Source organism: Prionailurus bengalensis, chromosome E3 (assembly GCF_016509475.1).
Source record: "Prionailurus bengalensis isolate Pbe53 chromosome E3, Fcat_Pben_1.1_paternal_pri, whole genome shotgun sequence".
Taxonomy (NCBI): domain Eukaryota; kingdom Metazoa; phylum Chordata; class Mammalia; order Carnivora; family Felidae; genus Prionailurus; species Prionailurus bengalensis.
The window spans coordinates 17,880,653-18,002,548 of NC_057357.1; the positions used below are offsets into that span (position 1 = coordinate 17,880,653).

Genomic DNA, 121,896 nt, shown 5'->3' on the forward strand with positions numbered 1-121,896 from the left:
TAACTCTAACTTCTACCAGTTTCAGAGTTCCCATCTCATCCCACCTACCCCAAAGCCAGTTTCCAGGACCACTACTAATCACAACCCACAACCCAAGAGATCCCTATTCATTAACTGTTTTTAATATTTTCTCCCTGTATGAAAAGCTTAAAACTTTCTCCCTTTAGGAAATCCTCACCCCCACATTTCACTGTCGTGCTGAGGGAAAACAGGGAAAAGTAGACCATGAACAGAAAAATAAGTCAAAAAAAGAAACCAGAATTACAAACTAGTATTTGTTTGAAAAGACTGGACTCTGAATAAAGATTCAGACTCCAAGAAAGAAAAACAGAAAAGAAAGAAAAGATTCGGACTCCAAAATGTTTTAAGGGTTACAGACTAGTTAAGGGAAAAAAAAACATATGACAATTCCAACATTAGAGCACCACTTAAGTTTAAGAAAAGCAACATTCAGAAAGAGCAGGAAGAGGCAGGGTAACCCACTCAAAGAGACTCACTGTTCTGGGTCTGTCCATAAGAAGAACCATAGCTGCTCTGGCCATAGCCTGAAGTGTCTGACTGGCCATAACCACCGTAACTCTGCTGTCCATAGGGCTGATTGCTCTGCTGGGAATAGCCCTGCCCAGGCTGGGTGGGGTACGCCCCATAGCTGGAGAAAAAGAAAAACACTGCAATCAGGAAAAGATACCTTAGCCTCCCCTGCCCCTGTACAAACTCCTGAAAGCCCTGAAATGACACTCACCTTTGGGTTGCTTGTTGGGTATAGTCTGCAAAAGAAAAATATAGTTACATTACCTCAGCCATCCCTACATGAGTGGAAAGGAATTAAATCTCTTAACTCAAGCCCTAGGGCCTCCAGATAATATCAACTATGTTTGGAAAAAGGCAGAAATTCCCTCATGAAACACTAGTTGAGCGGAAGGACAAGGTGGCAGGTCATAATCAAGTTTACTTACAATAAAGAAAAGGGGGAAAAAAAAGCAAATCTTTACAGACACCACTAAGTCTTGACTACTGGAATAAACTAGAATCTTGGTGGAACACTACAATTTTCTGCAAATTCAATTGATGCCAGGAACTGCACAAACCTACACACGTTTTATTTTCACACCCACTCTAAGAGGAAGGGATCACCAGTAGTCAAACTAAAGTCACAGATCTACCTAAGTGGGACAGGTTTTAACGCAAGCGGGGGACAGCAATGATCAGGATGGACCTCCCCACTCTCTCGACCAAGGCCAAGCTTCACCCTTTGCCCAATTTTGGAGAATGGCAAAGTTGGCTCTTAGAGGAAAACCAGGTAACCAAGAGAACGCTTTGACCCCAAATGACAGAGATCATCAGAGTTCTCCCTGGGAGCCCAATCTGGGTACCCAAGTCCCCAGTCCCGTGGCTCCGATTCGGTTTTTTCATCTACCTTGCTTTCCTCGGGGCTGTGAGGAGACTCGAAAACCAAAGACAGCGAAAGCGCTTTTAAACCGCCACACCGAACGCGCAGATCAACTCATCTCCTCAGTACAGGAAACGAGGCCGCTTCCCCCGCAGGAAAAGGGTAAAGGACCGGGAGAGGGTGTGGCCTCAAGCAGTCATTCCTTTGGTTCCCACCATAGAAAGCGGAAATTTAGGCGGGAAAACCCTCGGCCAGGTCCCAAGTCCGTTAGACGACCCCCCCGCCCCAGGCCTTCCCCCAAACCGTTAAGCGGGCGCACTGCCCCGATCCCCAGCCTCCGCCCCCGGCCGCGTGGCAACCGAGGCGGGAACCAGGCGGTCCCGCCCCTTCCCAAGGGACCCCGGGGCGAGGCCCACACCGGACGCGCGCCGCGGAGTCTCCAGCGGAGGGTATCGCGACAAAAAGCAGGGCTAACACGAGGCGGGAGGGGGTTCGCGCCGCGAAAAAGGGGGGAGGGGCCAGCAGAGCGCGTGCGCGCACTGAATGCCCGGATGCAGCACTGCGACAAAGCGGGGCCGAGCTCGGGGCTGGGAATGAGAGGAAAAAAAGCTTCGAGGACCGAGCATTTCCATCCGTGTCTCACGTTTCAAATCACCAAAAAACGTCCCTCTCAAATCTCACCTCAAGTAAAGGGACTACGAAGGGAAAATCCCCTGCCCCGCGCAAGGCGCCAGAGGAGCGAAACAAAATGGCGACATCGGCCTCCCCCTTCCACCCCTCTCGCTGCTTCCCGCCACAGTGGTGCGAGAAGACCCTACATGCGATCGCCGCCCGGGTCCCACCGAAAAACAAAAGCCCAACTGGAGGGAACGAAGCCCCACGCCGGCGCGCCACCGCCGCCTTCCGCCCTTACATACCGTTTGAGGCCATGTCCGCGCACGCGCGCACAGGCCGACAAGCAACAAGATTCCAACACCACAGAGCACCGACGCCTCGAGGACTGAGCAGCCCCGCCTCCTGCGTCGAGGCTTATGTAGTCCTCCCCGCCTACGTACCGCGGAGGAATGTACCAAATGCTGGAAAGAAAGGGGGGAGCGTGGCCGGATTCCTACCAATCTTCAGGGAGTATAAAGAGCCCGAACAGACAGAGGAGAGGCATATTAACTAAAAAACTTGCAAATAACGTATATAATCCTATTTTTTCTGGCAAAGTACTTCGACTTGCCCTGTGGAACTAGCCCAGTATCCACCTTCACCCCTATAAAGGTATAATGATACGGTCTGATTACCCTCTGGGGGCGGGGCAAGGGGCCTAGGGCGTCTGCGGACGCAACTGTAGTCAAAGCCGGGAGTCGTGGGGCGGGAACCGAAATTCTTCTGGCTGGCCCATTTCACTGGGCCCCACTTTCACTCAGGATGGCAAGCTCTTGCGCTCTATAGCCCATCCACTGCCCCAGGAGCTTGGTAACTCCGGCGCTAACCTTCTCTGGCTCAAACATTCCTCCCCCGAAACACACACCGAACCTCTCCCTTCCTGTATCTCGATTTCATCGTCTTTCGGGGTCGCATTTCCTTAGTTCTTGCCAGGATTTGTGGATTGTGACGGCTGACCTGCAAGAAGGAATAGAGTTGTCCTAATCTGGTCCAGCACTGGTACCCCACCAAACCCTCAGGGTTTTGCCCTTGACTAGCGGTAGGACCAGAAAGCCCAGGTCCTCTGGACCTCAGAGAGCGTTGGGATTAGTTTCCGGTCTCCCAGCCTTCTACTGATACGGAGCTTTTTATTTTCTTGAAGCCCTAGCAAGGAACCAATGGGAATATCCAGTAATAACTGATATTTAGATAGAGCTTAAGTGGTTTCAAAATGTACAATCAGGGGCGCCTGGCTGGCTCAGTTGGTGGAGCCTGCGACTCTTGATCTTAGGGTTGTGAGTTCCAGCCCCATATTGGTGTACAGATTATTTAAAAATAAAATCTTAAAAAAAAAAAAAAAGTGTAATCAACTGCTTTTCCATCACAATCTTATGAAGAAGGTAAAGGTGTCTCCATTTTATAGACAAGAAAGGAGACTAAGACCAAGTGCAATACAGATTATAGAGTGGCTAAACGTTTAACCTGATTGGAGCAGAGGTCTTCGTAGCCACAAAACACTGCTTTAGTTGGTTAAATGAACACTTTGCAGTGCTCTGAAGCCTGTTCACTCCCTGTGAGTACAAGGACAAAAAGTGAAATTCAAATTAACTTGCAATTTGAATTTTAAGCAGCCTTGCCTAAAGAAGTAAATTTTAAAGTATTAAATAAAACAAGACAGGGGCGCCTGGGTGGCTCAGTCTGTTAAGCATTCAACTCTTGATTTCAGCTCAGGTTGTGATCTCATGGTTGGTGGGATCCAGCCAGTGTGGGGCTCTGAGCTGACAGGGAGGAACCTACTTGGGATTCTCTCTCTCCTTCTGCACTCCCCCCAGCCCCCACATGTTCTATAAGTAAATAAATAGATAGAGGGGCACCTAGGTGGCTCAGTTAGTTAAGCAACTCTTGATTTCGGCTCAGGTCATGAGCTCACAGTTTGTGAGTTTGAGCCAGAGTGCTTGGGATTTTCTCTCCCTCTCTCCCTCTCTCTCTGACCCTTCCCTGCTCTCTCTCTAGCATGCACACATGCATGCTCTTTCTCTCTCTTTCTCAAAATATGTAAATTAACTGTTAAAAAATGGGGGGGGGGGGAGAAAAAAAGTAAAACACTTTAAAAATATGGGTAGAGGCCAGGAATGCTGCTAAATATCCCTACAATATGCAGAGTAGTTCCACCACAACAAGGCCCAAGATGCCAGTAGTGCTGAGATTGAGAAACCTTGCCATATAATAAAGATGACCAGATTCCCTATGGATAGGTACTTAGATGACTTATAATATTTTGATATATAGACCATCCTGTAATGACAGTGGTATAAATTGGGAGTTCTTTGTTGCAGATGACATAATCCACTTTAGTTTAAGCAGAAAAAAAAATGTGATAGGCAGTTACCACATTTCTGATAGAGTCAAAATCAAGCCTGGATGCTTCCTAGCCAATAACACATAGCAGTCCAAAGGTCCAATGACACCACAGAGACCTTTTCTGGTAGAAATAAATTCCAGTGCTGTCACCTCATGCCATTGACGTAAATTATACTAGGGATGTTATAACCTCCATAAGAGCTACTTGTGACAGACCAAAAGCTTGAGATACTATGCTGGCCAGAATATCTGAACTTCCCACAAATGGTTGCTGTCTCCAATCTTGTGTGATGCATCTGCTTAACAAAATTGGACAGGAGATGATTAAGAGACACACATGGAACTTGAGAGGGTCATGGCTGGACATACACATCCGGGAGCTGAAGGCATAATGTGGATAAGATTGTCTAGACCTAGTTTTTAACCTGGAGTCCCCACTAGGGGTTTGAAAATAGCATCCAGGGAATAACAAATTTGGACAGAAAAATATTACTTTTTTTTTTTTTTACTAACCTCCAATTGGCATTTAGCATTTTTCTCAATATGGTGTCTATAGACAACAAATCATAGTAGCTCAACCGATTGAGCCATCCAGGTGCCCCCACAAAGATGTTTTTAAGAAATATGTTGGAGCGCCTGGGTGGCTCAGTTGGTTGAGCGTCTGACTTAGGCTCAGGTCGTGATCCCATGGCTCATGAGCTTGAGCCCCGCGTCAGGCTCTGGGCTGACAGCTCAGAGCCTGGAGCCTGCTTCTGATTCTGTGTCTCCCTCTCTCTCTGCCCCTAACCCACTTGCATTCTGTCTCTGTCTCTCTTAAAAATAAATAAACATTAAAAAAAGGAAGAAATATGTTGATCAGGGGGTGTCTGGGTGGCTCAGTTGGTTGAGCATCCGACTTCAGCTCGAGATATGATCTCACGATTCATGGGTTCGAGCCCTACATCGGGCCTTATGCTGACAGTGCAAAGCCTCCTTTGGATTCTGTCTCCCTCTCTTTCTGCCCCTTCCCTGCTCATGCTCTATAAATAAATAAATAAATAAATAAATAAATAAATAAACAAACAAACAAACAAACATTAAAATTTTTTTTTTAAAAAAGGAAGAAATATGTTGATTGGAGTTCTGTGATTCAGGGACTGGATCTTCTTCATCTTCCTCTCTCAAGTCTGCCACATGCTCAGTACATATTATGCAGTGCTTTAACCATGTTTGCTGAAGCATAAAAGTTAAGAGCAGGAACTATGACCAGGTGACCTAGCTTTCTGGCTTTGCTACCTTCTGTATAGCCCTGGGCATAGCTTTGGACATTTCTGTTCCTATTTGCTCATCTGCAAGATGCAATCCTCACATCAACCTTTTATTGTGAAGAATAAGATAAATAAAATTATTATTATTAAATATTAGTTTTGTTACCAAATTGCTTCATCTGTTTTGCACACTAATGTATCCAGAACAGTGCCTGGAAAACTGTAGGTGCTTGGTAAATAGTTGTAGAATTAATGAATGAATGAGTGATGGACTTCCCTTTGTCTTACTCCAGAGTCACACTGACCTTGCAATGGGGTGGATGAAGGGTGTTGAACCAAAAGGGCTTAAATTAGTAGGAGTTTGTGGGAAAGCCTAGGGCACAGCCCTCAATTTTTTCTGTAGTAAAAAGTATCAAACCTACAAAGGAACTTCTAGAACCCATATCAAAGGTAATTTGAAAAGGAAAATCTGCATGGCATGTGTACCAGGAATAATTTCATTTGTCTTTATTTTTTATTTTATAATTTTATTTTTTTAATTAAAAAATTTTTTAATGTTTACTTATTTTTGAGAGAGACAGAGAGACAAAGCGTGAGCGGGGAAGGAGCAGAGAGAGAGAGGGAGACACAGAATCCAAAGCAGGCTCTAGGCTCTGAGCTATCACCACAGGCTTGAACCCACGAACCATGAGATCATGACCTGAGCCGAAGTTGGATGGTTAAACAACTGAGCCACCCAGGACCCCCTATTTTTTTTTAATTTTTTAATGTTTATTTATTTTTGAGAGAGACAGAGCGGGGGAGGGGGAGGAGCAGAGAGAGAGAGGGAGACACAGAATTGGAAGCTGGCTCCAGGCTCCTAGCTGTCAGCACAGAGCCCCACATGGGGCTCAAAGTCACAAACCACAAGATCATGACCAGAGCTGGAAGTCAGAACCAACTGAGCCACCCAGGTGCCCCATTTCTTTTTTTTTTTTTATATATGAAGTGTTTAAAGGAAACTCACTTTTTCCTGGATCCTCTTTTATATTTTAATTTCTTACTATGAATGTATATTGACCAATTCAAAAAAGAAATTACAAAAAAGAAATTGACTTTTACAGAGCAGCACAGCAAAGATGGTAAAAGGATTTTACAGAATGGGACCATTAGGATGAGAGGGGTGATTAGTTTTGCATTGAGTAGAATATAATGGGTTATCCTTCCCTGAGGTGATGACACTTCAGCTTGGAGTTTATCAGCCTAAATCCAGCGAGAACAGAGGAAGGAGGGAGGAGACAACTTGACTGAGTTCTTGTCCTGGCCTTGCACTTTGGCTGGGTCCCTGTCTACCAGATCCAGAAGGAAGAACTGAAAATGTCCCTCAGGAGTGTTCACTGAGCCTGAGGAACAGTGTGGAGGGATAGTGTTAGGGCTGTAGACCAGACCTGGGCCACTTCCAGCCTGCAGTGCTAAGTAGAGAAACTCATTCCTTCCTCTAGGCCAATGTGACAAATGCAGGGCTGAAGCCTTTGGGGAAAGGAGCAGGAGCTAAGTTTCTTTCCTTTTTTTTTTTTTTTTTTTTTTAATTAAAAAAAATTTTTTTCCCTTTGTAACTAATCTCTACTCCAATTTGGGACTCAAACTCACAATCCTGATATCAAGAGTTGCACACTCTACTGACTGAGCCAGCCAAGCGCCCCAGCCAGGAGCTGAATTTCACTCTGCCCCAATTAGCTTTTCTGTAGGACAAAATCCATACCATCCCAAGCAGAGGCCTTGAGGCATAAAAAGACGCTTACTTCATACCACTCAAAACAGGAATAGAAGTGACCTTGTAGATCAGTTGTGAATATCAAATGATATTTCCATTTGCAAATCACCTGTAACTTCATCTGGAACATAATAGGCATGAGTAAACGTCCTTTTCTCTCTCACCCTCCTTCAAGATGTACAGCTTCCAGAAAGAAATAACTATTTTATTATTTCCTTGGGCAGGACAGGAAGTGCCCCTATGGGGCCCACTCAGGTTTTGTGTCTCTAGAAGAGGTTGTCATGGTAAACAGAACTGGGAAAGTAAATACCAGGCAGATAATTGGGCTGCACTAAGAGAAAAGCTGCTTGCACCAGCTGGAAAAGGGCCACACAGGTCACTGGGTCTGAACACAAAGGGCAAGGCCTCCCAGGAGGCAGGGCGAGGAAATTGAACAGGCACAGGATGAGGAGCCTGGGGACAGTGGGAAACTGTCCCGTCTTTGTGCCACAATCACTTCCAAATGGGGTAGATGTCCCAAGGGAACAAATTGGGCGTATGCAAATTCTGGTACCTGGCTCATGAAAAATGTAACATAAAAGGCTCTGGTAGCATTCCTGCATCATTGCTTTTTTCGAGGCCCCAGGGCCCTTAGGGTCTTCAGCTCTAAAGACAAAGGAAAAGGGAGAGGGTAGAGCAGAAGAAATTGGGACTGCTAGACAAATATGCAAAAGAATCTGACAAAACTTGTTTATGCTTGACTTGTTCATGCAAAGAAGATTTAAACCCTCACACGCCAAAAATATATATACTTTAGATTCAGTTGCATATTTTGACAGAAAGGTGTAAGAGTTCTGACTTTCTGTGGGGCAATTAAAAGGAAAATTACACATATGAAACTTTTTCTTCTGTAAACTGTTGTCTCAAGAGAACTATCTAGAGCAGTATGATCCACCTATGTACTTTAAATTTTTTAGGAGTAATATTTTAAGAAGTAAAACGAGGGGCACCTGGGTGGCTCAGTCGTTAAGCATCCAACTTCAACTCAGGTCATGATCTCGCGGTCCGTGAGTTCGAGCCCCGCGTTGGGCTCTGTGCTGACAGCTCAGAGCCTGGAGCCTGCTTCGGCTTCTGTGTCTCCCTCTCTCTCTCTGCCCCTCCCCCGTTCACACTCTATCTCTCTCTCAAAATAAATAAAACATTACAAAAATAAAAAATAATTAAAAAAAAAGAATTTGTCCTAAGACTCCTGCCTTTTAGCTGATTAGAAACCAGAGAATTTAGCAACTCATTTCTTTAGTAAAAGTTTCATATGAAATAACTTACAAAAGTTTTGTTTGAAAAAAAAAAAAAAAAAGAGTGGTGCCCAGGAGGCTCAGTCAGTTAAACGTTCAAAACTTGCTTTTGGCTCAGGTCATGATCTCATGGTTCAAGAGTTCAAGCCTTGCATCAGACTCTGTTGCTGACAGTGCAGAACCTGTGTGGGATTCTCTCTCCCTCTGTCTCTCTCTGTTCCTACCCTGCTCACATGCTCTCGCTCTCTCTCTCTCTCAAAGTAAATGAATAAACTTTAAAAAAAAGTAATTAGTTAATTAAAAAACAGAGAAGCCCAGGGGCACCTGGATGGCTTAGTCAGTTGAGCACCCAACTCGATTTTGGCTCAGATCATGATCCCAGGGTTGGGGGATGGAGCCCTGAGTATCCCTCTGTGCTGAGCATGGAGCCTGCATAGAATTCTCTCATTCCCTGCCTCTGCCCCTCTCCTCTGCTCACACTCTCCCTCTCTCTCTCTCTCAAATAAAAAAAAAAGAGGGGTGCCTGGATGGCTAAGTTGGTTGAGCGTCTGACTCTTGATTTTTGCTCGGGTCATGATCTCATGGATTCTGGAGACTGAGCCCCGCGTTGGGCTCTGTGCTGACAGCATGGAGCCTGCTTGGGATTCTCTCTCTCTCCCTCTTTCTCTGCTTCTCTCTCTCTCTCTCTCTCTCTCTCTCAATAAATAAGTAAACTTTAAAAAAAGAAAAGAAAAAAGAAGTCTGAAAAACATAGCATAATAAAACTGGAAGATTTGCTTCTCATTTTGGACATTTTCTTACCTGATGATCCTTACTGAAATAAGGCAATTTTATGGGTAAATTTGGCCTTAGTAATTTCTAGCGAAGACGCGTTTCTTCTCTGTGATAGAGGAAAGACATCATCCCCAAAGCCAACCACCACTGAGTATAAAATTGGAGATGCAGACATGGTTTGTTTTAGTCCACAGGGAAAAATAACATAGTCCTGCCCAATATAATTGTTATTTGATACTTTTCTATGACAATAGGCAAAACCCTCTGGACCAGTACCAAAGTTGTGTGGAAATTTGTGATAACCATATCAAACTATATCTAAATGCAGGGGAATTGTGGATTTGTGATTCACCAAGGTTTTCATATTTCAGAACTTCCTTTTACTGGCCTAAGACAAACAAGTAGTATTTACATTGAAATGGTTCAAGTAGAGGTGCCTCAGTGGCTCAGTGGGTTAAGCATCTGACTTCAGCTCAGGTCATGATCTAAGGTTCATGACTTCGAGCCCTGCATTGGGCTCTCTGCTGTTAGCTCAGAGCCCACTTCGGATCCTCTGTCTCCCTCTCTCTCTGTGTCCCTCCCCTGCTAGCTCTCTGTCAAAAATAAATAAACATGAAAGAAAGAAAGAAAGAAAGAAAGAAAGAAAGAAAGAAAGAAAGAAAGAGAAAGAGTTCTACTGAGTTCTACTGACTGAGCCAGCCAAGCACTCCCTGAAGATAACTTTGTTTCAGCTTTGGTCTAAGCTATTTAATTATTACCAAAAGCAAATAGATGTGCAGGACCTGCTTTCCCTAGTAATTCTCAATAATTCAGACTTTTACTTTACCCTCTAAAATGTCTGAGTAATAAAACCTTTAATCTTTAATCTCTGTACCCTGGAAACACTGTCTCTCTCAAAAAGAATCCAGGGGTGCCTGGGTGGCTTGGTCGGTTAAGCGTCCGACTTCAGCTCAGGTCATGATCTCACGGTCCGTGAGTTCAAGCCCCGCGTCGGGTTCTGTGCTGACAGCTCAGAGCTTGGAGCCTGTTTCAGATTCTGTGTCTCCCTCTCTCTCTGCTCCTCCCCTGTTCATGCTCTGTCTCTCTCTGTCTCAAAAATAAATAAACGTTAAAAAAAATTTTTTTTAAATAATAAAAAAAAAAGAATCCAGAGAGCAAATGGGCACAGACCTAAAGACAAAACATGTTTGAAAAGTGGGTGAAACCTGGAGAATCTTTACACAGAAATGGTAAAATAAAACACAAGGATGTAAGCTTTTCGCTCCTAACACAGGGAAAGGAACAATAAGGAAACTTCCTGTAACACGGAGAGCCTATGATTTTATACATTGGAAAATACAAAAATAGGTTGCAACAGTGTGGGTTCCAGCTGGCATGCTGGGGACCCTATGGCTGTAAGTGTTTGACATTGCTGGCTGGGAGCACCGCTGGGACCCACACGCTGCAGGGGCTGTTTCAGGATGTGCTAATTACAGGGACCATTGCACTGTTTCAACAGATATGCTGGCCATCCACTCTGTATGTAAACTATATTAGTACTTCAGACTCCAAGTGGGATGTGCAATCATGCTCCCTCCGGATAAAATACAAAGGTCTGGATAGCACAGTAATTTAAACATATACTTCTGTGTGCTAATACATGTCATAAAACAAATATTTGGGGAAAATGTATATATTCATGAAAACAAAGTAGGGAAAAAGGAAGGGGCACCCGGGTGGCTCAGTCCATTGACCATCTGACTTTTGATTTCAGCTCAGGTCATGATCTCAAGCTTCATGAGATGCAGCCCCGTGTCTGGCTCTATGGTGATAGTGTGGAGCCTGCCTGGGATTCTCTCTCTAACTCTCTCTCTGCCCCTCCCCAATTTGTGCACGTGTGCTGGGGCTCATGCGCGTGCTCCCTCTCTCAAAAATAAATAAAATAAGCATTTTTAAAAAAGAAAGTAGGAAAAGGGAGAAAAAAGAAAGGATACCCAAAAAGCTTTTCTTTTTTCTTTTTTAATCTTTTAATGTTTATTTATTTTTGAGAGAGAGAGAAAGACAGAGTGCACGTGGGGGAGGGGCAGAGAGAGAGACAGAGAGACAGAGAGACAGAGAGAGGGAGGGAGACACAGAATCCAAAACAGGCTCTAGGCTCTGAGCTATCAGCACAGAGCCTGATGCGGGGCTCGAACCTATGAACCGAGAGATCATGACCTAAGCTGAAGCTGGACTCTCAGGAGTGCCTAGGTGGCTCAGTCAGCTGACTTTGGCTCAGATCATGATCTCACAGTCTGTGGGTTCAAGTCCCACATCGGGCTCTGTGCTGACAACTCAGAGCCTAGAGTCTGCTTTGGATTCTGTGTGTGTCTCTCTCTCAGCCCCTCCCCTACTCATGCTCTGTCTCTGTCTCTCTCTTTCAAATATAAACATTAAAAAAAATTTTTTTAATGAAGTCGGATGCTTAGCCAACTTAGCCAAAAGCTTTCCTTTGCATAGGTTACCTCTATCTACATTACTGTATTAGAAATTGATATATTTTTTTAAATTTTTAACATTTATTTATTTTTGAGAGACAGAGACAGCGTGAGCAGGGGAGGGGCAGAGAGAGGAGACACAGACTCCAGACTCCAAGTTGTCAGCATAGAGCCTAACACTGGATGCGGCTCGAACCCTTGAGCAGTGAGATCATGACCTGAGCCGAAGTCAGATGCTTAACGGACTGACCCACCCAGGCACCCCAGAAAATTGATACTTTTTAAATTATCATTACATGTTATGTAGTCTCTGGAAAACTTCAGAAAGTGAAAAAGGCAAATGACCTCTTAGTATTATTATGAAAATAGTTTTGATCTCACAGGCCCTCTGATAGGGTTTGGAAACCCACAGAGGTCCCCAGACCTCACTTTGACAACTGCTGAACTAGATTATTATGTTATCTCAATAAACAACCCCAGAATCTCAGTAGTTTTACACACATAAGTTTACTTTTTGCTTATGTGCATGTCCACTGAGGGCTCTGCTCTGTATCATCCTCATTCGGGGACCAAAGTGGAACGTTGCTGGTTATTGGAGCAATGGTGAAAAAGCTAGCACCAGAAGGTCTCAGAATTAAAGCTTTGGCCCAGCAGTTGTACATTCATTTCCATTCACAATTCATTAGCCAGAAGTAGTCACATGGCTCTCCTCAACCACAAGGAGGGGCTGGGAAGTACAATCTTATCATGTGAAAATGATCCTTTCTCCTTGAAAATATTTTTTCTTTTCAATAAGGAAACAGAGTCTTTCTCAGAAGCCCCAACAGACTTTCTGTGGGTCAGAATTTGACCAATTGCTGGTAAAGAGGAGCAGTGTTAATCCAAACAGCCTCAGCACCATTATCATGCACTCCTGGGCAGAGGGTAGGGGACCTACATCCATGAACATATTGCTGCCCACCCAATGGCTGAACAAAATTGGAGTCTGGTTAGCAAGAAAAAAGGAGAGGAATGGCTATCACCATCATCCCCCCTTTTTTGTTTTGGTCTGCCCTCACAATGGCAATCACAAATAGTATGTTGAAATAGTCAGGAAACATACTTAAGGTACCTAAGATATCTCTTTCTTTATTATTATTAAAAAAAGTTTTTTAATGTTTATTTATTTTTGAGACATAGAGAGAGAGGGAGACACAGAATCTGAAGCAGGCTCCAGGTTCTGAGCTGTCAGCACAGAGCCTGACCCAGGGCTTGAACTCAAGGACCACAAGATTATGACCTGAGCCGAAGTCAGATACATAACCAACTGAGGCACCCAGGTGTGCCAAGTATCTCTTTTTTTTGACAGACTTTTTTTGAGAGAGAGAAAGAGAGTACACAAATCAGTGGGGGAGGGGCAGAGAGAAAGAGAGAGAGAGAGAGAATCTTAAATTTTTTTTTAATGTTTATTTATTCTTGAATGAGAGAGAGACAGAGCCTAAGTGGTGGAGGGGCAAAGAGAGAGGAAGACACAGAATCCAAAGCAGACTCCAGGCTCTGAGCTGTCAGCACAGAGCCCAACACGGGGCTCGAACTCATGAATTGCAAGATCATGACCTGAGCTGAAGTCAGATGTTCAACTGACTGAGCCACCCAGGTGCTCCTGAGAGAGACAGAGAATCTTAAGCAGGCTTCATAGTCAGTGTGGAGCCTGACTCAAGGCTTGATGTCATGACTGGAAGATCATGACCTGAGCCGAAATCAAGAGTCAGGTGTTCAACCAACTCAGCCACCCAGATGCCCCTCTTTTTTTTTTTTTTTTTAAGTAAACTCTGCCTTCCATGTGAGGGTTGAACTCATGACCCAAGACAAAGTCGCAAGCTCTACTGAGCCAGTCCAGGCACCACTGATGCCAGAGGTGTATCTCTTAAAAGAGAAGATTTCCATTTAGAGAAACACTTGTCTAAGAGATAGAAAAACTGAATATTGTATTTCATCACAACTGGTTCTAACCAGCTGAAGCTAATAAACAGGTGTGGACTTTGAGTGACTCCTGGATGCCAGACCCTTATGGGAACAAACTGAAGACTCCTTCCTAGCCAATGACAATGGGACTTGTTTTAACCAGTTGGGTCAGACCTATGGACTCATTCCATTCTATCCAAAGTGTTCATTTTTTTAAAAAAATTTTTAACGTTTTATTTTATTTTTTGAGAGAGAGAGAGAGAGAGAGAGAGAGAGAGAGTACAAGCAGGGGAGAGACAGAGAGAGAGATTGACACAGAATCTGAAGCGGGCTACATGCTCTGATCTGTCAGCACAGAGCCCGACGCAGGGCTCAAACCCACAAACTCGAGATCACGACCTGAGTGAAGTCAAAAGCTAAACTAACTGAACTATCCAGGCACCCCTTGATTTTTAATTCTTAATCAGCATGTTACCATCAAAACTCCTTTATAATACCCAAAACTCCTGACCTCTCCCTCTCAGCATCACTCCCAGTGAATACCTTGTTCTGTCAAGCACATTCAGCTTTTTTCTTTTTCAAACTTTAGAGATTTTTGTTTTATTTATTGATAATCTTTTTTTAGATTTTATTTTTTTTATTGGGGGGGAGGGAGGCAGAGAGAGAAGAGAGAGAATCCCAAGCAGGCTCCATGCTGTCAGCTCAGAGCCTAACGCAGGGCTCTCACAACCATGAGATCATGACCTGAGCTGAAATCAAGAGTGGGACACCTGCTTAACTGACTGAGCCACCCAGACGCCCTTATTCATTGATATCTTTAAAAATGATATAATGTTAGCTTTTTAAAATTGTTTTAAATGGGAATTCAGTCCACAAATTGACCATCTAGAACAAGACCATTAAATTTTTTCTTTAAAGAGAAGATGGTAAATATCTTAGGTTTTGTAAAGATCTCTGTCACAAGTATTCAATGCTACCTTTGTAGTACAAAAGCAGTCATAGACAACTGGTAAATGAATGGGAGTAGCTGTATTCCAATAAAACTTTACTTAAAAAAACAAGCTGATGGTTGGATTTGGCTGGAAGGCTGGTTTGCCAACTCCTGAACTAGAATTAATGCCACTAAACTATGGTCTATTATAAAAATCAATCTGAAAACAGGGTAAAAAATAAAGTTGGAGGGGCACCTGGGTGGCTTAGTCAATTAAGTGTCTGACTATTGATTTCGGCTCAAGTAGTGATCTCACTGTTCGTGAGATCAAGCCCTGCCTCAGGCTCTGTGCTGACAATGCAGAGCCTGCTTCAGATTCTCTCTCCCTCTCTCTCTGTCTCTCTCTCAAAATAAGAGAAAAAAAAAAGATTCTCTCTTCCTCTCCCTCTGCCCCTCTCTTGTGTGCACATGCCCTCTGTCTAAAAAAAATTTTAGTCACTTAATTAAATAAATTCCAAATAATGGAGATCCCTGACAGTAGCCAAATCTCCTAAGAAATCTCTGTGGAACAGTCCCCAGCAAAAAGAGATCAGGAAGCCACATGGTTTCTTCTACAAGCTGATTGGGGCTAAATACAAGTCCACACCTAGACAGCTTGTGTACTAACCTAACCTAAGTGGACTTTAGTGATCAGAAATATAAGACCATTTCTTGGAAAGGTCAACTACCAAAAGAACTAACCCAATTTCAAAACCAAGATGCAAAGCAGGTGCCCCCTCTGTAGAGAACTATGAGAAATATGGATCAGAGGGCAGGGCCAGTCAAGATCACTAGCAGATTACTATCCATTCTAACACTGGCCCAGCTTCAGTCTATTGTTCTGGACCAAGATCTTGCCAGGGTCTTTCAAAATGGCTGATAGTATGAAATTGAGAAAAGCAGTCCGAGACGTTTCTTTTGGGCATGGTAGGCCATACTAAGTTTAATTCAATTATAAGAGCCTTGAGCAGCCACAGAAGATTTTTTTGTTTATTTTTAAAAATTTGTTTTAATGTTTATTTATTTCTGAGAGAGAGAGAGAGAGAGAGAGAGAGCATAAGCAGGGGAGGGGCAGAGAGATAAGGAGACAGAATCTGAAGCAGGCTCCAGGCTTTGAGCTGTCAACACAGAGCCCAACACGGGCTTGAACCCACAGACCTCAAGATTGCCACCTCAGCCAAAGTCAGATGCTTAACTGAATGAGCCACCCAGGTGCCCCAAATTTATTTTTTATTTAAGTAATCTCTACACCCAATGTGTGGCTCAAACTCACAGCCCCAAAATCAAGAGTCACATGCTCTTCTGACTGAGCCAGATGGGCACCCCATCCACAGAAAATTTTGAATCAGGGGCAAACAATTTTATGTATTTATTTTTATTTTTTAAATGTTTATTTAAGCAATCTCTATACCCAACATGAGGCTCAAACTCATGACCCCGAGATCAAGAGTTGCATGCTCCACCAACTGAGCCAGCCAGGCACCCCATAAGAAGGGGCAAACAATTTTTTAAAATGTTTATTTATTTTTGAGAGAGAGAGAGAGTGGTGGGGAGGGGGGACAAAGGATCCAAACCCAGAGCTCAACACGGGGCTCAAACCCATGAACCCTGAGATCATGACCTGATCTGAAATCAGATGCTTAACCAACTGAGCCACCCAGGTGTCTCATTTTATTTTTTTAAGTTTGTTTATTTATTTATTTGTTTATTTATTTGTTTATTTATTTATTTATTTAGAGAGCACATGCAAGTGGGGAAGAGGCAGAGAAAGACAGAATCCCAACCAGGCTCTGCACTATCAGCACACAGCCTGATGCAGGGCTTGAACTCATGAACCTTGAGATCATGACCTGAGCCAAAGCCAGACACTTACCCGGCTGAGCCACCCAGGCACCCCAGGGGCAAAGAGTTATTAAATTTGATTTAATAGCCGCCAAGGTCCCACTCTTGGGGACCATAGAGCAGATAGGAACAATGGTTATTGTAAACTGGACAAATAATCTAGAACAGATTGGCTGTCCCATACGACTTTCTGCAATAAAGAAATTCCACAACTTTGCTGTCTAGTGTGGGAACCACTAGCTGTATGGGATACTGAGTATTTGAATGATGGTTACTGTAACTAAGCAAGTACATTTTAATTTATACTTAATCAATTTTAATTTTATTTTTGGGGGGAGGGAGAGAGAGAGAGATGGAAGGTGAGGAAGAGAGAATCTCAAGCAGGCCCCACACACCCAGCACAGAGCTGAACTCAAGGCTCCATCCCACGACCATGAGATCATGACCCAAGCAGAAATCAAGAGTCTGATGATCAACTGATCGAGCCACCCAGGCACCCTTTTAATTTTAATTTTAATTCTAATTTTAGTAGTCAATGTGGTTAGTGACCTCTGTAGTGGACAGTACAGGTGTAGAAGTCCAGCACATGTAGCTCTAGTCCCTTGGGAGCTCTTGGGATTCAGTGAGAAACCCCAGTAGTCTGAATGGAGGGGTGCCCTGAGTTGGGGGCTCCGTGATGACAGCACGGAGCCTACTTAGGATTCTCTCTCTCCCTCTCTCTCTCTGCCCCTCTACCACTAGTGCACACACACTTTTATTTCTCTCTCTCTCCTAAAACAAACAAACAAACAAACAAACAAAGATAGTCTGAATGGACTTCTGTTTCCTACAGTTTTCTTCTTCATACACTCATTTTATGTACATATGTATGTACATGAGCTCTTTGCCCAATGTGGGGCTCAAATTCACAACCCTGATGAAGAGTCCCATGCTCTACCAGCCAGGCACCCCCTCATGCACTCATTTTATTTTATTTTTTAATGTTTATTTATTTATTTTGAAAGAGAGAGAGAGAGAGTAGGGAAGGGGCAGAGAGAAAAGGAGAGAGAAAATCCTAAGCAGCCTCCAGAGCTGGACTCAGGGCTTGATCCCACAAACCACAAGATCATGACCTAAGCTAAAATCAAGACTCAGACGCTCAACCGACTGAGCCACCCAGACACCCCTAATACACTAGTTTAGATATTTAGAATTCAGAAAGCAAAAACAACCCACAGGCCTCCAAGTCAGGGCCCTATTACTCCAGCCACTTCTCAAAACTCTTGCCCTTGGGGCACCTGGGTGGCTCAGTCAGTTAAGTGTCCAACTCTTGATTTCAGCTCAGGTCATGATCTTGAGGTTCCTGTTTGAGAGCCACATTGGGCTCTGCACTGATTGCTGAGCCTGCTTGAGAGTCTCTCTCTGCCCCTCCCATGCTCGCCTGTGCGCTCTCTCTCTCTCTCTCTCTCTCAAAATAAATAAATAAATAAATAAATAAATAAATAAATAAATAAATAAAATCTTACAGTGCCTGGGGGCCTCAGTGGGTTAAGTGTCGACTTCAGTTCAGGTCACTCGCAGGGCCCGCTTCAGATCCTCTGTCTCCTTCCTTCTCTGCCCCTCTCCAGCCTTCAAACATGTGTGCATTCTCTCTCTCTCTCTCAAAAATAAGTAAACATTTTTTAAAAATCTAGTCCTCACTTCCATCCTCTCCTGGCCTCCCCTCTTCATCCCCAGGGACTGCATTGGCTTAGCCACACTCATCTATTTTGTGAAGAACCCCACAACTGCTCTCCTCCAAGACAGAGCTATCCCTGAAACCAACCAGATCATTTCCTCTGTTTCTCAAGAACCACTCTCCAAATGGCATATAATGCATCTCACTAAGATGAGGTACTTTTTTTTTTTAATTTTTTTTTCAATGTTTATTTATTTTTGGGACAGAGAGAGACAGAGCATGAACGGGGGAGAGGCAGAGAGAGAGGGAGACACAGAATCGGAAACAGGCTCCAGGCTCTGAGCCATCAACCCAGAGCCTGACGCGGGGCTCGAACTCACGCACCGCGAGATCGTGACCTGGCTGAAGTCGGACGCTTAACCGACTGCGCCACCCAGGCGCCCCTGAGGTACTCTTGAAGTAGGGCTGCTTATTTGAAACCAAAGTACTGAGTACTGGGGCAATTTCTGGCCCCAGTGGGCCTCACCTGCTCCAGGGCTATATTGGGAGAAAGGTTGGGAGATGACTCAGGTGGTGACCTGGTAACAACATGGTCTCTGGAGCCCAGGTGATGGAGGCTGGGGGTCCAGCAGAGAAAAATGGAAAGAGGAACAGTTACTCTTCCTGTCACAAGGGGGAGCACCAGGAGGCACAACTGGATCCTACCTGTTGACCAAGCTTCTCATACAGAGTGGAGTCAATATGTCCTCAGCTTTCATCAATACTTTCTCAAGAGTGCCTGGGTGGCTCAGTTAAGCAACCGACTCTTGATTTCAGCTCAGGTCATGATCTCACGGTTCACAAGAAGCCTCTCGTCAGGCTCTGTGCTTACAGCGCAGAACTTGCTCGGGATTTTCTCTCCCTCTCTCTGCCCCTACCCGGCGCTCTCTCTCTCTCTCTCTCAAAAAAAATAAACATTAAAAAAATAATAATAATAATTTCTCAAATATCCCCAGAGGATCACTCCATCGAGTAACATGGACTATGCATTTTATTTATTGGAGAGAGAGAGAGAGAGAGGGAAAGCGCAAGCAGGGAAGCGGCAGAGAGAAAGAGAGAGAGAGAATCCCAAGCAGGCTCTGCACTGCCAGCACAGAGCCCCATGCAGGGCTCCAACTCCCGATGAGATCATGACCTGAGCCACAATCAAGAGTCAGACACTTAACCAACTGAGCCACCCAGGTGTCCCTAGACTGTGCATTTTAGACTCTACATCAAGTTTTTTGGAGCACACCCCAGAAAGTCTCATTCTTCCAAGCAGAGGAGACAACACAGTTACTTAGCAAGACAATATTATGGCCGGTAACAGGGTAGCCAGATTTACCAAGTAAAAATACAAGACACCCAATTAAATCTAAATTTCAGAAAAACACAAATGATTTTTTAGTATGAGCATGTCCCAAATATTGCATAGGACATAGTTATACCAAAAAATTTATTAATTATGTGAGATTTAACTGAACATCCTCTATTTTATCTAGTAACCTTGCGAGGCATTACATCTGCCTTAACAGTTTTCCAAACTGAAATATTTACAGACTTGCTTTGCAGGGTTACCTGTTCTGGGGTGCATTCGAGTAGACACCCCAGATTCTTTTCTGAGGAGACAGAGGGTCTTGCCAGCAAGATCTTCACAGAGGAGCTCTGACCAGAAGTGGAGTAACTTCCAGTTTGTGCACATCCTCTTATCACAGGGAGATGCAGCGCTGTCCGCCTCAGCTTATGTAACCTGTATGTGGCTATGCCGCTCGTGAATCGGTCACCTGTTCCCACCATTCAGCACCTTTCAAAAGCTTGGCTGATAGAAACAACATTTTTCTTCCAGTTTTATTAAGAAATAATTTACATACAAGTGAAACAATATTTTTATTAAAAAAATTAATGTTTATTTATTTTTGAAAGAGAGAGAGACAGGGGCGCCTGGGTGGCTCAGTCGGTTGGGCGGCCGACTTCGGCTCAGGTCATGATCTCGCACTCTGTGAGTTCGAGCCCCGCGTCGGGCTCTGTGCTGACAGCTCAGAGCCTGGAGCCTGTTTCGGATTCTGTGTCTCCCTCTCTCTGACCCTCCCCTGTTCATGCTCTGTCTCTCCCTGTCTCAAAAATAAATAAAAAACGTTTAAAAAAAATTAAAAAAGAAAAAAAAAAAAGAAAGAGAGAGAGACAGAGACAGAGAGAGTGCAACTGGGGGAGAGGCAGACAGAGAGGGAGACACAGAATCCAAAGCAGGCTTCAAGCTCTAAGCTGTCAGCAGAGAGCCCGACGCAGGCCTCGAACTCACCATGAGATCATGACCTGAGCCGAAGTCAGACGCTTAACCCAGCTGAGCCACCCAGGCACCTTGCAAAACAATATTTTTAAAGGATTATCTGAAGAATGTCTTTTTTTCTCGGTCAGTGATAATCAACCTTTTTAATGAGAAGAAGCCCAGTTCAGAAAATAAGTAACCTGTTACCAAATTTTTTAAAAAAGAGATTATGTCTTTTTTTTATCAGGAATGTAATAGCAACAACTTTGCTTAAGCATGCTTTTATTGTTTCTCCGATTGCTAAAGGGTTTCATTATTTTGGTTAAACTTTCAGAAACTACATAACGTACTCCCTGGTGTATCTGATGTAATGCTCCACCTTCTACCAAAGCTTGTGGTCTAGGAAAGCATTTTTGGATCTGGTTCAGTTCATTTATCCTTAACTGACCCCAAAACCCACTTACTTGTAAGATGTGTTTTATCTCTTTCCATTCAGGTATAATGACCATACAGTAAAGTGATAAAGTGTACTAATCTTAAAAGTTCAGCTTAGGGGCGCCTGGGTGGCGCAGTCGGTTAAGCGTCCGACTTCAGCCAGGTCACGATCTCGCGGTCCGGGAGTTCGAGCCCCGCGTCAGGCTCTGGGCTGATGGCTCAGAGCCTGGAGCCAGTTTCCAATTCTGTGTCTCCCTCTCTCTCTGCCCCTCCCCCGTTCATGCTCTGTCTCTCTCTGTCCCAAAAAAATAAATAAACGTTGAAAAAAAAAAAAGTTCAGCTTAGTGAAATTTTGCATTTGTGTTCACCTGTGTAGCCACTACCCAGATCAAGATATAGAACTTTCCCGCACTCCAGCAAGTTTCTCTGTGTCCCTTCCTAGTCAAAACTTCCACCAGAGGTAACCATTGTTCTGACTTCCATCAATGGCAATTAGTTGTTATTTTTTTTTTAATGTTAATTTATTTTTTGAGAGAGCGAGAGTGAGAGCATGCATGGGCGGGGGAGGGGCAGAGAGCGAGGGAGACAGAAGACCTGAAGCGGGCTCTGCACTGAGCAGAGAGCCTGATTCAGGGCTCAAACCCATGAACCATGAGAGCCTGACATGGGGCTTGAACTCATGACCCTGGGAACAGGAGTCCAAGCTAAAATCAAGAGTTGGCAAGCTCAGTCGACTAAGCTACCCAGGCACCACCTTAGTGCTTCTTGATTAAGGATTCTTTAAAATGAGAATCTTCCCATTGCAAATAAATAAGGTTAACTGTGCTAACTTTTAATCATAAAAATCAATACAGCTTCCCACATATGAGCCTTAGCTATTCCATAAACCACTCTCCTGACCCTCACAATGCCTAAATTGAACCAATATGTATTCACAGCCAGCATGGCCAAGAAATACCAGTGCAGGGGCATCCAGATAGTTCAGTAAGTTAGGAGTCCTACCCAGGGCGCCAGAGTGGCTCAGTCAGTTAAGCATCCAACACTGTTCATAGGTTCAAGCCCCGCATGGGGCTCTGTGCTGACAGCTCAGAGCCTGGAGCCTGCTTCGGATTCTGTGTCTCCCTCTCTCTCTGTCCCTCCCTTGCTCATGCTCTGTCTCTGTCTCTCTCTCTCTCTTAAAAAAAAAAAAAGGTAAAAAGAAAAAAAAGAGTCTGACTCTTGATATCGACTTGGGTCATAATCTCACGGTTCATGAGATTGAGCCCCACAATGTGCTCTGTGCTGACAGCAGAGGGAGCCTGCTTTCTCTCTCTCTCTCTCTCTCTCTCTCTCTCCCTCTCTCTCTGCCCCTCCCCTGCTCATGCTGTCTCTCTCTCTCTCTCTCAAAATAAATTAAATAAACATTAAAAAATTAAAAAGAAAATATGTAGTAATATTATGCCAACATTGGCACCATTTGAACCCCAATTTCTTCATCTGAATTTTTTTTTTGAAAGATAGAGAGAGAGAGGGCACAAGTGAGCAAGGGGCAGAGAGACAGAGAGAGAGAGACAGAGAGAGAGAAAATCCCACAAGGGAGAGAGAGAAGCGGGCTCACCCAAAGCAGGGCTGGAACTCACAAACTGTGAGATCATGACATGAGACAAAGTCAGATGCTTAACCAACTGAGCCACCCAGGGGCCCCCTCCTCATCTGAATTTAAAGGACTTCCAGGGGTGCCTGGGTGGCTCAGTCAGTTAAGGGCCCAACTTCAACTCAGGTCACGATTTCATGGCTCGTGAGTTCAAGCCCCACATTGGGCTCTGTGCTGACAGCTCGGAGCCTGGAGCCTGCTTCAGATTCTGTGTCTCCCTTTCTCTCTGTCCCTCCACCCCTCATGCTCTGTCTTTTTCTCCTTAAAAAATAAATAAACATTAAGAAAATACTAAAAATAAAAAATAAAGGCCTTCCGAAAATTTGATCTCAGAACACACTGGGAAGACAGGGGACAGTAGTCAGTACTTTCTGGCTGTGGCAAGCCGATAAACCCCAAAGATGTCCACAGCTAATCCCCAGAAACTGTGAATATTTTACCTTACATGGCAAAAAGAACTTTGCAGATGTGATTGAAAGTATGGAATTTTGGATAGAGTATCACGGATCACCCAGGTGGGCCCATTAATTGCGTGAATCCTTAAACTCAGAGAACTTTTCCTGGTTTGGTCAGAGAGAAAGATGTGAAGACAGAAGGTCAGAGAGATGTAACCTTGCTGGCTCTGAAGATGGAGGAAGGGAGCCATGAGCCAACAAATGAAAGCAGCCTCTAGAAGCTGAAAAGGCAAGGAAATGGATTCTTCCTTAGTGCCTCCAGGAAGGAACTCAGCCCCTTGATACTCAGGGCGATATTAGCCCAGCAAGACCCACATCAGACCTTTTTTTTATGTTTATTTATTTATTTTAAGAGAACAAGCATGTGCAGAGGGGAGGATCAGAAAAAGAGGGAGAGAGAGAATCCCAAGTAAACTCCACATTGTCAGCACAGAGCCTGACGTGGGGTTTGATCTCATGACTCTGATATCATGACCCTGAGATCATGACCTGAGCTGAAATCAAGAGTTGGATGCTTAGCCAACTGAGCCACCGAGGAGCCCTGACCCATGTCAGACTTTAAATCCTCAGAATTAGGAGATAACAAGTTTCAGGGCACCTAGGTGGCTCAGTTAAGCGTCTGACTCTTGGTTTCTGCTCTGGTCATGATCTCATGGTTTCGTGAGTTCAAGCCCCACATTGGGCTCTGCACTGACAGTGTGGAGTCTGCTTGGATTCTCTCTCTCCCCCTATCTCTGCCCCTCCCCCACTGGCACTATCTTTGTCACTCTCAAAACAAATAAGTAAAAACTTTAAAAAAGAAAAAAAAAGAAGATAACAAGTTTGTGTAGTTTTAAGCCACTAAGTGTATGGTAATTTGTTACATCAACCATAGAAAACGAATACATTAGCTGATCTGTAATTTCCCCTTCCATGAATCAGACCAGCAGAGAACTGTGTGTCTATGTACTGCCTCTCTTACCCAGAGGCAACCATCATATAATTATTTTATTGACTTGTGGTTTGATTATGGGGTTATTGGATGACATTAAGCAGCACTATAAACATCAACCTTATGAAACTCTTTGTTGCTTTTACCATAATGGTGTGGTTGAGGAAGATTTCATTACACCAAAGTTTCCTCTCCATCAGAACCTGCAGAAAATTATTTTCTGTCCTAGTACTTGGAAGAGAGACTCCTGGTTGGGTTTCCCTCTTTGTTGGCTGCTAGGAAGCTTAGAGCAGTGATTCTCATGCAAGCACACCTTGGGCCAGAAGAACTACCAGAATCACCAGGGCAGTTTTTGCAAACTGTATTTGCATCCCCCAGGAATTTCAATCTGTCTCCTTAGAGGAAACTGTTCCCCCTTCCTCCCACAAGATCCATCGCTTTGCCAAGCCACTGTGCTATTTGATGACAGACAAAATTTTCTAAAGGCCTGACACATAAGGGAAGCCATTTTAGATTTCTAAGTCAGCATGACTACATAAACTTTGTTTAAACCAAAAGCCAGGGTGAGGGGGTGGCCCTTGGCTAGCTCAGTCCATGGAGCATGCAACACTTAATCTCAGGGTTGTGAGTTCAAGCCCTGTGTTGGGTAGGGAGATTATTTAAGAAACAAAATCTTAAAAAAAAATCCTTAAAAAACAAAACAAGGGACGCCTGGGTGGCTCAGTCAGTTAAGCATCCAACTTCAGCTCGGGTCATGATCTCAAGGTTTGTGAGTTTGAGCCCTGCGTTGGGCTCTATGCTGACAACTCAGAGCCTAGAGCCTGCTTTGGATTTTGTCTCCCTCTCTCACTGCCCCTCTCTCCCCTGCTTGAGCTCTGTCTCTGTCTCTCAAAAATAAATAAACATTTAAAAAAATTAAAAAACAAAACAAAAGCCTGATTTATGGCACACCCAGCATACATTGTACCCTTGCTTTGTAAATGAGGAGCCTAAAAGAAAGTCATTATATCCATAAGATATGGTCAGTGCACCTACTCACTGAATTCCTTGACATTAAAACTTGTGATTCCTGCCTATATGTTAATCTATAATCTCTTGACTTTTATAACAGGTAAAAAAAGTATATAACCCTTGGGGTGCCAGAGTGGCTCAGTCAGTTAAGCCTCCAACTCTTGATTTTGGCTCAGGTCATGATCTCTCAGTTCATGGGATTGAGCCCCACATTGGGCTCTGTGCTGTCAGCGTGGAGCCTGCTTGGGATTCTCTCTCTCCTTCTCTCTCTGCCCCTCCCCTGCTTGTGCTGTCTCTCTCTCTCAAAAATAAGTAAGTAAACATTTTAAAAAAGTGTATAACCCTGTAAAAACTCTTTATCCTCTGGAGCACCTTCTTCCTGTGAAGACCATGTCTCCCAAGCAACTGTCCTAACTTGGGCTCAAACAAAACTCCCTTCCTCACTTTTAGGGATTCTGAAAGGTTTGTTCCTTTTGCATCGACATATCTAAAGGAGCAAGTCCTATTTCTCAGGTCTGTTGATTTGAAGAAAGTGTTGAGAATTACTGTCTTAGGGACACTTGACTGGCTCAGTCGATAGAGCATGCAACTCTTGATCTCACAGTCATGAGTTTGAGCCCCACATTGGATGTAGTTTACTTTAAAATTTTGTTTAACGCTTATTCATTTCTGAGAGACAGAGAGAGACAGAGTGTGAGGGGGGAGGAGCAGAGAGAGAGACAGACAGACAGACAGACAGGATCTGAAGCAGGCTCCAGGCTCTGAGCTGTCAACACAGAGCCCGATGCAGGGCTCGAACCCACGAATTGTTGAGACCATGACCTGAGCCGAAGTTGGACGCCCAACCGACTGAGCCACCAATGCGCCCCTGGATGTCGTTTACTTTAAAAAAAAAAGAGAGAGACAGAGAGACAGAGAGGGAAGGAGGGAGAGAGAGAGAGAATTATTTTAGAGCAGCAGTTCTCATATATGATCCTGGAAGTCCTGGAGGGGTTCACAGACCCTTTCAAGGGGTGCCCAAGGCCAAAACTATTTTCATGATATCAAGTGTACAATACAGGTTTCCAACAGCTACTTGACCAGTGATATTCCAAAAGGCTGGATGCAAAAGCAGATATGAGAATCCAGCTGTAGCCTATTAATCCAGACACTAGCGAGGTTTGCAAAAATGTCACTCTTTTCACTTTTAAAACATCACTCTTTTCACTATTTTCTATTACATTAAAAAAAAATTTTAAGTTTAGTTATTTACCTTGAGAGATAGAGACAGCGCGAGTGAGAGAGCTGGTGTGCAGAGGAGGGGCAAAGAGAGAAAATCCCAAGCAGGCTCCGTGCTGTCAGTGCAGAGCCCTACATGGGGTTCGAACTCACGAACAATGAGATCGTGACCTGAGCTGAAACGAAGAGTCATAGGCCCAACCGACTGAGCCATCCAGGCGCCCCTTCAGTATGATTTTTGAAAATATAGTTATTTTTCATTAAAAAATATGTTACTTACATGAACATGTAACACAGTAATTCTTTAGTGAATTAATAAATAATTTTAAGTATTTCTGAGTTTTAATTTCAAAGGCAGTAAATATTGATAGATATAACCCACATAAGCAAAAATTATTTGGATTCCTCAATAATTTTTAAAAGTGTAAGGAGGTTGGGGCACCTGGGTGGCTCAGCTGGTTGAGTGTCAGATTTCGACTCAGGTCATGATCTTGCATTAATGGGTTCAAGCCCTGCATCGGGCTCTGTGCTGACAGCTCAGAGCCTGAAGCCTGCTTTGGATTCTGTGTCTCCCTCTCTCTGCCCCTCCCCTGCTCATGATCTGTCTCTGTCTCTCAAAAAATAAAATAAAACATTGAAAAAAAATTTAATAAAAAAATACAAATAAAGGTGTAAGGAGGTCCTGAAACCAAAATGTTTGAGAACTACTGAATTGCAGCAAATACTTTGTAGGCGAGAGTGCTCCTGGTATGCATGTTTTGCTTTAACCATCCCATACACTCTCTTTTTTCTACTTTTATTTGCCAATTGCCTGTTTTTTCTGAATGTTTGTTGTCTGAATAACTAGTTCTTTATCCTTGGAGGGGCAAATGCCAGCAAATGAGCGCCCCAGGAGACTTAGAAACTCCAGGAATGTGATTCTTGATGTTGGAGTCCTGAGTTCAAACCTGAGGATGGACACAGAGCTTACTTAAAAAGTAAATAAATAGGGGAACCTGGGTGGCTCAGTCGGTTGACAGCTCAGAGCCTGGAGCCTGCTTTGGATTCTGTCTCTCCTTCTCTTTCTGCCCCTCCCCCGCTCACACTCTGTCTATGTCTCTCTTTATTTCTCTCTCTCTCTCTCTCTCTCTCTCAAAAATACATAAACATTAAAAAAAATTTGGGGGGGGGTTGCGCCTGGGTGGCTCAGTTGGTTAAGCGGCCAACTTCAGCTCAGGTCATGATCTCATGGTTTGTGGACTGGAGCTCCATCCACATCGGGCTCTGTGCTGACAGCTTGGAGCCTGGAGCCTGCTTTCAGATTCTATGTCTCCCTCTCTCTCTGTGCCCCTCCCCAACTCGTTCTCTGTCTCTCTCTCTCTGTGTGTCTCTCTCTCAAAATTAAATAAACATTAAAAAAAAAATTTTTTTTTTAGGGTACCTGGGTGGCTCAGTTGGTTAAGAGGCCAACTCTTCGTTTTGGCTCAGGTCATAATCTCTCTGTTTCATGAGTCCAAGCTCCAAGCTGGCAGTGAGGAGCCTGCTTGGGATTCTCTCTCTTCCCCTCTCTCTGCCCCTCCCCCACTTGCACTATCTCTGTCCCTCTCAAAATAAATAAACTTAAAAAACGTTTTTAAAAATAAATAAACTTATTATGAAGCTATTGCCACCAAGTTTACCTTCATTGTGTCCGCAGACTAGCTAAGGTTAGCAAGGTTATCAATTAACTCCACTCAATTGTTGGGTCCCGATATTTGCATTTTCTCTCTCCCTGGTCACCTGATCTTATTTTCCCCTGCTCTTGTTGCACTGGGATTGTACCTCCCAATAAGGCACAAGCATGTAGGGTTTGCCCAGACCTCTATTTACTAGGGAAACTGGACTAATAGAGTCATCATTAGCTTATATTCTTGGTAACAAAATAGATATACAGGTATCCCCTGCTTTTCAAAAGTTTATGTTATGACACTTTGCTTTTTTTCCTAATGTTTTTTAAATTTATTTTATTTATTTTATTTTATTTTATTTTATTTTATTTTATTATTTTTTTATGAAATTTATTGACAAATTGGTTTCCATACAACACCCAGTGCTCATCCCAAAAGGTGCCCTCCTCAATACCCATCACCTACCCTCTCCTCCCTCCCACCCCCCATCAACCCTCAGTTCTCAGTTTTTAACAGTCTCTTATGCTTTGGCTCTCTCCCATTCTAACCTCTTTTTTTTTTTTTCCTTCCCCTCCCCCATGGGTTCCTGTTAAGTTTCTCAGGATTCACATAAGAGTGAAAACATATGGTATCTGTCTTTCTCCGTATGGCTTATTTCACTTAGCATCACACTCTCCAGTTCCATCCACGTTGCTACAAAAGGCCATATTTCATTTTTTCTCATTGCCATGTAATATTCCATTGTGTATATAAACCACAATTTCTTTATCCATTCATCAGTTGATGGCCATTTAGGCTCTTTCCATAATTTGGCTATTGTTGAGAGTGCTGCTATGAACATTGGGGTACAAGTGGCCCTATGCATCAGTACTCCTGTATCCCTTGGATAAATTCCTAGCAGTGCTATTGCTGGGTCATAGGGTAGGTCTATTTTTAATTTAAATTTATTTTTGAGAGAGAGAGAGAGCACGCACTCACAAGAGAGAGAGAAAGTGCAAGCCGGGGAGGGGCAGAGAGAGAGAGGGGTCAGAGGATCCCAAGTGGGCTTTGTGCTGACGCAGCAAGCCCGATGCAGGGCTCCAACTCATGACCTGTGAGATCATGAACGCTCATACGACTGAGCCACCCAGGCGCCCCACCACTTTGCTTTTAGGAAAGACCTACGTTAGTACCTGTTTTCACTAACAAAAAAAAAAATCCAGAAGGGATTTTCACTTTTTCAAAAAAAAGGTGAAAAGTGACAATGGTGCTCAGAGTTTGTTTGTTTTGCAGTCAACTGTCATGGAGATCTCCTTCCCTGGGAACTAGACTCAGCATCCCAGCATCAAGCCATCATAGCTTTGGACTATGTGAGCATCTGTGCTTGATCTCAATTTATATTGTGCATTTGTTAGCAAGATATGACCTAAGGTATGAGAAAAGCCTAAAAGATGAGTCCCCAGCCAGGGGAGCATGTGACTCTTGGTCTCAGGGCTGTGGGTTCAAGCCCCACATTTGGGTGTAGAGATTACCTAAAAATAAATTTTTCAAAAAAAGGAAGAAAGGAAGGAAGGGAGGGAAGGAGGAAGGAAAAGAGGTTGATTTTTGGATCTGGGAATGCTAAAAAAAATTTTTTTCATATAAATTAATAGTAACTGCTTCTTTGCTTTATGCCTTTTCCGCTTCCAAAAGTTTTCATAGAAATGCTCTACTTCCGGATAGCAGGGAAAACCTGTGTGTGGCTATTCAACTCTTCATTTCCATTCTCCTCCACCCTTCTCCATTCTGATCTGTTCCCCCAGAGTGACCTTTATGGGCCACATCATGGCCTCCCTGTCACTCTGGCTTCTGGGAGGTTTCAGAGATGGGAGGAGCTGGCAGGTGATGGGAGGGTAGGAGGAAAGCGAGATGGTGACTTTTATTTCCCAGCTCCCTCCCTGCATGAGCCACATGTTGATAAAGGTCACATTTCTCCATTGAAGGAGCTCCCACTGAGCTCTCTCCTCCAGGCTCTCCATTTCCAGCTCCAGTATGTGTTCCTTCTCTTGGCCTCTCCAGGAAGGGCTCTCCACTCTTGCTAGCCCCAGCATGCTTCACCCATCCCTTGCTGGTTTCCCTTATCCCTGCCTAGACCTCTGTAAATAGTTCTTTAATTAAACTCTCCTTGATTCCTTTGAGGCACCATATGTTTCTTAGGCGGATTGCCATCGAAATACACTGAAGAGTTGAGTGACTTTCCCAAAGTCACACAAAGAGTAAGTGACAACACTTGAGAGCACTCTAACACAGAAAAGGGTGACGTCCTTTTGGCTGTGCCAGCCTGCCCAGGCCCCTCCCAGAATCCTTGGCCCCGCGCAACTTGACGGAATCTGTGATCCTTTTGTTGGGATGGGATTGAATTCCCTAGGGCTCCCTTCCCAGACCTGGCCAGCAACTCCAGTAACCAGAGCTGTGTGAGAAGAAAAGGCCAAGCCACTGGGGTAAGCCGCACCCCGAATAGAGGTGAGGTCTCTGGTGAGTCACGCCACTGAGGGGCCACCTGCTCCATCCCAAGGGCTTGAGCTAACCTACAGCCCGCCTCACCAAGGACCCAGAACATCAGCCTCACAGCACCTAGCTGTCCTCATCTTCCACCTTTGCCCACAGGGTTCTCCACTCCTCCACCCCCCACCCAACAGTGTCCTGGAGCTAGGACATCTGCTTCCCACCCCCACCTTGGGCCTCCAGAGATATGAGATGCTCACAGGGCTCTGGGTGGGGCCTCTAGGCTCCCTGCTTCCCCTTTCCAGCCCTAGATCCTCTCAGATTGCCAGAGATGGGCTCCAGCCAGGGAGGGTGGGGCGGCTCCTGGGACCATCAGGAGTCACAGGCTGCCTAGGCAGTGACAGAGCTGTGGCTGGGAGCAGACCTTCACCCATCTCCGTGCCTCCAGCTGACTCAAATGTGCCATGTCCCAGCACCTGCTCCTTCCATTTGTGATCCTTGGTAACTCAGGGGATAAGAGATGGCTGCAAGGGACCTGGGCCTTAGTATCTGGGAAGCTGGAAAGCAGAACGCCCGGGTTCTGTGTGGGTAGTGGGGTGTCAGAGGAGGAAAGAGAGGAAGACATCAGGAAGAATGAAGAAGTGAGGTGTCAGAAGGGAGAATAGCCTACCAGAGGGGAAAGGGGCCTGGATGCCAGGAGATGGCGTAGCTCTAAAGCTTGGGGGCAGGGAGGCAGGGAGGGCTCATCAAATTATAGGTCTCTAGCCTCTTCCTGCTTCCCTCTTTCCAGCCATCAGCCCCATCCCAGGAGCTCTCCAGGACTCAGGTAAGGCAGTTGGACTGGGGGGTGGGGGTGGGGGGTGTATCACATGGGAGGCAGAAAAGATGGGAGGGGTAGCATGGGTGCTCCAAGGGGATGCCGAAAGAACAGAGAACTGGGGAAAGGGAGAGAGGTAGGGGAGGGAGAACAGGAAGATGGGGACTGGGAAGTGTCAGGGACTGGAAGTCACCAGTACCTTCCTCTCTCTTTACCCTCCAACTCCCAGCTCTCAGTCCTACCCAAGAAGAACCTGAAGATCTAGGTAAGGAGAGTGGGGGTTCCTCAGATCTTAAAGAAGGTTAAGCCTGGCTAGGCAGTGAGGAAGGTGGAAGTCCCGGGGCACATGGGTGGCTCAGTGGGTTGAGGGTCCCACTTTGGCTCAGGTCATGATCTCTGGTTGGTGACTTAGAGCCCCTGAGTTAGAGCCCCGTGTCAGGCTCTGGGCTAACAGCTCAGAGCCTGGAGCCTGCTTCAGATTCTCTCTCTCTCTCTCTCTCTCTCTCTGTCTCTCTCTCTGCCTCTGCCCCACTCATGCTCTGTCTCTCTCTCTCTCTCCTCTCTCCCTCTGTCAAAAATAAATAAACATTAAAAAAAAAAAAAAAGTGCCTAAGTCCTCTTTGTTCTTTGTTCAGAGGTGCAAACTGAAGCCGCGCGGGAGACAGGGCTTTGTCTTGAGTTACCTGGGCCTCGTGCCTAGGGACCAGGCAGGCTATGACCTCCATGGTACCCCATTGCAGACTGCGGCCGCCCTGAGCCCTCTACCCGAATCATGGGGGGCTCAGAAGCGCAGCCAGGCAGCTGGCCGTGGCAGGTGAGCCTGCATCAGAGGGGGGGCCACATCTGCGGGGGCTCCCTCATCGCCCCTTCCTGGGTGCTCTCCGCTGCTCACTGCTTCGTGACGTGAGTATTCGCCCACGTCCAAACCCTCTTCAAAAGCCAAGCCAGCCCCGCAGCTTGATCCCATGCACTCACCGCCAACTTGGAACCGAGCTGCGCCAGTCTCCCTGCCCAACCTCGAAGTTCTCTTCGAGGGTATCCTTGTTCTGAATACGGTGGACGCCACCTGCAGACTCGACCCACCGCTCCACCAAATATCCGGGTCTGAATTCCGTCTTTCCAATGTCCCCCAATCAATCATCCCCAAATCGCATCCACTCGTCCCCTTTTTGGGAATCTATCTCAACCTGGATCGCCCTAGCCCCTAATCTGGATCCCACTCTGCCCCTCCTGGGTTGCTACTGATCCCACCTTCTCCCTCGCTCTGAGCGAGATCCCACCCCCACGAGAGTCTGGCCCCACCTTGGGGTCAACCTAACCTCCTCCTGCCTGGGCCTCCGCGCAGGAACGGGACCTTGGAGCCCGCGACCGAGTGGTCGGTACTGCTGGGCGTGCACTCCCAGGACGGGCCTCTGGACAGCGCGCACGCCCGCGCGGTGGCCGCCATCCTCGTGCCGGACAACTACAGCAGCGTGGAACTGGGCGCAGACCTGGCCCTCGTGCGCCTGGCCTCGCCCGCCCGGCTGGGCCCCGCCGTGCGGCCGATCTGCCTGCCGCGGGCCTCGCATCGCTTCGCTCATGGCACGGCCTGCTGGGCCACTGGCTGGGGGGACATCCAGGAAGCGGGTGAGTGAGATGAAGGGGTCCCGGGAAGCAGGTTACCGGAGAGGTGGAGCCTACTGAGCGGTCCTTGGGGGAAGACCTCGGGGCGAGTCCTAAAAGCTGGGCCCTGGGTGGGTGGGCCCTCAGGGCGGGGGCTCAGGAGGCGGGGCCCACTGAGTGGGGTCTTGGGTGGGGTCCTGGAGCGCAGATTTCTGCCACGCTGCAGGTAAATGCTGTGCAATTGTCCATCTATCCTCCTCCCCAAGGGCTCTCAAACTAAGACTAACTGACTCATCCACCCCGATTCCCTCCTCACCTTTCCTTCCAGGTTTTTGTTGTTGTTGTTGTTGTTTCCTTTCCTGGATATGGGATCTGAATAGGGTTCCCATCCTAGCTCGGCTATTTCAGACAAACCACTTCATCCAACCCATTCCCCCCTCTGAAAATTAAGGAAAAATAGTGCCCAGTTCTTGGGGTTGTTGGGTTAAGGATTAAATGAGAAAATCCATGTAAAGTTTATAGCACAATACCTAACAGCAGTTATGAATGTACTTCAGATATTTTTGCCCTAGGTGATGGTGCACTAAAGCACAGCACCTGGCATATCCTAAGCGTTCAGCAATGTCAGCTTCTGCCTTCCATTCCCCTGTCCCTCTTCCTCCCATCCTCCCCTCCCCTCCCTTCACTCATCTCTCTACTTTCCCACCTCCTGTCTTCTCCCTACTTGCACTCATTCATTCGTTCAGTTCGTCTTTCCTTCATTCAACAGGTATTTCTTGAACACCTCCTTGTGGCGGGCACCAGTGAGGAGCCTGGGCCAATCATCCAGGCCCAAAGTTGTACCTTCTAAACTAGGGCAGTTGCAGTGACAATTCCAAGAAGTCACAAATGAGAGGTTTTCAGGACTTGGGAACTGACTGGGGAGAGGAAGCTGAGACAGGGGTCACAGCTGACAACCCAGCTTCCATGCTTGGCAGCTTGGTACAGGACCACACCTTAGTCTACATGGCACCTTTGTTGAAAAGCGTGCCCTCTCAAGATTGACACAGCCCATGTCAGGTCTCAGATCTTAGTGATTTTAGCCCGCACAGGCCTCGTTTATCGTCTGGATACTGCTCTTACTGCACAACCATCCATGGAGGCTCTCACTAGGTGCTTGATAGGGCCATTCCTGAGATGAGGATATAGGAAGAACAGAGAGGAGCAGGAGGTGACAATGACTAGTTTTGAGTGTAGCAGTCCAGGGTGCCATGGGGTATCTAAGTAGATGTCCAGGAGGCAGCTGAAGGGCATTAAGCCGAGCTGGGGCACAGGGGACTTCCTATCTGCCTCACAGCATTTGCTCTCTGGTTCGACCTGCAGACCCCCTGCCTCTCCCGTGGGCGCTACAAGAAGTGGAGCTCAGGTTGCTGGGAGAGGCCGCCTGTCAGTGTCTTTATAGCCGGCCTGGCCCGTTCAACCTCACTTTCCAGCTATTGCCAGGGATGCTGTGTGCTGGCTACCCGGAGGGCCGCAGAGACACTTGCCAGGTGAGGGGAGGCCCCTGCATCTGCCTCACAGGGCCAGGCAGAGCCCTAACCAATAGGAAGCATGAGGAATAGACAAATATCTCTCTCAATGTCTCTGAGCCTCATCTGCAAAAAGAGGGCAAGATTGCCAACGGATAGGATTGATGAGAAGATTATAAATGGACAGAACTTGGGGCTCAACAAGAGGGCACTGTTACTTATGGCAGCACAGTGCGGAGGTTACCTGCCAAGACTCCAGAGTGAGTCAGCCCGGTTGGAAGTCCAGCACCACCACTTACTAGCTGTGTGACCTTGGCTAAGTTATTTAACGTCCCTATGTTCAGACTTTCTCCTCTAGAAGATGGAGATGATACTTTATAGGTGGCTTCACCCTACTTCATAGGGTGGCTATGATGATTATAGGAATTTGTATATATAAAAGCACTTAGGGGGCGCCTGGGTGGCACAGTCGGTTAAAGCGTCCGACTTCAGCCAGGTCACGATCTGACAGTCCGTGAGTTCGAGCCCCGCGTCAGGCTCTGGGCTGATGGCTCAGAGCCTGGAGCCTGTTTCCGATTCTGTGTCTCCCTCTCTCTCTGCCCCTCCCCCATTCATGCTCTGTCTCGCTCTGTCCCAAAAATAAATAAAAAACGTTGAAAAAAATTTTTTTAAATAAAAGCACTTAGGACAGTGCCTGGTCTTTAATAAGAGTTCAAATAAGCATTAGCTATTATTATTATCCCCCATCCCAGTCCATAGCACCGCACCTATTACTTAGTAGGTTCATTTTAAAAAATGAATTAATTCCTCACAGATGAGAATTTTCCAGATATCTTGCTGAAAACAAAACATAGTATATTTTAACCATTTCCCCCAGGAACTTTCCTCCAATGGCACACATTTTTGAGGGCACTCAAGCGTGAATGGTGGTGATGGGAATTCAAGCTAGATAGTCTTCAGCGTCCCTCCCAATTACGAGGTTCCAAGACCTAGGGACATAATCCCCTGCCTTCTTGGACAGGATTGCAAACAATTCAAATTCCTCTAAACCAAGCACTGTCCATTAGAATGTCCTACAATGTTCTATACCTGTGATGTCCAGTATGATAGCCACTAGCCACATTGGCTATTGAACATTTGAGATGTGGCTAGTGTAACTGAAAAATTGAATATTTAATTTAATTATTTTTTAATTTTTAAAAGTTTATTTTGAGAGACAGAGTGGGGGGGGGGGCAGAGAGAGAGAGGGAGAGAGAGAATCTCAAGCAGGCAGGCTCCACACTGCCAGCACAGAGCCAGATGCAGGGCTCAAACTCACGAACCAGGAGATCATGACCCGAGCCAAAACCAAGAGTTGGTCCCTTAACTGACTGAGTCACCCGGGCACCCCTATTTGAGCCATTTATTGAACAAGAATCAGTTGGCTCTGAATGAGACCTGAAGGCCTCTCTAACGTGGCCTTTAATGCATTAGCTTGCTGCCTTTGGCTTTGGCTGCTCATCAGCCTTTCTGCCTTAGAAAGTTTTCTTCTGTTTAGAGTTGCAGGGAATGCAGAGGACAAGTACAGCCAGGGCCAGTTTCCAGAAGGTGGCTCTATGTTTGGCAACAAGAAGAGGTTTAGAATCTTTGTGAGGTGGCCTAGTATAAGCTGGTGGGTCCCTGGGCTGATCCCCTGACACTGAATTATCTACCATCAGGGAGACTCTGGGGGCCCCCTGGTCTGTGAGGAAGGCGGCCAATGGTTCCAGGCAGGAATCACCAGCTTTGGCTTTGGCTGTGGACGGAGGAACCGCCCTGGAGTCTTCACTGCTGTGGCCCCCTATGAGGCATGGATACGGCAACAGGTGATGGGCTCAGAACCTGGGCCTGCCTTTCCCACCCAGTCCTGGGAGCCCCAGCCAGGTCCCTGGGAGCCCACTGATGAGAACTGCACCATTGCCCTGCCAGGTAAGGGAGAAGGACCCCTAGATGTCACCTGGACATGGAAGATTTGAGTTGGGGTGGAAACTGCTGGTGGCCTGGGAGGCCCCCTGACCCAAGTCTCTCACCCCTCAGAGTGCGGGAAGGCACCAAGGCCAGGGACCTGGCCCTGGGAGGCGCGGGTGATGGTGCCAGGATCCAGACCCTGCCATGGGGCGCTGGTGTCTGAAAGCTGGGTCTTGGCACCTGCCAGCTGCTTTCTGGAGTGAGTGAAAACGCAGTCTTAGATTTTTTCCCCTCCGCCCCCCCCCCCCCATCGGCCTGAGACACTATCGACCTGTCCCCAGCCCTTCCCCTGGGTAGGGTAGGAGTAGGGGTGGAAGGGCACATCGGTCTGGAGTGCGGGGTTTCACAGGCAGGTGTAGGATCCAGCTTGCAAAGCGGGATCCTAGTCTACTGGGGGCAAGTACGGGGTAGTATAAATTCTATCAAGGATGCCGGGTTCTCTGGAAATCCAGAGTCCAAGCCAGACATGTGCGGGTTTGAGCCGAGTGCGCAGGATGTGGCCCACGTCCCAGTTTCCCCCAACCCGCAGCCCCATCAACTCAGACCTCCTGCCCCGAGACCTAGACAACTGGCGCGTGCTACTGCCCTCGCGTCCGCGCGCAGAGCTGGTGGCACGCTTCGTGCCGCACGAGAATGCCTCATGGGACGACACCTCGGATCTGGCGCTGCTGCAGCTGCAAACGCCGGTGAACCTGAGCACCGCCTCGCGGCCAGTGTGCCTACCTCACCCAGAACACTATTTCCTGCCCAGGAGCCGCTGCCGCCTGGCGCGCTGGGGCCGCGGGGGTGAGCAGGGGCCCCACGCAGGGCTGGGCGGAGCCGGGCCGGACTCCTCTGCAGCGCAGGCTCCCTTTCTTTTCTCTTCCAGAACCTGAGCCCGGACCCAGCACACTGCTTGAGGCAGAGCTGTTGGGCGGCTGGTGGTGTCACTGCCTGTATGGCCGCCAGGGGGAGTCAGTGCCGCCGCCAGGAGACCCTCCACACGCGCTCTGCCCCGCCTACCAGGAAGAGGAGGAGGCGGGCCGCTGCTGGGTGAGCGACGGGGGCGGGGCCCGCGGGTCTTAATGCGAGTGGTTGCCAGGGCAGGGTCTGAGAGGAACTAGGAATGAGGCCGAGCACTCTGCGGGCAGGGACGGGATTAAGGCGGGGCCTCTCGCTGGGGGCGGAGCCTAGCCCTGGAGGACTTTGGGGAGGGGCCTGAGACGGGCCCTGGGCGATGTCTGACCTTCTTGCTACCCCTAGATTTAAAGAGAATCTTAAAGTGAGGGCTGACTTCTTACACAGATTACTATTGGAGCCTGGCTTGGAGGAGGTGGGACTTGTTTTGTCTGAGTACGAGAGAGAGAGAGAGAGAGAGAGAGAGAGAGAGAGAGAGAAGTACAGGAAAGCCCCAGGACCTTTGATAGCCTCTCATCAACTTGCACATGCTCTTGCTGCAGAACTACTCTCATTGGAGCCTTCTGTGCCAGGAAGAGGGGACCTGGTTCCTGGCTGGAATCAGCGACTTCTCCAGTGGCTGCCTACGTCCCAGAGCCTTCTACCCCCTGCAGACCCATGGCCCATGGATCAGCCATGTGACTCGGGGAGCCTACCTGGAAGACCAGCTGACTTGGGACTGGGGCCCTGAGGGGGAGGAGACTGAGACACAGGCTTGTCCCCCTCACACAGAACATGGTGGTGAGGGCTTAGGGCTAAGAGGGCTTTGGGGCTCCTGCGTGTGCTAAGATCCATGGCAGACCCTTCAGGGGTCAGCTGTGGAGCCCTCACTTAGGTGGTCACCTCCTCTCCCCTAGCCTGTGGCCTGCGGCCAGAGCCAGCTGTGATGGGTATCCTGTGGCCCTGGCTGGCAGAAGTGCATGTGGCTGGAAATCAAGTCTGCACTGGGATCCTCGTGGCCCCAGGCTGGGTCGTGGCAGCCACTCACTGTGTCCTCAGGTGGGTCTCACCCATCTCTTGGGCAAGAGGGAAGAAATGGAAAGATGGGCAAAAGAACTTTTTTTTTTTTCAAAAGGACTTTTAAAATAGTGGGATATAATCCCTTTAGGGCTCTTAAAGTACAGGGAACCACTACAAGTGTTTTGAGATAGAAGAGAAATTTGGAAAGAGGAATAATGAAGGAGCTAGTGGAATGACCTTGGAGTTCATTCTGCCCTGTCCTCTGGATTGGGCAGGACTTTATAGCAATTCGGGGAGCAGGAGGTCACATTGGGCTTTGTTCCAACAGGCCGGGCTTTACAACAGTGCCTTATATTGAAGTGTACCTGGGCCGGGCAGGGGCTAGCCCCCTCCCACAGGGCCACCAGGTATCCCGGTTGGTCATCAGCATCCGTCTGCCCCGACACCTGGGACTTAGGCCCCCCCTTGCCCTCCTGGAGCTGAGCTCCCGGGTGGAACCTTCGCCATCAGCCTTGCCCATCTGCCTTCACCCAGGGGGTATCCCCCTAGGGGCCAGCTGTTGGGTGCTGGGCTGGAAGGACCCCCGAGACCGAGGTGAGAGACCCCAGGGTCCTGGGTGTGAGAGGTGACTGAAGGCCAGAATCCCTGTGACAACCCTCTCTCCTCTCTCTAGTTCCTGTGGCTGCAGCTGTCTCCATCTTGACGCCACGACTCTGTCACTGTCTCTATCAAGGCATTCTGCCTCCTGGGACTCTCTGTGTTCTGTATTCAGAGGGTCAAGAGGATAGGTGTGAGGTAAAGGGGCCTGGGCGTCCTGGTCCAGGGAGGGGAGAGGCAGTGCTGGGCAGCTGGACCCTAGAGAGAGAGCAGGGTTGGAATTCTTGAGTGCTGGGCCCCAAATGGGAAGAAGTGTGCTTCCTAGCTGGACCTCGGAGAGAGACCAGGGGCCTGGATGCCTAAGGATGTAGAGAAGTAGTGCTTTGTGGTTGGACTCTAAGGAGAAGGTGCTGTGGATCAGAAGGAAGGGTAAGAGACCCTTTTGGGTTTGGCCCTGACACTGCAGGTGACCTCAGCACCTCCGCTCCTGTGCCAGACCGAGGGAGGCTCCTGGGTCCTCATGGGCATGGCTGTTCGAGGGAGCCGGGAGCTATTTGCTGCCATTGGCCCTGAAGAAGCCTGGATCGCCCAGACAGTAGGGGAGGCCCATTTCCTGCCTCCCAATGGCTACCCCCACTGGCCCCCTGAAGGCAGCGACCTCTGCCCCCCTGACCTGGCCAGGGCCTCAGGCTCCCCTCAGGCTGCTCTGCTCCTGCTGCTACTATTGCTCCCCCTGATCCAGGGCTGAGGGGGCCTGGGTCCCTTGGCCGCCTCTCCTTCTCCTCCTCCACCCCCTCCAGCCCTCCACTTCCCGCCCTGTAGGGCTGGAATGTGGCCTAACCGGCTTTGTTCCCTAGCCGGAACCTCCAGAGGGCCCCACCCACCCAGACTGCAGCGGCTTCAGATTATTGGGCCTCTGTGCCTGGCTATTTTGGGCACGGGAATCCTTGGGGGCAGTGGGAAGCGGCCAATAAAGGTGTAAACACAGACACGTGGCCTTGTGGCATTGCTGGGGGAAGGCTGAGGGGCTGGGGGAAGCCCAAGGGATAGGGCCCATCCCTTCTGGGTCTCTGTGAGTCAGGCCTTGGGCTCCCAGGAAATGTGTCCCTGATAACGTGGCAGCTGTCCTTCATTCCTGCCCCAGGGCGGGGGAGGTTGGGTGGCAGCTGGGTGTGTGTCACCTCCCCAGTGGAATCAGCATCCCTAGCACCTGATAGACACTTCAGCCCTAGCTCAGACCCTACTTCCCTTCTCTCTCTGCCCCCTGCCATCCTCCACCCCTCCCAGACTGAGGGTGAGCATTAGAGGAAGAGTCCAGGAGTCTGGGAGTGCAGAGGGTCTGTCTGCCTTATCCTATATCTACAGACAGCTACCCCTCCTAAACACACCCTGATGAATGCCCCAGAGTGTACACCTCCAGTGCCCTCAGTACACACACATGACACTTATGTCTTCATATCCTTTCATATCCTGCCCAGTGCCTCTAGAGTTTGGGCACCAGCATGTGTCCTTGTATGTACATCCCACTACCTCACCCACCGTTTACTAGTGCACCTCCCTGCATGAATTCAACCACATTCCCTGCTAACTACTAAGTCATGGGGTCTGGGTCTGATAGATAAGTCCATGAAGTGCTCCCAGTGTAGTAGGGAACACCCCTGGCTGGGCATCAGGAATAGGTCATGGAAAAGGTTGATGTTTGAGTACAGAAAAAGGGCAAATGGAGACCTGGGGAAGGGGAAGTGCTAGGGTGGAAGCCGGCTGATAAGGGTGGCAGAGGGGTCACCTCAGGGGCTGGAGTCACCATCTATAGGTAGAGTGGGCAGAGGATGGGGGAGGGGAAGCAGGGAGTTCCTGGGAGATTGTGGAGAGGGGCAGAGGTTCTTAAAGGGACAGGCTTATCATTAGCTGCCAGATCCCAAAGAGACTATTCCCCTGAATCTCCACAAGGACATACATCCCCACCTGTGTCCCATACCCAGTCACCCATATGCCATTCCCCATAAACATTTAATACACCCATCCTCTCCCCAAACCCACCACAGCCCAATGTTGCTCCCTCTTCCCTGGCTTAGACTCCCTCCGAGTTAGCCAGTTAGCTTCTAGCCCCTCACCCACTCCAGGAATTCCTTGCCCTCCAGGAGAGGCCCCAAAGTTTTGGCTGGGAGGTCCCCAGTCTTATGGAAATTAGGTGGGGAAGTGGGGTCTGTTTTTCTGAGGCTTGAAGCCAACACACATGCCCAGTTGTCCACAGACTTATACACTGATTTAGGATGAACCTGACCCCAACCTGGTCACATGAGCTTTCTTCTCCTGGACCTGTGCCACCTGCACCCTCCACCTGAGACTTTCCCTGGACCACTCTCCTCCCATATTTGCCTTAACACTCTTTCATAGCTCCTCTGGCCTCAGTTGTAACAACACCTTCTTGAGGAACCCTTCTTTATGCCAGCCTACGTCAGGCTCCTGCGAACAGGCCCCCAGAGCACCCGTTCTTCTTTATCAGAGGGCCTAGCTTGAAATTATTCTATAATTGCTATGTGATTATTTGATTCAAAGCTGTCACCTCTAACTTCACTGTGAGCTCAGCGAAGGCAGAGATGGTGTCTGTTTTGTCTCCTGTGCCTGGAACATAGTAGGCACTCAGGAAATATTTATGAGATTATTGGCACTGCCAGTCGCACTCACCACACCTCAGCACACACAGAGGAGGCCGCAGGCTCTATAGAAGGGCCTGAAACGGCAGGTCCAGGGCAGACCCAGGTGTCCTGAGCTCAGATACCAGGCTGAAGGAGGGAAGAAAGGAGGAGCACAGTGGCCCCAGGACAACAAAGGCTGGGCCAGGCCCTGGGGGACATAACTGGTCTGGGAGACCTGAAAGACCTGGGGCAAACGGCAGTTGGGTCACACTCTAAGGAGTGCAGCTGTCAGGGGTTTCCAGTCCCTCCTGGCGCGCGCGCGCGCGCGCGCGCACACACACACACACACACACACACACAGGGCCTAGGGGTCTGGGAGGACTTAGGACTGTGTTGGCAACAAAAGCTGTCGGAGCTAAGTGAGGAGGGCGGGGCTAGGGGAGGGGCAGGCAGGTAGGTGCCTTTCTCCACGGATCCACCACTCTGGAAGGTCTCTACGTAGTCAGACCGAGCGGGAGACGTGTCCTCACCGGCAGCTGCGGAAACCCCAACGTCTCCCTTTGTGCCTTATTCTTGCCTTGGACATCTCTTCCCCCTTCCCAGCGCGGATTCTAGGATCCCTTCCCACTGGGCCCGACACCTGGATCTTGCCTTCGAAACCAACCCCAGGTCCCTTCGCTTGGGTGCCTGGTGTCTCCCCAGGGGCCCTGGTTCTGGGCCATGGCCCACAGGGCGGGCCTGGGACTTACACAGCTCGAGGCTGTGGCCATTCTGCTTTTACTTGGATTATTCCGGTCCGGTCTTGGTGAGTATGTGTGGGTCAGAGAGTGTGGGGCTCAGGGAAGGGGTGGTGCACGTAAACTGAGGCTATAATCTTTTTCTGGGCACATCCCTTATCCTGGGCTCAAGAATCCCCCAGCTTCAGCCTCCCTAGATCTTGGCCTCTGTCTCTCCCTTCAGCTTCGGCCTCCGGGGAGTCAAGGGGGTGGGGAGGACCGTCCTCTGGAGAAGTGGTAGGTGCTAAGGGGCCTGGGAACTCTGGTCTTTCCTGTTTACCCTTTCCTCTTGCTCTCTCCCTCCAGGAGCTGATGGGCAGGAAGGTGAGCCTTGCATGGGGGAGGGGAAAGGAAGGGAACCGGGATTCAGATTCCAATGGAGTGTTTCATGAGTGCCTGACCCTCTCTGTAGGGCCATCTCACCCACTCTTATTACCTTATGTAAATCCCCCCATTAGTTCTGAAAGATGGGGATTAGAGCCCTAATTCTTCGGAGAAAGAAACTGAGGTAGAGAGTGAAGTGACTTAGCCAAGAGCACACAGCCAATAAGAGGTGTCGCTGAGATTTTACACCCAGATCTGATCCCAAAGGTGGGTCCTTTGAGGAAAATGAACCAGAGGTTTCCTTTCTTCTAAGGCTCACCACTTGACTCTGAGTCTGGTTTTCAATTCCCACTTCACCAGATACTACTGGCTATGTATCCTTGGCCAGTCCCCTCACCTCAAAAATGGAAGTTGGTTATGTTTGTCTCCTGGGGCCCAGTGAGGAGTCATGGAGATAGAAGTGAAAGCCCTCTCCCAGCCTGGCATTGCTTGAACAGTCACTAAATAGTAGCTATTGTAGTTATTATGAGGAGAGAAGGAGGAGCTTGGCTGGGCAGTTTTCCCTGCTCCGGGGAAGGTGACTTTGTGAAAGGCTGTTGGGTCCTGCTCCAAACGGCAGCCTCGGTGGGGGTGAGGCAGTCCTGGAAACCAGATGTTCAGTGTGGGAATCCTGTTGTTTGTTCAACACACATCCACCACTCTGTGTGTCCAGCCCTGTGCTCGGCACTGGGGACAAGGAGATCTGCTCCAGTCCCTGTCACTAGGGAATGCCCAGATTGCTGCAGTTGAAACAGTCATAGACCATCATGACTGTGTGATGGGGCAGTGCTGGGTAAAGTATGGGCCCTGGGAGCTTCCAGCATTGTCTAACTCAGCCAGCAGGCTCAGGGCAGGTTAAGGAGTGCCTGACATTTGAATGGTCTCCGTAGGCAAATAGGTCTGCATAGCAGAGTAGGGATGAAGAAAGGTATTCTAGGCAGAGGGACCTGGATAAGCAAAGGTCTAGAGGCAAACAAGTGTGTGGCCCAGTGTAAATGTCCAGAGGGATGGCTGGAGTAAATGGTAGTGCCATGGAAGGTAGAGAATGTATCTTAAGGGCAATGTGGAGCCTGGGGAGGATTTAAGCTGAGGTATGACCTGATCAGATTTGTGGTTTATAAAGATCTTCTGACTTGTAAGGAGTGGACTGAATGGAAGGTAGGAGGATCTGAGAGAAAGGAAGGCGCATGAAACTTGGGTTAGGTAATGAGGGTGGTTAAGGGGGCAGAACTAACCATGCCCAGTGAGCAGTGGGGCAAGGACAAAGGGTGGCTGGCTCCTGCGAACTCACTTCCCAAGCTCCAAACCAGATTGTCTGGGCTGTATGGGGAACGGCAGGGCTGAGGACCTGGTATGGGGGCCCCAGAAGGAACCTGACCCCCTCCCCTTCCTCCCTGGGCAGCCTTCTGCGGTGTGGCCTCCCAAGCACGCATCACAGGTGGTAGCAGTGCAGCCGCTGGCCAGTGGCCCTGGCAGGTCAGCATCACCTACGATGGCACCCACGCGTGTGGTGGTTCTCTCGTGTCTGAGCAGTGGGTGCTCTCAGCTGCTCACTGCTTCCCAAGGTACCAGCTGGGTGGTGGGCATGGGGGGGAAGTCAAAGGTGGATCAGTCTAGGCCAGAGGTTGGGATTCTTGGGTTGGGTCGAGGGGTATCAATAAAGTCTGAAAGGATCAGTCAGCAGTGAAGGTCAGAGGTGACAGGTCACAGGGTAAAACTAGCATGCAGTTTGGGATCAGAATCTGGGGTTGGATATAACAAGCCCACAGGGATCAGGGAACTAGGAGAGGTCTCCTGGGTCCCAGCCTTGGCCCCTCTGCCTGCAGGGAGCACGTCAAGGAAGACTATGAGGTAAAGCTTGGGGCCCACCAGCTGGACTCCTACACGCCTGAGGCCGAGGTCCGCACCGTGGCACAGGTCATTTCCCACTCCAGCTACCACCAGGAGGGCTCCCAGGGTGACATTGCACTCCTCCGTCTCAGTAGCCCTGTCACCTTCTCCCGCTACATCCGGCCCATCTGCCTCCCTGCAGCCAACGCCTCCTTCCCCAATGGCCTCCAATGTACTGTCACTGGATGGGGCCACGTGGCGCCCTCAGGTGAGGTGGGCGCTGATGCCTAGAGGCATGGAGGGGTGCCTGACTTAGGGTAGGAGGCCCCAGGTAAGCATCTTTTGCTCCTACAGTGAGCCTCCTGGCCCCCCGGCAGCTTCAGCAACTTGAGGTGCCACTGATCAGCCGAGAGACATGTAACTGTCTGTACAACATTGACGCCAAACCTGAGGAGCCCCACTTTATCCAGCAGGACATGCTGTGTGCTGGCTATGTGAAGGGGGGCAAGGATGCCTGCCAGGTAAATGCAGGGGTTCCAGTGAGACGAGCGCATCTTGGGAGATGAGGGCCGGATGGGGCTGGCGTGGATGACTGGAGGCCTGGGGCCTAGTCTTGACAGTTATGACTTTTCTCTTCAGGGTGACTCTGGGGGCCCACTCTCCTGCCTTGTGGGGGGCCTCTGGTACCTGGCAGGCATTGTGAGCTGGGGCGATGCCTGTGGGGCCCCCAACAGGCCTGGCGTGTACACTCTGACCTCCAGCTATGCCTCCTGGATTCACTATCATGTGACAGAGCTCCAGCCTCGTGTGGTGCCCCAAATCCAGGAGTCTCAGCCCGATGGCCATCTTTGTGTCAACCACCAGGCCTTCAACTCTGCCCCAGCCCAGGCCGTATTGGGGCTCATCCTTCTGCTGCCACTAGGCCTGACCCTGGGCCTCCTCTGCTGAGCTAGTCATCCTGAGAGCTGACCCCGCTTCCAGGACTTCCACACTGCCCCCAAGGACAGATGCCTGGCCCAGGAATGGACCTGGCCCTTCCCTGACATCTTTTGGGTCTTGGGACTGGCTTAAGCCACTCCTTCCTCCCAGAACCCTGTGGGAGTCCAAGGCACTATCCTGACCTTTGAGCCCACTCTTCTGGGTTTGTTCTTTGCAACTACGGTCCACAGTCAGGTGTTTTACTACCTGTGGTATTGGCTAGGACCTCTAGCCACCCCCACCTACTGTTCACAACCCTCCTCACTGGGCTCCTATGGAGCCCCCAAGGACCCTTAGCTATGAAAATGAGCCAAGGCTCCCTACCCTGTTTCTAGAAAACTGGGTACCTGCCCAGCTAATTGCTGCTAAAGAACTGGCTCTAGCACCCTACCAGTTCTGCCTGATGAGCCCCATCACTTCACCTTCTTCCTGTATTCTGAGCGGGGACTGCCTCTGGGCAGCATGTTTTCAAGAACAGAAAAGGCCCCAATCTTGCCCCATCGGCTGCCATGCCCTCCTCGAACCTCAACTCCTAGACTCCGGAGGACTGAGCCCCCACCGGAACTGGGCTTGGGCTTGGATCTGGGGTGAGGGGTAGAAAGAACAAGGAGTAAAATGTTTTGAGCACAATTGGCTCTGTGTGTGGCGTGCAACAAAGAACATCAGCTCTTAGCCTCTCCCTCCCACCTCCAAAGTCCAGAACCACGGCAGAACTTACTTTATTTTAAAAAATGATGAAACAGGTCTGTACATATTTACAGGCTAGGGGACAAGGAGATAAAGGTCCAGCAGCAGGGGCACAGGCCATTCACTTCTTGGAGAGTTTCACTTGCTTGTGCTTGGGGGGGGCCCACTTGAGACAGACAGAGTCCACTGTGGGGAGACAGACATGAGAGGCAGGGCTGGGCCTCTGGGCCCAGGCCAGGTATCACCTCTAGGTGAGAACAAGGGCAGACTGAGTCCTAGGAAGGGGGCAGGGAAGCCTGGGAATGACTGACTAGCCTGCCCCAGGCTTCAGTCCTGGGAGCTGGTCAGACTAGTTTGGGATCATGTGACAGCAAAAAGGTAGCTCTGGCTCCTCAACACCTACCCCCTACCACACACAACCTGGGCAGCCCCCGCCCCCCTACCTGTTATGGGTGGTTTCTTATACTGAGCACTTTTGAGGTGTTCTTCTACCAGCTTGGGTGTGACACAGATCACATGCTGGCCCTTCCAGTACTTGACCATATTGAGGGACTGTAGGGTGCTGATGATGTCATTCTGGGTGATGCTGGTCATCTGACTGCAGAAAGGGATTGGAGTAGTTGCTGGGGAGAGTTCCCTTGTGGGGTCTGACTGGGACAGCAAAAGGGGACAAGGAGACAGACAAGATCATGGCCAACCTTAGATTCTTCTAAGGGTTCCTCTTTAAGGGTTCCAGGACCCTCACCTAAGATCCTTGATGGACAGTGTGCCCCGGAAGTCTCGCAGGATCTCCAGCAGGACCCAAGACCAGTAGCTGCGGTAGCTGAGCTTGCCCAGGTCAGACAGTGGCTTCTCAGGGGAGCCTACTGTGCTCTCTAGCTTGGAGAGCTCGTAACCTGGCAGTGGTGGAAAGAAGGATTCTGAACACCCGGCCCTGAGGTGGCACCCCCACCGTAGTTGCCCCTTCCTTGACAGGCCAGGAACCACTCACTGAAAGCAATGAGGAATTTTCCATAGCCACGCCGCTGGTAGGGGGGCAGAGTCAGGATGCAGGCCACATTGTTCCCATCTGGAGACTCCTTCTCCTACAGGGGTGTGTGGTCAGGACCTCTGGGGAGGCTCAGTCCTTTCTCTGGTTCATAGTCCCCACCCTCCCTCAACCCGGGCTCCCCACCCCAGCACCTTAGAGAAGTAGCCAACAATGTGGGCCCCCTGCCTGTCCACTTCAGTCAAGATGTAAAAGACGAAGGGCTCCACATCGAAGTACAACGTCTTGTGGTCCAGGAAAAGCTTGGCCAGCAGACACAGGTTCTGACAGTAAATCTGAGGAGTGGGGAGGTAGAAGCAGGCTCAGGGAGCAGGTATAACGCTCCCACCTCGGCCTGGGCTGTGGCTGCCACCCTGCTATGCAAGTGCCAGGCATTAGAGAGCAGCCAGTGCCAGGCCAGTGAGAAGCAGGCTCCTCACGATATTTAGAATTGGAAGGAGTCTTACCGTCATTTTCTGATGGACAGGGAAACTGAAAACCAGAGAGCTAGATTAATCTGTTACCACTTCTTTTTTTGTTTTTTTTCTTTCCTTTTTTTCTTCCAAAGATTTTATTTTTAAGTAATCTCTACACCCAACATAAGGCTCAAACTCACAACCCTGAGATCAAGAGTCACGTGCTCCACCAATAGCCAGCCAAGGGCCCCATTCAGTTACCATTTTTTTTTTTTTTTTTAATAGGTTTCATGCCCAGCTTTGGAGCCCAAAGCAGGGCTTGAACTCATAATCCTGAAATCAGAGCTGAAAGTTTAGCCGATTGAGCCACCCAGGCACCCCTCAGTTACCACTTCTAAGTGCTAAATAGGAGTTCAATCTTCAGGGACATTAAATCTTATGTTTCAGATTGGGAAACTGAGGCTCAGAGGAGCTATGGCTGGCATGAGGTCCCACGGCTGCTGAGTGCTACAGCAGGATTCAAACTGGTATAGACGTTCTGTCTTGTTCAGAGCAAGCACCAAGCTTCATGCTTAGCCTCGTGCTTGGTAAATGTTTGCTGAATGGGTGAGCTTTGAGCCTGACTCCAAAGCCTGAGCTGTCTGCCCACTTGGCCACACTCTGCTGAGGCCCAGATACCCACTCAGGCTAGAGACCGACATCAGAAGGGACAATGAGACTGTGAGGGTGGCTTCATGGCACAGATCAAGAGGCCCACTGATTTAGGACACCTTTTACACCCACTCTTATTTGACCCAACAATTGTGAAGCCCAGCATTGCTAGTGCACTTTGCTTAGGAAGAAACTGAGGCTCTGGGAAGGGGCAGTGCTTGCCTGAGGCTTCAAAGTTAACCAAGGGTAGAGCTAGAAAGAACATCCACACCTCCTGCTGGAGCCCTTTGTGCCACTCCCCCTGTTCATGCTCAGGCAAAGCAGGGGACTCAGGCCAGGTTAAGGGCTAATATTCCCCAAGCTATTTATCACAAGGCTGACTGAGCCCAAGAGGTCACCAATAGTAACAAAGGCCCATGTTTACTAAGCACCTACTTGATGCCAGGCACAGTGTTAACTACTTGCCATTGCTGTCTCATTTGTTCCACCAACAACCCTATTAGGTAAACATTATCATGACTCTTATCTTATAGATGAGGAAACAGGAACAAACAACGTTAAGTAACTTGTCCAAGGTCAGCTACTAAATGACAGGACAATTTGAAGCAGGAGCCACTCAGAAGCCTGCCCTCTCTTCCTCACACTCTACTGCCCTTCCATGGGAACAGGGACACTTAGTGAGACCTTCCCAGACTGACCAGGTAAAGGCCAGGTTCTCAATTGCAGCAAAGCAGACCCTAAAGGCCCCACCCTCCCCCACTGAAGTCTTTCTGCCAGAAACCAGGAACTCAGCTGTCAGAGCCACACTGGTCTCAGGCAGAAAGTCTCACACCAAGCAGTCTCCTCCCGGGAAAGAAACCTTTCCTTCAGGCAGAAAGCGAAAGCGCTTCTAAAAGCACCCTCCGGCATGACAGTCTATTCTGGGTGTCAAAACTGCCCAATACTAAGCTACCATCAGGAGAAAAGTCTTCAGGGACAGAACAGAAACTCAGTCCCAAAAACTGACACCACAGGGCCATGTGTCTACCAAGGCTAAGCATGATCCCACAGGCCTTTTCCCGGTGGGGGCTTGTCCCAAGACTGGCTTCTACCCTTTTGGTGACAACGAGGATCATCCAAGAGTGCCAGTGCTTCTCCCCACCTCCCCACAGCACTTCGGCCATCTAACTCACCTTGTGGTCTTTGCCATCCACCTCGTACACAGAGATGTTGCTCTTGCGATAGATCTCCTTCCCTGGGGGTTGCCGCCACTGACACTGCCCCTGGGGGTGGGGATGGGGAGACAAAAGCTTGAGACCCTGAGGTTCTCTGCTAGGTACACCCATACAACCCTGTGTGGCTTCCAACAGGTCTCTGCTTCTGTTTCCCCATCTACAGACTCTGGGCTCCATACCTCACCTATGTCAAGGAATCCTCCCAACTCCCTGAGGAGACAGAACCTATTTTATAGGCTATTTTATAGATTTTATAGATGAAGAAGCACAGAGAGGCTAAATAACTGGCTTGAATATTATACAGCTAGATGGTTTCAAGTTCAGAGCAGCCTGGCTTGGGAGGACTCTCCAGCGCTCTTATCTATGACAATGGCGATTGCTAAAATGCATACATCTGCCTCAGGTTACACCCTTTGGGAAATATCCTAGTGTTCCCTGCTGCACTAGTGATGCGAGCCCCCGGCAACACCCACCCCCACACCAACCCCACCCCCGACACAGCTTCCCCCTCTTCCCCGCCAATGCTTCCCATCTGTCCACACCTTACAGTCCCATTGCTCAGGGGCTATGCTCGCTTCCTCTTTTGCACTGAGGAACCTGGCACTGCGCTGGCCTTGATTAACATGTGGTGTTTGGGTTGACCTGAAGAAGTGGTAAGGGCAGGGATTACTGTCCCCATTCCACAGAAGAGGAAACCGAGGTCTGGGGAAAGGCAGCAAGTTGGCCAAGGTCACTCGAGCAAAGGTAAGGCCAGGCCTAGAACCCAGGTCTCTTGACCCACGGGCAGCTCTTCCTTGTACTCGACTCCTCTGGACCTGTCTCTCTTCCCTATCGCTGCAGCCTCAGCAGCCCTCGCCTCCACGCCTGCCTCTCTCACCAGACCCGGCTGGCCCAGTCTCACCAAGTGGAAGCGGTAGCTCTTCTCGAATTTCATGTACTTAAGGCAGTACTCGCAGAGCCACAGCTTGGGCTGTTTCCCATAGTCCTCGGGGAACGGTGAGAAGTACCAGGCATCGATTTCGTAGTTCCCGATGTGGATCTTGTCCACATACTTCACCTTGGTGATCTGTGGGTAACGTGGGAGTGGAGGGCGGTGGATGGCTCAGTCAGAGCAAAGAAAGCTGGGAGAGGGGGTACCCGCAGGCAGGAGCCCTGCCCCTGCTTACCGCCTCATGTTCCTTCTCCAAGGCTGCTGTTGTGGGGTCCATCTCTGCATAGGTCTGGGCAAGGACAGAGCAGTGGACAGAGGTGAACAGAAGTGGAGGTCAAGCCGTCCCTCCCCTGAACCAGAACCCAGTGCTTCCTTCCCGTCTTCCAGACCTCATCCTCCAAATGACAACAACCACTTGAACAGCTGACTTGTTTTATCTGGTTTTGAAGCTGGGTGGGCCAAGCTTCTCTCTCACTTTCCCCGCCCACCCACACATCCCTGATGCCCGAGTTTAGACCTTTTGCCAGATGAACATGGCTAGGATCAGGCCTGGTTCCAGTCTCCTTGGGCTAAAACCTTCAGCTATACAATGGGATCAACCAGCTCTGCCAAAATTGTCGTGAGGCAGATGAGTAATGGATCTTGTCTTCTGTGCAAACAGGAGGAACTGGCACTAGACTCCGTGGTGTGGCTGGACCTCTTTCCTGAGCACCAGATCCAGGGAGCTGCCTGCCCCATGGGTCACTCCCATAGGTGCCTAGGTGTCTAGAAAGGAACTAAACCTGTGCTCCCTACAAACCTATTCGTCCTCCTGGGGTCCCCATCTCACTGGGCACATCCCCTCAGTCCAATTGTCCAAGACCAATAGCAGGTCTGCTCTTTTTTTTTAAGTGCTTTTATTTATTTTAGAGAGAGAGACAGAGAGAGAAAGAGAGAGAGAGAGAGAGAGAGAATCGGGGGAGGGGCAGAGAGAATCCCAAGCAGGTTCCACACTGCCAGCTCAGAGTCTGATGAGGGGCTCGAACTCACAAACCGTGAGATCATGACCTGAGCTGAAATCAAGAGTCGGATGCTTAACCAACTGAGCCACCCAGGTGCCCCTGGTCTGCTTTTAAGACTCCTTCTCTCAGGAAGCTGGCATTCAATTTAGGGCCGAGTCCTGTGAATTTTACCTCCTTGACATCTGTGGAATTGACCCCTCTCTGGAATTCTCTGCCCAACTCCAAATAGCCATTGCCACCATCTCAAGTCTGGATAATTACCTAAGCCCCTGCAGATTCCCAGCCTCCAGTCTTAGCCCCTTCAAATCTACATTATCGATAACTCTCTTTTTGAGGCCAACGTGCCTTTGCACATGCAGTTTCCTCTCCTCTTTCTGCCAAAAAATGCTTACTCAACCTCAAGCAGAGCATAAGCCAGGTGAGTGTGAGATGAGGCAGTTTTATGAGCCATCATGGGTAATTGTTTTTACTGTGCTCTTTCCTGTCCTTCAAGGCCTCGCACCCTTCCTGCCCCCTCCAGCAGACCGGACTGGATTCTTCTGACACAGAATATGCCCTCTCCTTCTCAAGTTGGGAATGCAGTGGTTAACAACAATTCCCTCTAACTGCCCCCAGTTGGTTTCCCCTATTTTCCAAGTCCTTAGAAAGCAGGGACTAAAAGTCATGTCACACTCACTCTGTAGAAGCAAAGCAAGCACAGCCTAACAATGAAGGGGGGATCCAAGAAGGCCCATGACCTACACTAGAGGAGACAGCAGCCTTGCCCTATAGTTGAGAAGGGAGAAAGGAGCCAGCATTTTACCCAGACCCCCTTCCACAAAGCACTTTGCCTGTATGGCCCCATTTAACCTTTTCAGCCACCCTAAAACAGAGCATTCTTATTTCTTTTTTACAGGGAAGTAAACAGGCAGGGAGAGGTGAGGTCACTTGCCCTTGGGGGTAGCCAGCTGCCATTTATTCCAAGTGCCAAGCACTCCATAGGCATTACTTCATTTAGTCCTCACAAAGAACCAGGGACAAGAGTGCTCATTATCCATACTGCACAAAAAGGAAACTAAGGCACAGAGAGGTGAGGCTACAGAACCGGTACTCAGCACTGTCAGGCACAGGCCCCTAGTTTGTCCAACCCTGAGCCTAACCCCTGCAAAGATGAGGGAAGAAAGATTTTCCTCATATGCCTCTTTAAAAACCCACTTCCCAGCTCTCACAAAATACAATCCTCTCCTGCAAATGCATTAAAGAACTACAAAAACACTACTTTTTCAAATGCTGCAGTTTATTTAGAATTAAATATTAATTAAGCTGTGAAGAATCTGACTCATTAACTCGCCGATTATCCATCCTCTGAATTTATCACCACTGGCCTACTGTCATCCACCCTGCTGACTATCAGCTTTGAGGTACATTTTTGAGATTTAATTTGCTAGTGCAACCCGGTCGAGGAACTAAGAGATACTCAGACCTATGTTCTCCAACGGAAGAGCCACTGGCCACAAGTGGCTACTTAAACTCATTGTTTAAATTTTTTTTTAATGTTTATTTATTTTTGAGAAAGAGAGAGAGACAGAGTGTGAGCAGGGGAGGGGCAGAGAGAGACGGAGACATAGAATCTGAAGCAGGCTCCAAGCTCTAAGCTGGCAGCACAGAGGCTGACACAGGACTTGAACTCACAAACCATGAGATCATGACCTGAGCCAAAGTCAGATGCTTAACCGACAGAGCTACCCAGGTGCCCCTAAATTCAATAAATTTAAATAAAATTTAATTCTTAGCCACACCAAACACATTTCAAGTGCTCAATTGCCACATGTGGCCAGTGGCTACGCTATCAGACAATAGATATTAAACATTCCCACTTGTCACAGGAAGATCAATTGGACAGTGCTGCCTTAGACCTTGAAGGTCTTCCTGGTTCAGGGATTTCAAAATTTTTTTTCACAACCCCCAACAGGAAGAGCCGTTAGCACTGTAAACCAGTTGACCTGCTTGTGTATACATATATGTGTATCTCTATGTGCTTCTCAAAAATAATACTTACCTTTGATAAAGCACAACGTACTCTGACATTTTCTATCTTATCCTATTTCTTCCTTTCATTTTTTCATCATCTTTATTTTTTAAGCAATCTCTCCACCCAATGCGGGGCATAAACTCATGACCCTGAGATTAAGAGTTGCATGCTCTACCAACTAAACCAGGCAGGCACCCCTCTTTCTCTCATTTTCAAATTTAAACGCTGGTCACAACCTACTGAACTAATTTGGCAATCTACTAAAAGCTGCACCCCACAGTTGGGAAAACATTGCCCCAAAGCACACAACAAACATGCAGAAGGATGAAATCTCACTGGCTGAAAGTAATGAATGTCTAAGTGCCTTGAAATCTCAATAAGCCCTGGACTCATCTGCACTCCCCATTTTACAAAAAGAAACTGAGACTCGGAGTGGGGGAAAAGTATCCCCCAGGGGCAGGGGTGAAAAGAACCCAGACTTTGGAACAAGTGGCCCAAGTTTCTAGGACATGTCAAAGTCATGATTAAGGGCTGGTGCCCTGAAGTAGGACAATCTAGTTGGCAAATCTAATTCCTGACTGGGTTCTTTTTTTTTTTTTAATGTTTATTTTTGAGAGAGAGAGATACAGAGTGTGAGTGGGGGAGGGGCAGAGAGAGAGGGAGACACAGAAGCCGAAAAGGGCTCCAGGCTTTGAGTTGTCAGCACAAAGCCCGACGCGGGGCTCGAACTCACAAATGGTGAGATCATGACCTGAGCTGAAGTCAGACACTCAACCGACTGAGCCACCCAGGCGCCCCCCGACTAGGTTCTTAAACCCATCTATTCCTCCCCGGTAAACTGGAGATAATAACAATGCTTACCTCACAGGACTGCTGTGAAACTTCAGTGAGATCACGTATTAAAACACTTAGCCTATAACTTTGGCTCACAAGCCAATAAATGTTTACCATTATTATTCTAATTCCAGTCCGCCCTTTTACTAGCTGTGTAACCTTGGGCATGTTACCTAACCTCTCAGATCCTGCTTCCTCATCTACAAAAAGAAACCATTATTCCTGTGGCATTGAACTGTTAGGAAAGATGCATTAACCTTATATACACGCAGGACTCAGCACGGTGCTTGGCAACAGCAAGCACCCAATATCATATGTTCTCTTCCTTCTCTTCGGACTTCAATTCTTTGTCTACGGTGGCACAGCAAATAGGAGACAAAGGAGGCTATTGGTGCAGGAGGCCTGAGTTCCAGTCCCAGGTGTGCCATTTCCTTGCTGTGAGACTGCAGCCAAGTGCTTGCCCTCTCTGAGCCTCAGTTTTCTTACCTGTGAAGAGTATCTCACAAAACATAAGTAAAGTCCCTTACACATTATAAGAGCTTAAGAAGTGGGAGCTGCTGGAACATCTGGGTGGCTCAGTCGGTTAAGCAGCCGACTTCAGCTCAGGTCATGATCTCATGGCTCAGGGGTTCGAGCCCCACATCAGGCTCGCTGCTGTCAAAGCAGAGCCTGCTTCGGATCCTCTGTCTCCTTCTCTCTCTCCCGCCAAAATACATAAACATTAAAAAAAAGGAAGAAAGAAGAAAAAAGAAACAGGAGCTGCTATGGTTTTGGCACTGGGACCCAAGGAAGTTGGCAGAGGCAGCTGAGCCTCCTGGGGCCTTGGGGAAAGGGAGGGGGTCCAGACCTTCTGCACGTGGTTGATCTCATCATGCTTGCGCTTTTGGTTGCGAGTGATCTTGCGCTCAGGCTGCTCAGCCAGCTCGCTCAGGTACTTCTCTGAGTTCTTCTGCACAGCATCTTTTACTGTTTTGGTCAGTGCCAGCCGGTTCTTGTCTACCCATTCGTCTAGTCGCCGGTTAACTGTGAGGATAGGCCATGAGGGTGCTGTACTTCCACCCCTCTCCCCCGTCCAAGCCCAGAAAGCCCCAAGTCACTCACAGCCCACATAGTGTACATAGAATTCCTCTCGGCCCTCCTGATCATTCACTCGAGACTGAATCACTTCAGCAGAATCTGTGAAAGAAAAAGGATAGGATCATCAGAAAGGCAGGGCTGGAACAAGAAGAATCCTTCACACTGAGGAGCAGTTTCCAGATTCCAGGGACATACACAAGCTAACATCACTCGTCTACATCTGCCATTCCATCAATCGCTGCCTGTGAAGTGGGCCAGGTTGGAGCTGTTACTCTTACTTTACAGATGAAAAACTGAAGCTTACCCAGGCTCACATATTTGAAAAACAACAAGTTAACATTTTACCAAATGCAATGCTTGTTTTACTATACTTAGTTGCTCATTTGTTCAGGAGTCATGAAGGCTGGCTCTGGGTTTATATACAATTCTAGCTCCTCACTTCCTATATTTAAGTGCAAATTATTTTGGTTGAGCCTCAGTTTCTTCATCTACAAAACAGAACTAATAGTGCCCACCTCAGAGGGTGAGCTAATGCCTCTAAAGCATGTAGCATAGCGCCTGACAACTAGCCAACCATTCAACAAATGAGTAAGGCAACCACTGCGTGTCTGGTCCTATGCTGTGTTATTGCTGGGTAGAGAGGACACAGCAGTGAATCACAAGAGGTCCTGCCCTCCAGAAGTTCCCACTTTGATATGGGAAGACGCAGACGATGACTACATAATGTCACATATACTATGGCTAGCTGAGGTATGAAGAAAATGTTGTAGGCACATTCATAAGGGAAGGACTCACTTTGCCTGAAGGGAGTCAGTAATGGCATCACAAGGGATATGGTGTGTTAAAGGATGAGTAGGAGCTAGCTAGGTGAACAAGAAAGGCAAGGGCATTCAAGCATTTGGCACAGGTGGTAAAAGGCATGTGGTCTTCAGAGAGTACAGTGTGGTCTAGTCTGGCAATGGCCTTTGCTAGGGGTGTCTAAAAACCACAGGTCACAAAGATGTACGTCCTTCTAAGGAATTGGGGGTTTATTCTGAAGATGAAGACAAGAAAAGGAAAAAGGAAGCTCATTTTTGTGTTTTGGTAGGTCCCCTCTGCTGGCGGTTGTAGAAGAGGGATGGAAAAGTAAGTCGCAGAGACCAGAGAGACCAGCAAGGAACGATGGTTTTGTTTAAAAAGGGAATGAAGTCTAAGATTGGATAAGCAAGTGGAATGGGAGTTCTACATACAATTAAACGGGAGCTGCTTGTGTTCCAGGAGAGCCAGACTGGTGGGGTTTGTAGGCGGTGCCCGGGAGGGGCGGAAACTCCGCGCTCTTCCCTCAAGCCCCGCCCCTACAACGTCAGCCCCTCAGAGAACCCGCCCTCATGCCCCGCCCCCTGTCCCTGGGCCCCGCCCTCACGCCAGGTGCTATCCGGTCGTCGGCACAGGTACGTTTCTCCGATCTCCACGGTGACTTCCGGCTCGCCGCGCGCTGGAGTCGGGGGAGAGACGCGGCCCGGGGACGGGGCGGTCCCCTCGACCGCCGCATTCTCCCCGGGCCCGGGATCGCTCTCCCCCGCGACCCCTGAAGTAGCCGCCGCAACCGCCGCAGCTGCTCCCTGTGCCGCCATCGTCGTAGTGGAAATGACGCTGGAATCCGGCGCCACGCAGCGCTTTTAGTTCCGGGTCAGCGACGCGTGGCGGAGGCAGCTACCGCCCTGAAGGCGGGGCCTGTGGCGTAGCAAGAGCTCACTGGTTAGTGCGGCGTTTTAGCGGTCCCTGACAAGTTTGACCTTTCGTGTGCCAATCGCGCTGGAATTTTTTTTTTTTTTTTTTTCCGTATAGAAATATGGCTGAACCCTGAGTTGAAAGAGGAGACCTTCGTGATGTGTGATGACTCAGCCCGATCTTTTTAAAGGGCCTGGTGCCTGAGGAAGCCAGGAGGTGCCAGTTACCAGAGGCACTGCCCCCACTTTACCCGGTACCGGGACGGAGCCAGAGCTGCCTCCCTGTAGGGCTTTGAGCTTGGAATTAACACCCATTTCTGCGTTGCCCACTTCCGCCAACCTAAAGCCCCGTCACCCCTTTTGTAAAGATTGAAGAAACTGCCGTCCTTGTTCACGGTGAAGGAAACAGGACGGCTGTGTCCAGGGATAGCTAGTAAATTGCTCTCATAGAAGTAAGCCTTTTTAAAGGCTTAATTTGTCCCCTAGACAAATTAGACGCAGTGGACATATTAGCGTCTTGGGCTTAGTGAGGAATCCGGGTTCTGATCCTACTCTGGGTAAATTGTACAAAGGTGTCCATTCTCAGAGGGTCGGTAAAGGTTAAACTATACATAACTGTATAACCCATATAACTATATAAAGGGTATCCCTTATGTATATAAGTGTATCGCACAGTATCAAGCAAGGTAGGTGTTCAATAAATGTTTTTTTGCCATTCTCTTAATTTTCTTTGATTTATAAATTAGTTATTGGGCTTAGAAGCTCAAATTGGTTATTGGGGTGGAATGCTCAAAGCCTGCGTATGGGGCCTCAGGTTGCAGATCAGTAGGAGTTCTTGGGGTGCCTGTGTGGCTCAATTGGTTAAGCCTTGAACTTCTGCTCAGGTCATGATTTCATGGCTGTTGAGTTCGAGCCCCAAATCGGGCTCTCTGCTGTGGTGTGGAGCCCACTTCGGACCTCTGCCCCCCTCTCTTTGCCCCTTCCCCTCGCTCTCTCTCAAAATAAACTTTAAAAAGAAAAGAAAAATAGGAGTTCCATATGGGAGGTGGGGAGGGTGATGGCAATGGGAAGTGCTGGTAACTCGGCTTTGGGGAAATTAAAGAATTGGAGGTGGGCAATGAATGCCAAGTGTCTGGCTGCATAAGAATCCGAAAAAATAAGTTAGGCAAGACAAGATTAAAATTGTAATGCCTTCTCTCACTCTCCATCTTCAAGACTGTCACTCTATCCACCTAAGGTTCTGGTGCCTCACTTTTGACTTCACCCAACATCTTGCAGGGATGCTCTCCTCTCTAGTTCAGGATTAACCTAGGGTTTATAAATCCCTGATTCAGGTTACTACGCCAACCTCCTCACTATTCTCCTTCTAATCCTCCTTCTATTGTGCAAATCTGTTATTTCTAGAACTATGTAGATGCTTCACCCAGATCCTCTGGAATCTCTTTTTGTTGCCTCTTCAGATCCAGATTACCTTTGATGTGCTTTCAAAAGCCAGAGGCTCTTTGTCAAATTATCCCTTGGACTAATAGAGCTGTGTTTCCTTAAGAAGCTGAAAAGGAAAGTTTTCAGTTTGGATGTTTAAGTACCTACCCACCCCTACTTCCCAACATAGACATTAACCAATGATTGTCAAGTAAAGGAATCCATCAATGACTGTGGAACTTAGCTCTCTTGCCTCAATTCTAAGGCAAAACTTACTAGCTCTGGACTTTTGCCTGAGATGACATCCTTGTTTGGTTTCCTGCCCTTCCCTTTCCTGCTTCCCCTACTCCCTAACCAGAGCACTTTCTCAACAAATCACATGGACACAAACCCTCCTTTCAGCATCTGCTTCTACGAAATCCAAGTGGAAACATCCCTTCCTAGCTTAAAATCTGTCCATGGATCACTGCTGCCTGCAGTAAAAAGCCCATGCTTCTTGGCTGTACTCCAGCCTGACCCCCTGCACTGCAGTCAGCAGGATTTTCAGTCTGGTAAGTCACTGTGGTTTCCACCACCTGGCATTTGACCTCCAGATACAATTCCTGTCTCCCCTCAATCCCCCACCTCCATCACCAGTCCCACCAAAGCAGGCTTTCAGGCCTGTCTTCCCCTCCCCTGGGTCCCACCTGCTCTCTAGAGCCCTTTCCTTTAGCCCTCCCTACCAATGCCCCACTGTCCCTTGGCACCTGCCAGGGTATAATCTTGTGTGTTCCTTTTCCTTGGCAGAAGCAGGCACAGCTGGCAGGCAGTATTTTTAACTTTACTCAGGCTCAGGAATCAGGTGGGTCAGGTTGCCCAGTCTGGTGACCTTCACTTCCAGAACCTGTGACTGCCAGGAAGGGAAGAGTCAGAACTGAGGCCTGAAGCTGGGCCAAGTTGGGCCTTCAAAATTATCTGGGACCCAGAAACATTTGTTAAGTGAAATGAATGAAAGGTCTTTGCAAAAACTGCCAGAGCCATCCCAACTCCCGCCAAACCAAATGTGCAAGAGATTTGGGGGCAATTCTATACATAGCCTGCCAGGCTGTCAGGACAGTTAGAGACTAAGACATGAGCTAATTAAACCCAAGGGCCCAGGGAACCAGAATAGGGTGGAAACCAAAGCTCACCTGCGCTCCCCACACACGGGGCCCAAGAGGGCATTCAAAATGTGAACTTTAATAACAAACAGCAGTCAAGGTAGGGGTTCCCCAGGAACAAGAATAACGGAGCTGGTGCTGGAGGCCTCAAGGGTCCCCACTTCCTCTCCTCCAAGGCCTGGAGGCAGGGAGGCAACGGACCTCTGTAGAGGAGGGGCAGCACCGGGCTCCATGTAATTCCATATATTTGGGGCCCTAAGACCCCAGATGCAGCAGCATGTGGAGCAGGGTGGTACCCTGCCTCACCCAGAAGGTCCTGGCAGGGTGTGCAGCCTGGGCCAGGCAGGCAAGCAGGCCAAGGGCTGTGGGGTCAGATGCGGAAGCTTTCCTCTCGGCCATCGATGTGACGGAGCCTCAAGTAGACATCTGTGCCAATGCCCTGAAGGGACTGCAGCCGAAGGGAACCACCGAGGTACTCTGCGTAGGCCCGTGAGGTTGGCAGCCCAAAGCCGAAGCTAGAATGGATGGGGGACAGGACAGAGGCTTCAGAGGCTTGAGTCTCCCGGGGACCCCCACCCTCCCATTGTGGCCAGGTGGGGCCTCACCCGTGCATGGGCCCTGACTGGCCACCACTGTGCATGTCCAGGTGGCCAAAAAGGGGGCTGATCCGGGGGTCCTGGGTGCTGGCCTCAGCTGTAGTGAAGTGGTAGTCCATAACCCGATCCAGGTCTTTGTGAGCGATTCCCCCGCCCCGGTCTGAAATCCTGGCAGGATGTTGATAACATGGGCTTGGCTCAGCTTTGGTGGGGGCTCACTACCTCCCAAGCAAATAGTGCTAAATCAGCCTTCCTGCCCCCTCCACCCAAAGATGGAATGTAGTCCACCTGGACCCTCGGGCATTATTTTTTATAAGTGATATCCTTCCATCCTCACTTCTGCTGAGCCACTGGTTGCTTATACCTTCTCACAGGATTTTACATTTATTCTCAAGCCAGCATCATGGACTGGTTACTCCTGACTCCTCAGTCCAGGCCTTTCAGTTGCTGACAAGCACAGAGCCCTGGAAACCAGCTGACCCCAGATCCATTCATATCCAGCTCATGGCATTCTCAGAAACAAAGTGTATCTTGTCTCAGGGCAGGGCAGGTATGGCTTAAGGTCATAGAGCAAGTCAGAAACAGTGCCTGGAACCCCCATATATCCCAGCTCAACTCCCACTCAGGGCAAACCTGATGACGAGATCGATATCATTGTTGGCGATGGTAATGACCACATCTGGGACATTGTAGGGAGTATCTAGGTGACTCTCCATCGTAGCTCTATGCAGGGAAGAAAGATCAGCAGGTAGTGGTACCCCAGCTTCACCCCTATTCCTGTCTTGCCCCCTTCCAACATATCCAGCCAGCCCACCTCATGGCATTCTTGAGGAGCTCAGGCAGGATGTAGTCCAGTGGCATAGGGATGAAGGGGAAACGGGCAGCCACATGTCCATTGATGCGGACGCGGGGGGCATTGCCATACTTGTGCTCACACAGGCGTCTGTAGATAGGAGCAAGGGTTCAAACCTAGACCAGTGATTCTCAGATGGAGGAATTTCTGCCCCCACCACCCCTAGAGAAATTTTACAATTTCTAGGGACATTTTTGCTTGCCACAGCTAGGAGTTGTATTAAGTAAAAGCCAGGCACCCTTCTAAAGATCCTAACAAGCATGAAACACCTCCTAAGAATTATCTGACCCAAAATGTTAATTGTGCCACATTTGAGAAAGCCTGCCCTAGACCATGCCCTAGGCAAGGGCTCAGACCCAAGCCTTCTGGGCTGGAAGATATCCACCCCCTTAGCTGTTCTAGCCTCACCTGGCAAAGTCCACCCACTTTTCAATAATCTTCTTTGGCGACAGGCGAGTGCAGATGATGCCAACAAAGTCGGGCTGGCAGGAGAAAGAAGTCAAGACTAAGCAGCACCTTGACCCACACCTTGGCCACCAAATGCTTGCAATCTTTGGACCTCTGAAGCAGCCCCAAACCTCTCCCCAGGCCCTTGGCCCAGTCCCCAGCCCAAGGGGGCCCCTGCCTCAGTCCCCTCTGCCCCACCTGATAGGTCTCAGATCCCAGCACCCCACCTTGTCCTCATGCAGCGCCAGATGATGTGTGGCCAACATACGGATCCCAAGCCTTGAAGTCAGTGTCTTGTCCAAGAAGTAGCGGACAAGCTTCTCATCCTGTAAAGAGTGGAGTCTCAGAAACTCTGTACCTTTTCCAGGCCCCCCAGTAGTCTTGGGTGCCCACTGTGCTGCCCCTAACCTCTATGTGCTTCCGGCTCTCACGCAGGCCCTCAGCCAAGAGGGTCACCACATCCTTGTGGTCGTCCAGCAGCTGTCGCACCAGCTGGCAGTACCGGGCCTCGTCCGCCTGGTCCTTGATCTATAGGCCACAGAGTCATAAGCATGGATGTTCCAGCCCTGACCTCTCAGCCCCTCACCTTACCCTGGCCCAGCCCTCACCGGAGGGAAGTCTGTCAGCTTCTGGAAGGCACGGATGTACAACTCGTGCTGCAAGGAAGAGGTGTGGGAATTCACAGGGATGTTGTGGGCACTGGGTAGAGAGCAGCCACCCATGCTTACCCATGGGGATTGCCATCCACCCCAATTCACTTGGTTTAAACTCCCGTCATGGCCTTTTAAGCCTCCATGAATATTCAACTTTGGCCTCTGAAGGCTTGGATCTGAGTCTTCTATGGCCCTGAAACCTTTTGGCAGACAAGTCTCTGCCACTCTAGTCCCATCTCCCAATATGCCCCTTGGGCAGTGGGCACAATGATCTAAGGTCCCCTCTAGAGAAACCCATGCCCCCTGAGACCACCTTACCACGTGTAATATGGTGGGGTTGCAGCCAATGATAAAAGGAAGGCTACGAAAACCTTTGATGCGGTGAGCGATCCTCACTGGCAACTCTTGCTGCAAATACCGGGCACTTTTCTAGAAAAGAAGAGGGAAGTCAGGGCCAGGACATGAGTGGCTGGGCCAGAGCTCCAGGGACCAAGAGGGAAATAGGGTGCAGAAATCTTACCAGGAGGTGGCTGCCGTCCTGAGAGCGGCCTGAATAGAGCATCATGGTTGGAGTGAGGCGGACTGAGGGCTGGAGGGGGCAGATGGGCTTTGAGCACTGGATCTGCAACACCCCACCCCCACCACATTAGCTCCACCCCTTCCCTGGACACCCGTTCCAGCTCCGGACCCGGCCTCTTGCCAGCTGCGCACCTTCTCCGCTGCCACATCGATGGCCGACTGATTGTAAAAGGAGGTGACAGTCTTGGAGCGCTCCCGTGCCATCTCCACGTGGTGCGTATCGGTGGCTGATGTGGAGCGGGCCCGGAGCGACAGTGCAGGCCCCAGTAAGGGCCGGAGTGGAGGCCCGCTCCGGGGACCACTCCCCAGCACGGATGCCAATATCATCGTTCTGCTCTGCTCCTTTGTTTCTTTGTCGGACTAGGCGGCTGCTAGGGGCAGAGGACCCGATACAAGAACACGACCCCGAAACAGGGCAGGGGGTGTGTGTGGGTCCGCAGGGTCTCTTCTCTGACTTCAGGGACGACAGCAGGTCAAGGATGCTGACAAGCTCAGTCCCCAGGGAACAGTTCCCATCTGTCAGGGAAAGGGAAGGGGTAGTTGTAAAGATCCGAATCCAGACAATCCATCTCTCCAAGTGGGCACTGGTATCATCAGACCTGGGCAATCTCTGCCCACCCATTCAACCACCTCCCAAACACATACAGACCGAGCCTGTAAACCTTGTTTTCCGAGGCAATTCTTCAACTTGAGGCTCTATCTGGTGTTTGGAGGGTTGGGGACCCTCAGACTCGTCCAGCCCGAAAACAACGCCCCGCTCCCTATGGTCCTGGGGACCCCCGTTCAGGGGGCGGGGTTGACCCCTACTCGGCGTCCTTTAGACCTGGGCCCCTCGAGTGTGGTCTGCGTATGTGTGGCACACAGTATGGTCCCCCCAACTGCCCCAAAGTAGCGGCCTGGGAGTCGCCGTCTGGGTTTCCCCTCCGCAGGGTCACTTGGTTCGGCCCGTATCCCCCCTATATGGTAGATGCCATCCCGGTCCACGCGCACTCCACAGCCCAGCTCAATGGCGGAGGCTACGAGCGCGCGCCGCCAAGCCCCTGCAGGCAGGGTTGGCGCGGGTTGCTCCACTTACCGCGGTGCCAGGGCCAGGGCCAGGGCCAGGGCCGAGGTCCGAGCGAAACGGCCCAACAGTCCACCGGCCGGGCTAGCCGAGCCGCCTGCGCCCTCTGCCGCTGTGACGTCGCGTGGGCTTTGGGGGCCCGGTGCCTCCTGGGAGTTGTAGTTTGGAGCCAGCCCATACCGGCTACACCCGTGCTCCTGGACCCCCAAATAAATTCCACGGCTCCCTCCACAGGTCTCTCGGAGTTATTTGTGGTCGCCCTGGGTCTCTCTTTCCTGCTTCATAAAATGGGGTTTCTGGGAGCGAAATGAGAGAGGGCGGGAAGATCCTTAGATGCAAAGCACACAGACCAAATTCTACCTGGGTTCTTTCCCTGCTGTCCCAACCTTCTCCTTCCATCTCTTGACTCATTTATGGAAAATCAAACTGCTGGTTCAAACCCCAGCCCAGCACTTACTAGCTGGGACAACTTACTTAAACTGCTCAATGGTCTAGTTTCCATGTTGGTATAACGAGGATGTATCAACCTTGGGGTTGTCTTGTGGGTATGTGAGTATATATGTAAATTGCCTAGAACAGTGCCAGGTGTAGGATTAGCACTATGTGGTGGCTATGTTACTATTATTCATTCACACCTGCCACACTGATTGGGTAACTTTTCTGTGCCAGCAGAGGGGCTTGGGTATTGAATCAAATAAGTAGACCCTTCCTTGCCCCAAAGAGAAAGACAGTTTCAGTGTCATTAATCCTGATTAGGGCTGCACAGGATGGAAGCATTAAATAGGGTCTGGGACATTGGTACAGGTACAACATGAGTAGGACTCAGGAGCCTAAGCTGGAGTGGGAAGGGTATGGCAGGACAGAGAATAGCCTGGACAATCTGTGGATATACCTGCAGCCGTGTGGAGGCTAGGAAGGAGAAGGGTCCAAGGGGGTGACCAGAACAAGATCATGAAGGGCAAGGAGTCTGCATTTGTCCTGAGGTACTAAGAAGTCACTGAGGGTTTTAATTCAATCTGCTCATTAGACAGAACCCTCTGGCAGTAGTGATTGGGAGAGTGGGAGTCAGTGAAACCAAATGCAGAAAGACAGTGAAAAAATAATTACTTTTTTCAAGCAGGAGATGATTGGGGAGAGACTTTTCAGCATGTGTGTGTTTGTGTGTACTTGGATTTGTACTGATTGGATTTTTCTTTACCGTGGTTATGTATTTTCTAAATATTAAAAAAAATAATATTTATTTTTGAGAGAGAGTGGGAGAGGGGCAGAGAGCAAGACAGAGGATCTGGAGCAGGTTCTGTGCTGACAACAGAAAGCTCAATGCGGGGTTGGAACTCATGAACCGTGAGATCATGACCTGAGCCAAAGTCGGATGCTCAATCGACTGAGCCACCCAGGAGCCCCTTTTTTTAATTTTTAAATTAATATGGTGCTAAGTGAAGCAGGCAACATCTTTGGAGCCCAAAGTCTGTCTTTAAACTTCAGCAGAGGTGGGACCCTTCACTGTGGCTGACCTGCCTGAGGAATTGGGGGAAGGTGGGCATAACCATGAGGATAAGGTTCCCTGAGTCTCTGGATTTCCTCTGTTCCCCCTCATCCCCACACCATTCCCATCCTTTCTTTCCCAGCATCGTGGCAATATCCCGGAGTGGGGCCAGAAGGCCACTCAGCTCTGGAGGCAGGCACGGCTTGGGCTGGTGGAAGAAGGAAGAAGGAAGGGTGGTTCGGTCGGGGGTGGGGGGGAGTGGAGGGTTTGAGGGGGGGGGGGGGAACAGCACGCGCAGAGAAGCAGAGGACTCAGAGTGCTTGCAGTGTGCCAGAACTCGGCGCTCATCGCGGCCGCGGCGTGCACCGGAGCACAGATGCTGGTGGCGTCTTGGCAGGGCTTCACCCCTTTTAACCCTGAGCGCTAGACCAGCCCTCGGCCTTAGCTCGTTGCTGCCACCCGGCGGCGGAATCTGGAAATACACCCTAGAGTTTCATAATACAGAGCTCACCGTTGCCCAGGCACTCTTCTATGAGCCTTATGTGTATTAATTTCATCTTCGTAACAGCCCTCTGAGGCAGGTACTATTGTTATCCTCATTTTACAGAAAGGTTAAAATACATGTTCCCCTCTTTCCTCTCTGTCCTTTCCTCCCACATGCACTGGCTTCAGCCACTCTGGCCTCCCTGTTGCTCCCTAAACATACCAGTAACATTGCACCTCAGAACCTCTCACTGGCTTTCTCTCTACCTGGAACACCCTTCCCTAAGATATCCACATAGCTTACTCCCTCACCTTCTTCAAGCTTCTGCCCAAATGTTAACTGAATGAAGCCCACCCTGACCATCCTGTTCAAAACTGCAGTCACCTCCATTCCCCTCACTCTGCTCTACCTTTTATTTGTAGCACTTATCACTAACAACATACTATATATTTTATGTATGGATGATATTAACTGCTCACTTTTTTCCTCCTCTTCTACAGTGTAAGACCAGAGCATGACTATTTCTCTGGTTTCCTAATTTATCCCAAGCTCCTAACACAATCCCCTGGCACATAACATGTGCTCAATAAACATTTGTTAGATAAATGAAGGAGATTTGGGGATTTATCTTCTGAGCTATTGAAATGGGACACTACTTAAAGGCAGAAAGTGACAGAACTACATCATCTTTTTTTTTTTTTTTAAATAAACTCCAGGCCAAATGCTGGGCTTGAACTCACAACCCTGAGATCAAGAGTCACATGTTCTACCAACTGAGCCAGCCAGGTGCCCTACCTCATTATTTTTTAAATGGATCACTTTGATTGCAGTATGGAGAATCAATCTGTGGATGCTGGACAAGTATTCCTGGGAGACCAGTGAGGAGACTACTGTATTTATCTAGGTGGGAGGTGATGGTAGCTTGGACCAGGGTAGTGGTCTGCATAGATTACAAGGATTGAGAAAATAGTCCAAGAGGAGTGGCTTAGGTGGATGGAGGGGCCATACTTAAAATGGGAAACTCCAGAGAAGGAACAGGTTTGGGGGAATGTAAGGGGTTCACTTTTGGGTGCATTGCATTGCATCTCATTGGCCTATGAGGCATCCAGATGGTGACATCTAAGAGGTGTTTCTCTGGGGTTTGGAGCCCAGGAGACAGATCTGGTCAGAGGTTGGAAGTTGTGACCTGCAGGAAGTAAGAGAAGACAGGGGAGAAAATAATGTTACCCCGTGTAGCAGTTTGTATTTCTGAAAATGGTCCGCCCCACATGAACTTCTTAGAATATGACCTTGACACTTCTCAGATCAAGAGATGGAGTTCTGGGGTGCCTGGGTGACTCAGTCAGTTGAGAGTCCGACTCTTGATTCTGGTTCAGGTAGTGATCCCAGGGTTGTGGGATCAAGCCCCGTGTTGGGCTCTGTGCTGAGTGTGGAGCCTGCTTGGGATTCTCTCTCTCTCTCTCTCTCTCTCTCTCTCTCTCTCTCTCTCTCTCAAAAAAAAAAAAAAAGAGAGAGATAGAGAGACTCTCTATCTCTCTCAGAGAGAGAGAGAGAGAGAGAGAGAGAGAGAGAGTTCCATGTTCCTCCCTTTGGAACTGAGGAGGGTGAAAGGGATACTATGTGACTTTAAATGCACCGGGTGGCTCAGTCGGTTAAGCATCTGACTTCAGCTCAGGTCATGATCTCTCGGTCCGTGAGTTCCAGCCCCATGTCGGGCTCTGTGCTGACAGCTAGAGCCTGAGCCTACTTCAAATTCTGTGTCTCCCTCTCTTTGCCCCTCCCCCACTCATGCTCTGTCTGTCTCTGAAAAATGAATAAACCTTTAAAAAGTTTTAAATAAAAGCTAAATCATAAAAAATGATGCAATTTCCACTTGGCTCCCTGGAGCACTTGTACTAGAATCCTGAGCTCCCATGTAAGCAGTCTGACTGCCCTATATTAATCAACTATCACTGTGTAACAAATTATTACCACAACATAGCAGCTCAAAGTAACAAACATTTATTATGTCACACAGTTTCTTTGGGGCAGGAACCTGGAAGCAGCTAAGCTGCTTGGTTCTGGCTCATGGTCTCTCATGAAGTTGCAATCAATATGTTGGTTGAAAGTACAGCCATCTGAAGGCTTGACTGGTGCTGGAGAATCCAATTCCAGGGTGGCTGTCTCACATGTTTGGCAAGTTAATGCTGGTTGTTGGCAAAAGGCTTTAGTTCTTTACTAGGTGGACTGTTTACTTGGGCTGCTTAAGTGTCCTCATAACATGCCAACTGGCTTCACCCAGAGCCAGTGATCTAAGAGGAAGCAAGGTGGAAGCTGCCATATCTTTATGACTTAGCTGTGAAAGTGACACACTATAATTTCTGTATTATCCTACAGGCTCAGGTCAACCCTGCCTAACATGGGAAGAGACTACACAATGGTGTAAATACTAGAAAATGGAAATCATTCAGAGCAATTTTGAAAGCTGACTATTGTAGCCTGGGGGCTGCTATGCTGGGAGGAAGCCCAAACTAGTCCTTATAGAGAGACTACATGGATCTTGAGACTACAGAGAGAGAGAGAGAGAGAGAGAGAGAGAGAGGGAGAGAGTCTGGGTGACTCAGTCAGTTAAGCATCTGACTTCAGCTCAGATCATGATCTCATGGTTTGTGGGTTTGAGCCTCGCATTGAGCTCTGTGTGGACAGCTCAGAGCCTGGAGCCTGCCCTCCCCCACTCCCATTCTGTCTGTCTTTCTTTCTCTCTCTCAAAAATAAATAAACATCAAAAAAAATTTTTTTTAAGAGAGAAAGAACTGTTAGGTTCTCCGTCAGCTACTTCAATCTCTCATTGTTCCAGCATTAACCATCATCTGACTGCAAATATGGGAGCCAGACTCCTCAGCCAAAATTCTCTTTCCAAATTCCTAACCTATAAAATATGTAAAAGCAAATAAAGTGACTGTTATAATTCTAAGCCATTCTTTTTTGTGTGGTGATTTGTTGAACAGCAGTGTGTCCTCAGTGATTCCCACCTTCTGGTACTCATACCAGTCAGCAGTCTCTTCCCACACTGAACAGGGCCGACCTGACCCCACAGGATAACAGAAAGAGAGGCCTAAGTCCTAGCCCTCTGTATTGGTTTCCTATCACTGCTGTAACAAATTACCACAAATTTAGTGGCTTAAAACAACATGAATTTCTTGTCTTATAGTCCTGCAGTTCAGAAGTCCAACATGGGTCTCACTGGGCTAAAATTAAGATGTCAGCAGTTCCTTTATGGACACTCTAGGCAGCATCCATTTCTTTGCCTCTTCCTGCTTTGCCACTCACACTCCTTACTTCACGACCTCCTTCCTCCATCTTCAAAGCCAGCAACATTGCATCTCTCTGTGCCTTTCTGCCATAGTCCCACCTCCCTCTGACACCCTTCTTCACTTTTTTATGTTAAATGTTTATTTTCAAGGCAGGGGAGGGGCAGAGAGAGAAGGGGACACAGAATTTGAAGCAGGCTCCAGGCTCTTCACTGTCAGCACAGAGCCCGACATGGGGCTCGAACCCATGAACTGTGAGATCATGACCTGAGCCTAAGTCCGATGCTCAACAGACTGAGCCAGCCAGGTGCCCCTGCCCTTTTTCACTTTTGAAAAAAAGTTTATTTTTTTTGTAATCTCTACACTCAAGGTGGGGCTCAAACTCACAACCCTGAGATCAAGAGTCTCGTGCTTTTCTGACTGAGCCAGTCATATGCCCCCCACCCCAGCCCATTTTCACTTTAAGGACCCCTGTGATTATATTGGACCCATAGGATAATATTTTAAAACCAGATTAGGGGCGCCCGGAAGGTTCAGTCAGTTCAGCATCTGACTCTTGATTTCAGTTCAGGTTATGATCTCACGGTTCGTGAGATCGAACCCCACATTGGGCTCTAAGCTGAAAGCATGGAGGCTGCTTGGGGTTCTCTCTGTCTCCTTCTCTTTGCCCCTCCTCTGCTCACTTTCTGTCTCTATCTCTCAAAATAAATAAACTTTTTAAAAAGTTTATTAAAACCAGCAGATTAATAACCTTAATTCCATCTGCAACCTTAATTCCTGTTTGCCATGGAATCTGACATATCCACCGGTCCCAGGGATTTGAACATGGGCATCTTTGGGAGCTGTATTCTACCACCATGCTGCCTAGAAGAAGAAGAGTGCCTCTGAGAAGGAACTGCCACAGAGAGAGGAGAGCCATCAGGAAAGTGAAATATCACAGAATCCAGAGAAAGTTCCTGGGAAGGAGTGCTCAACAGTGACTAATACTGTTGAGAGGTCAAGAATGATAAGAACTCAAAAATATCTATTGGAGGGGCACCTGGCTGGCTCAGTAGGAAGAGCATGTGACTCTTGATCTCGCAGTGCGAGTTCGAGCCCCCAACTTTGGGTGCAGAGATTACTAGAAAATATATCCATATATAGATATATACAGATATATCCATTGGATTTAACATCCTGGTGACATCAGCCATCAGTTGTCAAGGGAGTGTTTGGGAGCAGGAGCTAGTTTATGTTGTGCTGGGCTGCAAGGAAGAAGTGAGGAAGTACAGACTGGAAGTGTAAAATCTTCCCAAAAACTTGATTGTGAAGGGAGATTTGTCACTGTTTCTAAAATGGGGAAAGAGAACCGAGTTTCAATGCAGATGAAAAGGAAGAAGAGGTATAGGAGAAATGGGTCATCAATAGATGCCATTATTGCGATGGAAAGAGCACAGCTAGCCTACCGAACAAAGGCTTGTAAAAGAGGGACTGTTGGGTTGATCCAGACTCAGGTTTTGCCACAATAAAACAGAGGTTAGGATAATGTCAAGGGTGTGGCGGTGGTGATGGCGCTGGGAATTTGAGGAAGAGAGAGACTGGTCGGCAGGAGCGGCTGATGAGGCAGGAGGGAATGGTTGAGCAAGCACTGAGGATTGGAGATTATAGTGCTAATAGTATCTGAAATAATAATTTCAGGGAAAATGCTGGTTCTTGATCGGACCGCAGTATTCGCTGGATTCCCTGATCCGCTGGTCTCTAGGTCCTGGATGTTCCAGTGCTTCGAACAGAGTCTGGCATAGCCTAAGCGCTATACTGTTAGCCACATTAATATAATTTTTTTTTTTTTTTTTTAAACTCAGAGACTCCATTTCCCTTGAGGCGCTGCGGCCGCTCGGACTACTACTCCCATCATGCCTGACAGGCCTTGTGCTCGGTAATTACCCCTAATCCCTAATCTAGTTTTTCGGTCCCAGCATTCCTCCCTGTTTTCCTACCTTGCCAGCACGCCCATCAAGTACTAGGAACAACCAGTGGATCAGGGAGCGCGAGACCAGTCAGGCCAATCGCCCAGTCAGAGGGGCGGGAGAGGGCGTGGCCACATCCTGCCCCGCCCCTGCTCCGTGGCTTGTTCCCTCCGGGCTGGCGCCTCGGGAGGTACCGTAAATCATGGGCGCTACCTGGAAGAACCCTGGATGGGTGCGGCTCGCGCTCTGCCTCGCGGGCTTAGTGCTCTCGCTCTACGCACTGCACGTGAAGGCGGCGCGCGCCCGGGACCAGGATTACCGCGCGCTCTGCGACGTGGGCACCGCCATCAGCTGTTCGCGCGTCTTTTCCTCCAGGTGCGAGCGGGAGTAGGAGGCTTGGGGGACTGGGCTGCTTGTCCTAGTGGCCACGTTGCCAAAAGATTCTGGAGCCTGGGATCGGGATCCCTGGGAGCGGACGCATGGGGGCGGGGCTGCTCGAGGGGGCGTTGCCTGGCGAAACTTTGTGTCTGAGTTAGGAGTGTGGGGCCTGGGGCTGGGGCTACAGATAGGGCCGGGCGCTGGGGTTATTATAGGGAGAAGCACGTAGATCCTAATGCCAAGGAATAACGGTACCCGGGCAGGAGGGGGAATGGGATAGTGTATAGGGACTGATGATGGTCTTGAGGTCTTGGGGATGGCCGTAACAGGATAAGGTGGTTAGGTCTGGCTATGCTTGAGGGCCTGGCTATGCTCGAGGAGGGGAGTGTGTAGCCAGGGAGCTGGAGATTTAGAGGTCCAGGGCAGTGAGATTCTGCAGTGGATTCCCAGTCTCTGGTAACACTATAAAGCCAAGTCAACCCTTCTACCTACCTTGCCATCTTAAGAATTACTGAAGGTCTAGGATGAAAAGAGGGGTGTATGGTGGAGCCATGGCCATGCCTGACCTGGCCTGGGGATAGGATAGGATAGGATAGGATAGGGGCATTGACGTGGAATCCTGAGCTAGCCAGGAGGCCTTCGAACCTTGGACTCAGGAGGGCATTGGGCAGGGTGGGGCGGGGGGAGGGAAAGTACAGCCTGGGTGGCTTTTTGGAAATCACCCCTCCAGGACGCACTGGGTTGGCACTCCTAACCTGAGCCCTCCCCTCCACCAGGTGGGGCCGGGGGTTCGGACTGGTGGAACATGTGCTTGGCCCGGACAGCATCCTCAATCAATCCAATAGCATATTCGGTTGCATCTTCTACACATTACAGCTGTTGTTAGGTGAGTGGCCCCGCCCATTCCCTGCAGGCCCCACCTCCTCTTCCTAACCGGCCCCTTCCCCCTTGGCCAGTCCATCCCCATTCCTTATAATCATGGTGACCCAGACACTTGACAGCAAGCTACTCATCACTGAACACCCTGTGGGCAGGAACTAACAAGTGTTTCACTTGGTTTACTTACTATCAGAGCCAAAAGCGCCCTTAAAGACTTCCTAGGACCCCAGTTTTATGGAAAAGACTCAGAAGTTACTCTCTGGGAGGAATCCAAGGGCTGCTTCTCTTTCGTTTCATGTAGAGCTCAGCAGGAAAATTCACTATTTGGGTTCCATGGATCAATGAACAGATAGGAGAACCAAGGCCTTGGTGAGGCTCATCAGAGCCTCTCAGTTTGGAGATTCTTCCCCAGCAGTCCCTGATATCTGGGTGGTACCATGAAGTCAAGGCAGTATTCTAGAGGGGCCAGTCCCTGAAGCCCATGCCTGAGCCTTGTCTGCCTTGCAGGTTGCCTCCGGGCCCGCTGGGCATCTATCCTGCTGGTGCTGAGTTCCCTGGTGTCTCTTGCCGGTTCTGTCTACCTGGCCTGGATCCTATTCTTCGTACTCTATGATTTGTGCATCGTTTGCATCACCACCTATGCCATCAATGTGGGCCTGGTGGTACTCAGCTTCCGGAAGGTCCAGGAACCCCAGGGCAAGGTCAAGGGGCACTGAGCCTTCACCCAAGCCAGGCTGACCTCATGCTCTGCTTTGGCATGTGAGCCTTGCCCAAGAGGGCCCTGTCTCTGTCCTTATAAAAGTCTGCAACCTGACCCCACCATACTCCCACACAGGACAATGGACCAAATGTGCCACACTCTTTCCTCAACTCTAGTGCCTCTGTCTCTCTCCCCAAGGACTGGTTTCCAAAGCTCCTGCCATTGCCCAAGGAGAGAAGGTTCTGAGCAATAAAATTTCTTAAATAAATTAGCTAAGTCTGAGCCATCTGTCTACGAGGAACCCTAGTGTTGAGCCTCCCCCAGTCTTGCCTCCTCTGGAGTGGAAGGATGAGTCAGAGGGAGAGTGGAGGGCCTGCCTGAGAAGGGTGGTTAGTCCCTTCTCCAGCGTGTGGAGTCAGCAAGACCTGGGGCGCCATCGGCCCCTACCCCCAGGAAGCAAGCTGGTGGCTTATCCTTGCTGCCCAACGAGAGCCAAACGTTCTTTCCTGGGAAAGCCAAGCACACACTTGCAAGGGCAAAGTTCTGTCCATGCTTGCTGGGAAGTTCTTCTATGGTCTGACCTTAACCCCGCCAGCTGTCTTATCTACCACCCCAAGCCAGTCCTGGCAGCTCTGGAGGACCAGGGACATGTTTCGAATATTTTTTATTTTTCATGATATATACTAAGCATTTACATGCCAAGCACTGCTTAAGAATATGACATGTGTTGGGGCGCCTGGGTGGCGCAGTCGGTTAAGCGTCCGACTTCAGCCAGGTCATGATCTTGCGGTCCGTGAGTTCGAGCCCCGCGTCGGGCTCTGGGCTGATGGCTCAGAGCCTGGAGCCTGTTTCCGATTCTGTGTCTCTCTCTCTCTCTGCCCCTCCCCCGTTCATGCTCTGTCTCTCTCTGTCCCAAAAATAAATAAACGTTGAAAAAAAAAATTTTTTTAAAAGAATATGACATGTGTTAACTCATAATCTTTATATATCCAGCTGTATGAGGTAGGTACTCTTATCCCTATCTTGATGAGGAAACTGAGGTAGAGAGCGTAAGTAGTTTGCCTAAGATCACACAGCTAGTGCTGGGGAAGGGGTTAGGGAGCCCTCAGGATTTGACTTCACCAGGGCCATCTGGCTCCAGTGTCTATGCTCTTTTTTTTTTTTAATTAAAAAGAAAAAAAAATTTTAATGTGTATTTATTTTTGAAGGAGAAGGAGACAGAGAATGAGCTGGGGAGGGGCAGAGAGAGAGGGAGACACAGAATCTGAAGCAGGCTCCAGGCTCTGAGCTGTCAGCACAGAGCCCAACGTGGGGCTCAAACTCACAAACTGTGAGATCATGACCTGAGTTGAAGTTGGACACTTAACCAACTGATCCACCCAGGCACCCCTCTTTTTTTTTTAATGTTTTTAAATGTTTTATGTATTTTTGAGAGAGAGAGAGAGAGTGCAAGTGGGGTGGGGGGTGATGAGCAGAGAAAGAGGCAGACACAGAATCCGAAGCAGGCACCAAGCTCTGATCTGTCAGTACAGAGCCCAGCATGGGGCTTGAACCCACAAACTGTGAGATCATGACCTGAGCCAAAGTCGCAGGCCTAACCGACTGAGCCACCCAGGTGCCCCACCAGTGTCTATGCTCTTAACACAGCTTCCTCTGTGTTGGGGTCAGGTTTCCTGAACAGTTGGGGCTGGCCTGAGTTAGAAGTCAGAAAGAGAAAAAGAATGCACACTGAGTGTTCTTCCCTCCTGATTGAGTCTTCCACCACCTGTAAGAAACGTAGGCACCACTGTAACCCTGTTTCCTGGGGAGGCAGCAGAGATGTGTTGAGATTTTCCAGTCTCATTGCCAGGAAGTAGCAGAGAGCCCCAGCCCTCAATACTCAGCCCTGCACACACTGCCACTGAAGCAAGATGGGAGAAGGTATGTGAAACCCACCTGCACGTGGGTCTGGGGGAGAGGTGGGGAAGCTAAAATAGAGGGACTGGGAGGGTCTGCCCACAGTGCCCTTCCCAGTTCCCAGAGGACGACTTCCATGCTGGGAGCAAGTTTGCTCTATGTTGGACTCTAAGGTTTTTACATTCAACAATTCTGAGTTTTTCAGACAAGGCACATAGGGGCTAATTGTCCAAGGTCACTCACATAGTACATGGGGAAACTGGGATTTGAACCAAGGCAGTCTGGCCATGGCTGAGGCGCAGAGAGGGGTGGTGAATGGCCCAGGGTAACACAGTCACAACCCCAGAGCTAGGAGCTGCTGGCTCCCTTCTGGCACTTGACTCCTAGCCAACTGGGGGGCGGAGCAGAGGTGGAGCTAGGGAGACCCAGGTGGCCTCTCTGAAAACCAGACTACAGGCGGCAGAGTGGCCTGGAGCAGCATGAAGCAGAGCTGGGGACCAGAGCTGCTCATCCTGGGAGCAGTGGTTCTCATGGAGGGTGAGCCACCCATGTTTGGGTAGGGGAGTGGTATGGTAGGTGTTCAGGGGCCACCCTCTGCCCCAGCAGCCTTGCAGCCTGGTGTGTATGTGAGGGGCATGCCTAGGGGAGCGATGGTCTGCCTGTGGCGATGTAACCATGTCTGGCTGTGTATCAGAGGAGGTGTACGTGGCCACCTTTGTCAAAATGCGTGTGATTTTCTAGGGCTAGATTACAATCTATGTCTGCAGTCATTATGCCTGTGTGTGTACCCTGTGCCCGTCTGCCTATCTACTTCCAGAATGACCTTAGGCAAGTTCTGGGGGCCCTTTGGCCTCAGTCTCCCCGTCTCTACATATGTCCCATCTTTCCTGGCCCAGATGTTTCTGTGCCTGTGATGGGGAAGAGGCAGGGTAGGGGATCCTTTGGTAAAGTCTCTGGTGGTTTGTGGAAAGGTAGGGGAGTCTGAGTTGTCAGAACAAGGGTGGGGACTCTCAATCTCTTGGAGCCCTCCCCCACTCAGACATGACGTCGGCCTCTAATCCTTCCTCTTAGGCCTTCACGACTGAGGGCACAATTAAGCTAATGCTCTCCACATATACAGGCCGCCTCCCTGACTCAGTGGCGGGGGCTGGAGTTAGGGGATCTGAAGCCTGGAGGAAGTTGGGACTAGTCCCAAGATGAACCCTGGCCCTGCTTCTCAGACTCAGGAGTGCTGAGCACAGCTGAGGGAGGAGAATTAATTACTGAGTGTACGCTCTGAATAGGTTCCAATAAAAGCTGTTTCTTGGCCTCATATATTTTCATTCTGGGAGCGGCTGGTAAGGTAGCCACACAGTCATAGGCAAGGACCCAGGGCCCATCCCCCCAAACCTATCCCTTCCACCAAGGCTGGGCCATGCAGGTAAGACTCCCCTAAGTCTCATCTGTGTCTCTTTCTTCCCAGGTCTTCAAGCAGCTCAGCACGGTAAGCTTTGGGGATATGCGGCCAGGCCTTCCTTAGGTCTGGCTTGGGCCTGTGATGAGGGAAGGACAGAGACCTTCTGTCATTCTGATCCACCCCTCTCCACAGTATGTGGGCAGCGTGGCCCTGGCCCCCCCGAGCCTCAGGAGGGCATCACAGCACCTGGTGAGTGGCCCTGGCAAGCCAGTGTGAGGAGGCGGGGGGTCCACATCTGCAGCGGATCCCTAGTGGCAGATACCTGGGTCCTCACTGCTGCCCACTGCTTTGAAAAGTGAGTCATGGCTGGGGTCAGAGTTTCCGACTTTTGGGGGTGGGGTGGGTGATATGTCCTCCAAACTCTGTAAAACTGACTCCTGCCCCTAGAATCACAATGTATCATTTACTGAAAGTGTGCCATGTGCCAGGTACACATTATCAAGTTAAGCCTTGCTAGATTTACAAATGAGAAAGCTGAGGTTGGGAGAGGGAAGGACCTTGCTTAAAGCTCTGGGCTGATTTTTGTCCATCTTCCACCTACCTGGTAGTATCCCGGTTGGTGTCACTGTCCCCCTTTGCATTCAATGCCTTGGCCTTATCCCTCCCCTTCCAGGGCAGCAGTGACAGAACTGAACTCCTGGTCAGTTGTCCTGGGTTCTCTGCAACGTGAGGGGCTGAGCCCAGGGGCCGAGGAGGTGGGGGTGACCGCCCTGCAGCTGCCGAGGGCCTATAACCACTACAGCCAAGGCTCAGACCTGGCCCTGCTCCGACTCGCCCACCCCATGGCCCGCACACCCCTCTGCTTGCCTCAGTCTACCCATCGCTTTCCTTTTGGGACCTCCTGCTGGGCTACTGGCTGGGATCAGGATACCAATGATGGTAAGTGCTGTCCCCGACTGAATCCCAGAGAGGCACTATGCTTGCCCAAGGTCACGCAGCCTCAGCTGCCAACCATCCCTGTGTTCAGTCAGATTTGTACCTCCCCACCCCCCCCCGCCAACTCCCTTTCTTTTGCCAGCTCCCAGGACTCTACGGAATCTGCGCCTGCGTCTAATCAGCCGCCCCACATGTAACTGTCTCTACAACCGGCTGCACCAGCGGCTGCTGGCCAGCCCAGCTCGGCCTGGGATGCTGTGTGGGGGCGCCCAGCCTGGGGTGCAGGGGCCCTGTCAGGTCTGATGGGGAAGATGAGAAGGGAGCAGAAGGGGAGGCGGCCTAGCCCTGAGCTGGGTGCTTGATCCACAGGGAGGGTGGACCTGCTGCTGTTAAAGGGTGTCTGTCCATGGCTGGGGCTGAAGTGTCTATACTTGACTCCTTTTCCCGGCTCCAGGGAGATTCTGGGGGCCCCGTGGTGTGCCGTGAGCCTGATGGACATTGGGTTCAGGCTGGGATCATCAGCTTTGCATCAAGCTGTGCCCAAGAAGACACTCCTGTGCTGCTGACCAACATGGCTGCTCACAGCTCCTGGCTGCAGGCTCGAGCTCAGGGGGCAGCCTTCCTGTCCCAGAACCCAGAGACCCCAGAGATCAGTGATGAGGACAGCTGTGTAGGTATGAGCAGGGGATGTTAGGAGTGGGACGTGTTCTGGGCAGCAGACAGAAGCACAGTGAAGCAAGTTTCAGCTCAGAACAGAGAATTGGTACAGGGCAGTCACACATTGCTGGGGGCTAACTAGGGGGGCATTTAAGGCCCCTTTCAGCCTCTAAGATGGGAACCATTCCATTTAAGGGCTGAAGGGGCACAGATACTTCAGAACTTCGTGCATTTAGAAAAATTTTTTTAATGTTTATTTATTTTTGAGTGAGACACAAGAGTGTGAGTGGGAGAGAGTCAGAGAGAGAGGGAGACACAGAATCTGAAACAGGCTCCAGGCTCCAAGCTATCAACACAGAGCCTGATGCGGGGCTTGAACTCACGAACGGTGAGATCATACCTGAGCTGAAGTCAGATGCTTAACCGACCGAACCACCCCGGCACCCCTAGAACTTTGTGTATTTAGAGTTTAGGTATGAAGAGGGATCTCTGAGATCTGATTGAAGGTTGTGGGGGTAAGCTGCAAGTTTCCAAGCAGGGACCCAGTGAGAATGGACAGGGCAGGCTCCCGCTCAGGATTCTGGCATTAAGTAACTAACATGTAAATTGCATGCAAAATTATTCCTGGAACGAAGTTGTATCTTGATGGTTAAGAGAAGTACTAGTGAGCCAGGAATTCTGGGGCCAGTCCAAGCCCGGAGGGGCACAGACAGAGAATAATGAGCAGGGCCACTCCCATGAGGCTAGACCATCAGGGTTTAAAAGCTTAGGCCCTCCCTGGTTTTTGAGACTTAAGTCGGCTACCTGCCTGTGGTTACTGAGCTAGAAAGTCACTTAACCTTTCTGGAACTTTGGTTACTTTGGTAATGAGGGTAACAAAATCCAACTTAAGAGGATATTGTGAGGATTTGATAGTACGTGGGAAGCGCTTAGCACAGGGCCAGGCATGCGGTGAGCACTTAGCAAGAAGGCAGATGATGTAATCTGTCTGTTCCAGCCTGTGGATCCTTGAGGAGAGGAGGTCCCCAGGCAGGAGCCCCCTCCCCATGGCCCTGGGATGCCAGGCTGAAGCACCAGGGGAAGCTGGCCTGTGGTGGAGCCCTGGTGTCAGAGGAGGTAGTGCTGACTGCTGCCCACTGCTTCATTGGGTGAGCCATGTCTCTCTTGCCTTCATGCCCATGCCTTCGCTGGCAGGCCTGCCACTCGATGCTGTCAATGATGCCTCTCTGCACAGGCGCCAGACCCCAGAGGAATGGAGCATAGGGCTGGGGACCGGACCAGAGGAACGGGGCCTGAAGCAGCTCATCCTACATGGGGCTTATACCCACCCAGAGGGGGGCTACGATGTGGCACTCCTGCTGCTGGCCCAACCTGTGACACTGGGCCCCAGCCTTCGGCCCCTCTGCCTGCCGTATGCCGACCACCACCTGCCTGATGGGGAACATGGCTGGGTCCTGGGGCTGCCCCGCCAAGAAGCAGGTATGTAGGACAGGCCCATCAGCAGCTGTCCATCCATCCTAGAGGCTGTCGGGGCAGCTGGGTCTTTTCCCTTGCCCTATAGGTGCCAGCTCCCCTCAGACAGTGCCTGTGACCCTCTTGGGACCCAGGGCCTGCAGCCGGCTGCATACAGCTCTTGGGAGTGACAGTATCCCCATTCTGCCAGGAATGGTGTGTACCAGTGTTGTGGGTGAGCCGCCCCACTGTGAGGTGAGCCCCCCCACTGTGAGGTGAGCCCCAGTCCTCCAAACCTTACTCCACAGACCCCTGGCATCTGTATCCTATAACTCACAGACCTGCCAGGCTTGGCCTCCAGACCCGCCTCGCACTTGAAATTGGGCCTTTCTGCCAACTGGCTCCCAAAGAGCCAGAGCCTCATCCCAGCCCCAAGCCCCTTCTGCCCCCACAGCTGCCTAGGGAAAAGAGGAAGTCACCCAGTGTCACCTGACTCCTGACAGGGCCTGTCCGGGGCACCACTGGTGCACGAGGTGAGGGGCACATGGTTCCTGGCTGGGCTACACAGCTTTGGAGATGCCTGCCAAGGCCCTGCAAGGCCTGCAGTCTTCGCGGCACTTCCCGCCTATGAGAACTGGGTCAGCAGTTTGGACTGGCAGGTCTATTTTGCTGAGGAGCCAGAGCCCGAGGCAGAGACTGGAAGCTGCTTGGCTAACATGAGTACGTGGCCCTGGGGCCTCCCTGCTAACACTTCCCTCTCCAGACCCATTCTCTCTCAATCCAGGGAAAGATCTGTTCTGACCCAACCTCTTGCTGCCCTGGGTGGGGTAGTGGACATAATTCTGGTTCCTCATCATTGTGACTTGGAGCAGGCCTCAACTTCTTCAAACCTCAGTTTTCTCATCTGTCATAGGGGTTAAAGTAGCACCTTCTTCCTCTTCCTTCCAGGGAGGGAAGAAAAGTTTTGAGGATGAGGCCAACCCCACCCTCCTTCCTCTTCCTGACAGGCAAACCAGCTGGCTGTTGACAGGTGGCTCTGGGATGCTGCAGACGCAGTGAGACAATTCCTGCATCACTGCCCCTGTACCTCCCCCATTCCCTCCACCCACGCATGATTCCAGGCACTGGGGCAGGCCCAGCAGCCCCGTGGGCTCTGGGAAGGAGCATGCCTGGACCAGCAACTGCCCTTACTCCCCACCCTGCAGGCCAGGGAGATGTCGCCTGTGGATGCTTCCCTACACCCAGCTCCGCCGTCCGATGCAGGCGTCCCCAGCCTTCCCTAGTCTTCCTCCCCTCAGATATGATCACACCAGCCGCTTACTTTGAAATTTTCTTTTTTGGGGGGGGAGCAATTTTCCTTTTTTTTAAACTTAAATAAATTGTTACAAAATAGACTTTAGAAAATAAGTTACAAATTGTAGCAAAAGGCTCCCCTTCCATAGGCAACATTCCCACCTGTGGCTCTCTGAATCCACCTCTCCCTCTTGTTGGAATCTGGCTGGTGACAGCGGCCCCACATTGTGGCAGAGCCTGGCACCGGGTTTCTTGCAGGGCTGGTCATAGGGAAGAGCATAATGACAAAGGCTGGGGAAAGGAGAGCCTTCAAGGACAGGGATATGAGGAACACCTTACCCCTTCCATGGGCAAGAGGCCAGATCTGGGTCCTCTTCACAGCAGGAGAGGGAAATAAGAGATGGGGATGCCTAACTACTCCTGAGCAAAACATGGAGATCAAGCCTTTCCCTACAACCCGCCCACCCCACCCCGCCCGTATTCTGATCTTTGGAGACTTGAAGTTCAGAGGGAGAAGCTGAGGTCTGCAGGCCACTGGGGTGAAGGATCCAGAAGTGGGGTCGTGGGGGTAGGTGGAGGGGGCAATGACAGGTCCCGTCTGCCCACTGCTGGTGCCTTTGGGGCTCCTGGGGAGAAAGAGAGGAGGTCACTGACTGAGGCCGGCAAACCCCACACAGCTTGCACCCCCTCCCTAGCCTGCAGGCCATTCTGCTGCTACCCCCAACCCCAGAGGCCTGCATGTAAACTAATGATTTTTCCAGGCCTAACTGGCTCCTCACTCATTCCCTTGAGGTCACAAGAAATCTTTTATCCTGAAAGCCATCTTGTCAGCTCTCTCACGATACTCTCACCCACCATCCCCTCCTTCCCTGATCATTTCTGGTCAAGGGCCCGCCATCTTGGGGATACCCACCCTTGGTTGCCACTAAATGGAATAGATCCTGGAAGAAGGCCTACAGATCTCTAGAGGAGGCAGAGGACATGAGCCCAGGGCTCAAGAACAGATTGAGGAAACAGGCTGCCCCACTCCCACACAGCCTCATCCTTCCGTCGGGCTGGGTGGAGTGACTTTCCATGGAAATTCCCCCTGATACAGGATGGGAGATAGGGGCTAATGACTGTTGTTGCCTCAGCTGGGCCTGGCTTCAAAGAAACAATTATCTGTGACTCAATCCTCCAGTTAAAGGTGTGCTGGAGGGAATGGGGGTATGCAGGTGGAAAAAGTGGTTTGGTTGGCTCCTAAAAAGGAGATGCACAGCAGAGAGAAGAAAGGGTAAAGGGTTCAATATAGGGAAGAGACATGAGGCAGTATCAGTACCTAAGGACCAAAGGTCTAGTTTCCAAGAAGAGAGGAGGGGGACCAGAGACGAAATTCAGAGAAAGAGGGACAGGGAGCTGGGGGCCAACCAGTGACCAGTTTCCCTGACCAGGTCAGCACAAAACACAAAGCAGTCCATTCTGGGGGTGCCTCCCAACCCCATTCTTCACCCTCTTGCTCCCTGCCTACTTAGGGAAAGAGCACCACCTAGGCCATTTTTCTCTGGAAATCATTCCTTTACTGGCTGGATCAGGAGTTTCCAGATATAGTAGACACATGGCTGCCTCCCCTCCCCAAACAAAAAGCCCATTCTTCTTTGGTTCCTGCACGGCAGCTGCCTCTGCCCCTGCCCACAACCACCCCCTCCCCCCAGCCCACTGTCCAACCCACCATGCTGTTTACCTGACTCAGGAGTTCTGATCTCTGCCCTCACCAGGCAGCATCCTCAGACCAGTTTCCTCCATATCCAATTCCCCACCCTCCACTCCTGCACAACCTCTTGGAAGCCATGTGACCCTCTCCTCTCACTCCTTGTCCCCCCACCGCCACTCTGCCCACCTACTCTGAAGCCCTTCCGTCCTCTGCCCAAGCCATTCATGTCCCCGTACCAGAGCTGGCCACTGTCCATTCCTCCTGGTGCTGCTGCTGGTGCTGCTGGAAGCTGATTCGGCGGCGGAAGTGGCGGGGACAATGAGGGCAGGTGAAGGGCCCCTCCCGGGGTGCATGGACTCGTCCATGACCCTCCAGCCGGGCAGCTGTCCGGAAGGCCTTGCCACAGATGCTACAGCGGTGGCGCTTGGGGTCTGTGTGGGTCCTGCCATGGTTCTTAAGGGACAGCAGGTTGGGTAGAAGTTTGGGGCAGAGGGAACAGGGATAGAGTCCAGTGGTGTGGGCCTTCTGATGGTTCAGCAGGCTACCGGCATGGCGGTAGGAACGCCCACACTGGGCACAACGGAAGGGCCGTTCCTCGTCTTCAGCCACTGTGGACTTTACTCCTTGCCCCCCATTAGCACTCCCAGTATTCTCTCCTGGGGTCCTGGGGGGTTCTGATGGGGCCTTTTGGATTTCCCCTTGGCCAGGGAGATCCACCTCATCCTTCACAGCCCCACCTTCAGGACCTCTGGCCTCCTCTCTCAGGGGTGGCATCTGACTGAGGCCGCTGGCATGTGTGTGTAGGTGGCTGGCTAGTTCATGATGGGACTGAAAGGCCATACCACACTCAGGGCAGGCAAAGGTCTGGGCATCTATATGGTTGTGGCTGTGGGTCTTAGTGACCACAGGATTCAAGAACTCCTTGGAGCAGAGCAGGCAATAGTGGCGGTCTGTCTTGGAAGTGCTTTGGCAGTTCAAAGGGTCTTCCGAGTGGCAGTATGTCTTGCCACAGTGGCTGCAGGAAAAGGTGTGACTGTCTTGACGGAGCTCAGGTCGGCTGTCTCCATCGTCCCAGCTATCCACTGGACTCAGACTAGGTCCATTGGACTGGCTGTTGCCAAGGTGGCAAGGACTCTTGGGGATGCTGTTCCCTGACTCATCTTCTGGCTTGGTCAGTATATGACCCTGAGGAACCCAATCTCCACCATGATCCACTGGTCCCCCATCTCCTTGCCTCCCTTCTGCATTCCCCATGTCCCAGGATACCAGTTCTGTGGCTTCTGAACCTGTTGCCCTGATGGGGCTCAGACTCTGCCCCCCCAGCCTCCTGGCTCCATCCTCCAGCTGGAGAACTGACTCAGTGCCACCTGATGTGTCCTCTAGTCCCTGGTCATTAGCCAGGTTCCCCTCACTGCCCTCTGTGCCAGTTGGACCTCTCAGACCACTTTTGGTATCCTCCTCATGCTCTCGCAAGTGCTGCTCCAAAGATCCCCGGCCAGGGAAGCCTCGGCCACAGAGGGCACAGCGCACAGCTGCTCGCCGAGATAGCCCTGCTCGCCGCCGCCGGCTCTCTGAGTGCAGCCTCTGGTGGTCCTTTAGGGCCATGCTGTTGGAGTAGGTCTTGGGGCAGGTGGGACAGCTGTACTGGCCCGTGTCGTGGCTGCGCCGGTGGTTTAGGAGGCTGCCAGCATGGCGGTAGGTCCGTCCACACTGCCCACACCGGAAGGGCCGATCTTCCCGAATCAGCTTCCGAGTGCCCCCGCTCCCACCCCGCTCAACATGCACCCGCTGATGGCTGGCCAGCTGTTTCCGCAGGCGGAAGGCCTTCCCACATTCGCTGCAGCGGAAACGCCGGGGATCTGCATGGATGCGCCGGTGGTTTTTGAGAGACATGAGGTTTGAGAAGCCTTTGGAGCAGGCCTGGCAGCCAAAGTGTCCAGTCTGGTGGCTCTGCCGGTGATTGATGAGGCTGCCAGCATGCTTGTACGACCGACCGCACACCTCACAGCTGAAGGGCCGCTCAGAGCTGGCCTCAGTCTGGCAGCTCTTCTCTGCGGTCTCCAACCTTGGCTCCACCTCCTCCCCCGTCACAGCGGCCTCCTCCCACTCCTCCTCTTTCACCCTTGCCACCTCCTCCAAGGGTTCCACTTTAAGTTCCTCCTGAAACTTTCCCACATCTGCCTGCCCCAGCCCTTCTTCTGCCACGTTCTGGGGCTCGCTGCTGCCTCCTGCCTCTGGCACGGGCCCCACTTGGGGCTCAGAGCCTTTGCAGCGGGGGTGGTTTCGCAGATGATTACGGTAGGCAGCCAGGTTGGGGTAGCAGCGGGAGCAGACAGGGCAGATGAAGTCTCCAGTCTGATGGATCTTGCGGTGGTTCACCAGGCTGCCCCCATGGCGGTAGGTCTTGCCACACTGGTTGCAGCGGAAGGGGCGGGGTTGGGCCTCCAGCGAACTTTCCCCACCTTGCATGCAAAGGTCGTCTACAACCATGCCACCTACTCCCTCTCCAGACTTTGTGTCCCCACCCTCCCCAGAGAGGCAGGCCACTGCGTCCTCAAAGACATGATCATGGTCTGCAACCCTTCCCATTGCATCACCTGACTCTAAGTGGCTGGGAGACTTGTCTATGGTGTTCCCAGAACTCTGACTTTGGTGGTGACGCTCCAAGCTCCCTAGGTCATCATAGGTCTGACCACAGCAGCCACAGATGTGCCCATAGCCAGCTCCATCCAGTGCCTCCACCTCCCGCTGCAGCTGATTCAACAGCTCTGCTTCTGAGAGCTGCAGTGGAGGGCTACGAGTGGAGGCTGCCCCTGATGCTCCTTCCTCTTCCCCCTCCTCCTCTGAACCCTCAGTCATGCCAGAGGAGTCATGAGCTTGGCGCCGGTGAAGCCTGTAACCGGCCCGTCCTGGGAAGATCATGCCACAAAGGCAGCAGAGGAAAGGCTGTGCAGGGGCTGCCTCCCCGGGCCCATGGTTCTGGAAGTGGCTGCGCAGGGCAGGCAGTGAGTCAAACTCCTTCGGGCAGAGAGAGCACTGATAGATGCCTGGGGGGTGGCAGGGCCTATGGCTCAGCAGGCCAGTGACATGAGGGAAAGAATGCCCACAGTCAGAACACGTGTGGGAGACCTCAGCCGGCCAGCTAGTGACAGCTTCAGGAGAGTGGCAAGAGGAGCTGGGCTGGTCAGTGGCTAGTTTCTGGCCTTCACCCACCCCACTGAGATCATCACAGAAGCGAGTCCCATTGCTTTCCTCATCATCTGGGATGTCCAAGTTGTCAAGGAAACAAGCCTCCTTCTTTTCCAGTCCTTCCTCAGTACCTCTGCTCTCTTTATCACCCTGGAAACAGGCCTCATCCCTCTCAAGCCCACATCTATCCCTTTCAGTGTCAGCCTGCAAACAGCCCCCATCACTTTCCAAGTTGCCTTGGGCTACATTAGGACTTCCCCCTGAAGGGTCTTGCGGACAGTCCAGGCCCTCACTGTTTTCCACCAACTCCTGGGCCCAGCTCCCGCCGGATGGGATTTTGGCTTCTCCCCCACTTCCAGCACTGCTAGCTCGCCTCCGGTGCTGCTTGCTCCACCGCCCACTGTGGCGTCGCAAATGGTTCTTCATGGCAGCCATAGTGTGGAAGTGCTTGGCACAGGCCCCACAACTGAAGTCCCCCGTCTGGTGGGTCTGCCTGTGGTTGATAAGGCTGCCTGAGTGACGATAGCTCTTTCCACAATCTTGGCATGCGAAAGCCCGAGGAGGGGACACCCTAGTCTCTGTCTTGCTGTTTTCCCTTTCCCCATGGGTCCGGCCATGATGTTCAAGGCTCTCAGCATCTTCAAAGAGCATCCCACACATGCTACATATCTGTGGTGCTGTCCTATCAGCTGCTGGGGGGACATCAGTGGTCTCCTCTTTGTGTTTGCACCCATGCCCCTGATCAGTGGGTGGGGCTGCCTCTGCTTCCATGGGGTCAGGCGGGAGGTCTACCTTGAGGTGGCTGGGGGGACCCTCAGCCCCTGGGCCTGCGCTGCGGCGAGCAGCTTTGCAATGTACCCGCACATGGTTCCGCAGGGCCATAAGGTTAGGATACTTGCGGGGACAGAGTGAGCACTGGTACTCTCCTGTCCGATGGCTGTGGCGGTGGTTCACCAGGCTCCCCCGGTGGCGGTAAGCCCGACCACACTCATCACACTTATAGGGGCGGTGGTCCAGGGTGGTGGTGGGGACCTCTTCATCTTTGTGGGTGGTATCAGCCAGAGGCAGGGGAGCTGGTGGCACTGATGGCTGCCCGTCCTCCCCAGCTCCTTGCCGGGGTCTGTGATGAGCCCGCACATGGTTTTTGAGAGCAGCTGCATTGAACAGCTGCTTGGAACAGATGGAGCAGGGGTAGACACCAGTCTGGTGGCTCTTGCGATGGTTGATGAGGCTCCCAGCATGGCGGTAAGTACGGCCACAGTCTCCACAACGGAAAGGCCGATACTCCTCTAGGCCACTGTCCTCTAGCTCCCCAGAGGTGCTGAGCTCCCCAGAGCAGTTCAGCATCTGTGTACTAGGGAGCTGATCCTGGCTGCTCTCATCTGTGTGCCCATTGGTTGTGGGCATCTCTTTCTCTTCCCATAGCCGCTCTTGCCTTTCACCCTCATGGGACTGTTGGTGTTCCAGCAGCTCTCGGGGGATCCTAAAGGCACGGGGACAGTGGGGACACTGGTAAGGCTGATACTGGGCATGGAGTCGGGAGTGGTTCTTCAGAGCCATGAGGTTAGAGAACTCTTTGAAGCAGATGGCACAAGGGTAGATGCCCAAGGTGTGGCTCTGGCGGTGGTTCGTGAGGCTCCCAGCATGCTTGTATGTCTTGCCACATTGACTGCACTTGTACCGCCGTTCTTCCTCAGCAGGAGGGGACTGAGTGGGCTCCTGGCCCCCTGTGAAATTCACTACCGATTCAGCCAAATACTGTTCCAAATTGCTAAGGAGGGTGCTGGCTGGGGTGGGGAGCGGGGTGGCTCTGGTAGAATTGGTAGTGGGCCCCCAGCGCTCTGCACCCTCCTCTGAATCTGGCTGGCTTTCCCAGCCTTCTCTTTGTCGGGTGGGTGGATCTTCCCAAGTGCTCAAAGCTGCCCTGGGGTCAGGCCCAGACTCACAGCCAAAGGTCTCTTCCTCATGTTTTTTCTGGCTTGTCCAGCTTTCCCCAGGGCTGAGCCTGTGGTCCCTGGAGTCAGAGGATGCTGTCTCCCCTTGAAGATGTGGAATGACTTCCTTGGAGCGGGGAGGCCGGCGCCTACGGCGGCCCTCCGGAGCATGAGTCCTCATGTGGCTCTTGAGGGCCACAGGATTGGTAAAGTCCTTGCCACAGGTGGTACAGGGGAAAAGTCCAGTCTCGTGGGTCCGGCGGTGGTTGACCAAGCTCCCTGGGTGACGGTAGCCCCGCCCACACTGCTGACAGCGGTAGGGCCGAGGGATGCTGTCTGCCTCCTCACTGTCCTGCTTGGAAGATGGATGGAGCAGCTCGCGGTGCCGGGACAGTTCCGGAAGACTAGGAAAGTGGCGCTGACAGTCAGAGCAGCTGAGTGAGGTGGGCACGTCCTCCATGGGGCAGTGTGGCAGAAACCTGGAGGTTCAGGAAGAGCAGGCAGGTGGCAGCAGCATCTTCCTCTGGTGGAGGGGCCAAGGCCTAGGAAGAGGGGGTGGTGGTCAGAAGGAAGACCTGAATTAACTTTGCCTCTTGGCTCTATAAGCAGCAAGATCATCAGAGGTCACAGAAATGTTCCCCAAGCAGTAATGCCCAGGGACTTGCTTTCTCTTGGATTTAAGGCCTCCTGCACATAAGCTCCCCAAATATGAGAGCTCCTCTAGGCCTAACCCATCCTAGAGGTATAGATAAGAAAACTAAAGTCTAGAGGGATGCAACCTACCACAGACCTACCAACCTACCTCTGTTCATCAGACCAAATCCACAAAATCTAACCTTCTCCTCTCTATAATTCTGGAACAACCAACCAACCTACCTCCTGTGACATTTTCAAAGGAAACCTGAAACTTTTCTAGGACCTTCAATGTGAGAAGTCTAATTCTCTCTCCTTGATCCCTCAGCTAAACAGAGTAGCCTAGAGACATTGAAAAGCAGCCTTTTTCTCCAGTTGACAGCTGAGGATGTGAGAGGTGGGGGCTTAAAGCCCTCTTCAGAGAATGGGCTGGCCTGTTCCCTCACCTCCCCTATTCCTTTCAGGGTCACAAAGTCTCTTTTCTAAAAGACTCTCTTGGCCACTTCCTTCACCTACTTCCCCTGAGTCCAAATCATCTTCTACCTTGGAAATTCCAACCCATTTCTGGTTGCTCTTCACCCCCTACCTTTTTTCTTTCCTACACCTCCTCACTATACCCTCACCATCCCTTCTTATTTTTTCTATCTTCTCTCAAAATACTTATGACAACAACGCATGCTGAGCATTACCATGTGCGGAGCACTGTGCTAAGTAAAGAACGTTCGTTGTGTCACTTAATCCTCACAAAACCCTGCAGTGCCTCCTTAGTCCAGTTTACAGAGGCAAACCCACTGACTCAAGCAATTTTCTTTCCAAAGCCCTTACTCTTTCCATAGCAGGCCCCCATGTCTCCTATATCACATTGGCCTTCGCTGACTCTTGATTCTTCACTCCCATGGGATCCCTATATGTACAACTCATATCTCCGGATTTAAAGCCCCTCCAAACCTGCTCCTCGACTTCTCAACTCACAAAGCCCCTTCGCTTGAGCCCCTTCTCCTGATCAACCACCAACCAGGTCTTCTCGCCTCACTCATCTCCTTGGCCAATTTCTTCTCAGGACCCCTACCTCACTCGGGTGGCCCCTTTTCGTTCCCGCCGCGGATGAGTCCGTTGGGGACCGCGAACGGGAGCGCGCCTGCGCACTGGGACCCTCACCCTAACTGCAGCCGCGCGCCCCAAGGGGTGGCTGTGGGGGGCTCTCGCGCTCCCACAGACGCACACTCCGCCAGGGCTCCTGGGAGGTGGGAAGGGAGGGGAAAAGGGAAAGGGGAAAACGGAGAAGGAAGGAGGTAGAGGAAAGAAGGCGCAGCTGGCTCGAGCCAGGAGTCTACCCCCAGCTCCGCGGACACTTCCTATTGTTACTAGGAAACAGGAAGTGTCCTAGCCGCAAAAGGTTCCCCCCGAAACCTCTGCCTGGAGAACACTTCCTGTGCCGCCTGCAAGCAGCAGTTGTACACAGACACACTTCCGGGGCTAAGGGAGAGGTAGCTGAAACGCGACTCTGACTCCGCCCACGAGGGTCAAAATTCTGCGTTGCTTTGCATTAGTCTAAGCCACACTTCCGGCAAGAGCTGCGAAAATCGTTCCGGTGCATATTGGCTGAAAGCAGAAGAGGGAAAAAAAGGGTTCTGCTGTTCTGGCCTCAGTACTTTGGCGACACTTTTCGTGGGGCTCCCTGAAAACAACTTCCCAAGACAGATGGAGGGAGCTTCATTCACTCCTCGCTACTGAGGGAGATGTGGTGGAATATAAGTGGATTTCAGTGCTACAAAGCTTGCGCATGGCCCTTCTGTATTCCCGCCTTCCAGTTCTTGGTGATCTGGCCACAAGATAGCAATAATCCGGTATATGCCGTAAACCTGTCTGGCGTCCTCTGTCGTTAGCACCCACATAGACCCCTTTCAAGATGTTGCTCCGCCACTTTCACCTGCAGTGCTCGGGTAAACTTTGCCTTCCTCCCTAGCTGGGAAAGCTCCCTCCCACTTCCGCTTTCCGGCCCCGCCTCTCCCTCCCCCTCCTCCCCCCCCCCCCCGCTGGGTCCTAGCGCCTGCCCCTCCCTGGCAGTGTCCGGGCTCCGTCGGTCAGAGCAGCTGCCGCAGACGCCACGGAGCCAGCCCAAGTTCGTTGAGGTAGGAAACGTCGGCGGGAAGCCGCAGGGACGCCCCGGGCCGCCCCAGCGCAGACGCAGTCCGAGAGGCCTCAGTTTCCCTGTGGGTGCAGAGGGCGGATGGGGTTGGCCTGGCGCGAGAAGCGCGGGCGGGGCGGGAGGAGTGCGGCCCCGGGAGGGCGCAGTCGGGCTCCGGCCCAGCGGGTCCTAGAACCCGCCGGCTGTCCCCGCGGGCCGGCTGCTGTGGACTTCTGGGCTCGGCTGGCACAGCTGCCCGCCTTGCGCGGTGCGGGCCTTGGGGGTCCTAGAGCCCGCCATGTTGCGGGCTTTTGTCCCAGGCGCGCGGCCCGCCTAACAAGGTCCCCAGCGCCTGCGGCACCCCTCCCCGGCCGAGGTCCTGGCCGCCCCTCCCGCGGTCCTAGAGAACGCCATCTTGCAGCCCTTTGTCCAGCATCCAGTCCTTGGCCCATTCATTTGTTCATTCTCTCATTCTTCGTTCGCTCCTTCTTGCCTCGTTCTCCGAGGCCCCGTTTTCCCAGCCTTCGGAGACGAGTCAGCCTAGGGTCCTGCCCTGCGGGGTTGTCTGTCTGGTGGGAGCGCCGACAGATAGACTGTTGCAGAGAGCGAGAAGCGCCGGGTTTCTGCCGCTCTCGGCCCCTTCTCACCACGTCTCCTAGGCCCTAACGCCCTTCGAACTCGGACGAACCTCAGAGACCCCATTTAACTAATGAGAAAACTGAGGCCCAGAGCACCGTGGCGCCCTTACCTCTACTGCCTTTTAAGTATTTTTGAGGGCACTGAGAAAGCAGGTATTTGAAGGATGCAAAAGAATTTTCCCATGGGAGAAGGCGAGCAAGGGCTGCTGAGGCAGAGAGAACTGCAAGTGGAGATGCATTTAGGTGAAAAAGTTTGAGAATTGAGGCTGGAGCTTAGTTCGCTGTTGGGAGGGGGACACACTGCGGCTGGAGCTGAGGCTGAAAAAGTAGGTTAGGATTAGGTTGTGAACTGACCAGTTTGGAGGCCTAGGAGATGATTAGCTTTCACTTCTGCACAGTTCTCAGTTCCCCATCCATCATCTCACCAGATCTCAAAGGCTCAAAGGCCTTACTGGCATCTACTTGTTTACACATGGGGGAGACCAAAATGCAGAGAAGAGAAAAAGCAGCTCCTTTTTTTTTTTTTTTTTTTTTTTTTAAACCTCATCCTTGCTCACCGCGTCATAGCCTAAGCTGTCTGGGAATTAAATCCCTGCATCTCTGGCATTTTACAGCCTGGTCAGGCAGCAGGCCCGCATCCCCCTCCTAAGCCAGTAGTGAAGCAAAGAGAAACCTCCCTCACCAGAGCAATGAACCCACTATGGGATAATGGGGCGATTTTTGGAACTTGTGAAATTGGAAAGGCAGAGAAATTCATTCTCACAAACACCTACTATAGGGGAGGCAGAAGCAATAGGCCTGGGTTTGAATTCTGTCTCAGAGGTTGATTCATTCACTTTGTTTTGGGGCACCAATCACAGTTTTAGGTGTAGGGGATATAAAATAATAAAGGTTCCTGGCTCTTTGCCAGCCTAGACTCTGGTGTTGGAGACAGAAAGTTAACAATCAAGCTATAAAATGTGTAAGTGCTACCAAAGCAACAGTCAGGACAGAGAGCAGAAATTTGGGAGGCAGACCACTTGACTTTGAATACTGGCTGTAACCATGACCGGTTACTTCATTTCTGTGTGCCTCAGTATCCTTGTCTGTAAAATGGGGAAAATAATACTGTTTAACTTAATCCGTTCAGGCTAACCATGACAAAAACCCCACAAGACTGAAGGGCTTAAACAACAGAAATTTATTTCTCACAGTTCTGGAGGCTGGGAAGTCCAAGATCAAGATGCTGGCCAATTCAGTTCCTGGTGAGGACTCTTTTCCTGACTTGTAGATGTCCACCTTCTTGTTATGTCCTCACATGGCTTTCTCCATACATGTGTGCATTCAGTCCATAGGAAACTTCTAGGCAGTTGTGAGGCTTAACTTGAGTAGTACACACAAAATGCATAGAATGATACCTGGCCCATGGTAACCTTGCAAGGAATGTTATCCAGATGAGCATCGTAAGGGGAACTAAAGAGGAGGAGCAAGAATGCAGATGGCATTAAGAAAGGCGGTCAGGAGGAGCACCTGGGTGGCTCAGTCGGTTGAGCGTCAGACTCTTGGTTTTAGCTCAGGTCATGATCTCAGAGTTTCATGAGTTCAATCCCCAAGTTGGGCTCTGCACTGGCAGCATGGAATCTGCTTGGGATTCTGTCTCTCCTTCTCTCTCCGCCCACCTCCCCCTGCACTCACACAGTCTCTGTCTCTCTCAGAATACATAAACTTAAAAAGAAAAAGAAAGGTAGTCAGGAAAGCCTTCTTTGAGGAGGTGACAGGGAGCTGAGGCCCAAATGAAATCAAAGAGATAGCTACACAATGATCCTTGGGGAATAGTGGTTCTGGCAGAGGGCACTACTAGTACAAAGGCCCTGCGGTGGGAAGGAATTTAGCTATTTTTGGAAAAGAAAGACAGCCTGTGTGAATGGAGCCTAGTGACACCATGAAATGGAGGGGAAGGTGAGGTAGGCAGGAGTTAGATCATTCGGGGCCTTGCTAGCCATGGAAAAGATACTGGTCTTTGTCTTAGGAGCAGTGGAAAGTCCCCTGATTTGTCTCATAAACCTGAAGTAAATGAAGACTGGTAGAGAAAGAACCCAGGGGCCTGAAGACTTGGATTGAGTCTGCGCCTCTTGACTAGTTAGGTGTGCTTGTAAAGTGTTTTTCCTTACTGGGGCCTTAACCTCCGTATATGAAAAAGAGGCGTCGTAGTGCCTCTCCTAGAAGCTTTGTGAAGACCCAAGGTTGCGTCTTTGCTTCTTAAGTGTTGGTTGGCATGGGCCTGAGAGGATGTTTAAAGTACAGCTTTCTGGGGCGCCTGGGTGGCTCAGTCGGTTAAGCGGCCGACTTCGGCTCAGGTCATGATCTCGCAGTCAGTGAGTTCAAGCCCTGCGTCGGGCTCTGTGCTGACAGCTCAGAGCCTGGAGCCTGTTTCAGATTCTGTGTCTCCCTCTCTCTGACCCTCCCCCGTTCATGCTCTGTCTCTCTCTGTCTCAAAAATAAACAAACATTAAAAAAATAAATAAATAAAGTACAGCTTTCTGAGTCCATCCTCATGCTCCCTGGATGATTATTCTCATGCAGGGGACGGGGTTCACAGACCTGACTTGGAGAAACATAACTCTAGGGAGTGATGAGTGGAAGAGTCCTCAGTGAACAATGAAGTGAGGAGTTAATGGTGGGATTTAGACGGGGGCCTAGCCCACATGGCCCTCTGCTCTTTATCGAGCTGGGCACCTGTTGGGACCAGCCTACTTCCCTACCTTTTCCCCAGGAAAGTGCTTCCCTACCTTTTCCCCAGGGAAGTGCTTCAGGAGGAGAGATGTATACCTCCAGCTCTCTGATTTCTGGTTCACAGGTGGGAACACTGAGGCCCAGAGCTCAGAACGCAGGGGTCAAGCCCTCTGAGAGGGAAACAGACATAAAGGGTGCTGGTTCTGGTCTCAAGGCAGTTCTACAGGGATGAGAGAAGATGAAGATGTGGCCTGAATTCAGGGTTCTGGTCACTGTAAGGTTGGCCCAGCAGCAGACAAGTCTGGGAGGGCCCAGACCACTGATCAAGGGCCCAGCAACTCAAGGCAAGTTAAACATCTGATTCAAGTCCCAGCTGTTGAGTCTAGCTTTGTGACCATGGGCTAGTCACTAAATCCCTTGGAACCTCAGTTCATTTGTTTGTAAAACGAGGATAAGATCTCTGTCTCAGGAAGCTGTAAGAGAACTAAATAAGGTAGCGTGCTCAGCAAAGTGTCTGGCTCTCAGAAGACTCTCAGTAATTGAGGGCATTTATTCATATCATATCACTTCCATTCAGTCTTCATCCAACCCTGTGAGGTAAGTACTATTACCTCCATTTTTCAGATGAGAAAATTGAGGTCCTGTGGCATAAAGTAAATGTCACAAGGTCACTGCTAGGAAGTGAGTGAGGCAAGATTCAGAGCCAGGCAGTCTGGTTTCAGAGACGGGACACTTAACCACAATGCTACATTGTTTCTCTGGGCCTCCGTTCCCATATCTGTAAAAAAGGAATCTATATAATAGAACTTTTATTGCGATGTTGATGTGAAGTTTGAGTTAATATATGTAAAGAGCTTAGGAAACTGCCTTTTATTTAGCAAGTGCTCAGTAAATGTGAGCTATCTTTTTTATTAAAGAGAAACTTTATCAGGCAGTCTGTCCAGAGATGGTCTGGAAAGGAGGTAGTGACTGCCTCATCCAGAGACAGGGAAGGATCCCCTGGGAACTGTAGGGGGAAATTCAAACCACGGGGAAGGTTGGTCCTCAAGCCCTTTAACTCACCTTCCAGCGCCAGTACTTAGTGGGAAAAGTGAAAAGAACCAAGCTGAGGGTGGAACAGAGTTGTGTAGGATTGGGGCCAAAAACCAGAGGGGAAATGCAGGAAGAGCTTCCTGGGGGGAGTGGGGCTCAAAGGAAGGATTGGTGGGATTTGTAACAGCCAGGAAGGACCTGAGAGTTTGCGTGGTATGATGGAAGTCATGGAAAGTTATTGAGCAGGGGACAAAGTGTCACATGATACTTTATGAAGAAGCTGTCTGTGCACATAGCAGATGATGTGTGTAGGGGTGGGGACTGAGGCAGGGCCACTAGGCAGAAGGGTGCTGACTATAAAGATGCAGCCCTGGCTGGGTCAGAACTTCCTCCCTGGGTCAGAACTTCAAAGCCACCAAACCCTGAGGTATACAGATGAGGAAACAGGCCTAGAAAGGAGCAGTAGAACTCAGGCTTCTTACCTCCCAGACTGGATTCTGCACACACCTGGCTCCCCTGCCCTGTCTATAGCAGCATCCTCCCTCCCCCTGGCCACCCCCAGCAGCTGCTGCTGAGCCCTTCCTAAGTGGATCTGCCCATAATCCTCTTCTTTTCATCCCCTAGGGAGGATGAGCTGGTGTTAAGACTAATGCAGCCATTAATCCTATTTCCTCCCAGCCTTGATCCCCAGGAGCAGCTGGATGGAGGGTGTCTGGGCTGTGAATGAGAAAGAAGGGGGCTTATCCAGAGCAGGTGTCCCAGGAGGCCAGGCTAAATCAGATATATTGATTATACTGAGACACATGTAATTGCTAGCAATGGCTCAAGCCACCTTGAGAGTAACTGAGCTCCCCATTACCAGAGCTATGGGAGCAGGAGCTCAACAGCAATTCCAGAGCAGAGGGTGGACCAGGATTCCTGTCTAGGGTGGAGTACCTTACAGCTGTGCAAGGCCAGAATTCTGTGTGAACAGTTGCTGCCTCTGAAAGCTAACTAACCAGAAGGGAAAGACAAAATACATACACTGGGGACCTACTTCTTCCAGACAGACGGTGCCAATCACCAGTTAGCCCACTAGTTCTGCCTTCTTCTGAACCTACCTCTGTCTTCTCTGGGCAGTTGGCAACCTTCAGGTCTGACCCACATCTACGTAGCCTCTGTGTCTGCAGGCATGCATAGGACTCTGTGTCCTGGCACAGGCCTTAGATGCTGAGCTGGAAAAGGAAGATGGTGAGATGGATGGAACTTGGGCCTTCTGGGAATGTGCAGGGTTTGGAAAAGCCCAGAGGCTGGGGAGAGAAGTGCAGGTGCACATTTTGATGACTCCAGACTCCTCTCTTAGACCCTCAGAGGTTACCTGGTCCAACTTCCTTCCTCAATGAACAGACCAGACAGGAAACTTGAGTGCAGAGTGTTAGACCCAGGGGTGTTTGGAAAGAAGGATGTGGCCATCCCCCATGGGAAATGCTGGTAAGACAGAACTCCTCTCTGAGGCCTTGTTAAGGATAGAGGCCTTAGAGAATGGCAGAAGGATGTGGCTTGTGTCTAACTTTGCTTCTTTCCTAGAAAAGCTCCGCCCTCTGAGGCCATGGAGGTGGAGTCTACGGAGGCCCGGTCATCCTCCACCCTCGGCTACAAGCGATCCGGCCGTCGCTACAAGTGCCTGTCCTGTACTAAGACATTTCCAAATGCGCCCAGGGCAGCGCGTCATGCTGCCACCCATGGTCCTGTAGACTACACAGAGGAGGTGGCAGAAACGAAGCTGAAGCCGGAGACAGAACCCAAAGCAGAGGATGCCAGTGGGGACAAGGTGTCAAGTGCATCGGCAAAGCCTCGGCCTTATGCATGCCCGCTGTGCCCCAAGGCCTATAAAACGGCACCTGAGTTGCGCAGTCACGGTCGCAGCCACACTGGTGAAAAGCCCTTCCCTTGCCCCGAGTGTGGCCGCCGCTTTATGCAGCCAGTGTGCCTGCGTGTGCACCTGGCCTCACATGCTGGCGAGCTGCCCTTCCGCTGTGCTCACTGCCCCAAGGCCTATGGCGCGCTCTCCAAGCTCAAGATTCACCAGCGTGGTCACACGGGCGAGCGGCCCTATGCTTGCTCCGATTGCGGCAAGAGCTTCGCCGACCCTTCCGTGTTCCGCAAGCACCGGCGCACCCACGCGGGCCTACGGCCCTACGGCTGCGAGCGCTGCGGCAAGGCCTACGCTGAGCTCAAGGACCTACGCAACCATGAGCGGTGAGGGTGCGGTGCTGTGGTGAGGGAGCCGGGGTTGGGAAGAACCCACCAGGGGCGGAGGAGGGAGGGATATGGCGCAACAGCGGTGGCCCTGTGACCAACCGGGCGTGGGGTTGAGGCTCAAAGAGGGAAAAGAGCCAATGGGAAGGTGAGTGGGGCTGGGCCGTGGGGAGAACCTGGTGCCCCTGGTTGGGCAGGGGCGGGGCAGACTGTGTTGGGAGGGAGCCCTGGAGGATTCCGTTGGGATCTGATTGGCCTGGGTCCGACTGGAAAGGGGACCTGCTGGAAGTTGGGCCACCGGGAGGGTCTCTGGTGGAGGTTAGTAGGTGGGAGTGGGATCTGGCTCTTGGTGGGGTCTTATCTGGGATCTAGACACCTAGCCTGAAGATTCCCTACTCTGGGGTGCAGCCCTATGTACCCCCTACCCCCGGGATGTTAGGAGCCCCTAACTCACAGCAGACAGGCGGCAGTGGTCAGGTGAAGGACCTGCCACCTTCATGACCCATCCTCCACACTCCACAGGTCCCACACAGGTGAGCGCCCCTTCCTCTGCTCAGAGTGTGGGAAGAGCTTCTCCCGCTCGTCCTCTCTCACGTGCCATCAGCGGATCCATGCGGCACAGAAGCCCTATCGCTGCCCAGCCTGTGGCAAGGGCTTCACGCAGCTCAGCTCCTACCAGAGCCATGAGCGCACTCACTCGGGAGAGAAGCCCTTCCTGTGCCCGCGTTGTGGCCGCATGTTCTCCGACCCCTCAAGCTTCCGGCGCCACCAGCGGGCCCACGAGGGGGTAAAGCCTTATCGCTGCGAGAAGTGCGGCAAAGACTTTCGGCAGCCCGCAGACCTGGCCATGCACAGGCGGGTGCACACAGGCGACCGGCCGTTCAAGTGCCTGCAGTGTGACAAGACGTTCGTGGCGTCTTGGGACCTCAAGCGCCATGCGTTGGTCCACTCAGGCCAACGGCCTTTTCGCTGTGAGGAGTGTGGGCGAGCCTTCGCCGAGCGAGCCAGCCTTACTAAGCACAGCCGGGTGCACTCAGGTGAGCGCCCCTTCCACTGTAACGCCTGTGGAAAATCCTTCGTGGTATCGTCCAGCCTGAGGAAGCATGAGCGGACCCATCGGAGTAGTGAGGCCGCAGGGGCTCCCCCTCAACAGGAGCTGGTAGTAGGGCTGGCACTGCCTGTCAGTGTGGCAGGCGAGGGCTCAACGGCCCCGGCAGCAGGTGCAGGGCTAGGGGACCCTCCAGCAGGGCTGCTAGGGCTGCCCCCCGAATCAGGTGGTGTGATGGCCACCCAGTGGCAAGTGGTAGGCATGACGGTGGAACATGTGGAGTGCCAAGATGCTGGAGTTGGGGAGGCTCCTGGTCCCTTGGCAGGGGCGGGCGAGGTGGGAGGTGAGGAAGTTGACGAGAAGCCACCGCAGTTTGTGTGCCGGGAGTGTAAGGAGACGTTCTCCACGCTGACGCTGCTGCGACGGCATGAGCGCTCACACCCAGAGCTCCGGCCCTTTCCCTGCACCCAGTGTGGCAAGAGCTTCTCTGACCGGGCTGGGCTGCGCAAACACAGCCGCACCCACAGCTCTGTGCGCCCCTACACCTGCCCCCACTGCCCCAAGGCCTTCTTGAGTGCCAGCGACCTGCGCAAGCATGAGCGTACCCACCCCGTTCCCATCGGGACCCCCACGCCCCTCGAGCCCCTTGTGGCTTTGCTAGGAATGCCTGAAGAGGGAACAGCGTGAAGCCCATGCCCCGCCACCTCACTCCCAGGAGCCCAGGCCTCACGGGGTGCGTCCTGAACCTCTCTTTGCCCCGGCTCACTCTTTAGACTCCAGATCCCTGCCCCATCCCCGGGCAGCTAGCTCTCCTTGCCAACAAAGAGCTGGGGACGATGGAGGTGGGCAGCAGCTATTGAGAGATGTGTGTCTCTCTCTGAGTAACACTCATTAAAGCATTCACTTTGACACTGAGTTGTCTTCTGTGTTTTGGTTGGGTGGAAAGGGAGTGGGAGTTTGGACATCAGATAAGGTTCAGTGGAGACCCCTGGATTGACAGAAAAATATAAACTAGAAGGGTCTTTGGATGCATCGTTTCCCAACATATGTTTTCAGAATGTCTTTTGAAAAAGGGTTCCCTGGTCAAGGAAGTACCAGGAATTTCCTGTGCCCTTCTTGGGGATTGTTGGTGATCAAGAGTGTACTAAAGTCATTGATAAATCCTACAATGAACATCTATTTAGCTCTGCCCATAGTTATTTCATCCTGGAAACCTTTTACTGACTAGTTCTGTCCTTCTACAGATAATACACAGAGGTCCTAAATTAGTATATTTCCTGTATACTACAGTAATAAATTAGAAAAACTACTTGGGGGACAAAGAGGGACAAACAAAACCCATAAACTACAAAAGAAGAAACCTCACAAGAAATATGCAAAACCTATATGAAGAAAATGGTATCACTGTCCTGAAGGTTTTAAGACCTAACTAAATGGAGACATACCATGTACCTGCATGGAAAGACATTCTCCCTAGTCTAATCCTTAGATTCACTGTCACCCAAAAAGATTTATTAACACAACTTGAAACCCCAAAACTCCTGTAATACATTTTTAAGAACCAATGGAGGTGATGTATTTGACATACTGGATAAACACCAAAGCACTGAAGTTAAAATAGGTTATTATTGGCACAAGAATAAATCAGCCAATGGAGTTGGGGGTGGGAGGGTTTAGAAACAGCCCTATTTCTGAGAATTTAGTTTATGGTAAATATGATTATTCAAATCAGTGGGGAAAGGATGGCTGTTCAATTACAGTCCTATCCATAATCTGGAAGACTACACAACTTTTTAAAGACAAAAAAAAAAAAGAAACCTCACATTTAGTATAAATTGATATAATTTTGGGGGGAGATGATTTGGGCATGTTTATTAAAAAATTCAAATGCATATACCCTTTGACTTGGCAAGCACATGTCAAAAAATTTACACCACAGAGTTCTTTTTCCACTTCCATGGCAAAGTTGAAGACAAGAATGCTCGGTGCAGCAAAATTTGTGATAACCGGGAATACCCTAAATGTCCATTAGCAAAGGACTAATTACATAAAGCTAGCCACTATAAAATATATTATGCAGCTGTTTTTAAAAAATGAGGCTTATTAACTTATTTTGTTGAAAGATATCTTGAAAATATGTCAAGTGAAAAAAATAAGGTACAAAGCAGTGTGGTTAGCATGTTCCCATTAAGTTTATTTATTTTTGAGACAGAGAGAGCACAAGCAAGGGAGGGGCAGAGAGAGAGGGAGACACAGAATCCAAAGAAGGCTCCAGGCTGTGAGCTGTCAGCACAGAATCTGATGCGAGGCTCAAATCCACGAGCCGTTAGATCCTGACCTGAGCCAAAGTCAGACACTTAACTGACTGAGCCACCCTGGCGCCCCTTGAATATTTTTAGAAGGACACTCAAGAACAGACTTTGGATTATAAAGTCCAGCCACTAGGGCCTTCCCAATTTATAAGCCAAAATGAAACCAAAGGTCAGAGTGAACCAGTTCCTCCTTACCATGCTCTTATCATCTCTAGACTTGCTCTTATCAACACTAGACCAAGTTGGCAGCCTCAGGAAGTGACCCATGTGCACCCCCTCTCCAGGCCCACATGCCAGTCATAGGGGACTTTGCAGTAGCTGGTAAAGTCAGGACTGTTAACACCAGGTAGCTCCAGGAACAGAAATAGCAAGTATCCCCTTGATGTCAGGGACTTCACTCAAGAGTTGTCATGCCCAGGTCCTCAGACAGTAGCTTTAGAAGAGGTTCTTATCCCTGTTCTCCATAGCAGCACAAGGGGGCCACATGGTAGCAGCAGGGACCAGGATGTCATAGCTGTGGGAAGAGACACCAGTTTGGCCAAGGACACTCACTGCCTGTTGCCATTCGCAAAGACAAGCACTGACTCCAGGCCTTCTGCCTGTACAGGCTGGCATCAAAGTCGGACAGAATCCAAGGAAGAAACAAACTGGACTAGGGTATTGGAAATGGAGATTTTTGTTACTACTGACTTGTGAACTTGAGCAAGATGATTTATCTTGGAGATGACAAGGCACCTTTTAAAAATTGGTACAAAGATACCATAGACCCTAGTCAACAGACACCCACGGGTATCTATCTACAATGAAGGATGAAGTGGGTCCTGTGGAGGTTTAGAAGAAATCCACAACTTCTGCTCCCTTTCTGGGACCAGATAGCACACCCATACCTTGGTCCTCCTCTCTGACACCCCAGGCATCCCACATCCCAGTTCCTGCTCCCTGAGGACTCAGATGGTCTGACTTTTTTTTTTAATTATTTTAACAGCTTTATTAAGAAATAATTTACATGCCATACAACTAACCCATTTGAAGTATCCAATTCAGTGGTTTTTAGTATATTCACAGGGTTATGCAACCATCTGAATCTAATTTTAGAATAGTTTCATCCCCTTAAAAGAAACTCCATACCCATTAGCTGGCACTCCCTATTGCCCCCAACCCCAATTCCCAACTCCTTTCCCTTAGCCCTAGTCAATCACCAATCTACTTTCTGTCCGAGTTGCCTCCTGTGGATGTTTCATGTAAATGGAATCATACAATATGCAACTGGCCTCTTTCACTTAGCACACTGTTCTCAAGGTTCATCCATGCTGTAGCATTTGTCAGTACTGCATTCCTTTTTATTGTCGAATAACATTCCATTGTATGGAGATACTTTTTTTAATCCATTCACAATTGATGGACATTTGGGTTTCCTTTGTCTATTGTGAATAATGCAGCTAGGAACATTCATATGAACAGTCTATGAACAAGTTTTTATGTGGACATGTTTTTTAATTCTCTTGTTTGTGTATCTACCACTTGAGGAACTGTCAGAATGTTTTCCAAATGGCTGCACCATTTTACATTCCCGCCAACAGGATATGAATGTTCCAATTTCTCCACACCTTTACCAACAGCTGTTATTATCTGCCTTTTTATTATAGCCATCCTTGTGGGTGTGAATTTGTGGTTATTATTTGCATTTCCCTGATGGCAAATGATGTTGGGCATTTTTTTGTGTGTATTTATTGGCCATTTGTATGTCATCTTTGGATAAATGTCTGTTCAAGTTCTTTGCCCATTTTTTAATTGGGCTGTTTGACTTTTTGCTGTTGAGCGGTAATAAAAGCTTTTTATGTATTCTAGATAGAAGTTTCCTATGATTTGCAAAATTTCTCTCATTGTGTGGGTTGTCCTTTTATTTTCTTGGTGCTCTTTGAAGCACGAAAGTTTTTAATTTTGATGATATCTCATTTATCTATTTTTTTCTTTTGTTGCTTGTGCTTTGCAGAGCCATATGTAAGAAACCATTCCCTAATTCAAGGTCATGAAGATTTATGCCTATGTTTTTATCTAAGAGTGTTACACATGTTTATAAAGTTTACAACCTAGTTATAAACTTACAAGCTTAAACTTTATAGAAAGTTTATTTTCGGTAAACTATAAAAGTTTTATAGCTCAAAGCTCTCACATTTGGGTCTTTGATCCATATTGGGTTAATTTTTGTGTATGTTTGAGATAGGGGTTCGATTTCATTCGTTTGCACATGGATATCCAATTGTCCCAGAACTAGGGCGCCTGGGTGGCTCAGTTGGTTAAGCATCTGACTTCAGCTCAGGCCATGATCTTGTGGTTTGTAAGTTCAAGCCCCATGTCAGGTTTCATGCTGACAGCTCAGAGCCCGGAGCCTGCTTTGGATTCTGTGTCTCCCTCTTTCTCTGCCTCTCCCCCGCTTGCGCTCTTTCACTCTCTCTCAAAAATAAACATTAAAAATAATAATAAAATAAAATAATAAAAAGACTTATTTTTCCATTGAAGTGGCTTGATATCCTTGTTGAAAATTAACTGTACACAGGTTTATTTCTGGAATCTCAATTGTATTCCATGAAGATATACGTATCTATCTATCTACTATCTTTACTTTCTTTATGCTAGTATCACACTATTTTGCTTACTGTAGCTTTGTAATAAGTTTTATCAAGACCTGTGATTCCTCCAACTTATATTTCAAGATTAATTTTTCTGGATTCCTTGCATTTCTATATGAATTTTAGGATCAGCTTGCCAATTTTTGCAAAAAAAAAAGCTGGGATTTTGATAGGGACTGCACTGAATCTGTAGATCAATTTGAAGAGTATTGCCATCTTAACAATATTAAATCTTCTGCCCCATGAATTTAGGATTTTAAAAATCCATTTGGATTTTAAATTTCTTTCCACAGTATATTGTAGTTTTCAGTATATAAATCTTACTCATCTTTTGTTAAATTTATATGTAAGTATTTTACTTCCTTTGTTTCTATTATAAATGGAATTGTTTTTATTTCATTTTTGGATTGTTTCTTTGCTAGTGATGAGAAATATAATAGATTTTTGTACATTATTCTTATATTCTGCAACCTGGCTAAACTAGTTTATTAACTCTAATAGTTTTTATGTGTGTATTCTTTAGGATTTTTCCGTATACAAGATCTTCTCACCTGGAAAATAGAGATAGTTTACTTCTTCTTTTCCAATCTGGATGCCTTTTATTTCTTTTTCTTGTCTAATTGCCCCAGCTAGAACTTTCAGTACAGTGTTAAAGGGAGCAGTCATCCTGATCTCAGGGGGGAAAACTTGCAGTCTTTCACCATTTAAGTATGATGTTAACTGTGAATTTTTTTATAGATGCCCTTTGATACTTAGCAATAAAAGGAAGTTTCCTGTTATTCCTAGTTTCTTAAGCTTTTTTATTATTGTAATTAAAGGGTGTTGGATTTTGTCAAATGTATTTTATATTGAGATGATTATATGGTTTTTGTTCTTTATTAATATTCAGAATTACATTAATTGATTTCTGGATGTTAAACCAACCTTGCATTCGTGCAATAAATCCCACTTGGTCATGCTGTATGATAATTTTTATACATTGCTAGATTCAGTTTGTTAGTATTTTGTTGCAGATTCTTATAAGAAATATTGATCTGTAGTTTTCTTGTGATGTCTTTGTCCAGTGTTATTATCTGGATAATGCCCAGTCTGACTTCTGGCCTTCAGTTTTCTTCTGCCCTAATTCCTTTACCTCCCTGGCTGTCTACCAGGACTGTCCCAGGTAATGGGTCCATCTTGGGAGTGCAAAATCATATGCCCTGCTGCTGATGCCATATGCCATATGCAGCAGCTGGTATCACTCCTCACTCTGTACTACAGACTACAGTCATCATTCCCTTCCCAGCCAAATGGCTGGAGAAATTAGGGGCTCCTCACAGGAGTATGCTCCAGGAACAGGGTGAGGAGATGGGGGAAGGCAGCAAGCTTTGTACCTGGGGCAATCATTCTGGATTCAACAAAGGAGATTTGCAGACCAGTTCTCAATTATCTACACACAGTCCACTCTCAACATAAATCCCTCCAGCTGGAGCCTACCTTCCTTTCAGTCCCTATCCCTGCTCTGACCTCATGTACCTACTCCTAGTCAGCAGGCTTCAACCAAGAGGACCTTCTATTGATTTGTTTCTTCCTTTTCCCAGTCTTTGGGCTTTTGCACTTGCTCTTCCCTGGTGATGGAACACACTTCCCCAGATTTGCCCATCTGTGATACTTTCTCTTTATTCAAGTCTCAGCTCCAGCCATACAGTTATTAGGTTTCTGTTCCTGCATATTAAATAACCATCAACTTAGCATCTTAAAATAACACTTATTTCTTATTTCATAGTTCTGTGAGCCAGAAGTCCAGGTGGACCCATCTGGGTCCTCTACTAAGGGTCTCACAAAGCTGAAGTCAAGGTTTGGCCAGTCTGGGCTCTTATCTGGAGGCTCTGCCATAGAGTCCACTTCCAGACTCATCCAGGTTATTAACAGAATTCAGTTCCATTTGGCTGTAGGACTGAGGTCTCTGTTTCTTTGCTGGCTGTCAGTCAGAGGTGGTTCTCAGCGTCTCAAGGCTATCTATATTCCTTGGCTGGGGGCCCTTCATAACTGGCAATGGCACATCGAGTCCTCCTTTTTCAAATTTTCTGACTTTTCCTCTTCTATTGCTAGCTGGAAAAGCTTCTCTGCTTTTAAGAGTTAATGTTATTACATTGGGTCTACCTGAATAACTCAGTATACTCTCCCTATCTTAAAGTCAACCAATTAGTAAACATGGGATACCTGGATGGTGCAGTTGGTTAAGCATCTGACTCTTGATTTTTGCTCAGGTCATGATCTCAAGGTTCGTGGGCTCAAGCCCCACATTGGGTTCTGTGCTGATGGTGCAGAGCCTGCTTGGGATTCTGTTTCTCCTCTCTGCCCCTTCCCCACTGGTGCATGTGTGTGCACGCACACACACATACCCTCTCTTTCTCTCAAAATAAATAAACTTAAAAAAAAACTCAACCAATTACTAAACTTAATTACACCTGCAAAGCCCTTTTTGCCATGTAAGGTAACATATTCATAGAGATTAGGGCGTGGAATCTTTGGAGGCCATTATTCAGTTCACCCTCTAGCCCTCAAAGATTTATGTCTAGTCCACATGCAAAATACATTCACTTCCTCCCAAGGTTCTTAAAAGTCTCACCACTGTCCAGAAAGTCTCATCCCATTATAGCATCAATTCAGAATAAAAAAAAAAATCTCATACAAATCTTATCAAACCCAAAGTCCTAAATCCCATTATCTAAAAGCCGATGCAGATGAAGCTATGGGTATAATCCTTCCTGGAGCACAATTCCTGCCATCTGTGGACCTATGAAACTAAAGAAACAAAGGGCACCTGGGGGGCTCAGTTAGTTGGGTGTCAGAGTCTTGATTTCACCTCATGTCATGATCTTAAGGTCATGGGATCTAGCCCTATGTCGGACTCTGCCAGGCATGAAGACTGCTTGAGATTCTCACTCTATCCCTCTTCCTCTGCCCCTTCCCTGCTTATGTGTGCTTGCTCTCTCAAAAAAAAAAAAAAAAGAGAGAGAGAGAGAGAGAGAGAGAGAGAGAAAGAAAGAAACAAGTCATGTACTCCCAACGTGCAATGGTGGGACGTGCATAGGATAATAAACATTCTGGCTCAAAATGGGGAGTCACTGGAATTCCAAAATCCAGTTAAGTGAATTCCCTTAGGTTTCTAGGCCAAGAAAGAATCCTTCATGGCTCTGTTCTGCCCTAAGCTCTCAGGTTGCCCTTTGGATTAGTCACCTTCCCTAAGAAGCCATTCTTGACTACTTATTAGCACAGCCATCTCCAACCCCTTGTCATTTTTTGTCATAGCATGCTGCTTAATTTTTAATAATATATGTCATGGTTTTGGAATACCTTAGCTATTTCTTTTCTTGTCCTCTCCGCTAAAGTATAAACCCCATGAAAGGCAGAGATCTTGTCTGTATTTTCACCTCTATTTCTCCACCACCTTCCACAGTATCAGGTACATAAATCTTGCTCAATAAATATTTTATGACTAAATGAATGAATGATTTAAATGTGGAACAAGGTGGTATGGTAGGCTAAACAGTGTCCCCCTAACCATGTCCACATCCTAATCCCTGGAACCTGAGAATGTCACTTTATATGCCAAAGGGACTTTGCAGATGTAATTAAAAATTGTAAAATGGAAGATTATCTTGGGGCATCTGGGTGGGCTCAAAATAATCGTAAGTATCCTTATAAGAGGGAGACAGGGTGGTCAGAATCAGAGGAAAAGGTGATGTAACAATGGAAGGTAAGAAGGGAATAATATTCTTTGAAATGGAGTATGAGGCCACAAGTCAAGGAATACAGGCATCCAATAGAAGCTGAAAAAGGCAAGTAAAAGGTTCCTCCAGAAGGAGCCAGCCCTGCCAACTCCTTGACTTTAGCCCAGTGAAACTGATTTTGGATTTCTGATCTCTGGAACCATAAAACAATAAATGTGTGTTGCTTTAAGCCACTATGTTTGTGGTAATTTGTAACAGGAGTAATAGGAAACTAATATAGTTGGGATGGGTTAACTCTCATAGTGTGTGGCTATAACTGCTGACGCCCCCCCCCCAATATTCATCCTTCTAAAGTTAGCTTGTTTCCTGGCAATAGTTCCCCAGTTCCCCTAGAACTTTAATATGGACAAAAAGCTTGCCCAGGATGAAGATTATATTTCTTGGCCATGTGACTACATTCTGGCCAATAGGATTAGAGCAGAAATTATTGGTACGACTTCTGCAATTAAGGGTGAAGGGCAAGCTGCCCCCTCCACTTTCCTCCTTCACAAGGACTAAACTGTGAAAGTGGTGGTGGACCATCTTAGATCATGTGGGTGAGGGCAATATCCCAGAGAAGGAACAACAAGATAAATAAAATAATTTACTATTTTGTTGTTGTTGTTCATGGGTACTGATGACATCATGCCATGGTTAGTTTGAGTCTCTGTTTCATGCAGCTGTACCCATTCACAAACACAGAATTTCCACTTACTATCCATTATGTTGGGGCTTCTTGGGAGGGCAGACATCCATACACTTAAGGGAAGTTTGGGTTTTACTTTCTCTTTTTTCCTTTTGAACAAGTCCTTTGTAATAGTGCCATTTGTGGGGCAAAGCCTCAGACCTTGTAGCACCACCACAGCTCATTTTGGTATGCCAGTTGTCTTGGAGATAGGAAAGGAGAACTGAATAGAGAGTCTCTGCAAAATTGAGGGAGCTTCTATCAGTCATCTAGGATCAAATTATGCTGCAGTAACAACTATCCCAAAATTTCAGTGGCGCACAACAAATGTGTTTTCTTACTCATATTCCATGTCCTCTGTTGGGGGAAGTCATCAAGAGGATGTAACTGTCAGTTGACTGATGAGTTGCAACTTCACAATCAAAGGCTCCCCTTCCTTGGAGTGAACATTCAGCTTGCCTTCCCTGCCCCTAGAGGCTGCCCCAAGGACACAGCCTTGAGAAAGCACTGTGTTGTTGAGACCATGTGGATGGTACACATGACTGAATCCACTTAAGGCCTCTATATAAACATTTTTTTTAAGTAGGCTCTAAACCCAATGTGGGGCTTGAACCCATGACCCTGAGATCAAGGGTCATATGCTCTACCAACTGAGCCAGCCAGGTGTCCCAATGCCTCTATATAAATTTTTAAGATTTGGGGACACCTAGGTGGCTCAATCAGTGAAGCATCCAACTTCACCTCAGGTCATGATCTCACGGTCCATGAGTGCTGTCAGCACAGAGCCTGCCTCAGATCCTCTGCCTACCTCTCTCTCTCCCCCTTCCCTTCTCCTTCACTCTTTCTCAAAAATAAATAAAAACATTTAAAAAAAGTTTAAGATTCGGTGGGAGGTACAAAAAAATATATTTGGTGGGAGGTGCAGAGATCTACTCATTTGGTGGCTGCCCAAGACCAACTTGCATGTAACTTCCCTTGCTTATTTTAATATTATTATTATTATTTGAAGATTTTAAGTAATCTCCACACCCAACATGGGGCTCAAACCCACACCCCCAAGATCAAGATCAACCCCACAACCCCAAGATCAAGATCAACCCCACAACCCCAAGATCAAGTGGAGTCATGCTCCACTGACTGAGCCAGCCAGGTGCCCCTAAGTCCCCTTCCTTATTAAACCTCCCACTTACCAATCTGCAGTGGCCCTGTCTTTTTGTTTGATTTCCCCTGCCCTCTGTGTACAGGGGCCAATTTCCAATTTCACTTGGGAAGTGCCAGAGGATGTTGTACAACATCTTCCATGGGACAGCTGTGGCTCTGTTCTATATCCTCTTCCTTCCAGAATCCAGTCTGGAGGAACAGCCTCAATCTGGAATTTTAAGACAAAGAAGAGGAGAAAGGTGGCAGATGTCTTGATGGCTCTTAAAGCTTCTTCTTGGAAGTGGTACATGTTGCTCCTACTCAAGTTCCGTTGCCAAAAGCAAGCCCCACATACCCAAAGCTGATGTCAGCAGAGTAGGTATATATAATCTCTTCATATGGTGGGACCCCATAGAGAGGGTTAATGAATGTTTTTGAACAATTGTGGAATCTTCTTAGTCTGCCTTCTTTGTCACAAATATGACCTTTGTGTTTCTTCCACATGCAAAATAAATATGCATCCTTCCCAGGGGAGACCACCCAAATGACCCATCTAATCATGGCATCAGAATCAAGAGCAGGACCTCTAATAGTCTCTATATCAGGTCCAGAGATGGCTTCTCTTGATCCAGAGACCTATAAACCAAAAATCCTCATCCCCTTCCTTCTTCTCCCCCTCCTCACAAGTTATCTCTGCCCCCACCCCCTCACACACATTCAACATATGAAGTGGAACAGAGACAGGATAATGGCAGTAAACACTCCCATTTAGAAAGAAGAATGAGAGGGGCACCTGGATAGCTCAGTTGGATGGCATCTAACTCTTGATTTTGGCTCAGGCCATGATCCCAGAGTCGTGGTATTGAGCCTCATGTTGGGCTCCATGCTGGTGTGGAGCATGCTTGAGATTCACTCAGTCTCCCTCTGACCCTCCCTCCACCCCCCTGCATGCAGGCACTCTTTTTCTCTCAAATTAAAAAAAAAAGAAAAAGAAAATTAGAAGGACAAAGACACACAGCACTTACTGGCCCAGAGTAATTCTAATACCTTGCTGAGCAGATGTTGCAAAGGCCCCCCACTTTTCCTGAGAGTGGGACTGCTCTCTGGGATTAATTCCCTAGTTCCCATTAAGTAGCTCATCCGTTCCCATTTATTCTCCTTGGCCACATTTGAGAAAACACTGGAAGTTATGCCCTTCTGAGGCAAAGCAGCTTTCTGCCTCCTTCATGCCCATAGAAATTTGGGAGCCCTCAAGGTCTTAAACACTCATGGTCTTTTAAAAATCCATGATAGTGCCTTTTTGTGAGGAGGGAAAGAGGCTTCTTATCTATTGGATTCCAGTCACTTGTGGGCCAACTGCCAAACCCACCAATTCTTTTCAGACATGCCTCTCTCTTTAGACTTAATTGTAAGCAAATGGAGCCTACTCACTCCTTTGGGAGAATTACACTCTTAAACTCTCTTCTCTGAATCATCTTGACTAACTGAAAGGCTTTATTGGGAACCACTTTGACCAAGTCAGAGGTTTTTACAAAAGGCACAAGAGCCATACACTTGACATCACCCTTGCCACAAAGATGAGTTTTAATCACTTTGTGGTTTAAGGGCCTTATCAGTCGTATCTTTCACTGGCTAAAAATGTAGACCACCTGCCCAGAAGTTTCTATATTCTCTTCCATTTTTGCTTAAAAACTGGCCAATTATTTTCTAGGTCATCTCTTTCTTACAATAACTTGTCAAATGCATCCAAAGGCAATCAAAGTATGCTACTAATATTCTTTCTCAAATTTTCCCCCAAAGCCCCAAGCTCATTTGGACATCATTTACATTCTTAGTTATTTCCAGCTTAGAGTTTAACCAAATGCTTCACCACTGCCTAACACATGTCACCATCTTTCCAACTTTCACTGATGGCTTCCTCATCAGCCACTGCCCAGCTCCAAAGCCAATGCCATATAATTCAGGTTCATTTTTAATGTGGTAATACCCTACCTCTGGGTACTAGTTCTGTGACAGTTGGTTTAGACTTTTTTTTTTTTTTAGACTTATTCTGACATAACAACAACTAGCCTCCAAATATCAGTGGTTCACAAGTGGGAAAAGAAAAGGCAAGATGCCAGACTACTTGCTGGTACTTAAAGCTTCTACTGGAAGTGATACTTTACATTTCTACTCATATCCCATTGGCCAAAGCAAGTGCTACACCTAAGCCTATTCTAAGTGGGATATGAATGTCTACAGTCCTACAGTGAGTAGTCTACAGGAAGGACAGTATATATTCAGAACAACAATACAATCTATCACAGGGCTGCAGAAATGTCAATCATTGAGTTCATCCACTCCTTCATACACACTCTGCTGCACAGTTTTGTACCAAGTAAGACTTCACATACATCTCAGTCAAAGACAAAGTCTTGATTCGAGGTAGACAATTTATTTTTTTTAACGTTTTTAAGTTTATTTATTTTTGACAGAGACAGAGTGTGAGTATGAGCTGGGGAGGGGCAGAAAGAGAGACACAGAATCCGAAGCAGGCTCCAGGCTCTGAGCTGTCAGCACAGAGCCTGACATGGGACTCGAACCCACAAACCATGAGACCATGACCTGGGCCAAAGTCAGAAGCTCAACCGACTGAACCACCCAGGCACCCCTCGAGGTAGATAATTTATATAGGCTGGTCAAAGTAGCCTGACCCAGACCAGTCAGGTTTCTTTTCCTAGTAATTTGAACCATGAAATATTGAGTGATGAGTGAATGAGGCAATAAGTGGGGAGAGCTATAGATGAAAAAATATGCTGCAAGATGGATTTGGAAAACCGCACTCAACCAAGACCCTGTTCCCTGAACAGCAGCCAAGACAGGACTTCAGCGCAAAATCTGCCCCTACCTCCTCACTGAGCTCAGTTTTCCCCAGGAGAGGGTATCGACAAGAGAGCCACCTTGTGGATTTTCACTGGAGTGAAATCTCCAGTGCATGGGTCCACCTGACTGCGAGATTTGCCCCAAACTTGCCACTCACCTGTTCAAAACCCTTCCATGTGTCCCCTAGCCCACAGGAAAAGTTCAAACTACCGGGCCAGCATCCGAGACCTCACTGGGCCATCTAGCTACCTCTTTCAGGAGGTTCTGCACAGCTTCCTGGGTGAGACAGAGAGGTAAACAGGCTTTCAGGGGTGACGCTGTCTAGCAAAACCGATCAGAAGTCGCATACCCCACACGGATACCCAGCTGCATTACCCAGCTGCGTAGATGTGACACAGTCTTTGCCTTGGTCTGATAGTCTCCTATCAGATCCCAGTAGGTGCCACAGGTCGTGCAGTTTTCCTCTGAAGGCAGAAAGGTGAGTGCGTGGGCAAAGGCGAACAACAGGACAGAGTTCCGCTGAAGATGCAGGCCGCAGGGGAAGAGAGGGAGAATTAGGGAAACCCAGAGGCCCCGTATTCAAATCAGTCTTCTACTGGGGCAGGATCCGTCCTACCTCGCAGTTTTCCCATTGAGCCGACATCCAGATTGTGTTTGCACACCTTTCCTGTAGATGTCTAGGGCTTCATCTGTACACGGGATACACGATCTCAGGCAGGACGGAGGCATGGGTACCCTTGCACAGCTGCCCAGTTCAGCGAAGAGGGAGAGGGACCCAGCCACGCCTTCTTGGGTGAAGTCCCAGACTCACTACCCCAGCCAGACTCACTACCCCAGCCAGACTCACTACCCCATCCAGACTCACAAGTTCGTGCCCCTCCGCCTGTTAGAGTTTGGATCATGCCCCCGACGCCCTGTGATCCAATCACTTTTGGGTGCAACTGAGGACTCGCTGAGGCCCCTCCCATATCAGTATTTGGTTAATTGTGGTTTAATACCCAGTGTTCACTTCCCCAGGACGTCTAACAGGCCAATCCCGATGCACTTTAGGAACAACATTTAGTTCCGCAGGCCAATCATTTTCCAATTCCCACAAGGCCACGCCTCCTAGACTCAGAGCCAAGCTTACGCTTGGACCTGGACCTGGCGCAGGCGCCTTGCAACAGCCGCGCCAGGGTCACTTGAGGGCCACCGGGAGGCGCTGCAGGCGGGAGCCCAGATGGATGGAGGCAGAGCAGGCAGGGATCATCGGGGCCTAACCCCACCCCCCCCCACCCCACCCCCGGCTCCTTCCCCCAGGCCAGGCCCAGGGGCGGAGAATGAGACTGCACCGAGGGACACACGTCCAGCCCTTCCATGACTCGTGTCACCCCAGCAACTATATGTGTGTAGCCGAAGCAAGCGGTACTGTGGCCAGATGGGCTGGGCAAGGGCGGCTTGGAGCAGCAGCGTCATCAGCAGCAGGGACCTGTGGGATCGAAAATGGGATAGGACAGGGCGGCTGGAACCCACCCCCCAGACCTTGGTTGGGGACAGGCACCGCCCCATTCCAACCAGGCTTCAGAGCCAGAAGCCAGCTTACCCACGAAACTAGGTGTCTGAGGACGGGTGCCATGCCCAGCTTCGGAAACTAGGCTTGGGATTCGGAACTCTCAGAAATTTAGAGTTGGGGTCTGGAGTTTAGGTGCCTCATAGAAACCAGGTGTCAGGCTCTTCTGTCTCTTCTACTGCTTTAGCCACATAACCACATAGAAACCAAGTGTGCTGATCTAGAGTCACTGGCTTTCTAAGCTGAACTCCTATGTCAAAGCCTATGCTTTTTTCTGGGCACAGGGCTGCTCCTTCTGCCTGGCAACCTTTCCCCTGCTTCTTCCTGTAACTGGCTCCTCCTCATTTAACGTTCCACTCAAATGTCGCTCCTTCTGAGACAAGCCTTTCCCTGTTCACTGTATGTGAAGCAACAGCTCAGATACACGGTGCTTACTCACAGTGCTTCTTCTTAGCCTCAGGAATGCCCACCGATGCCCCACAATCTCACCTGTATCCCAGCGTGGCCTGGCCCAGCTTCACTGCTTTGGCATTAGGTACTCACAGTTAGTCTTTCCCCAGGAACAATACTGAGCCAGATGTGGGTGTTATCCCCTCCCTGCCCCACCTGTTCCTATGGGATAGTAGGAGGGCAATACCAGCTTGCTGTGGTCATAGCACCTGGAACAGTCTGATCTGAGTCTGCCTGGGCTGGGTCTAGCCCCAAGGATGGCCAGGAAAAGGGGAGGCTGGATACCTGGAGGTCCTGGGACAGCCCTTCCAGGAACACACATGCACAGGGGAGTCTCCAAGCTCTTTTTTTTTTTTTTTAATTTCTTACAAAACCATGTGTTCCAGCCAAAGAGGACACTGCAGGCCCTCTCCCAGGCATTGCAGTTTGAGTGGGGAAGCCCCCATGAATGAGTGGCTGTCAACCCCAGAAGAACTGTCTGCCCCTCTGCACAGGGCCAATGTGAGGAAGGGGGTCCAGCTGGAGGCTCTGTCCTGCCCTCCCCCCTCAGCTGCTGGGAGAGAAGGCAGACCTGGGTCCCTGGTGCTCTTAGTGCCTGCAAGGGAAGGAGGGAGAACAGGGTCTGAGGGGAGGAGGAAAGGCTGGGGCCCAGGATGAGGCAGGCCAGGGGGCAGGCCCACAATAGCTCACCAAGAACGTGCGATGTTCTCAAACCAATATGGAGACACCAATGATCACTGCCACAATGAGGACAGTGACAGACAGACAGATGGCGATCAAAACTTTTTTCTGTGGGAGAGGAGGAGTTCAGAGAAACTCACTCAGGAAGGAAGGGAAGGCCACCCAGGGCCTGGGATGGGACAAGGGGGACAGGGAAGCTCACCTTCCGTGCCTTCTTCTGGTTCTCCAGGGCCATCTTGACATGTTCCTGCCCCCGTTCCACATAGTCTGCTGAGCTCAGGATGTTTTTCTCAATCCGGTTGATCATCTCCCCCTGCTCAGAAAAGAGGATGGTTCAGGCAGGTGGGGATAACTGGGGGTAGAGGGCCCAGTGGCTCCTGTTTGCTCACCCTAGTTCAGGTGCCTGAAGGACATTTTCTGGCAGAAAACACTGCACTGACAAAGATGCGGGGGCAGGACCACATCTGACAAAAGTTCACACTCTTTAGGGTGGCTTCCAGGACCCCTTTTATCATGTGGTCCCTCCTGCTCTGCTCCCTTACCCCGTAAAACCTTCATTTGCAGTGGTGGCTTGGAGTCAAGTACCTTAAGAGGCTCACACCTTTTCACAGAGGGTGAACTTTTGTCCCCTTGTAAATCTGTCTGAATTTGCCCATTCTTCTAAGGCCTGCCTCTCAACAGCTGTGAAGCCCTCCCCATCCCTGCCTCCTCATCCCGGCCAGCCTTCAGGTCCTGGTGCTCCTACCGAGTGAAATCCCTTCCCCATGATCCCAGCTACACAAGGGCATTGGCTGCAGCACTAGTGAGTCAGCTCCTCCACGACAGCGCTTGAAGCTTACCTCACCCCATACAACCAGGGCCAGGAGAAGAACACTACCTCCCACCCCGACCTTATACAGATTTGAGGACAAAGGCCCACTGTGAGACAACTTTGACTAGAGCTGTTAGAGGTATAAGGGTGGATTGTATTGGTGAAGGAGGAGCCAGGGTTGGGGCTATACCTGGGGTGGGCTAAACTGGTGGATAGGGTGAGATGCTGCATATAGAGGAGTGGCCACCTAGGTAACTGTGGAGGTAGAAGGAATTCTGGGGCATGGCTAAGGATGGAAATAAGGGCCAGCCTGGGGGCATGGCCCAGCCTGGAGGAAGATAAAAACCTCAGGGAGAAAGGCTTAAGGGTGGAGATGGGCTAACAGTCACAGCTGGGGTTCTTTTCTTTATTATTTTTTTTAATGTTTATCCATTTATTTTTCAGACAGAGAGAGAAAGAACACAAGTGGGGGAGGGACACACACACACACACACACACACACACAGCATTTGAAGCACAGGCTCTGAGCTGTCAGCACAGAGCCTGATGCAGGACTTGAACTCCCAAACTATGAGATCATAACCCGAGGTGAAGTCAGATGCTTAACTGACTGAGCCACCCAGGCGCCCCCACAGCTGGGGTTCTGACTGAACATGGTCTCACATCCCGGGGCTAGGTCAAGCCCAGCCAGCTATCCTGGGTGCCCACCTGCACCTCCACTTCAGTAGCCAGAAAAGTGAAGATCTCATGAAGTTCACGGATACTGCGTTCAAGCTGCTGGATCTCACTGTGCCGGGCTGAGATCTCATTTAGGGCCTGTCGAGTCACTTGTGTGTCCTTCAGTATCTGGGGAGTGGACGGGAATGGACAGATGGGTCACAGGGAAATCAGCAGCAAGTGAGAAGTTCCTGTTGAGCTTTCAGGCAGCCCTTGGGATTAGAAGTGGGGCTAGGGCCCTGATGAGTGACTCTAGGCATGCTAATTCACTCCCCTCTGGGCCTCAGTATTCCCTCAATCAAAAAGGGCCAGGCCTCAGAGAAGATGGGAATCCCAGAAGAGGGAGCGGGCTGTCGCCACTCACATTGGATACAAACACCTCACTCTGCCCACTGTCCAGCATCTGCTCCAGCTCTTCGTCAGACACCATTCCAGCATTTGCTGCGAAGGAAAAGGCCAGGCTCAGAGCTGGGTCGGGTTACCTGACCCTGTGGGCCAGACACCACAACTCACTGATCTTCAGCTGCCTCCGAATCCGCTCCACATTCTTCTCCCGATATTCCGACTGCATCAAGTTGCACTTGTTGATGAGCTCCACGAATTGCTGGGACAGGACCCCATGCTAAGGATGGAGAATATAGGCTGGGCACCCCAGGAGGATTTGGCCTCAGCATCCCCACGGGTAGAGCGAGCAAACAGCATAAGTACAAGTGCCTGCCCCCTTAACCACCCTTCTCTCAAATTAAAAGCCAAAACCCTTACCAGGGCTTATAAGGCCCTATATGACCTTCCCTTCCCCCATTTCCCCTCTGACCTTATCTTCCCAGCTGTTCCCTCACTCACTCCCTCCAGCCACAGTGGGCTCTTTACCCTCTCCCACCAAAGCCACTTCTACCTCAGGCCTTTGCACTCACTGCTCCTTGGTCCTAGAATGTTTGTGCCCCACAGGAGCCTTTAAATCTTTGTTCCAGTATCACCTTCTGAACAAAGTTTTCTTACCTTATTAAAACCAACCTGCTTTCTGCCGGCACTCTCAATCCCTTTTCTCCTCAATTTTTCCCTTAACTATATTCTAAAATAATGTACTGCTTTATTATGATGTTTGTCTCTCCCCACCAGAATGTGAGCTCCAGGAGGATAGGGATCTTTGGCTCACTGCTACATCTCAAACAGCTAGAAAAGAGTCTAGCACACAGCAGGCACTCAATACATACCTGTGAATGCTTGCTGAACACCAGCCTGACTGCTTAGACTAAAGGTGTGCTGGTATACCTGGAAGTCAGCCTATGGCCCAGACTTTACAGGTCCAGCTGGGCCCTCAGCCTCTCACACTAATGACCACCACAGGCTCCTCCTGAAATGTCCTCTCACCTTGTCCATTCCCCTGCTGTCTTCCATGTGCTCATTCCTTGGAGCTCCTTCCTCAGAAACATATCTGAAGGTGCTCTCCAACCTTCAGCTGCACCCTTGCAAGATGCCCAAACCACTCTATCTTCAATCTGGGGTCCGTGCTGAGCTCTGGGCCCACACACTCCAACTCTGACCTCCAGGAACTCCAAACCACTCCTCATTGGGTACCCAGAGGGAGGCAGCTAGATCGCCTCAAATCTTAGGAGTTAATAAGATATTGATTCAGTGACTTTCCAAGTTCCTCTTCCTGACTTCTTGAATTCTGTCCATGGGGCAGAGGATGTCCCGTGTGACAGGGATATCCTCTGCCCCGTGGGCAGGAAACCTCCCACTCATTTATGACTATATCCTCTTCTTCCCTGGGCAGGGATATTAGCTACCAAACCCTACCTGAATAATGTCTTTGCCACCTATTCAAGTTTGACTCCCCATCTTGGTTTCTAGAAAGCATGGCTTCTGCAGCCAACATGTCCTTGGGCATGATCTGGGGACCCTGAAACTTGAATGGAGAAGCCAGAGCATGATATTAGATAGATTGGGAGTCAGGAGACCTTGGGTCTTGACCTTGGGTGAATTTTTTCTTTCTCTCAGTCTCAGTTTCCCCATTTGAAAGTCATCAGGTTGAACTTGATGATCTCTAAGGGTCCTTCCTTCTTATTTCTGCCACCTAATGATCTAGGAACACTTGCAAAATGTCTGAGCTCTGGGAATAACAAACCTACCTGGGTTTTTTTCATCCTTGTGTTGACTGAGTTATAATTCTCATCAGCTTCCTCCTTCTGGGGCTCTATGGCTGTGGGAAGACACAGGGTATTGGTGGGGAAGGGGGTTTGACCTGTAGCTTTGGAAAATCATGTGGGGACCAGGACACAGGGCCAGGACCATACCCCATCCATACAATAGAAAGGTGCTTATCTCTACAAGATTCTTTTGGGAATTATAATTTATCATAAATGACTAATTCTGAGCCTCTGATGGGAGAAAGCATATTTTTCTTCACAATACATCAGAGAATTCCCACAGGTATGCAGAGGCCTCTTGACAAACTCCCATCTGCCTGTCCAAAGAGTGCACATTGGGCAGCAAGAATTGTAGGAGTAAGTGGTTTCCTTATAAATAAAGGAGCTCAAGAGGCAGGCATGTGCTGTGGAAAGTACTATGGACTGGAAGCCAAGAGACAAAGATTCTAGGCCTAGGCCTGCTGTGTGACCTGGATACATCACTGGCCTCTCTGGGCCACATACTCCCCAGATATACCAGGAGCTGGGCAGGACCACAGGGAAGGATGTCTGAGGTCTCAGGAGCTCACCCTTCAGCTGCGCTCGGATCTCCCTCCCCAGCTGTTTGATCTCATCACGCAGGTTCTGCAGGTCCTGCTTCATACCTGAACAAGAGAAAGCCATGACTCCCAAACAGTAGCCCCCATCTCAACAAACCTCCCTAGCCACCACCTGCATCATACTACAATCCCCACAATCCCTCTGGCTGAACATGCGTTGGCGCTTCGGGTTTCACTCACTCTCCTCGGGAAGGGGCGTGGCCAGGATGGTGACCTGCTGCTTCTCCAACTCTCGGACTTTATTCTCCAGCTTGACAATAGTCTGTCGAATTGTCCAGACCTGGGGAAGGTGACCAAGAGGGCTGAAGGAGATACGGGGGTACTCCAGACTGCGCTGCTCCTTGGGTCATCCAGCCCCCTCGTGAAGACAGGCCGAGGCCTCTTACCTTTTGGAAGAACTCATCGTCCGGGCTCCCCAGCCGTACTGTGCCCGGGTGTACCACCAGCGCGACCCGCTCCTTGTCCTCATCGTCCGAACTGTCATCCCCCTGCCAGGGCCGGGGTTGCTGGCATCACTTCCCTGCTGTTGCTCTCTCCCCGCAGGACTCACGGACTTCCGGGTCTTTCCTTTCCTAGCCCTCAGCCACCCCTCCCTACCCCTAAGACCAGGAGTCCTGTATTCCAGCCAGACCCCATCCCGTCCGCCCGTCCCCAACTCTGCAGCCCCTACTTCTCACCTGCCTCAGTTCGTGGGTCCTGTCGCGCATGGCGGCCCGAGCTCCCTTCCCCGGCACGGGAGACCCGAGGGCCTCAAGACTAAGTTTAGAACTCCCGTACCCCACTCACACTCTGACACTGACACTCCCCTCCGCCCTCACCCTGCGGACCCCCAAGCTCCCCACGAGCCACCAGAGGCTCTGTGCCAGGTACCATCCACAGTCAATGCGAAGAAGCCGACCTTGGGTACCCCCAAGATTCCACAGGTTGGAATTCCCTTTTCTTTCCCCCCCCTCCCTCTCCCTTAGCCTCGGCCCCGCCCCTCTGGGATGATCGGGGCATGCGCGTGGGGTCGCGTCTCTTCCTCGCCAGAGGGAGAGGCGGAGGTCGGAAGCTGTAGCGCCCCGAACGGAAGCAAAGCTGCCCGGACGTGAGAACCCACCCCCTTTGCCGGAACTGTCGCATCTTCCAACGGAAATCTAGTTGCCAAACCGGGTGGGAATGCGTCATTGGTACGTAATCTGAGAGGCCCTGCATCTCATATCACGCCATGGTGCCCCTCCCCCCCCCGCGTCACATGACCGGCTCGGTCCCACCCTCGAAGACCACAGAACGTGACGCTTTGGTTGTCACGTGTCTCGGCGCTGTAGACTCCATCGCTGGAATACCCTTCCTCCCTACGAAGTCCTCGGCACCCCGGCGCCCAAACTACGCCCCTCCAGCCCCCACGAGGCGGGGAGGGGTCTGCCGTCTATCCTCAGAGACCCTTTGAGGCAGTGGGTGGTAGGACCCTTGCTGAATTCTTTCTTTTGCGCCCAGGGGCGTGGGCAGAGAACTTAAAATTCGGAGCTGTTAGCATCATGGGACCTTGAATTCAGGAAATAATAAGATCCAGCGTCAGAGAATTGCAGGGTTTTGTAGACAGAGAATCTGGGGGTGGAAAGTGACCTCACCCAAGACAGAAATCTCCCGCATGCTCCTGGCTCAGCCTCACAGGTGGGCGGCTGGCGCCCTGCTTGAACACTGCAGTTCCGCTGCACTCACCACCTTCCGAGCATGAGACCATTTCAGGGCAACTAAAGCTGAGAAAAGTGTCTGTATTCTATTGAGCAGTCTGCCACTTACATCTCTCTCATCAGGGTCTACCCTCTGAAGCCCACAAAAAAATCTGCACTCATTCCACATTATAGTGGACTGTGAGCTCTTGAGGTCAGGGCATGACAGTCTTGTTCGTACGTGCATCTCCAGTGCCTAGTTCAGTATGGGCCCTCAGTAAATATCTGTGGACAGACCTTTAGCCTTTCATGTACCTAAAGATAAAGCTGGTGGTTCTTGTGTTTCAGACTTTAGCCTCTCATGACGACACTTACCTAACCCTCTAGACGGTATTCATGCAATGCATATTTATTGGGCACTTATGGGCCAGAGACTGTTCTAGGGGCTGGAGATAAATCAGGGCCTAACAAACAAAAATCCTTTCACTTGTGGACCTTACATTATGTAGGAGTCGTCCCCAGGGCTATTCAGTGAGTCTCAGCATAGCCAGAATAAAAGTCAGGTCTCCTGGATTCCAGGGAATTTAATCTTTTTAACGTTTATTTTTGAGAGAGAGTGTGAGGGGGAGAGGGACAGAGAGAGAGGGAGGCACAGGATTGGAAGCAGGCTCCAGGCTCTGAGCTGTCAGCACAGAGGCCGACATGGGGCTCGAACTCGTGAACCGTGAGATCATGACCTGAGCTGAAGTCAGACACTCAACCGACTGAGCCACCCAGGTGCCCCTCTTTACAGGCAATTGACATGAAGGTTCAAGCAAAGGAAGAATGACCTCTCTCTAGTATGCCCTGGTAAGGAAATCTAGAGTCCTGTGACCGAGTTGCACGGAGTTCTGGAAAGTCACTTCTTGTCTCTGGGCTTCAGTCTCCCATCTGTACAATGGGTGGCATAGAGGGATGGGGAGATAATCTCTATGGGTATTCCCTGCTCTAAAGTTCATTGATTATGAGGTTGGAAACTGTAAAATACGCTCTGATTCTACTGGAAGGGCTTTGATCCTTCTCTTCCCTTCAGAACCCAGCTCACCTGGGGCTGGGAATGAAGGAGTGAAGATGGTGCTGCACTAATCAACTGACAGGAGGAATGAAGCATTGGAGAATTTTTCAGGAGGCCAAGCCTTGTCCCATGGGGTCCCCTGGAGATCATGAGGAAGGATTTCTCCACTCTTAGGTCTTCTGTGTCATCCTCTGCCTCCCTTCCCTCCGCTTCCCTTCTCTCTCTCTCTCTCTCTCTCTCTCTCTCTCTCTCTCTCTCAGTGCGACAGTGGAAGGGCTTTTGGACACCTGACTCCTAGTTCTGCATGTGATCTGGGATAACTCATTGCTCCTCTCTGGGACTTAATTTCTCCATTTGACAAATTGGTCTGGTAATTTTTGTCTTGCCTAAGGTAAGAATTGAACAGTTATTAAGACTGTTAGGTTAGAAAGACTATGGAGGGGTCTTGTGAACTGTTGAGAGTTGCCCCTTTGTGGGGTTTTATTTTTTTAAGTTTATTTATGTATTTTGAGAGAAAGAGAGCAGGGGATGAGCAGAGAGAGAAAGAATCCCAAGCAGGTTCCACACTGTCAGCATGGAGCCTGATGTAGGGCTCAAACTCATGAACTGTGAGATCATGACCTGAGCTGAAATCAAGAATCAGACGCTTAGGCTGCCTGGGTGGCTCAGTCGGTTAAGCATCCGACTTCGGCGCAGGTCATGATCTCACTGTCCGTGAGTTCGAGCCCCGCGTTGGGTTCTGTGCTGACAGCTCAGAGCCTGGAGCCTGTTTCAGATTCTGTGTCTCCCTCTCTCTCTGCCCCTCCCCACTCATGCTCTGTCTCTCTCTCTCAATAATAAATAAACACTAAAAAATTGAAAAAAAAAATAACCAGATGCTTAACCAACTGAGCCACCCAGGTGCCCCTCCTCTGTGGGCTTTTATGACCACAGGTTCCAGCTCTTTCTAGGACCACCGGTCCCACCTGTCTGTTTGTTAGCCTCTTGATGGTTTGCCTTCTTGGTTCCTGCTGTGATCTGTAGTTGTTGGTGCCTTTGTTAAACTTCCCAGGATTGTGATACTCATTATTTTATTTGTGGTCTCTGGGTGGGATCACAGGGCTTTGGAATGGTGACTTAAGGTCACAGGAGGCTG

At 49.7% G+C, this 121,896-nt stretch overlaps 10 protein-coding genes across 25 annotated transcripts in view; 5 read left to right on the top strand and 5 right to left on the bottom strand.

The window, feature by feature from the left end:
* FUS (FUS RNA binding protein) overlaps positions 1–2,415 on the bottom strand; it is a 10,373-nt gene extending 7,958 nt beyond the window's left edge. For all 4 annotated transcript variants that reach the window (XM_043559973.1, XM_043559971.1, XM_043559972.1 and 1 more), the window contains exons 1-3: positions 2,308–2,415; positions 743–767; positions 498–649 (exon numbers count right to left, since the gene is read on the bottom strand). In XM_043559973.1, coding sequence (XP_043415908.1) covers positions 498–649; positions 743–767; positions 2,308–2,320 — 190 coding nt within the window. In that variant the 5' untranslated portion in view covers positions 2,321–2,415. The remainder of the gene's footprint in view (positions 1–497; positions 650–742; positions 768–2,307) is intronic.
* A 28,426-nt stretch (positions 2,416–30,841) lies between these two features.
* Positions 30,842–39,772, top strand: PRSS36 (serine protease 36). Of its 3 annotated transcripts, none has more exons than XM_043559974.1 (15): positions 30,842–30,878; positions 31,168–31,203; positions 31,424–31,459; positions 31,935–32,097; positions 32,540–32,820; positions 34,159–34,325; positions 36,002–36,251; positions 36,360–36,489; positions 36,820–37,076; positions 37,159–37,322; positions 37,730–37,967; positions 38,084–38,225; positions 38,515–38,780; positions 38,860–38,981; positions 39,250–39,772. In XM_043559974.1, the coding sequence occupies exons 1-15, from the start codon at positions 30,842–30,844 to the stop codon at positions 39,529–39,531; spliced, it is 2,571 nt and encodes an 856-aa protein (XP_043415909.1). In that variant the 3' UTR covers positions 39,532–39,772. The 3 variants fall into 3 exon arrangements, with proteins under 3 accessions (XP_043415909.1, XP_043415910.1, XP_043415911.1); XM_043559975.1 differs by having other exon boundaries at positions 37,159–37,307; XM_043559976.1 differs by lacking the exon at positions 38,860–38,981 and having other exon boundaries at positions 38,515–38,593.
* A 1,767-nt stretch (positions 39,773–41,539) lies between these two features.
* PRSS8 (serine protease 8) lies at positions 41,540–45,999 on the top strand. Its single transcript, XM_043559983.1, has 5 exons — positions 41,540–42,227; positions 43,964–44,126; positions 44,388–44,659; positions 44,746–44,912; positions 45,031–45,999. Exons 1-5 carry the CDS (start codon positions 42,143–42,145, stop codon positions 45,337–45,339), a joined length of 996 nt encoding a protein of 331 aa, XP_043415918.1. The 5' UTR covers positions 41,540–42,142; the 3' UTR covers positions 45,340–45,999.
* A 76-nt stretch (positions 46,000–46,075) lies between these two features.
* KAT8 (lysine acetyltransferase 8) lies at positions 46,076–56,897 on the bottom strand. 3 transcript variants are annotated; one of them, XM_043559977.1, is made up of 11 exons: positions 56,621–56,897; positions 55,243–55,317; positions 54,989–55,164; positions 50,531–50,584; positions 50,266–50,430; positions 49,323–49,412; positions 47,239–47,379; positions 47,048–47,141; positions 46,802–46,952; positions 46,500–46,654; positions 46,076–46,242 (listed from the first exon to the last, which is right to left on the bottom strand). In XM_043559977.1, exons 1-11 carry the CDS (start codon positions 56,829–56,831, stop codon positions 46,178–46,180), a joined length of 1,377 nt encoding a protein of 458 aa, XP_043415912.1. In that variant the 5' UTR covers positions 56,832–56,897; the 3' UTR covers positions 46,076–46,177. The 3 variants fall into 3 exon arrangements, with proteins under 3 accessions (XP_043415912.1, XP_043415914.1, XP_043415915.1); XM_043559979.1 differs by lacking the exon at positions 46,076–46,242 and having other exon boundaries at positions 46,513–46,703; positions 56,621–56,857; XM_043559980.1 differs by lacking the exon at positions 46,076–46,242 and having other exon boundaries at positions 46,513–46,707; positions 56,621–56,857.
* Positions 56,898–59,547: 2,650 nt separating this feature from the next.
* Positions 59,548–63,823, bottom strand: BCKDK (branched chain keto acid dehydrogenase kinase). Of its 2 annotated transcripts, XM_043559981.1 has the most exons (12): positions 63,692–63,823; positions 62,749–63,132; positions 62,558–62,626; positions 62,356–62,466; positions 61,993–62,040; positions 61,793–61,912; positions 61,612–61,710; positions 61,346–61,419; positions 60,899–61,027; positions 60,718–60,807; positions 60,094–60,252; positions 59,548–60,003 (listed from the first exon to the last, which is right to left on the bottom strand). In XM_043559981.1, exons 2-12 carry the CDS (start codon positions 62,941–62,943, stop codon positions 59,859–59,861), a joined length of 1,239 nt encoding a protein of 412 aa, XP_043415916.1. In that variant the 5' UTR covers positions 62,944–63,132; positions 63,692–63,823; the 3' UTR covers positions 59,548–59,858. The 2 variants fall into 2 exon arrangements, with proteins under 2 accessions (XP_043415916.1, XP_043415917.1); XM_043559982.1 differs by lacking the exon at positions 60,094–60,252.
* A 7,113-nt stretch (positions 63,824–70,936) lies between these two features.
* VKORC1 (vitamin K epoxide reductase complex subunit 1) lies at positions 70,937–73,113 on the top strand. 2 transcript variants are annotated; one of them, XM_043559984.1, is made up of 3 exons: positions 71,020–71,260; positions 72,040–72,149; positions 72,650–73,113. In XM_043559984.1, exons 1-3 carry the CDS (start codon positions 71,088–71,090, stop codon positions 72,856–72,858), a joined length of 492 nt encoding a protein of 163 aa, XP_043415919.1. In that variant the 5' UTR covers positions 71,020–71,087; the 3' UTR covers positions 72,859–73,113. The 2 variants fall into 2 exon arrangements, with proteins under 2 accessions (XP_043415920.1, XP_043415919.1); XM_043559985.1 differs by lacking the exon at positions 72,040–72,149 and having other exon boundaries at positions 70,937–71,260; positions 72,650–72,755.
* Positions 73,114–74,384: 1,271 nt separating this feature from the next.
* On the top strand, positions 74,385–80,573 carry PRSS53 (serine protease 53). 2 transcript variants are annotated; one of them, XM_043559992.1, is made up of 11 exons: positions 74,387–75,275; positions 76,201–76,221; positions 76,327–76,489; positions 76,808–77,073; positions 77,213–77,367; positions 77,525–77,744; positions 78,725–78,875; positions 78,962–79,206; positions 79,289–79,434; positions 79,683–79,899; positions 80,187–80,573. In XM_043559992.1, the coding sequence occupies exons 1-11, from the start codon at positions 75,218–75,220 to the stop codon at positions 80,204–80,206; spliced, it is 1,662 nt and encodes a 553-aa protein (XP_043415927.1). In that variant the 5' UTR covers positions 74,387–75,217; the 3' UTR covers positions 80,207–80,573. The 2 variants fall into 2 exon arrangements, with proteins under 2 accessions (XP_043415928.1, XP_043415927.1); XM_043559993.1 differs by lacking the exon at positions 79,683–79,899 and having other exon boundaries at positions 74,385–75,275.
* Positions 80,497–89,834, bottom strand: ZNF646 (zinc finger protein 646). Of its 3 annotated transcripts, none has more exons than XM_043559989.1 (3): positions 89,728–89,834; positions 82,399–87,827; positions 80,497–81,098 (listed from the first exon to the last, which is right to left on the bottom strand). In XM_043559989.1, exons 2-3 carry the CDS (start codon positions 87,743–87,745, stop codon positions 80,977–80,979), a joined length of 5,469 nt encoding a protein of 1,822 aa, XP_043415924.1. In that variant the 5' UTR covers positions 87,746–87,827; positions 89,728–89,834; the 3' UTR covers positions 80,497–80,976. The 3 variants fall into 3 exon arrangements, with proteins under 3 accessions (XP_043415924.1, XP_043415923.1, XP_043415921.1); XM_043559988.1 differs by lacking the exon at positions 89,728–89,834 and adding an exon at positions 89,077–89,382; XM_043559986.1 differs by lacking the exon at positions 89,728–89,834 and adding an exon at positions 88,988–89,382.
* A 103-nt stretch (positions 89,835–89,937) lies between these two features.
* ZNF668 (zinc finger protein 668) lies at positions 89,938–98,623 on the top strand. Of its 2 annotated transcripts, none has more exons than XM_043559991.1 (3): positions 89,938–90,050; positions 96,000–96,666; positions 97,189–98,623. In XM_043559991.1, the coding sequence occupies exons 2-3, from the start codon at positions 96,017–96,019 to the stop codon at positions 98,399–98,401; spliced, it is 1,863 nt and encodes a 620-aa protein (XP_043415926.1). In that variant the 5' UTR covers positions 89,938–90,050; positions 96,000–96,016; the 3' UTR covers positions 98,402–98,623. The 2 variants fall into 2 exon arrangements, with proteins under 2 accessions (XP_043415926.1, XP_043415925.1); XM_043559990.1 differs by having other exon boundaries at positions 89,947–90,050; positions 95,995–96,666.
* A 9,630-nt stretch (positions 98,624–108,253) lies between these two features.
* Positions 108,254–119,156, bottom strand: STX4 (syntaxin 4). Of its 3 annotated transcripts, XR_006294187.1 has the most exons (13): positions 118,733–119,058; positions 118,442–118,543; positions 118,236–118,335; positions 118,026–118,100; positions 117,439–117,509; positions 115,820–115,928; positions 115,671–115,747; positions 115,298–115,435; positions 113,981–114,091; positions 113,788–113,886; positions 111,715–112,566; positions 111,256–111,617; positions 108,254–108,465 (listed from the first exon to the last, which is right to left on the bottom strand). XR_006294187.1 is itself a non-coding variant. In XM_043559994.1 (11 exons), exons 1-10 carry the CDS (start codon positions 118,760–118,762, stop codon positions 113,806–113,808), a joined length of 894 nt encoding a protein of 297 aa, XP_043415929.1. In that variant the 5' UTR covers positions 118,763–119,156; the 3' UTR covers positions 112,586–113,692; positions 113,788–113,805. The 3 variants fall into 3 exon arrangements, 1 of the variants encoding a protein (XP_043415929.1); XR_006294186.1 differs by lacking the exon at positions 108,254–108,465 and having other exon boundaries at positions 110,928–111,617; XM_043559994.1 differs by lacking the exons at positions 108,254–108,465; positions 111,256–111,617; positions 111,715–112,566 and adding an exon at positions 112,586–113,692 and having other exon boundaries at positions 118,733–119,156.
* Between the last annotated feature and the right edge of the window lie 2,740 nt (positions 119,157–121,896).

Bases quoted from the DNA above. Each gene is read 5' to 3' on its own strand.
- PRSS53 (XM_043559992.1), top strand. From the start codon at position 75,218: ATGAAGCAGAGCTGGGGACCAGAGCTGCTCATCCTGGGAGCAGTGGTT. The intron at 76,222-76,326 runs GTAAGCTTTGGG...CCCTCTCCACAG, and splicing joins TCTTCAAGCAGCTCAGCACG to TATGTGGGCAGCGTGGCCCT. The intron at 76,490-76,807 runs GTGAGTCATGGC...CTCCCCTTCCAG, and splicing joins GCTGCCCACTGCTTTGAAAA to GGCAGCAGTGACAGAACTGA.
- VKORC1 (XM_043559984.1), top strand. From the start codon at position 71,088: ATGGGCGCTACCTGGAAGAACCCTGGATGGGTGCGGCTCGCGCTCTGC. The intron at 71,261-72,039 runs GTGCGAGCGGGA...CCCCTCCACCAG, and splicing joins TCGCGCGTCTTTTCCTCCAG to GTGGGGCCGGGGGTTCGGAC. The intron at 72,150-72,649 runs GTGAGTGGCCCC...TCTGCCTTGCAG, and splicing joins CACATTACAGCTGTTGTTAG to GTTGCCTCCGGGCCCGCTGG.
- BCKDK (XM_043559981.1), bottom strand. From the start codon at position 62,943: ATGATATTGGCATCCGTGCTGGGGAGTGGTCCCCGGAGCGGGCCTCCA. The intron at 60,808-60,898 runs GTGGGCTGGCTG...TTCCCTGCATAG, and splicing joins CTCCTCAAGAATGCCATGAG to AGCTACGATGGAGAGTCACC. The intron at 60,004-60,093 runs GTGAGGCCCCAC...CATCCATTCTAG, and splicing joins CAGTCAGGGCCCATGCACGG to CTTCGGCTTTGGGCTGCCAA.
- ZNF646 (XM_043559989.1), bottom strand. From the start codon at position 87,745: ATGGAGGACGTGCCCACCTCACTCAGCTGCTCTGACTGTCAGCGCCAC. The intron at 81,099-82,398 runs GTACGGGGACAT...CTTTCTCCCCAG, and splicing joins ATGGACAGTGGCCAGCTCTG to GAGCCCCAAAGGCACCAGCA.
- PRSS36 (XM_043559974.1), top strand. From the start codon at position 30,842: ATGTCCCAGCACCTGCTCCTTCCATTTGTGATCCTTG. The intron at 31,460-31,934 runs GTAAGGAGAGTG...ACCCCATTGCAG, and splicing joins AGAAGAACCTGAAGATCTAG to ACTGCGGCCGCCCTGAGCCC. The intron at 38,982-39,249 runs GTAAAGGGGCCT...CTGACACTGCAG, and splicing joins GTCAAGAGGATAGGTGTGAG to GTGACCTCAGCACCTCCGCT.
- KAT8 (XM_043559977.1), bottom strand. From the start codon at position 56,831: ATGGCGGCACAGGGAGCAGCTGCGGCGGTTGCGGCGGCTACTTCAGGG. The intron at 49,413-50,265 runs GTGAGACTGGGC...CCCCACCCCCAG, and splicing joins AGAGCTACCGCTTCCACTTG to GGGCAGTGTCAGTGGCGGCA. The intron at 46,953-47,047 runs GTGAGTGGTTCC...CACCACTGCCAG, and splicing joins AAAATTCCTCATTGCTTTCA to GTTACGAGCTCTCCAAGCTA.
- ZNF668 (XM_043559991.1), top strand. From the start codon at position 96,017: ATGGAGGTGGAGTCTACGGAGGCCCGGTCATCCTCCACCCTCGGCTAC. The intron at 96,667-97,188 runs GTGAGGGTGCGG...CACACTCCACAG, and splicing joins GACCTACGCAACCATGAGCG to GTCCCACACAGGTGAGCGCC.
- STX4 (XM_043559994.1), bottom strand. From the start codon at position 118,762: ATGCGCGACAGGACCCACGAACTGAGGCAG. The intron at 117,510-118,025 runs GTGAGCTCCTGA...GTCTTCCCACAG, and splicing joins GATCCGAGCGCAGCTGAAGG to CCATAGAGCCCCAGAAGGAG. The intron at 114,092-115,297 runs GTGGGCACCCAG...TTTTCTGAGCAG, and splicing joins CTACTGAAGTGGAGGTGCAG to GGGGAGATGATCAACCGGAT.
- PRSS8 (XM_043559983.1), top strand. From the start codon at position 42,143: ATGGCCCACAGGGCGGGCCTGGGACTTACACAGCTCGAGGCTGTGGCC. The intron at 42,228-43,963 runs GTGAGTATGTGT...CTCCCTGGGCAG, and splicing joins ATTATTCCGGTCCGGTCTTG to CCTTCTGCGGTGTGGCCTCC. The intron at 44,660-44,745 runs GTGAGGTGGGCG...TTGCTCCTACAG, and splicing joins GGGCCACGTGGCGCCCTCAG to TGAGCCTCCTGGCCCCCCGG.